This window comes from Achroia grisella, unplaced genomic scaffold (genome assembly GCF_030625045.1).
Source record: "Achroia grisella isolate CSIRO2021 unplaced genomic scaffold, CSIRO_AGI_Agris_v1 utg109, whole genome shotgun sequence".
Classification (NCBI taxonomy): Eukaryota; Metazoa; Arthropoda; class Insecta; order Lepidoptera; family Pyralidae; genus Achroia; species Achroia grisella.
This window is the reverse complement of record NW_026712573.1, coordinates 1,569,577-1,691,526: the sequence shown is the minus strand read 5'-3', so window position 1 is coordinate 1,691,526 and position 121,950 is coordinate 1,569,577. Positions and strand designations below refer to the sequence as shown.

Below are 121,950 nucleotides of genomic sequence, written 5' to 3'. Positions count from 1 at the left end.
TGTGTGGGAGTAATATATGTATATTATATCTGACAACGAAATATCTGAACGTAGGCAATGAATAATGCATGATTACAGAACCATCAATTCTAGAGTGATCAATCAATTACCTATCGTGTGCTCAGCTCCTAAATCTGCATGCATTTGCATTCGAATAAACAAATGCGCTGCCAGCTGTAAACTGAGCTGCAATTACAAACAAACATACGTATCTAGTTTATCTAATAAGATAATGTTGAGTAGCAAAAGTAAATATAATAGTATACATACATACAAACTATAATATGCAAATTTACGATATACATGTGTTCGACTTATTATGAGATCGTAAAACCTCGTAGACTATGTATACAAAAATTCTGGTTAAAATAAATTGCTTATTAATCCTGGCTGATTATAAAATAATTAATGTTTAAATTTCGAATATCATCCATCTATTTAAATATGGAATTTTATTCTGTAATTAATAAAAAATATTATTTCTGCCATATCACTTGTCAATTGTTTTCACTTCAAGATTTTGTATTTGTTTTCCGTATATACTTACCAGTCGATGTTTATTGGCGCTTTCATTAGTGTTATTTGATCAATGTGGTGGCTAAAGTTAACCGTTTTGGTAGTTTTTCTATATTTTATATTTTGATGTTCTGTTTTTTAATAGGGTTTATTTTTAACAATTTTATCTCTTGAAGCTGAATTCAAGGAGCACTTTTAGCACACTTTTAGCACACACACACTTTTAGCCTGTATATACAGTCTTCGGTCATGGGGATCATAGTTTGTAATGGAATTACGTCAACCCTAATTCCATTACAAACTATCATCCCCATGAGATGCTCGTACCCCAGGGGTACTCGCAAAGAGTATATATCGTATACCTTGGAAATAATGTAAATTTAATATAATATGCTAATATCTAGTTACTATTAGTGGAGAAGGCTTAATCATCCCATTATCATCAATCAAAAAGTAGACATTAGTTCGAAAAAATACTATTACAAATGAAAGTATCGAAAGTTACTTATAAACTTATTTCTTAGTCAAAGGATAATTTGTAATCAAAAGTACATTTACACAGATGGTGTATTCTTAAAATGTAGCTTTTGGCCTGAAGGAGTTGTAGTCCGGCGTTATATTAAATGAAACGAAGATTTCAGAATATTTACGTACAACTCTCGTAACACCCACTTACATAATTTTATTTCATTATATTACTAATTACTCGCCCTGGCTTCGTCCAGGTGTATATGTATTATACATATAAACCTTCCTCTTGAATCACTCTATTTATTACAATAAACCGCAAAATCCGTTGCGTAGCTTTAAAGATTTAAGCATACATAGAGACGGAAAGACAGCGACAGCGACTTTGTTTTATACTTTTTTTTTATTTATACTCATTTTATATATATTTATTGCACCAATTATAGAACAAAAATAAAAACAATTAAAATAGAAAATTTACATTGATACAAAAGGCGGTCTTATCGCTAAGCAATCATTAATAATCATTACTATGTAATGAAGATACATAGTGATATTATAAAACTGTGTCTGTCCGTCTGATTGTTAGCTTTTCACGACTATAGGTCTAGACGGATCTTTACGAAATTTTACAAAGATATATTACATACTAAGGACGGACTTAGAGTAGTATTAAAAGGGCGAATTAATTCCTGGGTAATAAGTAGCACTTTAGTTAAATACAATTTTTGTTATATAACATAATACATACAGAGATTTTTTTAAAGTTATATTTAAACCAAAAACAAAGTTATAACAATAATATATTAAACGTAAACAACTACATTTGTTTACAAAAACTGTGTTGCAGTTATTTGCGCCCATATCCAGAGCATTGTATACAATTTAAATAAAAACAAATGGAAATAAATGAATATTACTCCTTAAGAACATTTAGAGAAAGACAAAGTATACAAAATAAAACAAATGATATTTATAATTTATGAGCATTAGAACAAGTGTGTGTGTGAGTGAGTGAGTGTGTGTGTGTGTGTGTGTGTGTGTGTCTGGGTGTGTGTATATAAGCGCGTTTATTGCACCTATGTATGCGTTTTATGTATTCCTTTATTTATTTATTTTTTGATATATACTATAAATACAGGAATTAAACTATTAGATTTTCGGTTTCATCATAAGAGAGGTTCAATAACCAGTTAATTATTTTAATTTTACATTAGCGATGATTAAGGGAGTATATTTGTAAAATCTACCTACTCATAAATATAACTGTTTGATTTGATGGAACCAGTGAACATAGACAGTAAGGCGATGTGCAAATTCACTAGGCAATCAAGTCGTGATCGTCTTTAGAAGAAAGATAAGCTACGGCCGTCTTTGTATTAGAATTTGCTATCTCTTTAAATAGATATACAGACAGATTGATGGACAGACATTCACATTTATAATATTACTGTATATATATATATATATTTATACAAACATAAAAAATATCATAATATGTAAAGCTTAAAACATAACAATAAACAAGTTTAAATTGCATTACAAAAGAGGCTTTTTATACCATTCTTCCATTTGGAATGAAAAATAAATTTAATACTGGACACTGCAAAACGCTCTACTTTGTGTGTGTTAATAAATTGTGAAGCAGTGGACACATGTCAGCGCTTGATTAATTTTGTACAAAGTGATAGTGTCGTAAAACCGTTTTTTACGGTTTTATTTTTCTGCACAACGTTACACATTCATTGGAAGTGCGGTAGATATTTATTGAGGGTCTCATTACTTCATAACTGTAATCCAAAATGGTAGAACTATTCTATTCATTATATGCAATGTCGTGGTAAACGCAACAGTTGACTTTACGGTATCCTACCCCTTACTACCATATCTATATCAGTTTGTTTTCTTTATAGTGTTTCCATGAACGATGGGTTCGAAATATCAACATCATTATTATTACCTAGTATAAAATAAAGTCGCTTTTGCTGTCTGTCCCTATTTATGCTTAAATCTTTAAAACTATGCAACGGATTTTGGTGTGGTTTATTTTAATAGGTAGAGTGATTCTAAAGGAATGTTTTTACATATAATACATGTACACCCGTGCACAGCCGGGATGGGTAGCTAGTTAAAAAATAAAATAAATAAGAAATCTAAGTTTTTGTTAAAGTTGAAGTAACCGTAGTGATTTACGATACGATTATTTCTGACATGTTAGTTGCATTCGGGAAACTTAACAACTGTATATTACCAGCCTAAATCATTCATGAAAAACCGATTTTATAAGCAAGTATAATGTATTATATATAATATATACAAATGAATAGTTATGCTGGCTTGCTACGGCATGATGTTTACTTGTTTTTCCATGAGAACTCACTACTGTAATCCGAAAGGTCAGACCGGCACCAACTCATAGTTAATGGTTTCAATACATGCACAATATGGTATTATAATAGAAATTTGTTTCAAAATTAATGTATACCAAAATTAAGTTAATTAAATCCACCTTTGTATTAATTAACTAATATAAATACTTTTTTTATTGTGATAATAATGTTTAATAGTATGATAATACAAAGTTCTTTTCTTCTACCTGTTTCACCATTTACTTCTAAACTATCTATAAGTTTTGAGGATAATGTAGAGATTTATTTTAAGATTTAAATATATTTAATTGGACGATCCCAGTTACATAAATTATACAGGCGTGCGAAACAATGACGGGTCAAACTGTTTACTATATATTAATCTTATTTGTACTCGGTCGCTAATAGCTATTATTCCATAAATAGATGTACATTTTTTAAAGTAATATAGTGATTTGTAGTCGTCTATTTCTGAATATATGTGAGATGATTTCTTTTTAGTGTCTGAACCTTTTCATAATAATATAAAATAAAATAATGCTAGCCAAAAGTTCGCTACGTTGTGTCAAAGATATAAAATATGTTAGTATAAAAAAAAGTTAAAATCTTGTACATAAAATTATATTTTTTGTATAAAAATCTTCATATACATATATGTAGAAATATATTTGATATTATTTATATTGTAGGTACTGGCTGTTAATTATAATTTAGTCTGCATTAGAGAGTTTTCGTTACGTTACGTAATTTTCTTTACCTCTAAACATTCTATGATTTCAGTATATTATATGTAATATATGCATCGTATTTAATTGAACATATATCACATGCACCTGACGTGATCTGTATTACAGATTATACCTATTCCAGACATCAGTTTCTCACAACAATTATGCGTAATGGTATGTTTTGCATTGTTATCCAAAAATACTACATGTATTTGTTATAGTTTTTGTCCACTTCACTTCGTAATACGATGTACATATGTTCTCCTCAAATTTTAAGACCCGTCTAGCTGTTTAGTCGTTAAATTAAATAGTATCAGTCAGACAAACTCTTATATTTATGGAAAATATATATGGTCTGTCTATTTTACCTTTTCTAGTTTATGATGGATAATATTAATTTAAAATATTAATGATATTCAAATATTAATAAATTTGAATATATGAACATAAGGATAATGGGATAAGCTTTATACATCTAAAAAATCTACAAAAATTCAATTATTAAAAAAAAAAAGCTAATTTAGGTATGTGTGTCAAGAAAAAACCGCCACTGAGTTGCACTATACGCGTAACTAGCGTTCGACCCAATTTCAATAGTGACTCGATCGGAATTTTCTCTGAAGGGACTAATTACGGTCATTATTTCCAATACTTTAGCCAAGGTAATGTAATTTGTATCGACTTATTCCAAATGTTACCAACATGTGGTTGACTCACAATTCTATTTTTTAACCTAACATCGATAAACGTATGTAGGCGGGTATTCCAAGTCGTATATTTCTAAATGTATGTAGTTCTCCCATTTAAATTTTCATAACGCATTTATAGCAACAAACTTAATGAATTAAACCATACCTACACATATTTTGTAAGGTTATTTGCTATGAAGGTACATACTTATGTAACTGTATGTATTGGGCAAAATTCTCCAAATCTATAAAATTACATGCAATTTTATGTAATCATTATATTATATTTTCATATATCCTGAAAGTCTATTAATTTATAAATAAATAGATTATTATAAATATGTATGAAATATACAATTTGTTATAACAAACCGTATATAAAATAATAAAATACTACAGTTTGTATAAAATTAACAATAAGAAATGAGAATCATTAAATTATTAAATAAGTAAAAGCAAAATTTAATAATAATAAGCAAAGATTTGATTAATTTCTTTTTATTACTGAAGTATAATCGAATAGAAAACTTTTCTCATGGAATCTTCTGATGAAATTATTACGTTTCCGCTTTAAAGTTGTGTAATCGAGTTTCCTACACATATGATTACGTTGAGAGATTTCAAGAAAGTTTCATGATATTGTGCGATTAGACGCGAATGAAATTCGGTACTTTAAATTCTATTATCTACATATTTATTACTGGTTGACCTAATAAAAGCTTGTTAAAGTAAGTTCAAGGTTTGAAATATATTATTTATTTAAGTGATGGCAGCAAGGTAACGGTGCCAGTATTTTTGGAACCATTTATATATCATACGACCCAATTTTTTACTTAGATGTACATATATTGACATAGATTAGTATTTGAGAGAATCGTAGTCTTGGAGTTTTATACAAGTATTGGACACACACTGCAGTATAGTCATTCATAGTTATGACAATGTATAATTTATCTCGATAGGCAACTAGACGACAATTTTAAGTGGAGATATAGAAAAACTTTGTGATAAACTGTGAGATTTACTGTATAAACTTTATAATTTGCTAATTTTTTATTGCATTAAATCCATACATTTTAATTACACAGTATTAAAGTGTTTGGTATGTTGCATGCGTTATAATACTTTATTAACTAAAAGCAAACCACATACCTGAAAACAGGAGTTTTGCAGGACATAGAATGTAAACAATATATAAATTGGGAAAAATATAGCTTTTTGAAGCCAGAAAGGTTTGGACCATTAAGTACCTACGACAGTAGGGTAGGATTTCCAATTTACTTAATATTAAAAATATGTTCTGCCTGGATAATATTCATTCGAGGCCCTTGTAAATTAATATCTTAATGAAATAAAAACTTTTCTACAAGTCTGTTTTCTACAAGTACAGTTTATTTAATATAATATAATTGTAGTTCTACTAATTTAAATGTGAAATAATGGAAATATCACAAAGCTACGACTATATAAGCGTACGGCCGATAGTCTATTAGGTATTTTTTATTTTCATTTTTATTCATAACAGCATATTACTTATAGATTTTATTGACATTTTGTATACATGTGAAATTTGAATTAATTTTCTATTTATCTTAAGCGATTTCATAGAAATACAACCAGAAACACTTGAAGATACTTTGATGAGAATTCTTTTAGTTCTATCGATATGTAGTGCATAGGTACTAAATAGGTAGAAATAGCCACGGAAATTTGCAGAAGTAGACTTGATATAAAGCTGTATGCGGGGGTCTATATGTGTCTCAAAACAGCTTATTTGTTAGCTGTGTTCTGTGTAGGGAGATTTATTGCAGTGCAATTACGAATTTGTCATGGAAGTATAACATTTTAGTCTTCCTGAATGGCAACGAATAAACAGTTTTACGGGCGTTACGTGATGTACATGTGGTGCCACTTATCACTAGGAGGACTATCAGCTTGTTTGCCATTCAAATTAAATAAACGAAACAAAATGTTTCTATATGAAACTTTTCAAACGTTAAATATGATGTTATAAAAACTTGAATCCTAAGTAAGTTATATTTTAGATTAAACAAATTTCTTTGTTATGACAATAAACAACTAGTAAAATACGTCATCGCTAACAATTTGAGACTATTGACACAATTCTTACCACATTGTCTACGTATCTGACATGTTCAGCTGTAATTGACTAAAGTAATCATCAATACAAAGCGTCATACTGCCAGCCCTACTTTCAACTGAACCGCCCGCCCTCAACCAATCCACAGTCAGTTGAAGTGAGCTCGTTCATAACTCCGGTCGCGTTCAGGTCTCTGTCGCGGACTTGGAATTTAAATACCCGACCATTCACTCCGAAATTTTATATTTCTTATAAATTTTTAAATATTAAGCTGTATGTGGATAGTACTTATGTGTCGCGCGAGGATGGTAACAGTGTCTCGGGCATTCTGCTAAAGTGCTAAAGTTTTCTGAAGTGTACGCGTGTGGAGTTTTTTGTGTGGCCGTCCTGATTTTTATTTTTCGTAAAGGTAAGTTTTATTATAATCTTAATTAGCTACGACTGTATTTGGTTTTAATTATTGTATATAAACATCAAATATGTATACGTAAAAATAATTATTCTTTGGCCGTACGTATATACATTAGTTCGTAGTAACACGTGTTATTGTGTACATAATTGCGTAGTAATTTCGTACTATTTGCCAAAAAAGAGAAACATAATGTCTTTTAATAATTTATTAGCCATAATTACATTATTTTGAAGTAGAAGTAGCTACTGTACCACAGTCCATAAACAGCTAGATGACGATTTCAATAATGTAATTGTTATAATATACCTATGTTTATATTTGTATTTTTTATATTTTGCTATAATTTTGGATGTTTCAAATTTAAACCGACATGTGTAGTATGTACTAATTCTATTCTTATAGAATTATATTTATTTATTCAATTAATTAAATTTATTTATTTAATTGGTTGCGATTTACGCTATTGGTATTGTACTTATTATACCCAAATTTATATAACTTATATTTTATCATTTTCTACTATTAAAGTTATTAATGAAATAATTAAAGAATTTGTTCATTTTGTTGTGATTATTTTTATAAAGCTACTCTAGCAACTTTTTAAAAAACCTTTTTGCAGGAGGTTGTGATATATAGTGCCCTAAACTTATTAACTTATGACCCTAAACCTGTATGCCATTCTCATTACATAAAAAAAACTAGAACGATAACACCTGAATACTGATTACATCTTCCAATATGTGATTATGAAATAGAGTCCACTGGATGTCGCAAGAGGCGAATGGGGGAACAAATCATTGAATATATTGTTGCAAGAGAAAGTAAATTGTAAATAAATAAGATTTTTATTAACTGAATAATTTTATAAAAAAAATAATAATATCATGTAATATATTTTTTTAACAAAGAAGTTTTATGTCATTGTGTTGTCTTCCAATATCAACTTCAATCGTAGTAGTAACGACATTAATAATTTTATGTTTTTAAATATTAATTTTGTATAATGAATCGTTCGTTGTACAAAAAAACTTATATCAGGTTGTTGTGAAAATACATTACAATTAAGAATATTATCAATGTTGAAGTCTTAAAACAAAATATGTGCATAAACATAAATATGGAAATGGGAGCAAGACCAACAAAGGCTAAATGTACGCATGAGCGCTGTCCAAAAACATATTCAGGGTGTGCAGACTTTAGTCTTTCATGTAGAATAGTGGATTAGACACACGCCACAAAAAAAACAATGTTGTTATTTTATTCCGTATTTGGAATCTCCTTTGAAGATTAAATTATATGAATGGAACATATATTTTATTCCTTATATCTAACTAGTGCTTCTTGAAATAGTATCAATTCCCTCGTGAATTGATAAAAAGGAGATTGAAAGATTTTTTTTGTCTTGATTCTGGACACCGTCGGTCGGACCGGACCGTTGATTCTAGACGTTGCCAATGTCATTCAAATCAGTACAGCTATTTCAGCGTGCTTAACTAATATTTAAACAATAAAAATATAATTAGCATGATACTTAAGCTGATTATTGTTTGTGTGGTTATATCAGTCAAAGTAAACTGCTTGATGGCTGAAATAGATAGTATTTCAGCCATCAAGCAGTTTACTTTGTAAGCTATGTTTTGGTAGTGGGGTGTGATTAGGCAGTGAAATTACAAAATAAGAGGCATACCATCTTAATACTCTAAAATGACAGTGCATGAGTATGGTATCCCGGATGTCACATTATAACGACTTCCGTAGTCCTGATTATGTATATAGGCGATGGTTACCGCTTACCATATATACTTACGCTTACTAATATTACAAATGCGAAAGTTTCTGAATATGGATGGATGGATGTTTGTTACTGGAATTTGATGAAACTTTGCAGTAATATAGCTTATAATCAGAATAACATATAGGCTATAATTTAAAAAGATGTTAAGTAAATTGAGCGACATATATGATAAATGTTAAGTAATTGTGATAAAAATAAAGTTGCGCGGGGCAGCTAGTAGGTATCCCATATAAAAAACAATATTAAATTAAGTCACATCAAAAGAGTTAACATTATTCTTAGCTTGACTTTTAAACTAGTCACTACAAAAGTATTTTTGAGTCGCATAGAGTGACAAGCACTGCCAAAATAGCATTAGTAATTGCAAAACAGAACCAAGTTTAAAAATACTAATTAATGATTCGCAGATAAAGCCATGTGTAAAGATATCAAATCTATTTTGCTTAACTAATACAGAACATATAAAGGCTTCTGTTACCGGTTACTTTCATGTATGGAAATTATTAATTACGGTTCTCATACACTTTAAAGTTGAGGAATAGTCAAGACTTTATAGTAGAGGAAAGTGACCAAATATGGAATAGTATCCTAATATGCAATACGTCCATTTCTCTAAACTGCGAATTCACACATTTAAATAGACAGTGATTTTCTATATCTTTCTACTCACATTTACGCATATAAATTATAGCATGTCAATCGAGGAAGCCTTTTCGTCGTTGTGGCAGTGTTTTGTTTTATCGCCACCACATAAGTTTCTAATATATATAAAAAATAAATATTTCACGTACAGAAAGTCCACACAGTATGGTTTTTATAGCTTTTATGTACTGTTTAGATGTTCTTTTGTATGTTTTAGCGGTATTATATTGTATTACTTACATAACTATATAAAAATGTATATGTCAGTTGGAAATCATAGGAAGATCCAAATATGGACAGATTACAGTATCCAATTATGGATTATTCCATAAATGGTTCTCTGAAGTATCACCTGACTTGACAATTTTGTTAATTATATATTTTTCATTGTTTATAAAATAAAGAAAATTTATTGGCAAATAAACAAAAATAAAAAAATAGAATGAGAAGAAATTAAAAGAGAATATTAAGCCTACGTCAGATTTAGATGAAGAGGAGGTAATAATATATATATACAGCTCCATTCCAGATTCTGCAGATTCGGAGTATATTTTTTGTAATATACTGTTTTTGAATGATACTCAAGGGAAACATGGATTAAGTGCCTCATATCCCACATATGGGTACATAATAATTGCGTTAGCCCTGAGATTTATACCTGGATTGGCGATTTTTGTACATAATTTGTGTTGCTTTCTTTATTATACCAAACTTTTTTAAGAGTCTCTTTAAAGTTAAGGTTAATTTTTGATATTGTTTATGGTATTCTATATATTTGGATACCTATTCCATATATAGGTACCTTTATTACTATTTAGTTTTCTAGATTTTTTTTACCTCAAAGTAATGTAATCTAATATTTTCACAAATTAAGTACAAATATATGACTGTTAATAATTACCACAAAAAGTTTTTTTTTATAAGATTTGTGGAAATTATGTCTAAAATCAAAATGGTATTCCATATTTGGTCACTTTCCTCTACTTTTGTGGAACTTAGAACGTTCAAAATGTCACATTAGTCACCAAGATAGGTTTTCATCAAATTTCATTTGAAAACGGTGGATTAAAGGCCGGGGGTGTAGTATCGTGAGAAGTGTACACGAGAGGGAACTCCTCGGAAACCGCACTGTCCGAGTCCACTTAGGTTGTAGCATGTAGGGATGTATTTCCAATTTCATAAAAACTTACTGAATCCCGAACAAACTGATAAAGTTATATTTATAATGTATAAATGTATTATGTATGGAATATTCTCCGTGACTTAATTTATACCCTTATGTTGTTTACGTCATATTAGTCACTTCGCTCTAACAAATGAGACATAAGCACGCTTGTGGTGACAGTCCGGACAGAAAGTGAATATAGGTATGTGTGAAAAGATTTATGAGTACAGGGAAGGCAAATATATACTAGGTTATTGTGTTCTCCATGCCTACGCTGAAAAAGCTCGATTAAGAAAAACATACGTTATACATTTTACACAGTGAGTAGAAATATTTTTAAAACTAAGAAAAAATTAGTATAGAATAATCGTATATGAATAAAATATCAAAAATGTAACAGGTAGAGAGATTATTTACTGTGTTTTGGATGTGTAAGGTGACTCTGCATGTATGAAATAAGAAAAAAACAGATGCTTAGATGGAGGACAATAGTAAAAGTGTCAATATTACTTCTCTCTGATAAGTTTGACTGATTTATTTTGTTTTTCAAATAGCTATATTTATATGTGTATAGCTATACTGAATTATATTAATTTTAAAGAATAACGCGCAAGTTTCTTCCTATTTCTTCTAATGACCCATTAGAAGAAGGAACGAGAAACTTGCGTGTTGAAACATTGAAGAATTATTTATATTATGTTTAGTTCGTGGTAAATATTTTATGCAAAAAGGAAAAGATAACTAGAAAAACATTCAACATACAACATGAAGAAATAAAAATAGTATTAGAAAAAAGTACAAAAAGTACACGACAACTACGTAAAAATGTGAGCAAATCCAGATACATTTGTTTCTTATACTTAATTTATTAAATATAAAGTACAATTTGTATAATAGTGTATAATGTTAAGTACGTATATTTTTAATATTTTGATGACGTATCAAATTTAGTAAGCTAAGCATTTGGTTACTACTAATCTATAGTTAACACTGTGCCTTAAAGCTAAGTTAATTATTCGGCAATTAGCATTCTACAGCATCAATCAATTTTAATTAAAATTCAAACCATGCAACGTTGAAGCGTTGTATCTTGTACCTTAATCATTTCTCTTTTGAGGCTTGTAAATAATTTGAATGTATTTCTTAATATTACGGCGAGTATTTAGAGGAACTAATAATAGATAGTTAAATTTACTTGTAAGTATCAAAATCAACGGAATCACGCTCAAGTAAGTTAAAAGTCCTGTATGAAAGATTTTCAGATTTTTAAGCCTTAAAAAGTTATAATTTATTATCCATGTAAAACTTTCAGTTCGTAAATGACTTCAAAGGCCTTCTTGTACTTAATGGATTTGAAACGTATAAGTATCAGAATGACAGAATTACAACAGATTTCGATTCGAGCAGATGTCCATTTGCTTTTTAACCCTGTTTAGAAAGGTATAAATTATTTGGTGTTAATAATTGAAATCATCAAAGTACAAAATTTCGAGATGGCTTCAACATCCAAAATTACTCTCAGTTCGGTTGGGATGCTCACGTTTTACTTAATAGAGGCTCTGCAACTACAAAACCAGTCAAGAGACCAGAGGGTGGTCCTCACTGGCTTTGTAGTAGCAGTTGTCTTAAGAGAATAATTTACCTACAAATACTGTTTGTTACTCAAAATACAACGTTACTGTATATTTGCATTGAGTTTATATTTTAAATTACATGTGAATATTCAGGAAAGGGAATGTTAGATTTTAGCTTTAATGATGCTTCCATCTACGCGTTCACAGTTTGAGTAGCTTTAAGTGTAAATATTAGGATTGCGGTATGCAGACTGAAATAAACATTTACTTTACCACAACTTTACTGAAGGATCTTTAGAAATAAATTGACATGTTTGTTCCATTCTATAGGCACTTCGTCTTTAATGTTAATGAAACAGCGCTTTTCTGCTTTAAATAGGTAATTAATCAACGATTTTGTGAGTGTCTATTACATATATCTATCTTGAAAGAGTAAACATACAAGGTGTATATCATATTGATAATTTAGAAGGCAACAAATAATGAGTCATATCATATTACCTTTCATTGTTTGCATTTTGAATTGAGTCTAAATAGTCTTATGGTATTCCGAAGTACATACACATAATTTTCTTGTTTCTAGTAGTACTCTCATAAGAGTAGTAGCCAAAGAGTACCAGTTGCACATCAAGTATTCCATTGAGTAATACAGTCTAGAATCGATCCTAGACTGTATTACTCAATGGAAGAACTTCGGAGTCAATGGAATACTTGATGTTTTGCTTTGTGGTTTTGTACTTAGGGCATCGCAAGTCTCACCTGTCTTCCTCTTAGACTACTTTTTCAAACTATTTGATATATTTTACTGAACATATCTTAACGTTTGACACCATAAATTTTCTAATTCCGGTGTGAATCATGAATGCCACGAATGGCGCAGTGTAAGCCAGGGATCAGAAAAATTGTAAGTTTCGCTACATGATACAGCTGTTGTATACAAACATACAAATATCAGCGTCGGTCAAATAAGGTCGAGGGTCATCTTTGAAACTTATCAACGTATGTCAACAGTAGTATAGACACGACAGCTGTATAAAGCGATCCATCGCTGTCTATTGTTGTCTATAGATAATAGTCGCTTTTATAATTTTCCATAGAATGGTATCGGACAATTTTATCGTCACGATACGATAGAGAAGCAAAATACACGCAGTTGTATAAAGAATTTATGTAGATGATTGAAAAAGATTTTATGTAGATGTTTATAAATTATCATACGATATAAGTATAAATACGCCTGAAAGTGGTAATGCTATTATAGGTTTTTCTGTTATATCGTACTTGTCAAAACAGGTACAAAATAACATTAGCGTGTATCGTTCACGCAGCTCTAGTGAACGTAATTTCAACAATTAACTAGTCGTGATAACTAAAAAATGGCATATGTTAATTTTCTAAAGAAAAACCATTTTAAAAAAAAAATTTAAAGTGGTTGATACGATGTATGCTCTAAATTTTGCTAAAATCTCTTTTGTATTATTAGTATTTTGAAATAGGGTCACGAGTTTATTGAATACAGCAACGTCATGCATATAGTATAATGTCGCTCCATGCAGACTTTATGGTGAAATTTATATAAATATTCCTACAATAAATTTGTCTTTGATTTTACAAAACAGCTACCATTAGTAAGATGACGACGCTGTTTCTAAACGCGCAAATTATACGGAATGCCGACGACATATTGACTGAAGTAGCCATTAATTCAGCTATAGACGGGGTGTCTAATCTTTAATGGAATGGTTAATGATATCTCTCGCATAATATTGTAGCAAAATACTAAAATGTAATAATAATAATTAAGGTATAGTATACCATAGAATGATTATATGATATATAGATTAAATAATAAATGCGCCAATTTTAACCCTTTTCGTAGACCCATGTCATATAGATAAAAAAGATGGAAGGCGAATTTATTTATATTCCATCCATAGGGAACATTCAAGCATTGAAACGGTGCGATATTGGGATTACGTGTAAATTTGCTTATGCTGTGATTATCTTAGTTCAATTAGAGTAGGCTTACTACGCCTAATCATCTTAGGATCATAAAGGATTCATATAGCACGTTTTAACATAATACAATCGACGTAGTTATAGATAATGAATTTGAAATTATTGACCTAATATTTATGTATATACCTAGTACATATTCCTAATAACTTCAATTGCTTACTGATACAGTTTTCAACTTTGAATTGATTCTTTTGTGTTTATATAATGTTAAGTTTGCCTTATATTATTATATAGGCAGCACGCACTTATTGGAAAATTCTCAGAAGCTCTAATATCAGGGTAATATTTTTCTATTTCTTCCGAAAAACCAAATTTGTTATATATACAAAACCAAAAAGCGAATAATCTGTACTCCTTGATAAAAACCAAAATAAGTTTCAAATTTGCAATTAAGTACATAGATTGACTCTTAGACCTAAACATAACTAGACAAAAAATAGATACACTAAGAACTTCCTGCCTCTTGATGTTAGTTGTTGCGGGTGAATAATAAGATGTTGCTGGTCGAGACGATGTATATTACTGATGATGATAAACTGACAATGTGTACATAAAAATAATGATCTTATATACTAAATAAAAGTAGGAAAATGTAAGGTGGGGTGATACAGTTTAGATACAGCAGTGCCTAGTAGACAATATTGAATTTGTCTTACTAGACATTATTAAATGCAATTATTATTTTGATGTATCTAGGTGACTGTGTCCCATATTAGTTAATAAATGTTTCGAATGGCACGTTTTAGGATATTGTAATGGATGTAGTTAGAAATTAATTAGGGAGGAAAAAATGTTCGCCTTAAGCCTCCGAAGGGCTCTCTGGAGTTATTACTAGAAATATAAAATAAGTACCACACTTAAGTTGGGGTATAAACCACAGTTTATTCCCCAACTTAAGTATCCATTACGCTATAACTTCGTAGGTGGTACGTGGGTACGGGCATGGATTTATACGACTGTTTATACCCGATGTGAGAACGGACATTTAATAAATCTAAACGACTCAGTCCAACCGCACATTTGTTATTCTTGTTGAGAGCAAAGATTTTTATTTCTATCTCCGACGCACAGAAAGAGCTGGGTATCTATTTATGATTGCTTAACAACTGTGAAGTGTTTAAATAAATTATGAGTTGAATTTTTAAATTCTATAACAAAAATAAAACATTTAGAATATATTAAACATTTTATCCATTGCCTCTCGACTGATGGTTCGCAATTTTTTCCCTTCCAGTTATAACTAATAAATCAAGAAGTTTTTGAGGTACAAATGGAAACCATTACTTTTATTTATCATTATTGATAATATTGTTGTTATTTATTACATTGTTTAATAAGAAATTTCAGTCCAAATAACTGAGCAATGCCGATCATGGAGAAATGGAAAAATGGAGACTAGCCTTATTAGGCAACCCCGCATTTTTCTGCTATTTCTGCGACGAAAAACTAATAACCATGGTATATGAATACCTCGCCGTACTCACTTTCCGGAACACTGTCGTACATGACAAAAATTGAAGAAATAAATTCATAACCAAATAATTTAAATAGTGCTGATAATTCGACATATGTAAATTCAATAGTTTAGAGTGTGACATTGATAAATGAGTTAGTCAGGACTAATATCTTATATTTTCAGTACTTCAAACTATGTAACGAAAACGATACGTGATTGAAAGTCTCAACATATTGGAATCATACAGCTCGAATCACAACGCTCGGAAATAGCAGATAAATAAATATGTTCTAACGATAATACATAAAATTTACTGTTTGTACAAAATCATACGGACAAAGCTGCTGAATATATGTGCATCATACATCAAAGAGCTACAACATTACTGCAAATTATACTATAGCAATAAATATATTTACTCGTATCTACCAATGTTTTCCCGATCAAGAATGCTCGTAAAATGGTCACCACAAAATACACTTTGGTTTGTTTAATCTATCAATCAAGATCATTTGTTTCACGGATGTAGAGTGTTTTATATCTTTTATATTTTATTGACGTTTATTACGTTATTTATTTATGTAATTGCAAGTTAATGGCACAAGAGAAAGTTTGTGGTTTAATCAATCAGTATGTTTACAACATAAAACATCCTTATTACATGTAGATTCAATAAGATCTGAGTAATCAAAGATTGTGGGTATAACAGCGGAATATACTTCCGTATAATATTATCCATACAATAGTATTATAACTGCCAAAAGTATGTCTAATTGTTTTCCTGTTTTTTATTTTTCCTTAACAAAACGGATATTAATGAAATATCACTTGAAGATAGGGATTATTATGACGGACTTCAGTAAGCGATGGGGCGACTATAATATAAATGTATTTGTCTATCTATTTATTACTTGAATGAGAAATGTATATTCCATCAGATATTTTTTATCTCAATAAAAAGGAAATGCCAAGCGAATTTGTGTGTAACAGTTAGTCTTAATCATTATCATTACATAGTATAAAACAAAATCGCTGTCGCTGTCTGTCTGTCCCTATGTATGATTAAAATTTTAAAACTACGGAAAGGATTTAGAAGTGGTTATTTTTAGTAGATAGAGTGATTCAAGAATTCAGGAAGTTTTATATATAAGACAAGTACATCCGTACAAAGCCGGGGCGAGTAGTTAACAATATTATAAACACGCAAGTTTGTAAGTATGGATGTTTGTTACTCTTTCACGCAAAAGGTACTGAACGGATTTTGATAAACTTTACAGTAATATAGCTTATGCATCAGGATAATACATGGGCTGTATTTTTATTAATATATAATTAATTGAAATACAACGCGGGTGAAACCGCGCGCACAGCTAGTATAAAATATAATTATAATCAGGTATGAATAACATTTTCGGAGCAAGTATAAAAATTTAATCATACGCATACACCCCGGATATTTGGTTTTTGTGCGTACACCAAGGTAATTTCCGTTGGTACGTGACGAATGTTGTACAAATTAAAGCAGTCGGCTGACTAGCAATGTATCCACAAAATTTCTCAATTGCGACGCGGAATTTTCTTTCATTCATTCTTTAATTCACTCACTTATTCACTCACTCGTTTCTTTTTGCTATTCTGTGAAAACAATATTAACTGTAGACACAATGGTATTTCATTGTGCCTACTTATTATTTATATTGTTTTTGCCAATTTTTTAAATAATAAACTGAAGTAAACTTTGTATAAAGCCATCTGCGTGAATACCTCTATCTTATGTATTTCAACTACTATTTAGGTTGTTTTGTAAGTATGTATATGAAATAAGACAGTCCTTTGAAAGAGCAAATCAATATACCATGATGTCTGCGGTCTGATGTTAGTATATAGGCGAATCTTACCACTTACCATCAAATAGGCCCTGTTGTTTGCCTTCCCAGTTACATAAATAAATGTTTCCATTTAATAATAATAATGATTTTATTTGAAACGTAGTGTATAAATTTGTAATAGATATTTAAGATTTAATATCGAAACAGATAATAGTGTTATCTTAATCAAAACAATTGGAGTAATTTGCATGAAATTGCTCATCGATTTATTTACTCAAATCTACCCTTTCATCATTGAGATTCGAGCTCGAGCTCTCCGGCAATTCTGACTAGATAAATCAAGAATATTGAACATCGTTACGATTTATTAAATAAACAGTTTCAGGAAATTATTTCTTACTAGCTGTTAACCGACTTCGTCTACTTTTTAGAATTCAATGATGGCTTATGTATGTCCTCGTAGGATAAGTCAATCAATCTTCTAGTGTTTTTATTAAAATTAATTCAGCCGTTTAATTCTGAAGAGGTAACAAGCAAACATACCTTCTCATAAATAGATGATTATTATATTTTATTACATAAATTTATAATAATATATAGTCACATGTCGACAAATAGAAATATTTCATATACATATTTCAGTAAAATAATATAAATTTAATGATTATGCCAATAAATTCTTACAACATTATATGGTTCTGACTAAATACTTCCTCCTTTCCACAAATAGATATCTAAATGTTTCAATTCATTTTGCAGTAAGGGGCACAGTTCCTAATACCAACAGCTATATGGCCGAAAAGCAATTTGTTAAGCGGCCAATTAAGGGAAAAACGTGAATTACCGACACGCATGCCCTAGTGGCCTTGCTCGGTATGACATTGGTAAGCTAACCCTAAAATCGGCAGTCTCTTAGTATAATAATATTTGAGATTAGATTCTGGATCACATTGAAACATTTGTATAAAATTCATATCAGTAGAATACCGTTTTAATCCTTTAGAATGGCAATGCATGAGTTTTAGCACGGCTGTCTTGATAACGTGATCTCCGTAGTGCTGTTCATGTATTGAGTGTTTTATTCAGGCAGCCACATTCTATGTTTTACTGCAACTTTTCTTAAGGCTTAAGTTTAACTGACTAATTCCAATAAAAAGGTTATATACCTGTCAGAAGGTTTATACAAAAAAGGGACATGAGAACTTTCTTTTCTTTTTTGTTATTTTGCTATGAAACATTTAGGGGACAAACTATCATGAAAGCTTTTCCTAATACTCACTTCTTTTCATCCTCTAAGAATACTGGACTTAATTCCGACGACAATAAACAACTATTTACCTGTTATTTGCTCCACGTCCATATAATATGTCTTTAGTCCCGTGGGAGATGGCCCTATCAACACTTAAAGCTTTTTCAAGAATTTTCTTGTAAGATTCCAACTCGACCTTAATACTGGGACCTATGAGGATTGTATTGTTACTTTCGAATGTCCAAAGATTCGAAATAAACAAATGGTTTTAGTGAGATTCGTGTAGGAATATATGTTTTTATCCAATAGCAATGCGTGGTATAGTTTATTATTATTAGAAAAGTAAGTCAGAAATTACAGACATATAAAGGTATCGTTACTACAAGGAAATCACAAAGTAATCTGTCTCAACAATTTTGGTATCGTACAGTTTTTCTATTTACTGTAACCCTTCAAGGGTTAGCATTAGCGAGAAACCTATGTCATAAAATCGATAAATAAAGTTTATTGTTCTTAACCTATCTTAGTGAAATACATTGTTAAAATAATTGTTTTTTCTTGCATGCGATCAAGTTAAGACATTTTTAATTTAAGTTGGGACAAACTACTAAACCACAACACTTCCCTGTAGACATTACTAAGTAATAAATTAAGTACCAACATTATGTTCTGACACTTATAAACAAACTTTACATTAATTATACATATCTCTGGAGATAGTAGGCTATATAGCTTATGAGAGAAGTTCTAAACTGATTCACCTGTGTTGGCTGTTCAGACTTCAGACAGGATTATTAAAATTCAATGAACTGGGTATGTAACACGTATGGTGATCATGGACCTTCATTACATGCCCGTAAAGTTGAAAATCGGTAGTATATATTTCACTGCTTACCTACTTTGATATATTATTCATAAGTGCACTTTGTGATGTAAAGTTACTCTTATAACACTTTTGTATACGCAGAATCTCGTTTGTATTAAAAAGAATTCGACAGTTTGCTATCGCACTTATTGTTTTACTAAAGATGGATATATGTAATTATTGGTATACTATCTGTGCCCGCGGTTCTACCCGGGTGATATTTATGACTTGTATGTTATCCTGATGTATAAGTTATATTGCTGTAAAGTTTCATCAAAATCCGTTGAATAGTTTTTCATGAAACAAAAATCCATACTCACTAACTTTTGCGTTTACAATATTATTAAGATTAAGATTTTTTAAATTTAAATAGGTAATTGTAATATCATTGAAATGTTACAGAGTAACCTGTGAGGTAAAGCTTACTTTTTGTGTTAATAAAATTAAAAATACCCGAGCAGCATTAGCCATATGAAATTCATATCAAAGTCACGTACTCCTGTGTCCGTTCTTAGGTTATTAAGTTGGAGTACCTGCGAGTTAAAATATAATTAGTTACTTAATTGGATCATGTATAATGTAAGATGACCAATGTTTTCACATTAAATATAAGTAGGTACATTAACCTAATTTATGTATACATCAATAAATACGTGTAAATATAACCTTTATAATTTGTGTCGATGACATTTTGATAATGTGTTTTCTTTTCAATCTCTTTAACAAATTAAGACTAAAAATATACACAATACGAAATCTGTATATAGTTTTGTTACCTATATTCTATTGATTGATTAATGACTATAGTGGGAGAGGGATAAGGAATTAGTTAGTAATGGAGTCTAGTAGTCCCGCTGGGGAAGGGAGGCAAGAAATGTTGGTAAAGGGGTCTAGGAGCTCCAATGCTAGTAATGTACCATGCCAATCGACATCCACGCTGTTTTACCTGGAAAGTATTGTCATCCTGTAGAATTCGACACGACTTATAAACTATCATATTCTACTGGAGCCAGCTAATGCCATTAGCGCAGGCAGATGCACCATTTCATTCGACTATGAAATAGCAGCCCCCATGCCATAACCACAAAGAAGTCACTTCAATTTCATATTATATTTTGATATGACAAATAATTTAAATATTCATAATTTTTTTCATCCATTTATTCATAATACTTCATATACCATTTATATGTTTCCAATATGCTGTTATGTTGCAATAACTTGGTTTCATGTGTCATTCTGTCCAGCGTACACCTAAAGTACCGTCCGTTGTTTCACATAAGTTCAAAAGACCGGAATAGTTCCCAAAGGTATCATTCAGATCATTCAAACTTATTACTGTTTTCCGCGCATTTATCGTTCTATATCTCTTGATAGTTTCTTTTTAGTTTTTGATATATAGTTTTATGTGCATAAAGCTGTAGGTGACAGCACTTTGGAAACTTTTTATACTACTGATATTATTCGAAAACATTCTTGACTAAAGGTATCTTATAATATTTATAGTATTTGTCGATCTGAAACAAAATAGCCTTTTCTTTTCTGTATCTTAATATTATAGACTTTGATTAAAGCTTTTAAAGTTACTAATCAAACGAAATTAAAATACCAATCAGATTTTCCAGAAACTTTTTGGTACGCATAATCATATTGTGGAATCGCCGTATAACTATGGTATTTCAGTACAGTTACGATGTAGAAACACTTAATAAAAGTGCTTATCTTTTCTTAAAAGGCCGGCAACTCATTTGTAATTCTCATGGTGTTGCGGTTGCTCATAGATGGCGGTGATCTTTTGCTATGAGGTATACCACAAGATCCCTCGATGCTGTAAATAAATAATAAAAATACGAACGATATACGATACGATACGATATATAAAAGTTTGCACATAGTCAATAAGTATTGATGCAAAAAGTAGAAACTATACAAACTGTGGTAGATTCAGATTGTATTTGTTATGATAGATAATAATGAATCCATTCTTTTATTGAGGGGTTTGGACTATTAAAAGCTACCTGTAGCAATGTAACTTATGGTAATCTATTGCTCAGGGTGAGCACAATAGATTACCATAGGATTTATTTAAGAATTAAAGGATATTCTTAGGAGTGATGGTATTTATTACCCTAAGGTAAAATTAGTAACTCTTTCCTAAGAAAGAGTTACTAATTTCCAAAGATCATCATCATCTGCTTCTTACTTATAATACTATTGCAAATAAATAGTAAAGATCGGCGTAGTAAGTTTTTCTCTTCCATTCATCCTTGTTCGCAGTCGTTTCGTTATTTACTGCCTTTCTTACAATATCATCTTTCACACAGTTCATCCATTTCTTTTTTGATCTTCCTTGGCCCTTATAAACATTTATATAGCCTTTGGAAAGTATCACACTTTCCAAAGGCGATATCTCGTTTGTACATGGAATTTAACCACATAGGAAATGTAGCGTCGCTTTCTCTTCATCATGGTAAAATCTACGAAATTAAATTAACCCATACCAAAATACACATATATATACATATAAATGAGATTTTCTTAATATAAGACTGTGTAAATAATTTAGAATTTACTGAAGCGGATGGAAAATTGTGTATGTTTGATATACACCTTGAAGAACTTTATATAGGATCACGTGGGTAGTACAATAATGTAAACGCTATATATATCGAATTGTATTATCGACAATATAATAATAGTTTTGACCTTACAAATATGGCTTTTGACATTTTATAACCGTAATGTGATAATTGGACCTTTTTTAGGGGTTTTTTTAGTATGAAAAAGTCACGCGTATGGTTGAATAGGTAATGGAGATTTATAATGATTATGTCGAATAAAAGATTTGTGAGATAGACACCTTTTTATAAGAATAGGGGTTGGTAACGACAATGAGTCTAGATTTAATGCGAGTCAATATTGATATTGGCTTTGTTTAAAAGTTAGTGCAAGAGTTTGAGCGTTGTTTCTGAACTGTAAATATTTATTAGATATAAGCTTTATTAAGAAATCTTATATGAGGTTCATGTATTACATTTTAATTCTGCGTGCTGTGTTGACTCTATAACTTTGTGTTAATGCATACATCTACACAATATCCCTTGATTAAATAATATCAGATATATCGTAATATATTCTAAAGATGGGATGGGATAAGGAAGAAGCAGATGATGATGTTATCGTAATATATTCTGACAAACTGATGTATAGGAATATCATACTGATACCTTGGATTTTACCTAAACTGTCGTGTTCAGATGACATTTATTGTTAAAATCTTCGAAAGGACTTTACCAAGTGACTAAAGGGCATAAAAAGTTTTCTTCTGGGTTAACATAAATGTCTGTAGTTTTGCGAGTGTCAGTGTAGCTTATAGTATTCGATAACTGTATAATGTTAGGTGAATCGGATGTTAGGTGCATTCGACGTTGTGTAGTAGAATATGTGTGTAGTAGAATATGATATTCTATAATTTAAAAAATTAAGAACTTACGATTTTAAAGTATATAGAGAATTCGCAATGCACTTAATCATTTGTCATATCGACAGGTTTGAGTGGGTCAGCCTATAGCTGAACGTGAATCCATAGCTTGTAAGCTATAAAAAAACGTGTCACGCTGTCTGGAGGTCAGCTATAAAAGCATTTCATTGACATTCGCGGGGCAAAAGCAGTAAATTATTCTAAAAGCATTATGTTTAAACTTGGGTATATTTTATAAAGGGTCTTCCTACCGAAAGAACAAAGAATGTAAGTACTTGTGTTGGTACATATTTAGATTCGCCTTCACCGACTTTTACCTTTCCACATATTATTGTAACCATTTACATTTGAATAACTCTTACTTCGTGTGTTATTCCTTTGTTATTTTATGTTGGTTACACATATATAAAGAATCAAAAAGTAGAATTGTCACGGTTCCGTTTATGTGCAACAGACATATAAGCAAAGGCTGTTTATTTTTACTTACTATTTATCTCCAATTTAAATAAAATTATTATTAATTTATTAAATAAAAAAAAGGCAAGTATACTGCTTTGTAAAACGTGTATCAGCTAAGAGTGTAATAAAACAGTAACATTAAGTCATGAAATCCTAGTTCTCATAAGCTATCCACGAGCGTCACATGATAGCGCTATGTCAGGTGCTGTTCTTGTGTATAGAATATGATTTATCGTCAGGTGGGCCATCAATTTATTTACCATTCCAGTTCGATAAAAATAATTAAAATCAGGCATTTTATTTATTCTATATAATATTGTCGGTAGATCTTCTATAATGGCTACAGGACATCTGATCCGATAAATATTTTTTTCAAGTATACATAAATATAATCTTTATTCAAATAAACTTAATGTAAGAACTTTTGAATAGTCATATTTTTTTTATCTTACAACTCATTTGGATCGCGGACTTTTTACAAGAAGAATGAGCAAGAATGTTGCGTGTTGATCCTATACATAAAATAATTGTAGTTTTAAGTACATGCAATAAATACAGATCTACCATAAAATATTTATATATTTAATTTAAATTATTATAAGCTGAAATACTTAACTATCTTAGTATGTGTTATGCATAAACATGTAGAAAAAAAGCGTAAAGATTACAAAAAAAATGAAATAAGTAATTTAAATAACTGACCATACAAGAATTTACTTCACCTTACTGATCGTGTTTCTTGAAACTAACAATACAAGATAAAGGTATAAAAATGAATTTCATATTTACTAGAACATAACGCCCTATCTATTAGTATTCAAGACACTATCATCGCGGATGTTTACTGTAAATCAAGATCAGCCGTCTTGCAGACTATCTCCTACACACAAACCTGAAAATCAGCCTGAATAAGACAAAGATATCAGCGAATATTTCCGTTGCGCTGTTGGCAGTCTAAACAAAGCCCTGAGGACATTGTTATAGCACGTAGGATGCTGTAATCTTATCAGATCAAGTATATGATAAAGGGTATATAGGTTAGCCATTACTACATATCGATGTAGAATTTATAGAAAGTCGTCTGCTGTTTCAGCTATTTAAGCCGCTTGTTTTGAAGAGTGGAATATAGCACAGATGTCATATAATTGACGGCCACAGCAGTCTAACGGTATAACACGCCGCTTTCGGGAGTTTCAGTGTTCGATTCCTCTCACGGCGCAATTATTTGCATTCATGAGTATGATTGTTTGTATCGGTCTGGGTATTTTCTACGTATATTATGTATGTATCTACAAAGAAAATCTAAATATTTCGTTTATCTAGTACCAATAACACAAGCTCTGCTTACCGTGGGACTAGATGGCGCTGTGTTAATTGTCAAGGGTTACTAATTTATTTATTTATTATATAATGGCTCAATGTCCGTGGTATTTACGAGCATAAGCGATGGTAGCAACTTACCATCGAGTGGTCCGTCAGATTACTTTCCCTTACAGTTACATAAAATGTCTATAACAAATGACAAACGTAATTTAGCTATTATAGTAAACCTGGTATACGATACTTATTTCGATCAAACAGATTATTCTGTATAAACAATTCTGATACTTTGACAATTGACAAACGCAAGACCCTCATCCAAATCTGACATTTTCTAATTCGAAACCTCAAATTGTTTTTTTGTACTAGAAAATGCGTAGTATATTAAATACTTACACATAATTTATACTAGCTCTGACCAGCGATTTCGTCGGCACACGCTTTCGTTCCTTATTTAATAGACAGTCAGATTATTTTTTAAGATAAAATATAACCGATATTCGTCCTCAGGACACAATTTATAATGCTACATTTATTAAGATCCTTTTAGCCTTTTAATCGTGAAAAGGCAAGAAACTAATATTTTCACGTTTACATTAGTACATTACAATAGTAAGTAATAAATTTTGTTGACATTTCATACACATTCCCATTGCAACAGGCATTTCTTACATTGTTTATAATTGACATACAAGTTGTACATTTTAGTAGTACTATACAGGTCAAAACTTTGTTATATAGGTCGTGTGTTGATTGCTATTGATCGAGTCACTTGTTTATATGTCTAAATACAAGTATTGGACTAGTGATGGCTCAGGGACGGGTCGAGTGAAATCGATAGAAATTCGTTCGTAACCCGCGTATATATTATTTGGAATGTGTAGGTGGTAATGACATTTTCTAGCTGTTATTTTTTATTAAAGCAGTTAAATATGATTTTAATGTTACAATTTATTTAATTAAAATTATACCGTTTTGGATTTATAATCGAATTTTATTAAAAATGCACTCACTGGCTCGCTGCACTACGTTGAATTCTAAAGGCAAACTAAGGTAGGTAGAGAGGAGGTTTCTTTATACTAGAAATTATAGAATATATGTAATGATATGTGGGCAGTACATAATTCATCAGACTGAGTCGTTTGTGGCGCTGTCATAATTTCACTTAATTTTAAATACTCAGGAGGATGATTTGCAAGGCGTAGTCCGTTTTGAAGACTTTAGTACCATAGCACTAAATTACCTTACCACCTTCATTAATTTCCTTCAGAAAACTCGTCTTCTGGCATTCTGGACAATAAAATATTCTTGTGAAGTTTAAACCACTTGTTGGTACGAATATGTTTGTATTTCCAGTAGTGCAAATTTAATTATAGCTTCCACCACATTTTCTATAATCACGTAATAACTTTAAATTAGTAGATAAATTAAAAAATAACGCGTAATTTTTCTGTATTGTGTATATTCATTGTACAGTTTCTGGTAAATGTTTACAGATAGCATATTGCACTCCTGTCGGAGAATATAATTTCAGAGGTCTGGTTACTGTAAATCGCAGCTTAACTGTGACGTTGACTTGTTTACTGAGGTAATACTGAATATAATTATGTACGGAATGAGGAATTATTATTAATTTCGTTCATTGAGATACTATTATCTAACTTCATCCATAGTTATTGTATAATGATTTGCTAGATCAAGGTTCTTCTTAAAATGAATGAATTGAAATAATCTTAATATATTATATTACAAACAAAGTTTGTAAGTATGGATGTTTGTTACTTTTTCACGTAAAAACTACTGAACGGATTTTGATGGAACTTTACAGTAATGTAGCTTATGCATCAGAATAACATATATGCTATATGTTTTATTAAAATGTATATATTGACATTTAACGCGGGTGAAACCGCGGGCACGGTTAGTATAATATAAAATAAAGTATAATCTCTTTCATCGTATGGTAGGAACATCTAGGTCGAATTTTGAAGCCGGACTGACTGCCAGTAATTCCCGTTACCTGGCTGCAACTAAGTTTTGCAGCCCTCAGCTAATTTAGTTTCAGTTCAGGGATGTAACAGATTGTTCAATTACCAAAAAAGATAGAAAGTATGTAATTAAATATCAGAAAGCTTCGTATAAATACGTACTACATTACTATTAAATAAATAACCTTAGGTATATGATACAGTGTCTTATAGTACTAGTTCCGTGCTCATTTACATAGTGTGTATTTGATGGAGATATTCAGTGAATTACACATATACAGCAGCAAATATAGTTTATTCTCGTTACGATCACAGTTGCATGTTACATATCAACTATTACTTAGCAATATGATTACCTATTTTAAATGTGCTAGATTAGACTTTTCCTTCTAAAATCAATGTGCCTTAGTATTATGGGTTAATACCCATATATTTTTTAAGACATGAAGTTGTAAGTATTAAATTGTACCAAGAATTACAAGTATAATATACTTATATGACATAATAATATACTTAATTCAAAATAATTAATGCTGTCTACTTATGCACTTCAAAGTCGTCAGCCTTCTACCCATCTGACCTAATTCCGTCCCGAAGCACCTTGCTTTGCAAGCTGTTCTGGTGAAGTGATAGTGTTCTGAAATTATATCGCCTTAGCCCTTATGAGTACTATGAATATGATAAAGTACCAAGTTCCATTAGGCCAGTACTTTTATTTACAACTAGCTAATCCTCACAACTTTATCTGCATCACACTTACTTGAAATTGAGGTACTTTTTATAGTCTACCTCTGATATGTTTTCAATTCTAAGTAATAATGTTTTAATAAGTTAAAATGAAGATAAAATAATATATTTACATGAAAACAATAAATTAAATTATTTACTAAACTGGTTATAAAATATGTCTTATATAATTTTAAATTTGGAATACAGTTAATTATTTTTTCCGCTTGCCGGTGTTAAACTGCCAGTGGTAAAAATTACCTAATTGAATAATTTTAATAGATTGTTTTTAAAATCACCTTAAAAGTAAGAGATATATGTATATTAATGGCATATAGGTATCCCTATTGTGTCCATCAGTTACGAACCAATTTTGAAGATTCATTCTTTCAATAGCTTTTTGAGGTAGAATTTATTTGTTCTGTTACTGATCAGAATAGAAATAAACCTCCCATGTAATGTAATATATCTTATGTACATATAATCACAGAAGTATCATTATAATCATCTCACGTAGATTTATATTGAAATAAAGGATATTAATATATTAAACTTGAAAAGCAATTTTGCGCTTATTTTATATTTTAATTATACATTAACGAATATACTTTTAACTTCTACTTTACATTAGTAAAGTACAGTTCAGTAGTAAAGTAGAGTAAAGTAAAGTATAATCTGTACCAACCTAAGTAGACCTTTGACACCATTTACTATGTGGATGATATTGCAACAGCGTTTTTTTATTAATAAGATGATGTGTTCCTGATCTTCCTTAAACTGTTTCAATAAAGTTAAACGGTTATTTTTCTATATTTACATATAATCATTGAAACAAAGTGCCGTTAAGTTTTGATTTCATTATTGTAGCTCGCCCTTCTTGGTTTATTAGAGTCTTGTGTACAAAGGACTCGGATTGCGTCTCTGATGGTCGCAGTAATTGGACACTCATCTGATGTTTATTACGGGAAAATCTGCAGGGGAAATATTACGTGACTACGCAAGTTTATTTGTTGAACGATCTGCTAATAAAGTGTAATAATTGTGATGGATAATGCGGCTGTTTTAGCAGGTCTATTATCTGCACATGATTGCTTTTATTTTTTTTGCTCTGTAATAATAACTAGAGGGTAAACCCGGCTTCTCCCTGATACTGTGTTAGTTTTGTATATAGTTTATATATACTCATGTATACAGTGGTTGCATAACTGCTTTTGATTTACTTAATAACAAAATTAGCTATCACTCACTTTATATTATTAATATAGAGTCCGACGTATATACCTACACTACAATATAGTAACACACATACAATATACAGACAGTATGCATGTATACTGTCACTACACTGTGTATGTATTTTTAAGTATTTAAGAATATCTTATATATAAAATTCTCGTGTCACAATGTTAGTTACTATACTCCTCCCAAACGGCTTGATCGATTTTTATGAAATTTTATATGCATATTCAGTAGATATTATCTATTTTTCATATCTTATCATATTATATATATCTATTTATCATACCCCTAAGTGATAAGGGTTGTCCACATCTAAATTTATTTTTTTATTTTTTGGGCAATATTTTTTATTATGTGTTATTAAAAAATACATACAATTCTAAATTTTCATTGTTCTATCACCAATCCATAGGGTATGGTGAACAAAAAAATTGGTGAAAAAAAAATAGTTTTTTTATAGCGTTATTAATTTATACGGCAAAACAACGTTTGCCGCGACAGCTAGTATATACATATAGTAGTAATATGAAATGAGTTTATTATTTTTGTACTTTATCTGTTGTATTGTAGATACTGATATGCAGGATAAAGCAAGTTTATCTATAAATAAACTGTAAGGGAAAGTAATTAGTCCGATTATCTTCAGTAAATTATTAATACATTTGTATTAATAAATCTAAGCGTAGAATCTGTTTAGGTATTTGCTCAGTATATTATGTGATACAATTAGTAGAAGAGCTGTGTTAATAAAAAATATATTCTGTGATATATTCATTCTCAGGCAAATGCTTTATTCGAAATTTACTTGTAATACTTGAATTGTGGACCATTAATGACTTTTAAGCTGTTTAAGTTGTTACATACCATTACGTACCCGATAAATTATCTTCATGAAAACATTTCCTAATTCAATAAAACATAATGTAGTAGGCACTTTTAATCTGATGACGTAGGTATTGTACAATATCGTAACCCCTCTAAAAGGGATCACTGGGATAATTGGAATGAGTCGGAACAAATATATTAGGAAAAGGTTTTTAAACCTTTCCTATATGTACATTTGATGCGAATATTTTTATATTAAACGTAAAGTATTTAGCCTGTTTTCAATTAAAACATCAGTAGAACATGTGTTGTATGCACACGATAGGTTCGTATTTATTCTTTTTTTTTACCTATTTTTATATTGAACATATTAATCAACAGATCATGATGAATGGTAAAAAATCGTGATAGAATTTAGTGGAGGCCGCGTACGAATCGATTGAGTGTAGGGCGCCCTCCTGCTAATGGACCGACGACATCAAGAAGTTAGCTGGGAGTTCATAGATTCTTAAGTCCAATATTGGATAGTTACAGACTGAAATCATGATGATGATACTGAAATGTAAAAAAATTATTAAATGGCTTCATCATCAGATCAAATATCTAATATTTCTTTAAATTCCGTATTTTATATTGAATATAAACATACTTTATATTTAACTATAGTTATTTTATAACATACAGTAAGTAATTAGAAAAATAATGTTGATAGGTAACAACCATATTTACATAATGTTATTTTTACTATTGAAATTTTCTTGTTTAATGATATGCCTTTAACAGATTTTAAATAAATTTATGGTTCCTTTAATAGGAATCATAATTTTCTTTCAATCATTCGGTATAAGGATATTTTTATCCTCATGGGTCAAAATCACTACGCACCTGCTGTACGATTTTTTTTAATCTACCAAACTACATAGAAAGTTTTTCATTAAGTTTATATATTTTTCTCGTTATTTTGTTCTCCAAAACATCCCAATACGTGAAAATATACTACTGAAATCCATTCCTCAGTTTAGACAGCAGCATCTGCGGTTTTCTATTCCGGTGCGTCAGCGGAAAATTGCTTTCGTCCAACACTCGCTCAGTTATCGGATACCAAACAGCTCTGGTCTAATTACATGCGGTCTAGTGACTTCTGTTGGTTACCTTTACAGTAAATTATTTACCACTTGTAGAATTCAATTTGTAGCGCATTGTTTTATATGTATTTCTATTATATATCTTTTATTATTTTCCAATGTTATAAACTGCAAGCTTTTTAACTTTATTGAAACTAATTCCCTCTTCGATCACTATTTTTGCCCATATTATTACATTTTAAATATTAGTTTTTATTTATTTATTTGGAATGTCTTTAAACAAATGAGTACAATATATATAACATATAATTAATGAGATTAAGATTAATAGGAAAAATAAAAAAATGTAATTAATTAATCGTGGAATGATGTCAGAGTTTTCATTATTATAATTGAACTAAAAGTTAGTTACACACAATGATTCTTATTGCTTATACAAGGGCTAAAGCCACTATGTAAGTAAAGGACAAAATATCAGATAAGTGTTTAATTTATTTGATATTTTTACAATATTTGCATTTAATTAACAGGGCAATTTCACTGAGTAGATACAGTGAGGCGGACCCTTTCTAATTGTTTCTGGGAAACAAGCTAAGGTCATCTAAATTGGCAGAATTCTATTAAGCGTTGGCTTATTGAAGTGACATGGAACAAGCAACACATTACTAATATTGAAGTCATATATATATTAACCAGTCTTTATTAATTTTGTCTTAAGTATTTCTGAAATGAAACTAAATTCACACTAATATTATAAATAGGAAAGCCTCATAACGTTGTTCCGTGTGTTATTTACGAATAAAAGTCTGAACGGATCATGATGTTAAGATACATTATCTTTTATCTCAATACGCAGATAAGGTAACAGTTAGTAATACATATTGTAAATTCAGTACGTCAGTTAATAAATTAAGTTAAACATTTTACAATTATATGGATGCAGTAAAGATAGAAAATATACGACCGATATTGAAAGAACAGCCTTTGTTTCCTTCGCTTTCATCACTTTTGTAGCGCACTTACAGTTTCATTGTTACATTGCCTTTTTATTTATTATCCGTTTTTGATTACTCACTTATTTTTTTGTAGCTGATGTGCATAAAGTAACATTATATTAGCGATGCCGACATGTGGTTCAGCGATTTAGCACACCGCCGTACATCCGATGATCTCGGGTTCGATTGCTATGAGTATGATTGTTCTTATTGATCTCGGTGTTTTCTACGTATATTAAGTGACTTTTATAAAAAAAATCTGTCAGTTGTGTAACAAATATTGATATTGCTAATATTGCTTAACTTGAAACTTGGTAGCTCAGTATGAATTGTGGAAGGCCATTATAATTAATATTTTTATTAGGAATTAAGTATTTTGAAGACTCTATAGTTAAACAAATATAACAAGTCTAAGATGAGCTTTTCAAACCATTTTAAGAAGAAATACAGTCTCATAATGACTGTATTTTATTTTTGTGTTTAAAAGTAATGTTGTTTTGATAAATATTAACGGGATATTTACCATATTATTCACAGATAGTGTATAGTCAATACCATAATCCGTTTCGCAAATAGTTAAAAAAGTATGGTGTGAAATTGTACATTTATGTTTGCTATTTTTGTATTGTTTAATGATGTCTTGTTTATACTAAAATAATTTTAATATCATATTGATCCAATCAATCATCTGCGAATATAATTTACTGGGATGATATTAGCCTATTATCTTATTCACCCTTAATACTGCAGGTTACTAAATTTCATAAAGTAGAAATAATATAAAGTGAAATAAACAAAAAATGATTATTTTCTAATAGTAATTCCATTATAACTACTGGAACATTCGGATGTTTACGATTAATTAAGATTACTTTAAGACGTCAAACAAATTTACTTCTACATTTATAATATGATTAAGGAAAGGATGTTCATTTAGCAGTCGGAAGGATATTTCAATTAGTGACACACGTTGATCATTCCACATGCCAAATGTTCGAACAGATTAATGTACGAGTGGAGTAGGAGGGACTTTAATTTGCCTGCGCTCAGAAATTTGTGGTTTTGCCAGTATCAGCATGTGTTCCTGATAGTTAGGTTCATTAATTGTTTGATAAAATGTTTGTCGATGTTTGATTTCAAGTTGGGCATGTAAAGAATAATCAAACTAATTAAAAGTCATATTAACTACAGTTATAATTAAGTTAAAACTTAAAAACGTCTGAAACATACAGAAGGCTTGTAAGTAAGAGAACATTTCATTAAGCTTGAAGTTCATTGATGAAGGAATTATTCAAATTTTATTGTATGTAAAATAAAAACTTTTTTTTATTTCTGTTAGTACAAGAATGCTGCTAAATTTTTGCACATTGTTTATGCAATGTACATTATTTAAAAGTTTGTTTTGTTAAAAATTTGTTGGTACATGCTTTTCTAATAGCTTCTTTCATTAATTGTATTCGTTTGTGTATGTAGTAAATCATAGACTATTAAAGTACCACTTTTTCTTTACAGGTACTATACACTACTACGCACATAAAGTCACAACCCAGTAATGTGAGTAAAAGTTTGTAATCTGTTTTCCGCATTTGGTCTCATATTTAAGATACTAGAAACGAACTAAACAACTTACTAAAGTAGCCTATGTCCTCCAAAGACTTCTACCCAGGCTCCTTGGAGTGACTTCAGTTTTCGAGAATTTATGTATATTAGGACTTTGCTACTATATACTGTAACATTATTTGAGCGGTCTTTTATTCGCCTTCTCCTGACAAAAAGGACTGTTTGCATATATGTGATACAAACCTATTTGCTGTATGCAACATCTTATGCATCTTTTGTGTATAGCACAACGCCAAGCTGTGGGTCATATTCGTGTAATTTTTTATTTACATTAGTCATTAAAATTCTGTCTTTTGTGCTCTACCCAAAGAATATCTGGCAGAAATCGCTTAAGTGAGAAGACCGCCTTTTATACCTATATACCATGTATATTCTGTTTTATTTTGTATTTTTTTTAAGATGCAATAAAGAGTTATAAATAAATAAATAAAATAACAAAGGTTATTAAACTCAATAAATAACCATATTCTTAAGCAGAACGTACGGAAGTTACCGGTCACAAATATCTAAATATATCTACGATATTGACGTTTTTTGACAATGACGTCATAATAATTAATGTGGAGACGTTTAAAAACGTCACAGAAAGCTGATAGTAAAGTAAAATGGACGGCAATTTAGCGTAACTACGAAATATGAGGCGGTAATAGCCTGTTATGAATGGTCGATATTTGAGATCACTATCTCACTGTTACTTGTTTGTGTTTGTGCAGTTTGCAGGCATACGGTTATGATTGAGCGGAAAGTTTAAACGATCATTTGCTCTGTACTTCACAAACAGTGGAACTGATGAATCATCGATATTTAGCAATCTTGCACCGATTGCTGTATCTATGTTTAGCAACGTTTGATTTTGATGTTGTGTTTTCAGAAATATTATTAGCTGCAATTTGTACCTCGAAATGTTTCATTCCGATTGCCCGTACCACTGTTAGGTACAAGTCTTCCTCATAAGAGTAGGATTTAAATTAATATCACCATAGTGGACAGACAGATTGACATATGGTTTTCAAGTTTTCCTTCTCTTCTTCTCTATGAGAGTTTAACTTACCGCCTTGCTTCTGTTTTCAATGGAATATTCTTTGCGTATATTTTTAACACAATCACGATACAACAATATATCAATTATTTTGGAAAATGTCATGAAATATAATATAAATTTCAAGAACATTCTATCAAAAATATTGTCGACCTGAAACGAGTCAAGACATATAATAAATAGAGCGATAAACAGAGAGACATAAAAATAAAGAATGTTAAAATAACTGCCGATATTTTTTTTGTTTTTATTTACATATATATATATATATTTACGACTTCTATCAAGTGAACTACAAAGGTTAACATTTTAATTTTTCTCTTCTAATCTCGTTTGGAATATGAATAAAATTTCATTCCGTAAACGAAATCTTATTAGACGTCACCGCAGGGGAAATAACGTCGATAGTTTCATAAGTATATTTAAAAAAGTCTCCGCTGTCTTTTAAGCGGATTATGAGACTTTATGAAGTCTTAAAACTTACTTTGTGGCTTATAGAGACTATATAGAAAACACATGGCACATGGCATAAGCAGCACTTTAGTCATATCAATGTCGTGAGGTTTAAATGAGTAAAATTCAAAGTACTGAACTCTATTAAACTTTTGTAGGTTATTGTAGGCTTTAAATTATATAATCATTAACCTTATTAATATTGACGATCATGATATTCCAGTAATTTATCATACAGCCTTTGTTCCGATTGCTGCAGATTTGATTCCGCATGATACAAATATTTATTATTATTTAACTATGTTTTTTTACAGAAGATACCATTTTCGTCATCGAATTTTACTATTAATTCAAGAATTTCTTCCGGAATGTTTATATCCATTTATTTAGTTAATATTAGTGCCCGCGGTTTCACCTGTACGAAAGTTATAGCTTATATGATATTTTGATATATAAGCTATATTACTGTAAAATTTATCAAAATACGTTCATTAGTTATTGCGTAAAAGAGTAGCAAACATCCATCCATACTACTAAACTTTAACCGTGACATATATTTTTCGTTCATACCAAGCCGAAGTGGGTCGTTAGTTTATAATGTAACATAAAGAGGTATTCTACAATTTTCAGTACATTTGCATGAACTGGCAACCCTACCGCGATAGACATTGTCCGGCTACGCCATGCCATTCATTACGTATGACATCGCGGTCCCTTGAGGGCTTTATTCACCCCCGTAACACCGACAAACGCCCTGTTTTGTTTCAATGGGGACACACAGAAGCAGACAACATGCTCATTCTATATTTTATAACTGGAAATACGATCATAAAGCTAACGAGCTTCACTTTGTATAGAGTCGTGCGTTTACTTATGCCTCTTCTATTTTTTTTCCTAAGTAGCTTGCTTTGTAAATTGTGTTTCCATTGGAGAGATATGATTGCAGATTTCTTTGAGATATGGTAGTAAAAATACAGGTTACCGAGATTTAGAGGCTTCTGGAATGGCAATGCATGACGGGTACAGCGTGCATCACAGGTTGACGTTATGTCCATATTACTATTCATGTCCATATATGATAATTGTCATAACAGGTGGGTTATCAGCTGGTATGCTATTCTATTTATTCAGTTTCAAACTCATTTCATGCAGGTATGTGCCTGTTTGCATGAAACTTGATTCCTCCTTTAGACAGCTCCCGATCTACCTGAACCTGAATAGGTTATGACAATTATCATAATAAGTGGGTCATCAGCTGGTATGCCATTCTATTTACATAACATCTCCTTAGAGTCTTCCTCAAAAAATTGAAAAGGTTCTCGATAGGTCATTAATAATAATTTAAATATATTTTTTATGTATTTGTTGTTTCTCTCTTTTCTGTAATCTAGTATCAGTGTTCTAGGGGCTTAACGCACTCTTTATTTACCATCCATTTTTCGTTAGTTCGAGTCCTCTCACGGTATAAATATTTTTATCCATGAGTTGTTAAGAGTTGTTTGTATTGGTCTGAATGTTGTCTAAGTACATACACAGAAAACATATGTTTATATAGTATTTATAAAAAAATATAGGTTTAATTAAGTTAAGTTTCTATTTGTTATATAATAACCATAACATAAGCTCTGCTTAGCTTGGGTTTGGATAGCGCTGTGTGAATTGTCAAATGTTATTATTATTGTTATTAGTAATAGACTCATGTTAACTTCAGTTCTGTTTGTACTAGTTATTAAACGTATCGATCCACTACCAATGCATTTTTTATTTGAAGGTTGCTTTAATTACTACAATAATGTACCTATTTTATCAAAATGTAATGTATTTTAATCGGTTGTCATTTGTTATTGTGTTTATTGTAATGTAGTCTTTGTTTGATTTCGTCACAATGTGTTTTGTGATTGTTGCTACTGATAATGTTTATAGCTGACATTTACTACTTCCGATCTGGTGGTGGATGGTGGATTTCCTTGCTACTGAGATTCTAAAGAGAAATAAGTAAAATAATTAGGCTTGTTACATGTAAATCCGCTCATTGTAGATTATTATTTATGACAAAACGAGGATTAAAAACGTAAATCTTTTTCTCAAAAGGAACAAAGTAAGAATTTTTTGTATTGTTTTTAACGCACGACGCAAATAAAATGATATATGTTTTTGACGGCCTCGTTGGTCTAGGGGTTTAACAAACTGCCTTTCTTCCGATGGTCGCGGGTTCGATTCTTCGTACGACACAAACATTTGTATTCATGAGTATGATTGTTTGTATCGGTCTGGGTGTGTGACATGTATATACATATGTATTTACGAAAAAAAAAAATCTATGTATTAGTATCAGTTGTCTGGTATCCATAATATTGTAAATACAAGCTTTAGCTAGGTTTAGATGGCGATGTGTGATCCTAAGAATATTATTATTATATTTGACGTGTCTGTGCATCTAACTGAATGGCTCTATTATGACACATGTACTTTTTTGTCTGAAGTGATCGAGATAGTTCTTAGCTTCAATTTATTACAATTTTTGGTTAAGAATTTACTTATGTTTTAATTATTATAATTTGAATTTGAACCTCAGCTGTATCAAAATTTCTCTGTATTTTTGTGTACGCACTATCTATGTAGCTAATTCTTTTTTATTGTTCCGGTTAGAGACCGTGTGTCCACTAACTCCGACACGTTTTAAAGCTTCGCGTGATCGCTCCTCATGCATGTTTGATTCTTTGACGTGCCAACTGTGCCTCAGAGTTTTATTATTTTTAGGCTTACAGTACAAAAGTCGCTTCGTATTTAGTGCAATAGGTTGGTCTATCGATTTGTTCGAAAATAGATGCAGGTTCAGCGTTGACCTAATTTAGTACTTATCAGCTGTGATGGATCCGTAGTCTGAGGTTGTGAATTTAAAGGAAAAATGTTGGCAATGCCACGTTATGTCGGACATGTGGAAATATTTCTGGATGAAAGATTTATGAAATAAAATACTTACCATACAGAATTGATAGATACCGATATGAAAAGTTCAGAATGACCTATTCAGGTTCAGATAGATCGTGAGCTGTCTAAAGGACGAATCAAGATTCTCAGGCAAACAGGCATACCTGCATGAAATGAGTTTGAAACTGAATAAAGCAAGAATTGTGCATTCTACCAAGAAGTAGACTCAGGGAGCCGAATATGTGGATACGTTGTAGGTAGAAAGCCGAAGTGTGCACAGATGCATAATATCAGAAATTAATTATTCATTTTAAAATGAAAATACTTACAAATAAATAGATACCAATCCTTAATCTAAAAATAGTAATAAGTCATTTGCAAATATTAAAGACCGTATATTATAGAAATATATACTATTTTATCATTTATTACTCTATTACTTTTAGGGACATTATAAGTAAAACAATTTGCATATAAACATATTCTTAGCCTCAGATGTTTATCCTCTAGCCCTGTATCCAAATATTTACTCACGTCTTAAGTTTGTAACAGTGGAATTAAATAACAATATTGTACGTAATGCACGACTACGAAATCCATTCGAAGTAGACAGGATTCCAAGGCAAACCGCTCATCAGCAAATTATTTGAAATTCAACTACATCCAAAGGTACACTGATACACTTGACAGCTGTCAAGAACATGAAGCATGCGGAAGGCTTTTCATGTCATACACACAATGATTATGACATGTTAATATTATTTCTGTAACTTCATATATGTATTTGTGCAGATATTAACTATATATGCATACTTAATTGGTCTTGCTTTTTTCCTGTATCAGTAATATTGTGGACCGAATTTATTTATATGATGTTATATTTTCTTAATTGCAAGAGTTTACTTTCATAATAATTCTTCATTATACTTTTAGTAAAATAAAATTTTAATATGATATGTACACGTCAATTTTTAAATGTGTGATTAGGTGACTATACATAATTTATATAATTTTTATATACATAATTTTGTTTTGCCCGGATTAAGTGGACAAGATGTTTCATCGATCGTACATATTTATATTCTATTGTTTTATAGTGTAAGGTTAAAAGATATAATAATGTAATATGGAACTAATTTTGTTTACTTTATACATAGCTGCGACTTCTTCTGTGTTAACTTTCATCCCCTATTTCACCCTTTACAGATTTTTTTTGGGATAAGAGAAAGGTTTTGTACGTCCTCATGATACAATTTATCTTCATTTCAAATTTTATTACATGTTTAGTTGTAAAAAGATAAACAGACACGCTACAAATTTTTGATTTTATAATTTCATTACATATACCTAATAATTGTTTACTTTTATCTTAAAGAATACGTGTTCAGTAATAAAATACATAATATTTTCGTTCACCTAATTTCGAACTAATTTAGTACAAATAATGTACGGATTTCGAAAAGTCCTAATTAGTCTGTGTAAAGTAGACTAATTAGTCTGTGGACCTCATTCAATAGAATGAATGTCCTTCCAGTCACGTCCACATACTCAATTAAAGATCTTGCACAAGTAGAAACCATCTAATATAATTATTGTAGACTTTATATATACATATTATAAATAATTACTCTATTATTTTTTATTAGTAGAAAAATTGTTGGTAAAAAAACTAACATCAAATATAAAAAGTGCATTTAATATCAATGCTTACACATATATTTTTTAAATATTATATATTAAGAAAATGTCCAGCGAGTTTCCAGTCTAGAATGTGCAAATAACTAGGTTTTATAAATGTTTCAACAGAAACATGTTTTTTGTAGGAAGATACTAAAATAGTAATCTAAATCGGCTAAATATTGGTGAATTTGCCTTGTCTTTATCCTATTCTTTGGGGTCTGAGCTGTCTTCATCCATTGAATCCCTGTCGTCCATCACATCTTAAGTTACTCTCTTTTATACATATTATCTTTCACATAATCCATCCATCTTTTTTTGGTTGTAATAGCAGAAAATAAATATGCTACATAAAATCGAATGGCAGAATAGATTTTTTAAAAAGTTATTTCAAACTAGGCTTGAGGATTTATCCAAATAAACTCGTATATAAAGTTTAATTCGCTAAAGCAGTTTTTTTTAAGTCACGGGCTTGTATTTTATATACTCTTAAAAATTATAATATACCTTATTATAATTTTTAAGAATTGTAACGTCTGCCTTTTATTGAACAGATACGCACAAATGCCTGAAAGCTGAGGTAAAATATAGTCTCTTATTAATCGTCTCTTAAACTGATCGATCTGCTATCCTATTCAAACGGGGATCGAGATTACGAGGGCATGACCTAAGCTTTGAACTTCTAGCGGTGCCATCAGACTAAACATTTATTAGAAGCAGGAGATTGCCTTCAGCTGTTTCATAAATACTTTGCATTCTCCCTCGCCATCACAAATTGTAAGGTAAGTTACGTCCAAAACAATTGGAATAGTTCGAAAAAAGATATATCGATTGTATAGACATACATATAATCTGCATGTGTAGGATAAAGATGTGAAAAATTGCTCAATGATAAAACAATCTCGTTTCATCTTTCGTTTTTGTAATCTAAAATTCGCGCTGATAACAATATTTGATTGTAGAAAGATTGTGTGCGTAGCTATTTCTATATTGATTGTTGTTTGCCTAATTCTTGCTAAGGTGTTTTTAACTAGAACAACATTTATTTAAAAGCGCAATATGCATTGCTCTTTCTCTTGTAATGAATCTGCGTTCCATATGAGTGGTAAGGTAAGGTAGAAATCGAGTCTCTGTAGTACTTTCTTTGCTTGTCTCTATTTTTAAAAACCATCTAGCTCAAAAGATATCGTTATAAAAGAACCTCCATTTAGCTGTAAAAATAGACTTCATATAGGTATAGTGGAAGTGGAAGAGAACATTTCGATATTCTCTATAGCTTTATTGGGTCATTCATGCGGAATTTTGATAGCCTTCTTTTGTGGGTGACTCACGTCTTGTCACTTGTTCTGAATAAATTTTACCTTCACCTAGATTATTTTTGCACTTTGAATAGTATGTCGATTATAGCTCAGAATATAATACCTGAATGTCGTAGACATAGGTAATCGATTTAGTAAAAAAATAATCTGAAAAGAGGAGAAATAGGCGATGATAGATTGTGAAAAGGAATTAGCGGGTAACAGCTAGTCATACAATATTAACTATAAAAAATTTCACTATAAAATACAAAAATTATTTATGGAGAGTAAACTCTGCATATGGACTGAATTTCAAAAGACGGATTTTATCAGTTTTGTATGTAGCCTTCAGTAATGAATGAGTAGTATTGAGTAGGCTATAGTAGTGCTATATTTTTAACATAATACGTATAATGAAGTAGATTTTAATAAAAATAAAAACCTAGGACAAATCACACTTCCCTATGAAGTTCAAGCTAAACAGAGGTTATGTAATAGGCATTAGACAATTACTATAAATAGATTTTCTTTTTTAAAAGCACAAATATTATAAATAAAAAACAGCCAAACCAATACAAACAATTATACCCATTAATCTAAATGTTTGAACAAGTGACCATCGGAAGTAAAGCTGTGTGCTAAACCGAGATACTCCCCAGGCCGTCAAATTTTGATGATTATAATCAACTAGCTACCCATCCCAAATTCGCACGTGTGTGCATTATACATACAAATCTTACTCTTGAATCACTATATCTATTTAAAAAAACCGCTTCAAAAATCCGTTGCGTAGTTTTAAAGATTTAAGCATACATAAGGACGGATTAGTCTGATAGATCTGTGATTAAGATGGTATTCAAATTTACAAATAGCATAAATAAGTTCACTAAACTTCAGTGTACTGCACGTGCAGTCCAGTATGAGTTGTTTGTCATACCCATTAGTAAAATGAAACCGAAATGAAGTGAAATTTATTAACCGCAAAGTACTGAACGCAACGTTAATACCGCAAAATGTATTTAACAGTTTATGTAGTTGATGGAGTACTTTACAATAACAATGTTGGAAATATTAGTATGTACTTAGATACCTACTAATGATATATAAGTTATTACAATAAATGTTTTAATAATTATATTTCGCAATACAAATGTGCCGACTGAGATATTTTATAAATAAAAAGAATTTAAATTATATTTACTAATGAAAAAAGTAATGGACACATATGTTGATACAGAAATCTCTTTTCTCTCTCGGATATTCGATAGGATACGGATACGAATATCTTTGATAGCTATTTACATATAATAATAACCATACGATATATCACACAGCGCCATCTAGTCTAAAGCTAAGCATAGCTTGTATTATGAGTACTATGCAACTGATATAAATACTTACTTATATATATTTTTTGTAAATTTATGAAATGTATACAAAAAACACTGTGACCAATACAAACAATTATACTCATAAATACAAACGTTTATATTGTACGAGGAATCGAACTCGCGAAGTAAGGAGGTGCGGTAAAACACTAGATAAGCGAAGCCGTCATATAATATATTTAGGAGTAGGTCATATTTTTTGGAGAGATGTGTCCAATCAAGCTATACTTTGCAGACTGTGTTTTGGGTCTTAAAGAGTTAGAAAAGATAACAAATTGTTCCTGAGGTCTACTACAGTTATCATAAGATTATACTACTGCCCGTGATACTATTCACTATTACCACTTCTATAAGACGTGGTCTTTGCTTGTTTCCTATTCCAGTGGTATAACGAAAAGATAGGCCGTGCCTACTATTGGTTTCCTAACAAAGCAGCTTTACCTTTTATTTTTACCAGATTACCGTTGAGGGAGGTATATTTAGCATTCTTATAAATAGGTCAGCGTCAGGTCATTCTGTAAATACGTACAAGTGTATTAATGTGTTTATAAATTGTTAATATTTCCTTACATAATATCTGTGTTAGTGTGTTAATTTCATAATTTGTTTTTTCGTTAAGAATATTTGTTTAAATTCTTTGTACTATTGGTAGGTTAGTATTAGTGGTAGGTTACTGTATTTTAACATGGCACTACTTGTGATATATTTTTTAATTATTTTCGATCCGCTACTAAATCTATATTAAATTAGGATACCGCAGAAAATTAAAATATTAAGTGAACGACACAGCCTAGTAGACTGCAATAAGCTAAAGATAAATTGATTCGCCTTGTTTAAAGTTACAACCGCACAATATAAAAAATCTATTTTTATACATGGAAGTAAGTTCTAGTCAACAAGACATTAAAAAATGTCTTTATTGACTTCTTAAATACGTATACTATCTGACAAGGAAAAATTGCTTAACTAGAAATTATTAAGAAAACCTACGGGACCCAACAAGTGAAATTCCATAGAAGTCTGTAAAAACTATTAACAATACGTAGCCGCGACATCACAAAGAGTAAGCGTTAGTATATACTTTACGGTCGTTTTCAATAGAATATTCAAAAGGAACCTTCAACTACAAATAGCAGGTGGGTAGAGACTTTTAAGTAATTTATATGTCCTACAACACTACATGCGATGGCCTACTGTAATTGAAAATGATCTTTATGACGATATCCACAAGTTGTAATGTTTATTGTCAGTTATCGTTTACATAGGAATTTCAAGCTACATTTGAGGAAAAACTTCAGTTTGCATGTTCGTGCTGCCTTGGTGTAAATTCTTATTCAATTTGTGAATGGTATTTATCTAAAACTCGACGTCCATATCTATATTAAAAAAATAATTTACTAGAAAATACTTTTTAAATGTTCTATTTATAATACAACTTAATTAACTTTCATTGCACCAATTTTAATTATGTTTATTACATCTTATAATACTGTCCTCAATTTAAATATAGTTCGACAAATATTCACAAGATGTTACTCGGCCAATAGCTCGTAAACGAATCCGCCATCTCAGGAGCGTGCCTTCAGATAACTTCTGTCAATTGAGTGACTATTAATAACAAAGTAATCTAATCTATTTTTAAATCAATAATATTTTGTTTTAAAAAGCACTTTTACGTTATGTTTTTGTATATGTGAAATATAACTATACAATAAAAATTAATAATTCAATTTTTAAAATTATTATACATTTATGTACGGATTGGATATAAGTACATTTTAATTTTTTCAAATAGATATATAATATACATAGAAAGGACCCAGACCGATACAAACAATGATACTTATAAATACAAATATTTGAACTGAGGAATCGAAGCTGCGACCATCGCATAACAGCCACCTAAGCCGTCAAAATATATAATTTATAATAGCAATAAAACATTATGTTTTTGTATTTTAATTGTTATTATCCGATTTACAAGAGATATTTTAACATTTTTAAACGTATTAAAATTCACACGTATATTATTTTAACGTATTAAAATCAACTATAGCCAATCATATAACACAATAACGAAAGAATCACAACTGAAAATTAACCGAATCAGACTAAATACGTTTGTTATATTTGGTTATTCAGTTTTTCCATTGTATACGTGCACGTTCAGTGGGGAATTGTTACTGCTGCAAATTCACGTTGGGGAATAACTGAATGGACGATGCTATTTCCGAGAGAAATTTCGAAGTAATATTGAATTAAGTGTTTGTATTTACTTCCGAAATATGTAATTTATGTACTCTGATTTAGAGGCTTGATTATACAACGCAGGTGGTAATATACGTCACTTGAAATAATATTAAATTAAAAGTTTTCACATTTGCATTTCACCTTGCAACTTCGAACCATGCATATTAAGGATTTAACACCGATTCTTTATTGTGTTATTTTTAATTACGTATATTATATTACGAGTATATTTCTGGAAATGTATATTGTATTATAATATATTTTAATTTCATATATTTGATGACAATGAACGGAAAGTTTATGAACATAGTACGAAAATTAAAGTCCATACATATTTATAAAAATAAAAAAAATTGGTAAAAGGTCCAGTAAAAAAGATTTGGTAATATTATAAACTAACATGTAAGAAATATAACAAATATTAAAAAATATTCGTGTTTAAAATGTTTGAAGTCGTTGATACATTAATAATCGAAGTAATTAGTATAATCATATACTGATAAGAACACTTAGTCGTCTTATAACTTCGAAATCAAATACCGAATGGGTTATAAAAAATACTATTCCGATCTGTAATAGTAGGTCATATAGTTATTGTGTAATAATGTTTAACGTATTTATTTACGTCGTAAATTTCAATAAATCAAGCATGACTTAATTTGAGAAGACTTCCAATTTATTTAATAAATGAAAATAAATCCGATTCTGGCATCTTTGCAATAATGATGGGTATAATTTTCCTCATCAACGAAATTCTTTTCGTAAATATCTTCGTAAGACTGCAGGTTTTCGAAGCATGTTTTCGTTAAATATTATCTAATTCTTTTTATAACAATATTTGATATAAAAAATAGAAAATTTCTTTATATTTAAATTAATTCATTTATATTGTTGTAGTAGTTATATACTACTACAACAATATAATATTAGATTTAGTCATATTGAAATTACACGCATTTGAGAGAATTTCATTGATTTGTATAAATAAATTGAAATGTAATAAATAGCTTAATAAAAATAAACTTGTATCAGTAAATTAAGTACACTTTACAGCTATGAATAATTTTGACAAATACTAATGCCTCATCATACTTCGCTTGGGTTAATGTAATTAATAAATAATCTTATAATAATTTCTGTGATAAATACATTGGGCCTGAATAATAAAGTTTAGAATATCAGTGATATTCATATTAAAATCCGTGACGACGTTAAAAGGCGAAAATAAAATTATGGATGAGGTGATCGTGAAAATGGTCATTCAGATCATGTATTAAAAAGTAATGCAACAGGGTACGCGTATATTATTTGCTTAGTATATGTAGTGTTAATATATTGAACAATTAGTATGTAGTTTTGTAAATTTAACTAAACTTAATAATCCTCGATATAAGGTTTAGTAAATTTGTACGAAGTTTTTAGACTAGACTACACATTACACTGTTTTTTTGTTGAAAAACTTGATAGTTACACTTGTAAGATATTACCTAAAGTCTGTAAAATAACGAACTAAAAGTAGTCTTTCCTCTTATTCAATGTAACTGAAGCGAAGAAATTTCAACAAAAGAACGACATTTTCTAAGGCGTTTTTTCATACTCCTTAAACAAAGGTTGTCTGTAAGAGATTTCGCTAGCTTTTGTTTCTTATTTTTTAATACTTATTTCTACCAATATATAGTTTAATACTCTTTGTTTATAACCTAATAATATAAGATGCAATTAAATGAAATATAGTAAGATTTAATATTATTACCCTACTGCATTCTTCGATTACTATTCCTGACAAAGCGTAATACTAGTAAAGAATAATTTTGGTATTACATCATATATTTAAAAGAAACGTGTATATACTAATAATATAAACAGTAAACTATTGAATTTTTACATGTTTATAATGGATAAACTGAAAATATCTCGAATTTTTAATTTTCTTTCTCTGTTTTAATGCATATTATTCCATAACAACTGTTATCTTTACATATTTTAAAATTAAATACTGTTTGTTTCTGTTTTCATCAATCAATAGCGTAATCTCTGAGGAAGGTCTAGATGTATATGTATTCATTAAGGATAAAGAACTTAAAAATATACTAAACGCAGTTTTTAGTCATCAATAGAGTAATTCCTAAGAAAAGTTTGGGTGTATAATTCTTTAAGGTTTGGGTTAAAAAGCACATAATATTTGTTCATACTATATATTACCACAGATAATGATATTACTAATGTATTTCTTCTTCATATTTACTAGACCCTTCTCGATGTTGAAAAGCTTTATTTCGCAGTGAAGGCAATTTTAGTTTTGGGTCAATTGTTGAGTGTAATCGGATAGAAGGGATCAATCATCATTGGTTTTCGTTTAGTCGGTAACTGTTTTTGTTTTAACATCGAGTTTCGTTTCGGTTTATTTACTTTTTGATCTTTTGCGGTAGAGAAACTTTATACAACCTGATTTGTTTTTTATGACCATGATTTTCAATTATGTTTTTCAAGATTTTCAAATCGATAGTTATTTATTTGGTTTCGTATTTGGAAAATATTGAAAACTGCACTGAAGTGCAGATTATACAAAAATATCCTACACATAGACGTATTTATCTAAGCATAAATTGTTTAGTTAATTAGCTTGTTACCTTTCGAATTTAACAGATATTACGCGCGACTTCTTCTACTTATTTTAAACTATTTAATTAAGATACTTTTAGACATGCAGTAGTGAAAAAGTATTAAATAGACATATTTTCCGTTGTACACTATTAGTATGAATTTTCCTTTGTATATTTGTATGGATATCCATTAAATATTACATTATTATTACTTACAGTATGTATCCTTTTTTTCACATCTATATGCTCTCACACTTAATTCACAATCTATTTATCACTTATACTGGAATTTCATGGAATTCCATCTTATGAACATATCACGGTATGATGAATAATGCAACGAGGACACCACTTAACGATACATAGGTACAATTAGCAATTACATATGATAAACTATGTTTATAATTATTGTAAACCAGTTTCATTATTCAGCACAATTAGTGCTAATAGTGTGTAATTTTCCTGAATATTGACATAACGTTTACACGGTACATCATTACGGTAAACAATACTGGTAGCGGTTGCTTTAAAGTGAATAATAATGCGATAATTGAGAAAGCAAGCACAGTGTTATTTCAATAATAGGTTTCTATTGACTGCATTTTGAAATTTCATTACTATTTTTTACATTTGTACGGTCATTTAAAATATTGATATAAATGTAAACAAACTTCAAGTTATATAGATGCATAGCCAATTTATTTTTAATAAATGTGTGCTATTTGTTAGCTTGTATTAACACACAGAAATGTAAAGTTACATTCGTTTAAAATAGCAAGAGGCAAGTTTTTGCTTATTCTTCTTGCAATGAGACCGAATTAGTGTGAGTTCGAGAATTTCCGAATGAGTGATGTGACTGTTTATTTGGATAAATAAATATATTATATTCAACTTTATCAATACATTATTCTACACATTCTAGCGGTAGATGTTAAAAATGTAACTGATCGTTATTTGTATAGTACATATGTGGAAGATATATATATACTTCATTATACGTTGATAAAATTTTACATAAGAAAACTTGTTATTGCGGGACCTCTTTAAGATAACAGAACCGAAAAATATATCTTAAAACTGTCTGTCTGTCCATTTGTTCATGTTAATCTCAACTGATTTGGCTGCGGTATTCACTAATATGTTGTATATGCAATTATTGTGTAATTATTAATGTATTCTATCTGTAAAATGTAGATAACATAATGTATGGGTAACAATTATTTTAAATATTTGTACATGTTTTATTTTAATCGGTTTACAAATAAAAAAATTACGGCTTCTGTAGTTAAGCGATTTAGCACATCGTCCTACTTCCGATGGTCACGGGTTCAATTCCTCGCACACTACTGATGTTTGAATCCATGAGTGATGATTTGTATCGGTCTAGGAGTTTTCTATGTATAATATGTACGTGTATGTGTTTATAAAAACGTGTACCTATGTATATATATCAGTTATATAGTACCTATAAAATAAGCTTTGGTTAGTTTGAGACAAGATGGCGCTTTGGGATAAGAATATAAAAAAGAGCTATTGTATTCCAAATACCACTGGTACGAAGTTGCCAGCTGAGCTAGTAATTAACTATGCCAAAACTCATTATCAGATATTTCATGAAATGGTGGACGTTTTTAAATTATTGTCATTTGTGTGATTTGCTCGTATTGTAACGTAGGTATATGAAATAAAAGAATAAATAATTTCTTTTTATTCAGACCTATGATTTAGATTACAGTAGTCCTTGAAATAAATTACTGTCTAAATTATAGCTATATAATAATAATGGTTTTAAATAATTTGCCTAATGTGACTATTTGTTGACCTTGTAAGGGATACCTACGAATATTGTAAATGTCAAAGATTATAATAATATTAATTTCAATGCCTTTATTGAATTGCGCTGAAAGTACGGATTAACTGATATTTGTTATGTTATGTATTATTTTACGCATATATAATATTTTGTATTAAGACATAAGTTACTTCAAATTGGAATTATAAAAATGTTGTGAAAATTTATTTTTTTAGAAACCTCTCAAATACTGTTATAATTATATCATATAACATACTATATTATATTCAAGCAAATGTATTAAGCTTTTTGCTGTTTAATAGGACATTTAAGTGCCTATTGTAATTTTATTCCCTTAAAGACTTGAATTCTATGAAAAAAAGCGTTTGAAATGAGAGGATCAAAAAATATTACGGAAAAATGAAAGTATTCCAAGCACGCACTCCAGGGAACAGCGGCGTATTCATGTTGAGTTTTTTGTCTAGAAAATTACAGAAAAAGAGGCAACAAGAAATATGTTTCACAATATAATACAATAAGATTTAAAGGTTCAAAAATAATAATTCATTGAAGTAGTTTATCACAGGAGACTTGGAGTGAGATAAATATATTACGAAAATGATATTTTTAAAAACTTTGCATTAAAACGTTCAAAAACTTATGTCTAGTGTTCTTGGAACAACATTCAGTTATTATTCTTAGATTATTGAATTTTTAATACTTTTTTAAATAGTATTCTGTCTGAAATTTTGTCTTTGGTAAGAATCCATTAAAACTTTGATGATATGATAGTTGCTCTCTGAAAAATGCTCGAAAGAAACTAAGAAATACACCGTAGCCTGAATAAGTTTAATAAATATTCGATGTAATTTTAGCGGCTTATTTTATTAATTATTTGTTCTAATTAATATATTTAGGTAAAACCCATTGGAATTGGAGCTATATATGTGGTCTGGCTTTTATCTGCAATATTATTATCTAATCTACAATGAAATAGCTATAGAAAATTCCTATAGGAAGTGAAGATAATTGAGTTCGACATAAGGTGAAGTTGTGAGGAAACTGCCGGCAAAATTGATTTTAGAAACTAAATTTGCGTAGGTATATTGCTGGCAAAGCCTTATTTTTTAAGACAATATTTAAGAAATTAAGATATTTAATAACTTTATCTAGATTTGTTTTAAACTGCTTGAATACACATTTCAGGCATCATGTAGGTTGTTTTTAAGCTAGTTGTCGGTTGAAGGTTGTGCTATTTAAATTAGAGGGGATCAAAGTACGTGTCTTAGGACATGGTGCTGTTCATATATACAGGTGATGGTTACCAGTTTACCACATACCATCAGATGGATCATTAGCTAGTTTGCTATTTAAGTTACATATAGGATTCAATTAGTATCTCAAATATTTATTATTTAATAAATTGATATCAGACGGTACATAAAGTAGTCAACTTTATTGTATCAAGTTTGGTCCACAAAGTTATATAAAATAAAAATACAGGTGTCTTTATAAAACCCCTCCTGAATAAGAAATATTATCATAATGTTGCTCTCTATCTAAATCTGCTTATTTCGAGAAAGTTTTACGTTTTCCGTGAATAAAATATGCAACGATTTGTCTTTTATTTCGCCTTAAAATATCTGGGTTCCAAGCATAAACAATAACAGACTACTTTAATGGTTCAAAATAGATAGGAACAGACAGGAATAGAATTTTAAATAATCTTTATATAAAGATGGTTAACTGTGGGCTTATTTTTAGAACACAGTATGTGTTTCCACATTTACGATTTCTTTTTTGCCGCTATATGTATGCTGCCGGGTATTACAATAGTATTTTAAATATACATTGTGCAATAGAATTAATAAGTGACACAAACCAAAGCAGATCAATCTTTACGAGTGATCGGGCACTCCATTCCTGAGTGTGACGGATGAGCTTCATTTTAAAGAAAACCAAAACAAACATGTCTAGTGTGAACCCACAGATTGATATTATAATAATCAATTCGGAAATAAGTGTATTTCTACGACAAATAATGAACCCAAAAATATCCTGTCCTTTTTAATCTTCAGAAAAATCTGATTAAATTTTAAGGGTTGTCAAATCTTTGATTTTATATGTTATGATTATACTATGTTAACGTGATAAATTGACTATTAGGGATAAAAAAAGTTATTTTTCCTACATCATGATCATAAGTATTATAAATATGTCTTTGATATAATGATTCGTAGTATCACAGATAAAATAATATTTATATACCCTCAATGCCTCAAAAAAAATGCGAACTAACTTCTCTAATAGTAGATCTAGGTTGCTATTTTAGGCCTACCGTTTTGCAGCTTACTCCTTTTAAACTGATTTACGGATTTTAATGCCCTTTTCACTATTATTTAGAGAATTTTATTCAAAATGTCTTAATGTATAATACATATAGTAATATGATCAGTAAGTTATGTACATACACTGTACACCAAATCCCAGGACTAGTTCCTACTTTGAAATAAACATTAAAAAAGAAATATACTATATAAAAATGTACTTATAAAAAGTATTTCAATTTATCGGCATAGCGTAAGTTATTGTTATTAAGTTATACTGCTTATTCTATTATTAATGTATCTAAATGAAGTTTTATTCTTTACAGAAAAGCTCTTACAGAAATAAGTTTAATTCATCTACATCAAAAAGCATCTTCTTTCCTAATTTTCCTCACTGATGACAACCCTATTTTTTGTTATTACATTCATTTTGCGAATTTCAATTCTTCCCAAGGAAATGTTATTCGGTTTTTCAATGGAAATCTAACGAAGTGTTTGGATGAAAAATCCATTGTTAATCTAATTATGTTTCAACCTTTTTATAAAACTAATAAACCGATTATTTTTATTATTAATTATTTTATTTATTAATTATTAAGATTAACTTTTATTATTAATTTGACTTCTTATGCCTCTAGTAAAATTGTTTATCATCTACGATTTTCACACTTGAATTACATGTGTATTTATCCCCGTAATGAGCGTTAGCGTTTAATTTATTTTATCTATAATTTAATTATGGGTTTGCTAATTGAAAACAATAATATGAATTTCCTCGACCACATTTAAAACTTAAATAAGTATTGTAGTCTAGTTGTATTGTTAAAACTTATATTGCTACTCTATATTATATTCAGAATCACATTACTAGCTATACCAGCATTTAAAACACCTATGTTCGTTTTGTGATGCAATCTATCTTCATATTCAATTTCTAAAATTACTCCAAAAGATTCATGCAGCTGTTTAGAATGTTAAGAAACAGTTACATATGCAGATAGACTTTTAAATTTATAATATTAGTATGTAAGTTTGGATATATTTATCGAGAAGTAAAGAAATTAATATGGTCAATGGTATAAGTCTTAAATACTATACAACAAAGCAACTATCAAAATCGGCAATGAACTATTGAATGAAGATAATGTGTAATACAAAATAAATCAGTAAATTTAAGAATCTTTGTAGTCTGAAATGAATGTATATCACAGAAATCTTTTTACCACAATAATAGCGTTACCAAATGAATTGGCTTAATTAAATAATCACTAGTTGGGTTTCTAAATGCCTACATTAAGCACATTAACACAATAATCATTTGTAAAAATACGTATTGTTTCATAACGATGTTCTTTGATTTGCTGCAAACTAAATACCTAATACCTTAATAATTATAATAATGATAGCTGAATTTATTTATTTATATTCTTTCTTGCACCAAATACAAAATAATAAAAATAGTTAATATACATTAACTGATACAAAATGCAGTCTTATCTCTATGAAATTTCTTCCATAATACCTTTGGATGGATAGAGAAAGTAAAGATAAGAAAATGAAATATAAAAATTAAGGAAATTTATAATATTCATGAAGTTTTTTTATAATTTATGTTAATGGAGGAGCTCCTGTTGTATATTTTTAAATATAATTATGGTAGCATTGGAGTTAACTGTTCTCCAGATAGTTGGTAGATAAAATACAGAACACATTTATTAATATTATTAATATAAAAGAGAGATTAATATCTCTTAGTGTTTTGACGACTAATTCACTTTTTTTATTCATCAAACTGAAGTAATGATTAAATTACTATTAAGATGGAAAGCTATGTGTATTACAACTAACTAGTTATACAGAACAAACGTTATATAACTCTCACTGTTTTAGTTACAAAATCACAAATACATTTCTCACGTTTGATTATTTTTTCTCTAAATACTCGTATTTAAGCATCGCTTGTGATACAATCATTATTGCATATTATTTATACGCTTAATAAATTTATATTGCGAAATTATATATTAAGTATATTAAATGTTCATACTATTAATTTACCAAAGTGAAAAATAAGTTAAGCATGATTTTCAAACTAGTTTCTATAATATAAAATCTATATGCTTATAAGTTATAGTTAGCGTGGGATTAAGATTTGATAATGTTGAGATATTATTCTGCTTAAATTTCTAGAAAGGATATTAAACCTGAAACTACATGAATATTCACGTAAGTAACTTTTCTTCTTGACAGTTCTAAATTAATTGGCTACATATTTCGTTGCCTCTTCTATATTAATAGATAGAATTAAACTGGTATAGAGACGTCATATGAAGTCGGTGAATGCTAGTCTGTAGTCCACCTTAATATCACTTTGGTATTTCGTCATGAAATCCCAAATTGCTAAAAGTTTAATAGAAAGTCAGTTCTAATATAGATGCTGTGAGATAAGTTTTCCGGTAAGTATTGCAAATGGAACAACTTGTCGGTTAGTGGTACTGCAGACATATTCAATTTTTAATGGTTATACATTTTTATTAGGTTATTAGACCCTTGTATAAATTATACATGATCCAGAGATAATCATAGATAATTTTATTACATAAATTTATTGAAATGTATTAAATTGTAGTTTACGTAAGATACTTACGTAAGTCTCATTACATCCTAATCTCATAATCAAACAATGCATCATAACGTAAATATTTCTTTACCAAAACATATAAAGTTATAACTAAATTTCATCTCAGCTGAATTCCAGAAAATCCTCTAAAAAGAGACTACAAAATTTTACGTACCGATAAACTGAAAGAAATAAGAACAGTTTAGAAAATAAAAGCTTTGGGAAGGTAGGTAAGCGAATTTCGAATGGAAGATTTAAACAGAAAATCTAATCATGTACTTTCAACATGAATAGGCACAGCTCCGGGACCTGAGTTTCCTAACTTCCATTTCAACTGAGAAGTTATTCAATTTCCCGAGTTACGGTTTACATGTGACGTTATATTACTCTGTTACTTAACATAAACTTTTAATTTTTATTGAAATATTCAATTGTTTTTGATTTTATTATTATTTTAATTTTACGTTTATGTCTGCATTTATGTAATTTATTATTTATAATTATCGAAATTTGTTCTGAGGACAGTAAACAGAACTACTATACCAATTTGAGAAATCCTTCAATTTATTGCAGATTAACATAAAATATACATTATGTTAATATATGAACTCATGGAAAGCTCACCATGTCGTTTCCTTGATGCTTTCTTCAACAAAAGCGGGGTGAGTTCTTTAACATATAAAATGTTAACAACTTCTTATATTCAAATGCTATCTTGTAAGGTTTTATCAACCGTAACAAATTCAGTACCATCTTTGTAAGTATTTGGAAGTAGTGAATAAAATGGTCGTATTTATTGACCATATTGGGGTTGTCTTGATTAGTTATTCATAAGTAATGTTTTCACTGATAGAATATGAGTTGTTTATAATATTTAAATAATTATTATTTGCTTGGACAGTGAATATTTGAATTTATATTCATAGTACACATTGCTGATTTTGGTCATCGACCTGAGCTCTAACGTGACATGTCCTTGAGTTGGTTATCGCGTGTAGACGAACTATTAGGATTACAGTGCTGTTTGTGCTGTAAATTTGTTATTAATTCATATAACCGTTATATAATAAATTTGTTACGTAATATTCTGAGGAAAATAAAGTTGACTACTACCCTTATTTTGTATTCATTACCTCTCCTACATTTAAAATAAAGTCGATCATCGAAGTGGCGTTACAAATTGAATTTAAATAGTTCTCGCATAAGATTTGTGGACGAGTTCTATACACATTTCTTCTAACTCAAAAATTATTTCGTAACTAGTATGCATCACATTATAATTTTGTATATGTACAAGTATATTTTGTTTCATTGCTTTTCAAATTTTGTGTCTTGTTTTAATCGTTTGTCAGGTAAGGTACATTGAACACTTTGAATTGATGAACATATAAGCTTGGTTACGTTGGGACTAAAATTACTTTCAAAATGTATAATAAATACGGCAGTATATATCTTAAACTCATTTTTTAGTAAACGTTATTTAAGAAGTTGAATAAACATTTTGTGAGCTAAATCTTTGTTCTAAGAATAATTAACTAACTACTTAATGTAATTAACAGACACGGAACTCCAGAATAAGCTCGACATATTTTTTCCCAGTTTTTCCTTGAAAATGAAACGCAACTGTTACTATTTTTTTGGGCAATTTTAAGAAAAAAGTATTTACAATTCCTTCTTATTTTTAGGTATTTAATAAAAAGATTTGCGTAACAATTTTACATGTCGTTGTTAGGTATATATCCATTAAAATTATAGCCAATGTATCTAGTGTAATATAAAAAATATATCTTTGGCTGAAATGTTTTTCCTCTTTAAATAGTGAATAAATAAGATCTAAGTGCACGTTCTAAGGCGAAACCAAAAAAGTATAGTAGTAGAAGTACCTATAGTATATCCTACTTTAATGCCTAATTCATTTCTTAACCTTATTGTTTTTGCTTTTTGAAATTAGGAGGTTTACAGTTTACATTGTATACAAACTATTAGTTACCTAGTGTATACAGTACAAGATATTTAATGATATTTATAAATAAAATAATACTTCCGAATTTACTAAATATGAATTAATAATAATATAATGCGCGCGCATGTATTGATATATTAGTGATGAAAATGTAATGATAGAAAATTAGAAACAATGTCTATAACATATTCCTAATGCAGCTATAAATACTTGAATTAGTAATATGTATGTTATAGAATTATACCACTCCTGCTGAACTCTAGTAATCGGTCGTTTTGTATGCTACGTGAATAATCTGCTTACTGTAAGTAAGTATAAAATAAGTCTTCATGATATTATAAATAATATTTCGGAGTAGAAATTTATAATAAGATTATTGTAGACTTTGATTTACCAAAGGTTGTTTTGTGAAAACTTTGAAAATACATGTTACACACCACAAAGAAAAGGAATGAATAGTCATACTCCTTACTTTTGTAACTTCAATTGCTTTTTATCTCATTTACCTAAAATATAATATTTCTAGTGTTACTTCTTGATGTGATGAAGTGTAAAGCATTTATATTTTTTTTTTATAAACTACTAAAATTGAATTTAAGTAAACACTATGAAATGTGGGTAAGCCATTTAACCACGCTATCAATAGTTGTCAATTCCCCCTCTACTATAACAGTCGTGAAGTGATATTTATTATGTTACATTGGAATTGAACGTAACAGTATTTTACATCATAATAATAATAAAAACCTAGGACAATTCACACAGCGCCATCTAGTTCCAAACTAAGCAGAGCTTGTCTCATGGGTACTAGACAACTCTTATAAATACTTAAATATATATTATATTATATATTATAATTATGAATACAAATATTTGTACTGTGCGAAGAATCTAACCTGCGACCATTGGAAGTAATGCTGAGTGCTAAATCGCTAGACCACAAAAGCAGTGAATTTATACAGAATGATATCTTATATGAACGATATGACTTATCCATTATATGAAAAAATGGCGGCGTTGGCAGGTAAATACGTTATTATATATTTATAGTATGAATAAACAAATAAACTGTTGCAAAAGTACACTAATGACTTTGTAAAAGTACCAGCGAAGCTCTAATTGCAAATTAAATATTTAATTTAACTTGACTTATAAGAACTTCCTTTGTCTGGAGAGGTTTTATGAATAAACGAGATGCGGGATTAACTTGCAGTATACTCGAGGTGGGAAATCTATGGAACATAAAGTTACAGCTGCTTTACGCTGTAAATAGAATTTGATTTGATTTTAATATTAATTACTAGCAATCGTTTAGCTTCTAGCTTGCTAGCTTCACATCAATGAAATTAATTTATAGAACACAATTTTAAACTTTACGCACGAATGTTTAAGTTCTGATATTTAGACGCTGTTACGCATGTCCTGGTCATGATAATTATATTATTAAAATTAATTATATTGTATGATTTTAGAGAATTTACTAATGGTAGGTAGTCTTTTAACAAAGTAGTCTGCGTAGACACATGTCTCATGTATTTCAACTAAGCAGCTTGCTGTATAAGTCCTGAATTTGGATATGTCCCTGAAATGGAATGCCTGAGGGCGTCGCGTGATGGCATGATTTTGTGGATCATCATGAACAGCAGTTCCTGTTTAAATGACGGTTGTTAGAAAAAAAATAGTGCAGTTATATAATAACTGAAGGAGGGAGCGAAGAGCGTTGTCGGTCCGATGTAATGTGCAATAAATTGCTTCCGTGTCGAATTGTCCGCTTCAGGGGCACTGGATATCGCTGCATTGCTGCGGACCCAGGGCTTCTGGACGTGGACAAAGACATAAATATAAATATATGAATCAAATGTATAAAATTGTAATTTACTAATATAGTTTATAAGTTGTTTACTAACATAATATGGATGGATAAATATCCGAAATAAATGAAATCATATATTATATAATAAAATAAATTGCCACCGTGTTTCTGTTATATTATTTTGGTAGTTTGGGTTTGGGCCTAACCTCAAGGATCTGGTAATCGTTGAGGTTATTATACTGAAATATTTAGTATACTGCGACTAGAATTTATTTCACATGTTGTGATTAAATTCATTTGTCTTTGATTCTAATTTCGATTAGAATTTTAGAGAACAATATACCGGAATCCATTTAGATGAGTCTACTAGGGTATTGCTATATAAATTAATTTTATAAGCCCTTTTGATAACTGGGTATGAAATATTTAGAGCAATTACTCAGTCTGGATCCTTTCAGTGATCCAAGCTATGAACTAAACGTTTTATCTTAATTACAAAACGGTCGACGGGTAAATTTTGAACTTCTTAAAGGTATTGAGATGAAAAATTGTAATGTGCTGTTAATTCAAGAAGCAGGGCCAGGTTTTGTAAAATGAATATATTTAATTTCACATTTTACAAAATTATAATTGATTGTTACAAGGACAAAATAATACAGAAACTTTTGAGTGATTTATATAGTTCATACAATTTCGTAAACAATAATCTAATTTTGAGATTTTGTTTCAGTTAAACATGCCAATAATGTGGGCATTTATTATAACTCAATAACAAATTTAAAAACATTTTTACCGTATACCTATTACTTGTCTAGAATACAGGCCGTATTCTAGACCAGTAATAAGTATACGGATGCAGTCAGCATAGCGATCGTTTGATAAGCCATCTAGTGAAAGTAGTTGATCAAATTGCTGTGTTCCATTCAGTTACCGAAAACTGCTTTTATTTACGTGTAGAAAATCTTCCAAAGACTATCAGTCATCAATTAAGGGCATTTACGGTGTGTGGTATTTTTACCTACTAAAAAACTACGGTGTACTACACACGATCACGAGATCGCGTTAGCAGGTTCAGTTCTAGCAACCTAGTCACAAATTCAAAAGAGGTAAATACTTTATTTACTACTAAATTATTCGTGTCAAATGTCTCCACGTTCCATAACTTATTGTTCTCTGCAATTATAGGCTTACGTATCATTAGCGCGTAGCTTACAAATTATAATGCAATTATCCGGTTTCCTTTAGTCAAGATTACTTGAAAGTTTCAATAATATATTACGTCAATGGAGAGTCTTGATTAATTGATTGTTTGAAGACTGTTAATTAATCACTCGAAACTCAATAGTCTAGGCTTTTGAGTTAGTTTTATCGTGGTAACTTTAGTAATCAAAGTTTAGTCATTAAGTGTTTATATTTATAAGTTGATAATATGGTAATAAGTTGGCTCAAGCCAAGACAATAGACTGAACCTTCAAAAATTTAATGTTGCTAATGTTCTTGTTATGAAGGATTCTTGATTAACGAGCATTAAATGTGAGCTAACATGGTTATTAACACAAGGATAAAACAGAAAGCTAGATTAGGAAAACATCAAAATTTGATTATTTAAAATATGTGAGTATTCACTTAAAAGTACAAAAAGGTTTAAATTCACTAAAAAGTTCCAATAATTTAATGAAACCATTTATACCCTTTTTAAAAATAGAATATTTATCTCAACCGATTACAAAAAAAATAGCGGTCTAAATAGAGATGTTGTGATAATATACACAAAATACAGTGAAATTTAAAAGTAAAATTTAGAAAAGCGAAGAGATATCATGTGTATATATGTATTTAAATTTCTAAATAATTACTAAACATCAGTTTAAAATAAAGTTTGTTGACTTCTGATCTGAGACAACTTGACGGCCTTCTAAGTTTATTCAGAGCTTATTGCCTGTAAGATTATGTCAACACATCAATTGTGTTGGAGATAGGGTCGGAGTTGGCGTTTCCCCGGATGAAAGCAGATTTCAAAACTTCAAAACGGAACAGTTTATGTACAAATATAACTTATATTGGCCTTATTTTGTTTATAAACTGTTTCAAAAAAAATATAGAACATTTCTAATGAATGATAGAACTACAACGTGCTGTTTAAATAGCAATAGAAAGGCTATAAAAGGAAAAGAGAAGAAGAATGACTGTGACAAACATATTTTTCATTTTCAATTAAATATTAAGTCCACCTTTTGGTCGATTTTAAGTGTATTATGTATAACTTTCATAACTTCGAGAAAACTACTTTACATAATTAGCATATATATTGCTATGTGCACATGAAAACGTCAAAAATCTAATGACTAGTTTCTTTTTTTAAAAAATAGACTTTATTATCTGTCTCTTTGCCATGCCCACAATTTAGTAAATAGTATTTGAATCCAATGTGGCAGATGGCAAGTTACTGCCAATAATCCGATTTATTGCTAGTATTTCCATGACTGGAAAGTTAGTTAGATATATATAATATATTCAGCTTTATGTGCCAACTACCTTTAACTTACGCCAATTAAAAAAAGTCCAAATAATTTACTTAAAATACAACAATAAATTGAGTTTGGACGTTCATATAATTTAATTAAAAAAAAAATTTTGTCTGCCCTCGCTGTGATTCAGTAAACACAACGAGGTGTGAACATATATGCGCCAAACTTAATATGCGATATATGCAACTGTCTCTATGCATTATAAGATAAATCTACTAAGTTTGTAACGTGGGCGTTATTTCATCCGAACCCAGTAGTAAGTTAGGAAACATTATATTTGGTAAACTTAGATATGTATGTATGTATGTACTCTTTCTTACATTCTGAAATTGAAGCAATTAGCGAAATTTTGAATAAAAAATTTTGAACCTGTCCTCACGTAGTAGTTTAAAGGTTGTTTAGACTGTGAATAAACAATTTTTATAACACAATACCTACTGAAGTGCATTAACTAAAGAATTATAATTTCTGAAAAAAATCGACTGTAATAACTTTAACATTAATGTTGATTTTTTAATAATTTGTAATGTTAATGTTAAAACTTAAACGATTAAGCTTGGTGTCCTATAAATGGATCCTTAGTACTATAAGTGATAATGAAAAATTGTAATACCTACACTAGATATTAATGTAGCTGTAAACCCACATACATATTATTGCGACTGTTATCTATGATGGAGTAATCAGAGACGTTATTCTCAGTCTCATCACATGTTATGCTCTGCTCAAACGGCAAAATTGTTTGAACCTAATATAGTAGAGGACGAAATTACCGTCGTCTCTCGGTTGAATTTGGTTTGTTATTATTTCAGCTAAATTCGAACTTATGGCCTTTGAGTTAGAGTAGTATACAACTAGGCCACGATGCTGACACCATTGCAAACAATACACTAAAGTACATACACCACAAATATCAAATAAAGTTATTAAGTTTCTATCGCATTATAATATATATTATGTTTGTTACAATATATTGAATTATAAAGTCGTATCTGCGACCTTCTCCGTTTTTGAGATACAATATAGTCTATTTCCGTCAATATATCTTTACGTACAATTTAATAGATTTTTGTTGATTGTTGATAACACAAAGACACATTTTCTTGTTATATTATATACTAACTACTCGCTCCGGCTTCGGCCGGGCGTACATACATGTATTATATATATAAACCTTCCTCTAGAATCACTTTATCTATTAAAAATAACTTTTCAAAATCCGTTGCGTAGTTTTAAAGATTTAATCATACATAGGGACAGACAGCGACAGCGACTATGTTTTATACTATATAATGATGATGATGATGAAGTATGCATATATTACAACAAAGTGATAACCATATGTTGTATTGTTTCAGAAGCGATATGGCATGAGAGGTCGGGTGGGCGCGACATGCGGCGCGGGCCGCTCGCGCAAACGGCCGCCGTCGCTTTCGCCCTTTCGCTGCTGCTGCGCATTGTTAACGCTGGTGTGTATCCTATATTTTAAAATCTTACATTCTTACGAGTCGTAATCGTTAGGTAGAATTTGGTGTTCAGATGTCCTATGCGTCTTTCCGCGGATTTGTAACGCCCTCTGCAGTCGCCCTTATTTTTATTGCTTTTTTTAATGAATAAATATGGGTTGGTGTTGATAAGATCATTAGAACATCACATTGTCGTATAATGATAACCTTCATTGTAACTCTGGAGGAGTATCACTATACGATGATGTGATGCCCGTAGTGTTGCTCTTGTACACATATAAGAGACGGATACTACTTACCTTATTAATAAATTATCACTTTTCATCAAGTCAACTATTGTATTATTTGATACTCCAATCACATACATTTTAATTAAGTGCCAGAACATCTCAACGAAGAAACTCTAGTCGATGGTAATTTTCATATATATTTATAATAAATAAAAGCTCCTGAAAAGACAATATAACAATAACACTGCTTTATTATTTTCTTTAAAAAAAGGAAACTAAATGTTTAATGAATTTTTGATTAAAATAATATCAATGTCATTTAGATTGACAATAGAATAGAATGGAAAATCATTTATTCAAATAAACTTAATTTAAGCACTTTTGAAAAGTCATAATTTTTTTTATCTACCGCTTTTTTTATCAATGTATTTTATTCTCTTGATATATAAGTACTTGTTTTATTTTCATTTAATTCAAGATAAACATTCGAGTTTGATTAGATTGCATGTACTTATTTTCTATTTGATATAACCATAATAGAAAAGTTTGCTTCGAACATTACAGTCGTCTTGAAACCGTTGCATTTTATATTCAAGTCCTTTTTCATGATTTCAACAGACCATTTACATGTACCGACTTGTTCTCGTTAAGAATTCCATTCGCTTAAAGTGCAATATCATGCATTGTTAGCTTTATGCTCCAGGCGTATTTAAATACGCCTCAACTTGCCCCATGTCTCTCAAACACAATTTCAAAATGAAATTAAAACTTCGAATGCAATTGAAGAAAAATAGAACATTCAATTTACTTTTTAAAATTGCACCGAGTGCAGTTACAGTTTCTTTGTTTTATTTTAATTTACTAGTGAGTTAGAAAAGTCAATGAGTCTTTTATGGGAATGAGTATAAAAATATACAATAAGTTACCAAAAAATATATTAGAATTATCTTTTAATAAATTCAAAACATCTATTAAATCATATTTATTAAGCAAAGCCACTAAACTGACTAAGCGATTACTTGAATGACGAGCGTGCATGACAATAGTTGTTCATGTATGGAATTTTCATTTAATGTTGGACATAGACATATATAGTAAACATTGTAAATAAACTGCCTTCTCAATTGAGACTGTATACTGAACTGGACGGCAGAGGAAAAATTACAATACAAAAAATTTCACGGTCATAAGCGGTTAAAGTGTCCTACATAAGTGATTTTTGAATTTAAATTTGAAGTTCTGAATCTATCTATGTAAATATAAATAAAATAAGAACAGCTAGAACATTATATTGTATAGAGTATTTAACTAGTAAGTTATTTGTAGTAATGGTAATTAATTCAGTTCCATATGATCCCGACCCTTCTGTCTTAAACATAAGCAAGCAATATTTGTGTAGGCACAGTCTAAGTATAGGTTCTTCTATGTTTGGACAGTGCATATGTAGGTAATTTCTCAAATGTAATGCGTGACTTCAGGCTACATTTTAAACTATATGTATCTATCAGCTTTACCGCCTAAACTTTTTAATTTTAATTAACTTTTTTTCTTTCAACTTCAAAAAACAACAAAATGTGATTTACTTTTCATATTTTCACCTTAATTTTGTTATTTATTCTTATAGTACTTGTTTACTTAAAAAATACAGTTTGTTATTATTTTACAACAAAATATGAATTCCTAAATCATAATATTACTAAAAAAATAATTTTTAATTAATTCCTATAAGTGATAGTTATAAAAATCCACCATTAGCTATTTTAATCACATTAATTATGCCTCTTTCTTATCATTTAACAATGTCTGAAATTATGATGACGATGAAAATCATTACTATTTTTTTGTAATACTGTAAACATAATTAGCCATAGGTCTTATAATTAAAGATAATAAAATGGGAACATTCGCTTTGTATAAAATAATTACTTATATTATATGGATATCAACACAATCTATCGTAGCTGGCAGGCATTAATTGCAATATTAAACTTATCAGACATTTTATTGAAATGAAACATAGTAGGAAAATTCACCGGCCATATTAAATTGCTTTACAATATAACAATGTGCTGGGAATTCGAGGAAATGTTATTAAAATTTCACCTTCAACGGAATATGTATAAGTTAATGTAATTGTTAGTTGTATTTTTTATTTGGTTTTATAGTGCATAGTTTTTATTAACTGTAGATATCATCAAAAATGTTCAGATATAAAGTAACAATTTTGAAATGTAATAATATAAATTATTTTTAACTTTTATCAGGAATCGCTAAATAATTATTTAATAATGTTTTATATGTGGCCTTTATAATCAGTAATAATAATTTTAATAATTTATAAATATACAAATAATTTAGATTATATTACTCATATATTTGTTACTTGAAAATTTTATATTTTTTATTAGCTTGTTTGTTATTTATTTCTCAATATACTATTTGTTTTTAAAGAAAACTATATCTATATAGGAAATAAGTTACGGTAAGTGATTCTGATATAAAAATGCCAATATTAAATTTTTTAGAGTAATTATTCAATCTCGCACTGCTTTTTTATCATTCTTTAATTATTATATTAAGTGTATTTTTTAAGCAAAAAAGTGTTTAATGTAATTATGTAACGAATTTCTTTAAAATAACAAGCAAATTTGTCGACTCATTTGGACTCGGTGGAAATTGTTTGCCTATAAACTAGAACAGACCACCCACATCATAAAACACATTGCCAATGAGATGTTCATTTAGGAAATATGTACAGTGCAGTGATACCTACGCAACGACTTTGTATAAAGTTTTTTGAAGATAAATATTTTTATACTTTTTATACGCCTTTGTAAAATATTATGCGTTAACAACCTCGCTTTGCACGTATCCATTTGTTTCAAACATTTATATTTTTTATAAATACCATTTTATATGTGGAAGGCTGCTTCTGGCGTTTGATTGAAAAAGGACCTTCAGAAAAAACGTAGAATAAATTTTTGGATAGCTTACAATTTTTATGGGCGGCCCACTTACTTAAGAAAATACGGCAGTGTTGCCACAATGTTGATGTTGTGTTCCAAAATAATCGCTGAAAGATATTTAAATTCCATTAATTATTTCTTATAATATTAGTTTTACATTGTAAATTCTGCATTGTTCAATTACTAATTTGACATTTGTTACCAGGATCAATGGGCCCTGGTGTGCCTGAGAACATAACAGTGACGTTCCTCAATCCCACCACTGTGAAGGTGTCCTGGTCCACCACGGCGGAGCTTGTAGAAAAGTATGATGTCACATATAAACCTTCAGACGCGAGGTGAGGATACGCTAACGATTATCCTTTCTTCTATGCTTTCTCTGTGCTTTTCTGTATCTTCAAATCTTTTGCTTTCTATATTTGTTGCCTAATCTGTACTACTTATGAGCTATTTGTACTACTTAGATTTTGCTGTATAAAAATTAACTAGTAGTTTTTTTAAGGGGTTTAGATTATTTATCGGTGCTAAAATACCTAGTGTCTAGCGTAGTTGTGCTCGCCTTTTTTTAGAGTTCACTGTCTAGATCCGTTCAGACAAGAATTGAAGGATATTGATAGGAGCTATGGATATTATCTCCTCAGGATATTGTATACTTTCCAAAGGGGATATTTCGTTTATTCATGAGTGGACTACAATCATATAGTATGTATAGTAGTGTTTCCTCTTCCATTTAATTGGCGAATTATACTACCCGTTTACAATCTTAATACGTGGATATTATCTGAAATATTTAGTTTATTTGTAACAGTGTGTTGACTAATTAATATGCACTCATTATATGTCACTCTACTCGTATATGAATTGAAATATACATTATCACGGGATTAATTACGACAATGCAAAATTAAATTGATTGATTAACTAACATTGAGTTAATTTCAACAACAATAGTTATAATGATGTCGTATATGAAGAATGCCAAACCGTCTAGCCGCCGTGGCAGTTGTTAACACGCAATATGTTCAAATGATAGTCATCACATTATCTACTCATTAATATTATTATTTTAAAAACTCTTTCCCATCTTCGTACATATGCATATAGTATTAAAGAAGATGATGTCATCTTATTATTAAATTAAATTTGTCAATTTAAAAATTATTGGCTATAAAAGTTACAGGTAAATTGAACCATTAGTGTCTAAAATTTCTAAATTCGTGTGACATATACACATGTGCGTATTTATTGGTGATAACTAGTGACATATTTATGATTGTCGTAATAAAATGATCAAAGCATACAGCGTTAACTCAGTTTACGTCGTCATTTAACTTCGCGACTCTTGAGCACGGAACTTAATATTAAATTTTGTAGGAAATTAACGCTCACCAACTTCGGAATAGAAACTTGATATTCGAAGTCATTATTTTCCGTTAATGAATAGTCCGGAGTAATTAATAGCTAAACGTACAATTAGAAATACGAGTATGTTTATAATGCAATTTCAATGCGGCAAAAATGTTTTTAATTCAAACCGAAACAATAAATTTACCCTTCTCCTTTGCATTCGAGCTATTTTCTTGACTTGAAAGACAGTGACAAAACGCTTTATATTAACTATAAATGAACTATGAGGATGTAGTAGTAGTTTAGTTTCTATGGGCAAGTGGATAAATGTACTTCAATATTAACAGCAGGTACATTTCAGAGTGAAGTAACTATTTTAGTAACTATGAATTAATACTCTGGTACAATACTGCTTTGATACTCGGTTACAATACCGATGTATTTAACGAATTGTTTGGAGTGGCTGTTTCACCACAATTGTATTTGAAATACGAGCTTTGTTTCCTCAACTATAGTTTGGACCAATGGATTTGCTTTGGTTTTGAAGTATTTAGCTTTCACAAATATGCAAACTAGTCGGAATAGGTACCAATGTTACATCATAATTGTTTGGTGTTACCTTGACTATGCAGTATTACTCATTTTGATATATTTGACAGTATTAATACTGGAAACTCTTTCAAAGATATTCGAAGTTATCGATCGTGGATAGAAGTATGACCAAATTAGAATTTTTTGGATTAATTCGTTCGAAGCTCTAATTATAATATTATTTCTGTAATGTGTATTTTTTTTCTAATAACTACATTTCGCACATCGAGATCTAGTCCTAAGCTAAGCAGAGTTAGTATTATAGGTACTATAAATGGATAAAAATACTTAAAAAGCAATAAAAACAATCATATTCATGATTATAAATGTTTGTACTACTGTGCGAGTGATCGATTCCGCGACCATCGGAAGTAAGGCGGTGTGTTAAACCGCTAGGCTACCGAGGTCATCTAAGTCTGAATATTGGTCGACTGTGAGACTGAATGTGACTGAATGATAATGGCTAGAAATGGACGACTATAAACTAAACCGTAGAGAAAAAAATAAATTTCAATTGAAAAAAAAAATATTCTAAATTAAAAAATACACCTTAAATGATTTTATATGATAATTATATTTAGTTACTTAGCTGTTAATATAAATGGCATACACTGAGAATGTTGTTCTAGCGATAAGATCGATTGATTTTAGCACAAGGGTAGCAAAATTGATTCACGTTCCGTTTATTATCATACAAACGAGCACAATAGAAGCAACCATGTCATAGATAGTATCTATCTATTTGTAGTACTAAATCATAATAGTGCAGTATAGTTATTCTATAGTTAGTCTAGTATTGAATGTAATTTCAAATAGATACTATTTCAATAGAATCAAATAGTGGAACAGTAGTACTCGCTGTGATACCCGTTTCTATACAAATTCTCGTAGTTTTGGAATCAATATATATATAATATCATATTATTGACTGAGTTCAGTTAACTGTCAACTTTAACTTATTATTAAATCTCCTATCTAATCATCCTACAAATAGCATTCAAAAATATGCGTATTGGTAACTTTTTTGTTTATCTTTTTCATACATGTAGTATGTATGTCACCCGAAACGTATATATTCTGTTATATTTGTAGTAGTGGGAAAGTAAACAAAAATAAAAATGTTTGCTTCCCATCAGCTGCTCTCATTGGTTATAACATACTTTTTGATCGCGGTTACTAGACTTTGGCAACTACTTGACCAAATGATTAATATCAAGCAATTTATAAAACATAACAAAAAATAATTTTAAAGAGGGCATTAGATCCGTCCTCCGTCAAGTCAGATGAAAATAAAAGTGTTGCGTTCACCGCTTCTAAAGTCGATAATGTGTTTGACTACCCTAATTGAGATAGCAGTGGTGATGATATTATTATGATATATTATGTTTCTTCAAAAAAACTTGACAAACATGCTATAATTCAACATTAATAGAGAGGCTAGTGAGGCCTAAAAAAACATCAGAAAATAATTAGTATTAGTATTAGAGTATTTTTTTAAGCAGCACACTAGAATTTAAATATTTATTTGAAGAAAAACAGAAATATAAGTTGTGGACTTGTTCACATTATAGTTACAACTCTTTGTAGAGGAAATAACCTAGTTTTTCTGGTGTTTGCAATTTAATGAGCAGCGTAGTAATATAATTTAACAAGTGCACTTATAACTTTTTATTACAGTGACTTACTACATTATTTTTTACTTATATAGACTTAATCAGTCGTTTCTTTAGCGTGTTGGTGGTGTTTAAGTCATATCTGCTTGCTCCAAATAAAGAATAAAGCCTTATATTTAAAGTATAAATAATAAACAAAACAAAAAACTGTAATAATACCAGATGTCTTTTATTAAAGTTATATAGGTTTTAAAAAGTTAATACTTCTTATTTTTTATCGATTTATTACACAAGGTATAAAATTTATTGACTTCCTAAAACAAGGTCTAAATTATTGTAATAAAAATTTGTAGATTTAAGAGTTATGTATGCTTTATAGTACTTCGTAAATATAATTTAATTTTTCCTACCAATTCATTTTGAAAGGTCACGGAAAGGTTTTGCAAAATTAAAACCGTTGTCAGCACTCGCTACATCGTCATGTTCAATACGAAATGGCTTATTGGGTGTCAGTATTAGATTATTTTGTGATAAATTGTAAAATACATTGTAATGTACTATATATTGTACTATATATACTGACTTTGTTGTCCATTCGATTTGATTATGATCTCATTTGCTGGTCACTCATTACTTACTGGTATACTCACTTATTAGTTGAAAACAGTTTTGATACATATCTTAAAATCGGATACAAATTGTTAATAAAATATTTTATTGTTCTTTGAATGTTTGTTTAGTAAACAGCCTAACAGTTTTTATAATAGAAACAAATTTAAAATGTCACAATAGGCAACCTAAACGAGAGTCGGTGACTCCGTCTAATATAAATTCAGTGTTGAACCAACTGTTGAATATTCAACAAAACCGTCGATAGTGGAAAACTTGGAAGTCCTACTATATCTGTGGTGGTTGGTATGTTAATAAATGCAAATTGCCCTAATTTGAATTGCCTGTTGACATAGTTTTTATTGGAGTACAACCTGTATTTGAGACCAAGAAAATTCCATTGTGTTGAAATTTTACGAACAGTTATAAAAAGTTGTTATTTTACTTTGCTCTACAAAAATTTATAACCTGTTAGTTAATCGCCCTGACTTCGCATGGGTGTACATGTATTAACATATAAACCTTCCTCTTGCATCACCCTCTTCATCATCTTGAAAGCTGCATTAAAATCCGTTGCGTAGTTTAAAAGATCTATGCGAACCGACAGTCGTATCGACTTTATTGTACTATGTAATGATAATGAAATGTAATCTAATATACAAGTATTAGATCACTAGCAATAGCCCTCAGTAGTAGAAGCGAAATTTATAGAAAGGTATCTTAGATTGTTAGTCGAATTGTATGTTGTATGTACTAAATTCCATTAAAATCTGTTCAATTATTTAAGCATGATTGGACAACGATCATTCAAGCATCTAAATATCCAAACATCTTTACAGCGTTACAATAATTTGATTAGTTCAGTTAAATGGTAAAGCAGTTACTTTACCAAGAATTTGAGGGCATCTCTTCAGATGCCCTCAAATTCTTGGTTGAGTGAATATATGTAGAATTAAGAACTTTCTTCAATATACTCCAATGTTAAGTAAAACGGTGTTTTGATTATATTATTATATGTGCAGATAATTTTCTGCACGAAATCATTCTAATTTGTAGGGCATTTGGTATGGCTACTTTCTATAAAAAGATATTAATACAGGACTGTGATTACGCAAATAAACACAAATAGCTACTTTCTATAAAAAATATGTTAATAAAAGACAATGTATGATCACGTAAATTAACACAAAATGTATTATCAACTTTTAATTTAATTTAAATTACAACATTTTAATCAAATTAATATTTTATATGCCTAATTCTAAGTTTCGAAATAACAGAATACGAATAAAATACTTAAAATACAACATGACGGTAACACCATCTCAATTTCACATTTTTTTTATCTATATTGTTTTGCTATACTTTACTTAATAGCCGAATAAGTAATAGGTATCCATTTCAGGAGCTTGAATGTATATGCGTGCGTATAAGATCTGATCTGTTATAATAATTGTACGAAGTCTGTTTTTAAGTTTCACAATAAATCCATTACCTACTTGCATTTCGTAAATAACCCGCCTTTGTAGCAGTTTACATCAAAACGAATCACTAACAAAACAACTTTTATTGAGTGAAAGGCGTAGAATAGAAAAAGAAACGAGTAAGGCTTAAAGTACAAATTGCGAACGGAACGGGCGGGACGGCCGTCGGAAGTAGAATTTCCGACAAATTTGCTTAGAAAATATGCTGGTTTTTTGATTTGACAGTTATAGTTTTTTTTTGTTTAGAGAACAAATAGGTATATTTCAATTGTATTTCTAACAACACAATATGATATATTTTATGGTTTTAAAATTTCTGTTTAAGTAATCAACAATAATTATTTAGAGTTCATATAAAATAATGTAAAAAATAAACATAATAGGTTATATAGGATACATTGTTATTAAATTAAAATTATATTACCAATATGTATCACAATAGCGTTTATTGTATAATAATATTAATTGACTACTTTATTTGCATAAAAACCAATAGAAGTAACTTCAAAATTAATGTAAGGACAAACGTAGAAAAATCATATTAATTAAAGTAGATTAATTATAATACAAAAGTCTGCATGCATATTTATACCTATATAAAAGTTGACAAGGCATCTGTCAAAATAATTAAAACAAAATACAATACAGCGTAAAAAAAAGTACTTTTGTTTTTCTCCTAAAAAATTGCTTGACTTTAGTTTCATTACGCATTTGTTATACTATTAGATTAGCGTTTCGATTTTCTTCTCTCTTCCTTCTAACTTCCGCTTGTTAATAGATTACAACGAAATTGACTGATTGCTCGTTAGTTACAGAGTGGTGCTGGAGGTGGCGGGAAATTCAGATGCTGTCATACTGAGTGGACTGGAGGCAGATACACAGTACCAAGTGACTGTAGCCGCACTGTGGGGCGGCCATAAGTATAGGAGCAGGCCTATTGTCTTCCGCACCCTGGGTAAGTAAAAAAACATTGCTTTATTATAAATTGGCTGTGCCCGCGACGCATGAAAGAAACTACTAATGAGGAATTTCCATTTCATCCCCTATTTTGTTTTAACCCCTTAAGGATGAAATTTATACAAATTTTGAATGTCATATTTATTTATAATACATTTAGTCAACAGCCTAAAAATAGGTTTCAAGCTTCTAGCTTTAAAAATTACGATACTTCCATACAACCTTGCATCTCCCCTTACAACCCTTTTTTCGCCATAAAAAGTAGCTTATATCCTTTCTCAGGATCTAGACTATCTGTATACTAATCGGCTTAGTAGTTTTGGCGTGAAAGCGAGACAGACAGACAGACAGAGTTACTTTCACATTTATAATATTAGTAAGGATTATTAACCGTTAGGTATTTAAAATGTTACGTTTGGTACATATTATAGATATAAGTGCCACATTATGAATATATAATAATGACGTGGTCAGTTAGCTCGTGACCACGTAACCATTTGTGCAACCTAAACGTCGAGAGAGGTAAATACCGTTATTTGACTATATTAATAATATATTAGCCGTAACTTGTGTCCACGTATGCTTTTTATGACATAAAAGATAGACTATGTCAGGCCCCATATCTACAATCTGTCCTCACTCCTTTCATTAAGGTCTGTTCTGAAAAAGTAATACACAGGCAAACTGACGTAATGGACACACTTATTAATATTAAAAATGCTTACTTAACTTTGTGTATTTGTCTAGACCTTCTGACGAATTGGAATGAAATTTGGTATACATACTGTATACCAAATTTCAAAGAAAACTTATCCCTAATTAAATTATCCCTAAGTACAAATTCATTATCTATACAATTAACATATATAATACTTTTAATCCGAGTTAAAGAGTTTGCATAGCTCTATGGTTTTTAGTTACTTATTACGGGCTATCAGGCACATTGAATAACAGGCCTCAAAATATTGTAGAATTACAAAAATGTTCTTCGAAATATATTTGACGGTACGACACGTACACATATTACAAGTTACGTGTACTATACCTATAAACATTGGCACGTGGGAGCAATATATTGGCAAAGTTTTATCGTGATGGATCAACGTGATGGTAACGCATAAAAAATGAACAAACAAATACATATTGATTTTTATTAGACATCATAAATTGTCCATTAAGGTTGTCTTAGACCTAGTGTATTTGAAAGTGTTAAAAATCATCATTCTTTACTTTATATAATTTTAATGGTAAACCAGCCAAACAAATTTAAAATTTTATCTATTTAGTCATTTAGTCGTCAGGAGGTACTTTATAACGAAATAGATGGACATGCACATTTTGAAGAATATAGATAGAAATCTAATCCAGCATTTTATAATTAATGTCTGTTTATTCTAGGTTATATGTAGAAAAGTAATTTACTAATCATATTACAATTTTGAAGATTTATATTATCTCTCATATCACAATTTATCAACATAATTTTGATACATTTTAAACTTTATTCTTTTCTAATATATTAATAACATTGAAGTAGCCGAAAATTGTCAGAGTAAGTTGTATAAGCGGACTGTAAGTAATGTTTATTTCTGGAGTACTGATGATAACTTAGGAAGATATTATTACATTTTATTTTGCGTTCAGAAAATTATATATCATATACAATAAGTACTTTTATAAAGATTTTCTCTGTAATATTAAGAATTGTATGACACCGAAACAATGTTCTTATTAATTTTACCTGACATAATGATAACAATATATGTCTATTATGCTCTTACTAAAAAAGTACAACATTTTTGTTCGTACATTTTACACTACAACACATCATCCTAATTTAAGTAGAGCTTATGTTATGGGTACTAGACAACACATTTCATAATTAGACTTATGCTTGTGAAATCATAAATGGAAACTTAACAATTTATTTATAGTATAATAATTGAGGTAAATATCTAGTGGAAAAATTCTTCGTAGGATCGTTAACTTTAAAATGCATTCAATAGGCGTATAATGCTTTATTATTTAAAACGTTCAAGGAAACTACAGCAATGTAAATATATAATTATATTTATTTATAGATACAATTACTATAAACAACTTATTTATATATACACCGTTTTCAAAAAACCTGAAAAAACTTCCAATGTAAAATATTTATATACATAAAAAATGGCTGAAGTAATCTAACCTTTTAATTTCAAATATAATACCTAGAAAATTTTATAAGGGTAGTTTTATTTCAATAAATGAAATTATAAGTAACAAGCCATGAAAGTACACATGATATGACCTCTGTGATATTCTATAACAGAGTTTACAGCACTATATAAATACCTGTTGCGTGTTAAACTTGCGTGTTTTACGTTGTCCCTGTCACGCCGCGTACTGAATAAAACAAAGGAAAAGCTGGTCTAAAAGTGGGACACTTAGGTATTTGTAATACGGGACGTAGACACCGCATATCCGGAACTTGCAGTATCTACGTGACAACTTACGCTTAACGCTTGTATGTCATTTTAGTTCATGGTTCTTAATAATACGGATTCTTAACAATTGACGACGTAGGTTGTCTACTTATTTCGTATTTCGCCTTATATACTCTTCTCTTAGATCTTAAATGGTAGTTGGTGGGTTTATTCCCAAGGCAAATCTTGCTGGATAAAATGTTCTATTAATGTGTAATATGAACACAAATCAGGAACAATCGGTGTATATTGAAAACAATCTTTTAATGTTGAATAACTTATTCTTCTAGAAAGGTTAGGGGTCGGCTTTTATTAATATGAAATTTCCTTATAACTATAATCCTGAATAGCGTGGAAGTAATGCCAACTGTCGACTTTATAGTGAACATAAACTTCAACGGAACATTGCACTGCCAGGAAACGAGCCTACAGCCGTTAATAAATAACTAGTGTTAATTAGTTTTGAGACTGACTGACTTACCGAGAAATATATTATACAAACATACATTTTAATATTGATCGAATATGTTAAATACCAGCTGATTCTCGAGTTGTCGTCTGCAATAATCTTTTATCCTCTACTTCTCACAGTATACTAGCTGAATTTAATAAAAAATAATGGTATTTTTTTATCAAATTCATATTTAACAACCTCTGTAAAAATGACATCGTGTTTCCTCAAGTGAAACAATAACAAACAGTTAGACAAACTGACTTCGCGATTCGAAACGAACAAACTAGATGGTAAATATTTTATTTAATTGTACAACTATCAATACAGGAATAGGGCCAATGCAATAATGTCACTAATATAATATTAAATCACATGTTCAGTAAGATACCACATAACATACAATGCTGTGCTTGTGAATACACACAGACATTTTACACACAACTTGATTGGGAGTGGGTAATGCGAGCATCAGAGGTGTTTTGTTTAAGAAGTTACTTCTGCCTCGATGTATCGTTATCTACTGGAGGCTACGTTGCCGTCCCAGATAATTATCTGGCACCTTAAAACTCATTATACCAAGCACCAGAATTGTTTATTTTATAAAACAGGAGACAATTCCCTGCATACCCGTAGTTTATTGAATCCTATCTTGCGCAACACGAACAGGGAGGGTATATATACTGACATATCCATTTATCTAATATATAGGTACCTAATAATATTATTTTGTTTTTTTTTACATTATTCTTTATTTTATTTACTGTAGATACATAGTTGATATTCATTATTTTTTAGGAAATTGCATAATTTTAATTAGCTCTAATATTAATAATTTAAAGTAAGGATTACAAAAAACAATACGGTTCTATCTTAATTTAAATAGAAATGTTTAATAGAGTATTCCGAATGAAATTCCTTCATAATAATGATCAGGGCGAGTGGTTTTAAAATAACAAAGGCGAGTTTTCCTTTGTATTGTACATTCACTTTAAAGTACATTTATGTCAAAGATTCATTCTGAAAGGATAGCTTAAGCCCGCGACTAACGATAATAATAATATTAATAATAATAATTTATTTATTTGTATTAAATATATATAGAGATAAATAGATAGTATAAAATATATATCTTCCTAGTTAAATAATCAGCATTTTTAGGAGCGATAATTTCGATGCGTTGGATTTCTAAAGATGGACTAAAACAAAAAATTGGTTGGTATAAGTATATAACAAAAATAAATTAAACGTATTGTATAGTGGGTATAATAGGTACAAAATATACATATTTGAGCATTTTTTACATAATTATATGAAAATATATTTTACCACATACAAATAGATATAGTCAAGAATAAGAATTATCTAAGGATCGAACACGTAATCATAGCTGGTCAAATGAATAGTGTCAGTTATTTGTACCACTGCACCATCACAATCTTTATCAAAATACTGATATATGAATTACACGTGAGAAAGATTTCTCGCTGGTATTTCTATATATTCTTCTTGTTCGATACGTTCTTGACTGCTCTAGTCATGGTCGTTATTTAGTGGGGTTTGAAGCTGATGTCATTCGTCGTACGACAGCTCGACATTTTTCTGCTGCTGCCATTCTGGTACACTCGTGAAGTGAACGTAGTTTCTATATATATTACAATACAAACGATATCTTGACTACAATATTCTAGAACTCCCGAATTGAGCTATATATTACGTCTGCACTGGCAATCGATTTCACTTGTGGAATGAAACGTGACCACTTCTAATCTAATTAGGTACGTGTGTTTAATCTTAACATGCCAATTCTCTCAGTGCATCGACTGATTACATCAATTTCGTCAAAAGGAACACGAGTTCATTTTGGCGTGAAAGTTGGCAGAACTCCAATACTGTTTGATCTTCCGGGTGTGTTGCACATCAGAAGCATACAGCGGCGTTATTCTGAGCTTAGGAAGTGCTTTGCCCTTATTTTTTTATTTACAATTTTAGGTACGTACTAGTCTAAGAACCAACTTGCTGATTTATTAATTTAGTGATCGATTGATTAATATCTTGTTTTTATTAGGAATATTATATTCGCGGACTGTATTAGAATTAGACTTTTAAATATTGTTTATATTGCATTTACAAAAATAAGACATTATATCATTATATAGATTCTTCTAATAATTATTCTTTTTCAAGTCACTAAATAGAATATTTATTTATTTAAACTTTCATGCACATAATTTTAAAGTACATATGGTGGAATTATCTCTATACGGCATTATCTGCCAGTCAACCATTGGTGGTGCAGAAAATAATGTATCTTTAAGGCAAAATCTTGAAGAAGTTGGCAGAGAGAACTATTGAGTTCTATTAACTCTTGCTTTCATCTCTTCTAGTCTCATGGAATCTTTAGTAATATACTAATATACTAGAGATTCACTAATAATTTTTTTTGTATACTGTGGAAATAATTACAAGAATTCTTAATTATATACCTACTTTTATATTGTAATTTATACATTGAAGTTCCATACTAACGGTATGTTAAAGCATTATATTTAATATTCCTATATTAAATTCTGTTTGCTAACTTATAATTTTACTTAATTTTATACATAGTATGTTTTTTGTTTCTATTCATCAATCTCAACTTGTATATAATAATAATAATAATAATAATAATAATCCCAGGACAGTTCACACAGCGCCATCTAGATACAATGAAATCCCCAAATACATAGATATTTTTTTTTTTCGTAACATATTCATCAATCAATCATACTCATGAATACAAATGTATATTTGCATTTATATGCAGTTTCCGTTTATATGTATCTAGGCATTGTCATTGTTTTAAAATAGCTCTTAGAAATATTTGAATTAAAGAGACTGTAATAGACGAATCAGTAAGATTGATAAATAAGTTTAAATAAATAATTAATTGTAATGGCTTTACCGAAATAAGATCATTTTTATGTAAATGCTGGCTAGCTATACGAGATTTTATGAATATATAATATAATATATTTATAAAAAGTATGAATATATTCCGTCCATCCGTCCTGGAAAAATATTTTGAGACTGAATTTAAACAGAGCCTTTCAGCCTTACAGTTATAAAAAAATAACAAACAGGCAGATGGACAGACCAACTGTAGCAGTTATAATATTCGTATACTTTATATCTTAAGTATAAGTGAGTTATTGTAAAACTGTATTTTTTTTAATATAGAAAGAAAACCTATTTAAATTTACTGATTTTCGCGCTTGGTTACAGCCTGATGAGATTTGAATCTATTTGTTTCAACAAATTAGTTCTGTCATTTATGATTATAATAAATTCTTGACTTACATTAATATGTAAATTATGACAAAAATTTACATATTAATATAAATATAAGTCATGATAGAACAACGAAATATTTGCAGAATTAATTAAAAGCATCCAATAAGCAAAATCCCAAACTAATTTTCGTTTTATATCCGACAAACTTGAATATTCTCTCAAACCTGATTCAACTGCACATCTCGAGAGCTTTGACCGACTTCTAAATTTGGACTTGGCATTTAGTCTTTATAGGTCTTTGTTTGAGTATACTTGTTGTTTAGTCTGCATTTGCATTGTATAACGAAACAGCTGTTTATTAGAGAATTACTTAATTGTTACTCATTCATTCATTACTTAGTTTTGGCAGTATGTAAATCAATGATGTAATAATAATATCTACAATAAATAATGAGCAAATAAGTTTAATCATATTCACAAAAATAAAACGGTTTAGCACACCACCATACTTACGATGGTAGTGGGTTCGATTCCTCGCACAGCACAAACATTTGTATTCATGAGTATGATTGTTTGTAGCGGTCTTGGTATTTTTTATGTATGTATTTACGAAAAAAAAACTATGTATTTGTTGCAGTTGTCTAGTAGCCATAACACAAGCTTAGCTTGGGTCTAGATAGCACTGTGTGAATTGTCATGAGATTATTATTATTATTATGAAACTGTACATTTTTCATACAAGACAGTGCAACTGTTTTGACTATTAACTGATGGGGTAGTTAGAGTCAATGGTCAACATCATGGTGAACGCAACACTCAACACATGCTCACGTTTCGACGGTAATATTATGTTTGAAACTAACACGATAGCGTACGAGTCTACATACATATCTGATATTTTTTTACTTTATTATCTGTGATTCTTTCACTCACTGAAGTCATAATAACAAATTGATACATAAAGTATATTTTAATGTTTTTTTTTCTTATCCAGATTTGATCTCACAAGCTTCTGACTGTGAATCCGATTAGTAAACCCCTAGGCCACGACGCTTTCAACTATATATACTATACTACATACGTACATATTAAGTGAATTAAAAATAAGTAAATAAAATAGAAGTTCAAAGGATAACTAAAATAAATAGATAAGAATGCAGTTATTTTAAATTATTTAATACATAAATACAAATGTAGAAGGTGAAATTGTAGCCGTAAATGTAATAAAACTTTATGCAACCAATTTCAGAGTTTTCTCTACGAAAGATAAAAAAAAACACCTAAATCCGTAGGAGTACCTGATCTCGGTTTACGTAAATAATAAAATACCTACGTGCCAAACACAAAACCTAACTATTAAATTTATCGTGTAAAGTGTACCTCCTCTCTTATTAAAAACAGAGGTTTTATTACTCCATCCAATGTTTTTTTCTGCAAGAATATTAAATAAATATATTTCATTCATAATTTCCTTTTTATTTTCTTTTTAAAAAATATAATTATTAAAAAAAAAAATATTATGTTGCAAATGATGTTTATTAATTAAATTTATTTATTTATTTAACCATAAATTTTAATAGGCATATATTTAATAAAATACCAGATCTGTGAAGAAATATTGAAATGCCGATTCGGATTTAAAATTCTTAGTGTTCTTGTGCGAAAAACTTCCAATTTATTTTGTTATTCATATAAATAAACACTAATATAGCTTTTTACCTTGATATTATATAGAGTATAAATACAATAGGTATATTATCAATCATCAATCGTATCACTATGAACACTGAACGAAAGTACAAAAGTTAGCGTGAAATTCAAATTGCTGAAATATGTGAAATCATTAACTTTGCGTGTTCAACTACTATTCGCTGTCAGCAATATAGATATAGATAATACTATTTACTATTTAGTTGCCTGTTAGTAATAATTACCTATAAACTAAGACAAATTTAAATTTCTTACATAAGTCTATTAAGAGTTCGCAAGACGATGGAAAATCTTCAAACCCAACATTGTAGTAGATACAAGAAGTATGAAAGTGGATATTACTTTGAAGAACAAATTGAGATAAACGATTGACGGAGATAAACCAATATCGTTATATATTTACAGCAAATACTGCTTATAAATCAGCTCTAAAACAGAGCAATTAATTCATCTTTGTTTTAGAAACGTAAGTTCATCTTGTATGCAATAATATTAATGATTTCAGAGTTGCTTTCTACGGTTTAGCTTTTATAAGACATATTTAATAGATATTACATGCTCTTAAAATAAAAAGTTTAAAATTGACTTATCTATCTTTACTAATATTATGAAGCTAAAGAATTTGTTTTGTATGTATGGTTAATCTTAGGAACTACTGGTTCTTATTAATTATTCTAAGGTTCTAAATAATTAATTATAATTTGAATAGCCCATTGATTAAGCAAGACTATAGATTAAAAATATAAAAACGGTGAAATATTGATTGGTTTAGAGAGGTTTCTCTCTTTCGACAGACAATTTTTTAATGATAAATTAATTATCTTGTATCTATCTAGCTCAGAATTAGATAAATACATTACTTATTTGCACATTCAGCACATATTACATATCAATTAATACAGTAAGATAAATATGAAATAAAAAACAAACCTGTAACAAAATTAAAAAAAAAACAGTATATGCCAGTATTATCTGATAAAACACAATAAGTAGGTATACGTTACTATGTAGTTTTGTGTAGTAATGCAAAAAGGCTAAAAATATTTCAGTGAGATTTTTACGCAAAGAATAAACTTATTTTCACCTATAGCCTGTTCTAATATTAGTCTTATAAAAGTCCGTATTGTTTGGTGTTGCCTATTAAATTTATTAACACGCTTATAATAGGTACAACTTTTCCTCTTTTAGCAAACTTTGTTCTTAACTGAATGATGGTAGGTTTGATTTCTATGATAATAAAAAAAATGATTTTACATACTCACGTATATATTAATCGTTATCAAGATGGCTGCTCATATCAATGAATAAATTAATTTATTTTTATTACGTAAGCTTTATTGACGACTAACTGTACCCGCAACTTCGTATGCGTATAATAATGACCTTGACCAAATAATGAATATATTAAATATATAATCTATAATCTAACCTAATAAAAATCAAATAAAAAAGTTTCATCGGTCTTCAAAGATGACGGATAAAAAATACAGGATTAATTACAGACAGACAGAGTTAGTTTGTATATACATATAATATTAGTAAGGATTATAGTGTTAGGCATATTATTCTGTCAATGTACTGATGTACGTTATTATCTGTATGTGTTTATCTGCCTGTCACTGTCACACACAGGTTCTTACTATACCAAGAAGCAAAGGTACGAAGGACTTGACATGGCAAGTAAATTACTAGGTACGGGGGCATAACATCACATTCCATATCTAGTAATTTAAATGTCATACAAAGTTCTTAGAAATAGCAACGCACGAAGGATAGCTACCATGGGTACCCATTATATTCTATATGACGTAGTTCATATCATATCTATATATTATGACGTTATATTTCTTATCCTATAATTTCACTAATTGTACCCCAGAACCGAAACAGTTTACAAAGTAAGCTATTTGGCGGCTTCTACAATCTCTCATGAATATAAATATTTTTAATGTTTGCAAGTCCAAGTACGAGCATCAGAAGGTAAGGCAGTAAACTGCTTGTAGGAAAATTAAAAAAAATATATGATAATTGTTTAATTCTTGAATGTTGTCAACAGAGCCTCCGCGGACGTCGCCGCAGCAGGACGGGGGACTAGTGGGAGCTACGCCCCGATCATCAGTTGCACCACCTGATCCTTCACCTACCTTTCCTACGGTAATAATTATAGACATTCATGATTATAATTCCAGAACAGGTATTCAGAGGTATTATTTACTGTCGAAGTGGTTTGTGAACGCAATATTTGAGATGCTCACATTTCGCGTTTGTTTTGGTTTACTTGAATCTGGAGTGGCAGAGAGCACTGTCGCCTCTCCGATTAGTTTAATTTGTTGTTTGGCTATGTTTTTATTAGTGGAAAATCAAAGGAAAGTTTTTTTGGTGAAGGTGTCAGATTTGAGCTCTTGACAATTTGGTTGTAAGTCAGGGTAACGACCCACTACGATATAAGGTCTACAATATTTTTAATAATACTAACGGACCCGAAAGACTTTGCTCGGAAAAGCAGAACCACCTTCTAAGTCCAATTGTTTTCAAATCATCCAAGAAATTGAAATATATTTATTTCATACTGTGTAATAATGTGACTTGTTGTTTGTTTGCCTATTGTTTCGATATTCGTTACACCGTTAATCGCAAGAAAATAATTACATCAAATTCTCGTATATAGTTATAAAATTAGATACATAATATTAAAAATTCTGAATTTTTTTCACATTTATATAATATTAGTAGGACAAACCCAGTGTATTAACCCATAGCTAGCCGTCGTAAGCCGACGTAATTAAATCACGCTCACGTGATTGAACAAATTGAACACTTAATCCGCTTTGTGAAATTCAAAAGCAATTTATTGATGTAACACTAAATATGCAACATATTGTGAAAAGTATCGTGGTTTCAGATTTGAAGTTATAGTCAATTGAAACACAATATTTTATTGACAAGCATGTCTTATTGCTTACATAGGAATATATTAGGAATAATGATCTAAAAATAGTATATACTTTTTTTTTAATTCAGGGGCGTTTTGTACAAATTAATAATACATTACTACATCACCTCACCTCACCAGTGAGCAAATTGCCGTGTATATTGCTGTATTATCTTTGTGAAGGATTGTCTAAAACACATTGTATGACACCGACATCCTATATATTTATTTTCGATCAGACGTTAATCTACGTCGTAGACTATCGTTCCTGACATTACAAGTAAATGACATTCATCTTCTATTGTACCACATAAATCACAATTTTGTGAATTGCTTTTTTAAAATAATCTAGTACTTAGTATAATAGTAACAAAGTTGTAAATATATTTTGAAATGATTTGCAAAATTTTCTATCTTAATTTGTCTAACATTATTTATTATAATTTATCATCTAAGATGTTGCAGCAACTGGTGGGTGTAAGTCTGGTTTAATACATTGTCCAGGCAGATCTTTTTTACCTATTTCTAGGTGTTTATCCCATTTCTCTTCTATGTTTGATTTATCTATTTTAAGCTGCGCATATAAATCTTTACTTCTCTTATAACTAAGATGTTTTGTCTCTTTGAAGTAAAATCATATCCGTCAGCCAGGAGTGTTCCTTTAGCCGCTCTTAAGTCCTTATGTGGATTTGGAGTGCCCTCTGCACTCACTGCACTTTCGTCAAAAGATGTAAAATTTCGAGTTTTGTGGTTGGGTTTTACTAAATTAAAACGAAACTATACAGTTATATACAGTTGTAACTGTAGCCTCGTTTAATTGTGTGAAATCTCTGGTTATCAATGCCATACAGATATTATAGTCTATGTTGCGTCATACTTTTTACATATTTTGAATTGCTCATTATCGTTGCCTTTACAATTTTGTAGTTCCAATAACTTATTTAGCTTTTTAAGAATAAAATTTAAATCTTATTAAAAAAGAGCATAATAAAAGAAATGTTTATCGATTTGAAATTGTATATAAAATAGTATAAAATATGTTCAGTTATATATTATACTAGCTGAGCTATGTAACTTCAGATGTTTCCCCGTTGTTGTAATATTTTTTATCGCATCTCGGCTCCTTTTGATATTTTAGCGAAATGCTAAAAACATCTTTGATAAATGAGCTAGTCAACACTAAAAGAATTTTCAATATGAATAGTACTGGATGTTAAGAATATTCAGACTCACAAAATTTATGTCCATATAATATTAGTAGTGTTTTATATTTTTATGCATTTATTATTATCACACAGATAGTAAACAATGTTACAACCAGCTGAGGCATCGCAATCCATATTCATTTGCAAAGCATATGAATTCTAGATTCAGATCCTAAATACTAGTTAACTTTTTACTGATAATAAGAAAATAACAAAACAAAGGAATATTATTCAGCTGCGGTTTTTTTGCTAAGCTGCGGCTTTCTCCGGTTGGTCAACTGAAATAGTCGAGCAAAAAATTCTATTACACCACAGTCAAGAGATTATGTTCATCTCATTTTAACGTTTATACTAAAGATATATTACATACAAAAGTACATTTACCGAAGCAGTCTTTGTACAAAGTCATGTGCGTGAGTACCTGTCTGCTAAGTAGCGTGCTTTATAAAATGTAATTACATTTGAAAGTTGAGATTTACCAGTGAAGTTACTGAGTATAGAGGAATGATATTTTAGTATTCCGAAATCGCGTCCCTTATTTAAAAATGATGATATCCTACACGGTTAGGCGATGGGTCCCAGGGTTACTTACATTTATCATCAGGTGGATCGCCAGCTTCTGAACAATTCAAATTGATAAAATATATAACAAAAACCAATGAACGAATGAATGACGATGTAAGTGTTTATATTTATCGTGAAACTAACATTGCTAGTAATCCGAGAACAAAATAATACCCAGGGAAATATAAAAAAATCCCAGTGTTAATATTTATTTTCAGTGTTATATGAGATTACAGTCAGGAGCATATTTTCATAGCGATAGAAATATGAACTTATTTTCATGAATGATATTAACTGTTTACTTTAATGTTCTTTAGATACGAGGAGTGGAGATAGGGATCGTTGTATTGGTGCTGATAGTGTGGATAGGAGCTATAGCACTCTTCTTTAATCGATGGGGGAAAATCCGGATGCTTCTGCCGTATCAACCGGATTACAAGCAAGAACAGTTGAAGGTACGTTTTACTAAACTAGATTGAAAGTAAATATAAAATGACTACTAATAATTTAGCTAATAATATTACACAAGTACATATGATATCCCAAATTTGAGAATAAATTTAAAAATAGAAAAAATAATATAATTAATGCACTCAATACTCATAATATGTAATGTAAATAGAGTTTATGAAAAATAAAATTGAAATCTTTAAGCTGATAAGTATATTTATATATGCAAGGTGAAAACATAAGGTGTAATTACTTCAACTGCAATCAGGTTGTTATTTAGTATGTTACATGCAAAGCGTGCCTGATATAATCATTTTACCGTGAAAATACTATAATACATAGGTATAATTAAATGAAGTATCGTTATTCATTACTCAAATTAAATCGCTTTAGTGTAACAAAATGTAATAAGATTAAAGATTTGTATATATATAGATAAATTATACATATGTTCCAATATAATAAGTTGTCTGCGTGGATATCTTATTCTCTCGTATTTCAGCCATGAAACAGTTATTTTTATAGGATGTTTCTATGGAAAGCTATGATGCAAGACTATAAAATTACAGGATAGGATATATAACGTTGAAATCCTCTGGAATAGCAACATATGAGTGGTATTATGCAATGCACTATATAAGCGATGGTTACCACTTACTATCAAGCGGACCGTTAGTTTGATTTCCATAACAATTACATAAGAAGTATATATCGGACATGTTCCGTGTATTTATCTAAATAATATAACGCTATTAGATATTGTCTAAATTAAATCACTTATTTACAAATCTGTTTCCTTAGAAAACATAATTTTGACAGGTGGAACAGTGTACTTCACATTTACCAACATCGCTATAGGATAACAATAATTATGGTGTGTTATTATTTATTATACAGAATTACTGCTATATCCCACAACCCCAAACAATAATATTGACCTGTAATCATACCCTGTATTAAATAGAATGACTTTAAATACTTATAGCTAGGAAATTATACTCCTTTGTTTACATAATACTCTCGTAGACTTACTTCTCGTACTTTAGCTGTAATTAGTATTTTTTACTTTGTATCTGTTTCTTGTAGGTCATTTATGTATGCTGTAGGTATTAATTAGACATTGAGTTTTCCGATACGTATAACGTTCTTCATTATCATTAGTTAATATTTTTTTTTATGCTATAATATCCAATTGATACCAGGTGTACTGAGTTGCATACATTAGAAAATATGTTTTTTACATTGTTTTGTACTTTAACAGGTACCAGGAAGCAGTGCGTTGGCTGCCGCTGCTGCAGGAGGAACTTGTGCCCATTCAGCACCTTCTGCGTGTTCGGTAATTATTTTAGTTGCATTTTTTGTTTCACAATTATTGCAGTATTTTCTGTTTTGTTGAATTATCTTTCCACTTCGGTTTTCCTTAAGAAACTGAACGTTTTCAGTCATCATGAAATTTCACTCAATACAAGTTAATTCTCAAACACTCGCTAAGTTTCACGTGAATTGAAATCTTGGCAGTGTTTAATGAGATTTTCTTTAAGTTGATTTTGTCTTTGTTCTTTAAAGAGATAACTTAATTAAATACAAACTGGTATTATAATTAATATTGTTTCTAATTTCGATATCTTTGAGGTTTTAAAATTATGAATACTGTATAAACATTTCTTTTATGTATTCTTTCTCTACAGATTATATAAAAAATATTTTTATCGGAATTTTTGTTGCTTATTTTGTTTATTGTTTACAGTATCTCTTACATGTCCATAACCCATCACCGACCTACAAATCTAAAGTAGGTATCTTAGTACACTTCAGACTTGGAACATTCGTCCTTAAAATATATCATGATGACCTCACCCGCTACAAGGAAGGCTTTTCAAACAAATCTTATCTGATACATCAAGGTTGGCAAGATATTATATATAGACTCTTTGAGTTTGCATTGAAACAATAGCGTGAGCTGTGCTGAACCGCAATGCAGCATTGCTTTACCTTGAAGGCCATAGAAATCCTGCAAGTTTTACTTAGAATTTTACATGGAACTATGCTTTTTTAATTACTGATTCGAAAACTACATTGCATGACTTCAGATTGCGGTATCGATATAAGTGCACTAATGACTGCTAATGTTTTCAAGTTAATAAATCGTTCTACATATATGTGACAAACTGAATGTACGAATAAGTGTACATATAAATATATTATAGTATATATATATATGTGTGTATACGTCTACTATAAGTATTATTTTAAATATAACCAACATTAATTTAATCACATAATATTTAGAAAAACGAAAGCCGTAGTAAAGAAAGTGACCTTTTATGAACGCTTGTTTAAACGGACATTCAACATGACATTTTGTCGTTCTATAGTTAGCAGTTAAATACTAACGACTAGTAATTTCGCATATGACTTTTACGAGTGCTAAGTAAAACGGAATAGGACCCCACAATCACACAGTTGTAGACGTAAAGACATCTATTCCGACATTTTACGAATGCGATAAAACGAATTGTAAAACGTGTTTTATTCCACTTTATATTGCACCACAAAGTCGCTTGTCTGAAATAAAAGAAAACATCAACTGAGTGGACGTTTGGTGTTTCCGAAATAAAGCGCTTTATTACGATTTGTTGATTTCGTGATGGGAATCGAAGTAGTTAGATACATTTACATTGACTTGTCTTTATGGGTACGTTAATAATTTACATAAATTGGTAGTTTAACTACGACTGATTTATATGGATACTTAACTCTAATTGTTACCTTATCGTAATTTTATGCTATTTGGTAGTTTATGTTCACTAATAATATCGGAAATTTGTATGTAAACCGTGATTGAAGTATCAAATAAAATCACATTTTATTACAATTACTTTTATGCGTCTATTATATTATTTACAACTAATACAACTTAAATACAACAATCTTCATAAAACTTATCAAGAATATGTAGGAGGCTAATTAAACAACACTATTATCATAGTGAGAAACAATTGCAGAATTTTTTTGTTGGACAGAATCAATAATATTGTCAAAGAAGTCTTCTCTTTACTATACAGAAATGTTACAGCAGTTTTTGATTAACCTTTCTAGATTCGAAACTGTACAATTATAAAATTTTCTCGTTAATAAACATTACATAAATATTTTTATTGTTATTATTATCTATGACCTGTTTAGTTCATCTTTACAATTTCACTTAGACCCTGTAAATATAAACAACTTAATGATTAATTGACAAGCGACGATGTACACGGCCAGTCCGAAGTTGCCGTGTCTAAGTCCACGGTAACTATAATGAGACTATCAATTAGAAGTTACCAAAACTTAGCCACTTGTTAAGAGTCCACGGATTCCCACGACATGGGTAATCATTTATTCAATATGACATCAAAAGTTGTAATACATTTTTGATCGTACTAAATTACTATGTCGAATATATACACAATAATAAAACATATTTTTAACTATCTGTACGTACAACCTGTACACATAGTACAGCCTGTAATTTATTAAGAATCAAAACGCTCAGTGAAAGGGATTACAATAAAGTAAATTTATTTATGCAGACCTATCTATATTAATATTAATGTCTATCTTGGGCCAAAGGTAAAGCAGAAAATAAATATACAATAATATTCTACAAATTATTTTTAGGGTTTGATCGTTACCGATTTTATTGTTTTCAAGCATTAGTAAGGATTTATTTCATTTGCCTGCTTCTATAGATGTATTGTGCTGTTCTAGCTGGGAAATTATGACAGACTGAGATTAAAAACCTTTACGATACCTTAATACTTAAGTCGTATCTGTCAGATATGAGTGTGGAGTGCTATCTGCATTGAAATGTCGGAAAACTTTGAGACCATTAGAATAATAGAATAGAATAGTTTGAAGAACATTAGTAGGATTATTATTAAAGTGTTAAATAGCTAGTTAAAGCTATTAGCTTAGTTAAAGCAGTTAGCTGTCCATACATAAAATCTATCTTGCAAGGTCTATTGTATGAAGTCTTTATACTATTCTCGCCTGAGTCTTTGATTGTATTCCATAACCTCTTTCCGATGCAATCTCTTTGTTGCTTGTGACCTTTCTTTCATTTTATTTAATAGAGGACGAAGAGGGACACTTATCTCTCGTACATCAATCTAACAATGTTCCCTACAGAGTTTGATTTGATTTAGAAACGTATTTTTTACTTGCTTCATTGTTCTATAGTTGTTTAATATTTATATTGGAAGCTTCCTCAATGTTTATACAAGTAAAGTATACCTACATTATTTAAGATTATATTTCAATCTTGATGTAGATGTAGTCATAAAATTATTTTAACAAAAAAAGAGTCAAATAATGTTAATAATAATTTTTTAAAAAGTTGTTTGAAAAGTGTTCATCAATTGCATAAAAATTCATATTACATTGACGTAAAAGTCTTTATTTAAAAAATAAATCAATCAGAATTCGTTCAGAGTTATTACAGACACCGCATGTCTATTTACACAAAATCCGGTTCAATTGTAATCCTCTTTTTCGATTCGACTGAAAAACGTGTTTTCAACTGAATTCACCGTTACGCTGTAACGTAGGCTTTGTACAGTTATGTCCATATGCCTATGTAGTTAACGTCCGCTTTACGTTAACTACATAGTTTTCTATATTTCAGTATTATAATGGAATCAAAACATTTTATATACAGTATAATGCAATGGTATCCCTGATATACGCTGGCGTGGCACCAAAGGAGGAGCATGAAGGTAGATAAATTAGTTCAACGGGGCGAGTTCTTCAGAAATCAATGGTAATGGGGCGGTTGTATGGAGTTACATTGATAGCAATTGGTCCACTAATCCCCGTTTGTAACAATTTTCTTCTTCCATGAAAACAGTACCCTGCGTAAAGACTTTATTAGACCATTCTTTTCTGTATTGACTTACATATATCATAATATTACATAAAATTTTATATACACAATTCATTGTTAATTTTTAGCGACAAAAGTAACAGAGATTTGCTTTGTCTTCCCGCCCTTCCTTAATATTATAGTAGGCTTTCGCATGAAATAAACTTACCACAATTTAGAATATATATCCTTTTTCGTTTACAATTATTTAGCAGTGCCTTTTCTGTCGTAAAATATATTACAAATTTAAATATATTTATTAACATAAACTTTTTACTTTGTATTAATCATTTATTTAAACTTATTTGTGTAAGCTTTTCGCACCTCATTGACATATGATATGATAAAATTATATAACTTATTACATTATATATTTGTGCAGTTCAGGAAATAGGGGTATTCAAGAATAGCTGTTTTAAAGGAAATTTATATAACACAGACTCTATTTTACCGGTAATATCCAATTTCTGAGCAAACTAGTTTCCCCTAAGCAATACCGGTTGGTCCTTATAATGTCAGGATATACCTTTAACCCAGAACAATCTGTGTGGCCTAAATATATTAACTAGTTTATGAATTTATTAAGAATTATTGTTCAAATAAATTGTATTGAACATTTTTAAAGGTTTTATGTACATTACTTATTTGAGTTTGTCTTAAAATTGTTATATAATGGACCGAATATATAAATAATAGGTGCATGAAATAAATAAGTAAAGAAAGTGAAATTCGTTTAGTTTTAATTTTATTGATTAATTTTGTCAAACAAGTCTCAGTCGTTAAATAATAGAACTAAATTAAAATCCCATACCTCTCTGACCATTAAAGCCAGGCACTCTCTCTACTCTGTAAGTATTATTTATTGAGTAAAAGCCGCTATTCAATAAATGTTTCTTTATTGATAGGTAGAAATCACGTCTTACTAATTTCCAAAGATTCTAGTAGGTGATAAAGACAATCAAGTAATTATTAGTCAAACACGTGATTTAGACATTCGTTCCTTCAGTGGAAGATTTAATTAACAGTTACAGCATCTAAAATGCTAGTTAATTGAGTTGTCTGTCAGTAAGATTGATAGCTATGTAATAATGAGTAAATGAGTTTTCTCAAGTATCTGCTCACTATAGATTGAAGTGATTCATTAACAAATATTCGAAAGGAAGAAATACGGTACTTACATTGGAAACAAAGGTTTAACATTATGGGTCTTGATGGGCATACAGTTTAATACTATATTATCTATCTACACTAGCAGATATCTGTAAAACATAATTGTGATAAAATTATATAATCAACACTCGTGTAAACTAGAGATCTCAAAAAGACAGAAAAAAATCTCTTAAAAATCAACAAAAATAACGCGTAACAAATACAAATACTATTGCAGTCGAATTAAGGGTTACTTTTATTATAATTAGTATGTAATAATTGAGATAAATAGGATTAATATAAAGTTAATTAAATTGAAAGTCTCTTTAAGCCTTTAGAATAACCAAGGATTTCAAAATATATTTTGTGTAACAAATACTTTGTTCAATAAAAATTTTATCCGCAGCGATCACCGTCGCCTGAATACTTGCGAAAAGGGTATTTTTCAGTAATGGGTGCAATTGATTCTATCGCTAGTCATATATTTTATCTGATCGAGCTCCTCTCAGTTCCCTGGAAACTCTTGTGAATTACTATTGGCACATTCATAACGATAGGGTTAAGAAAATTTAATACTCGTATGTAGTAGAACTATTACTCGGATGTTGTCGCACAATACAAAAATATTGGGTCATAACATCTAGTAAATACATAGCAATATCTCGCACTTCAAACCGGAATACAGCATGCAATCAAGTCGCTTCGGGACACAAATAGATGAGACAAGGGTGTCCATGCGAAAGGCTTTTAGAAGTCCTTCTCCTGCTAATAATTTAAGAAGCTCGACATTTTCGTAGTCGATGTAGCTAGCTACTATGTCGATCGTAGATAGTAATCCCGTGAGAGAACAACCATGGTATATGCTCTGCTTAGTTCTCAAAGGATAAGTATCTCTGAATTACAGGAATATGCTCTCTTGATGCCTCTTTGAACCACTGTTTCTGCTTTTAACAAAAGCGGATTAGTAAATACACATTAATATTTAATGTAGTAAGTTGTTTGGACATTTCTAATCTACATACATGTTCCCATTGACACCGGTACTAAATTGAAATGCAGACTGCTTATTATTTTATTACTCTATGACAAAACATTTGATATTACTTTTTTTTAGTCGGGTAACTATGGAGAAGGAAAATGCAGAGCTGTGATTTTTATATGTACTGCAAATAAAGTTCATCTGCTTCCTCTTAATTTTTATACTACTAATTATAATGTAACCACTGAGATACCGGTAGCAATTTGATCAACTGCTAGTAATTGGCTACGTGACGCTACCTTAAATTTAATATGGCGCTTACTCAAAGGCACTTTAGTCGTGAATATAAAAAATATTTATCCTTAAATACTCTCTGCATGTACTGTCAGGTTTCTTTTTAAAACAGTCCTATAGCAACATCCACTTTAGATACAGCATTGTCATATTCCGTATTCAGTGCTTAACCCAGGTGCAGTGATTCAGAGCATATTGAAAATACCAACTCTTCAACCAAATATGCATAATTTAATTTAACTTTTATGTCCCGAACGACACGTGCATCTCGCATTGCAATATGTAAATTATGCGATAAAATTTGTCCTATAATGTAGAAAGTAATTATGAAAGGTACATGTTCCATAACAGAATGTATCCCATATTCTGTTACGAAGTCATTTCCTGCTGAAAATTATAGACGATGTTACGTAATTATGGTCGTGTTGGAATAACTTATTGAATATGTATTCAATAGTGGAAACATCAACCTAATGAATCCAGTAAATAAATAACGTTATAGAAACTGTATCGCAAATATAGGAATGGTATTGTACACATAAATATGAAAGAGTAGGTACAATTTTGTTTGCAGTAAATTATTTGAGCTTAGTTCCTTGTGTTTGTTTTTATATTTTTAATAAAACATTTATATCTTAAGGTATTTCATTACCGAAAATTTTTAAATATTGTAATTTGCATTTTTAATAATACAAATAAGCATGCACACTTTTTAAAGTGATCAATGGTAAACAAATATATTTAATAAATATAATGTAGCTATAATTGAAACTCCTCAATTATTTAATTCTTAATATTTATAATACTGTATTGCAATTGTGTATTATATACATATATTTAGGTTGATAGTTTATCGCTATCTAGTAGGTAATATCTATTTTACATTCCGTATCACAATGCGTAGTAAAGTTTGGTGTTCTTTTCCGAAGGGCAATCTCGTTTGCTCGTAACCCTTTTCCGGTCTATCTTCATGACTATTTAAACGTAAAGATACCAAATGTGAAGGCCGAACATAAACTTGGCCATGAATATATTGGATTGGATATATAGAAAATACATTTAGTTTACAGTTTTAACACAGATTGACAGATGTTCAGTGTGAGAGAGGACAATAAAATCTTTATTGTATATATGAAAGATTGTTATGTCTTTAGCTCAATATTCTTATCAGGTGAGTGTTTTTTTCTTAAGCTGATTTATATTTGACATAGCGTATAAAGTCAATTTTAATGTTTAGAATTCTAGTTTTAAAATGTTATTATTACAAGGTATTAAAGTCTTTATTGTATTCACGTTTTATAGTAGTTACAATTTTATGAAAACAAAAGGTTAAAATCGCGGTATACGTAGGCACTTTTTGGGTATTTTAATTTTACGTTTTTCATTGTATTTTATCTAATACTGAAGCTAATCTGCATCATAAAAAGAACAAATAAAAAACATTTTGCTTAATTTACATTTAGTCAAACAAAACGCCGGACTGTATTTGATTGAGACGGATAACAAAGGCTTTTAAGGTTGAAGGAAAAATCTCAGATTTACGACCACTCATAAATGGCACACTTAATTTATGTTTAAATTAAAAATGACAATCGTACTGGCAACCCAATGAATTACTGTAAAAACATTTTTACCGACATCAAGGAAAACAAGATCTCCAATTATACTGTATATTCCGTATTGTATTTTTAAGTAACATTAAACTATCACAAAGTAATTTAATTTGATATTTTTTTCATTAAGCTACTAGCAACACTTATAAATTCGACATGTTTAACGTAACTGTTTGTTTTATACATAATGTTTATGATATAAAAAAGTTTAACATCATATTCAATTGCTATATTAAAACTAGATCACATTTTATGTTATTTAATTTTAGTGACAGTTACAATTTGCGTGTAAATCCAAAAAATGTACACTTGGCTGAATAGGCTAATTAAATATTACAAAAGCGTAATATGCGGCTTCAAATAACATTACCTATATTATTAAAGTATAGAAATATTCTCTGTGTGCCTACATTGTTTCCACTCACCCGCTTTGCTTTCATCTTATATGTTAAAGCCACTGGGAATGACGCGATATATTTTCCATTCACACACGAAAGAAGCCATTCTCTATGGTTTCACGTATTTAATCTGTAGAGTTTACAGATAAATTACGGTTATTATATATACTTTAGTCATTTGTTGGTAAGTTAAATTATATTTAAATACATTATTTACTCATTACAACGTTATACATTTTTCTTAGAATTTATATTGTTATTTGTATTAGATTTAAACTTGTTATAATGTGCCTGACAGTTTATGGAAAAGTAAACCATTTGACCATCCTATACGAAGTGCCTATTTGTTTTAGTTCTTCTTAGTAATTCTAACTTTGCATAACTCAAGAACAGACAAGGACATAAACTTCAGTTATATTATCTATATTCTATTAGTATAACCAGAGATAAGATAATATATCCGAGTATATCATATCCGAGATAATATAACTGAAGTCTACAATTATTCTATTTATTATTAATTTATGTGTAACAATTATTCCTAGTGCTATAAATTGTTACATATAATTACGATATTATTTTTTGTAGTGTTAGTACACTACAAAAACTAATTTCGTAAATAAACACAAGCACAAAAGGTGATTCTAAATCTAGACTGAATACTTTTAGAGAACCGTGGGAACGAGAGCATGAAATATAAATAAAGAAGAAGTTTGCAATAATATAATTTATCTAAGTAATACTTTCAATTGCAACATTCCAATAACGCCACGAAAATTGTACTTCCACCCGGAAAGCAGTGTGATGATAAATTTATTTATGACCTTGGACTGAGTATTTCAATTCCGTAACAGATGTTATATTTTAAAACTTTCGGTGTAAATTTCAGACTGATTGTATATCCAATTACACCAGAAGGAATACTTTCAGTTGTTAAAATTTATATTTAATTTAAATATTGACCACGCCTATGGAAAATTAAGTAGACTAAACAAATTAATCAGGTAGATGACGGCAGCTATATTTCATCTAAATGCGGGCAAGACTTCAAACAACAACTACAGTACGGAATACACTATAATCTGGGATATCAACGATCTTTTGTTCAAAACCTTTATCGACGTCTATGCAATGTACGAAGTTGTTAATGCGGGTAAGGCATAATAGAACAATGGTGTAGTAGGTACATCATATTATGTGGAAGTAGACGATAAGTGAACAGATGAGTGGAATGTAAATTGTAATAAATAATTTTATTCTTACTTGTCTTATGGGACTAAACAAGTTTTTTCATGAATAATTTAATAAATAATCCTGTACAAATCACGCGATGTCATTTAGTTCCAAACAAAGCAATGCTTTTACTACTGTATAATACTGGACTAATATTAAATATATATTTATTTAAATACACGCAGACTAATATAGTTAGACATACGGAAAAATACGAAACATTTTTATTATTTTAATGTTGTAAGCGAGAATTATTCTCGTAAATAAAATAATGCGCATATTATTCCTTTATTAGTTTATTTCCTCTTCGATCAGAAGTACTAAGTCGATGTTAATTTGTTTCAACATCGAAGTAATACTTTTTATGTTAAGCAATTAGTTAAGCTATAAACTTGTTTTATTCGCCGAACGTAACTCACGTTAGAGGTGATCGACTACAAGAAATTACAGTCGTATTTTAAGTGGTCTTTCTTTGGATGTAGGTTATATTTTACTTATTTCTCATCTGTGAGGTTTTTTTTTATGTTTAATGGTTTTAGTGATACAATAAGCTCAAAAATATATTTTTTACTAATACAGATAAGATAATATTGCATACTAATACGAAATTTGCATTATACTCACTGCTTGAAGAATAAAAAAAATGCTTTAAACCTAAATATAGTTGGCCCAAATATTTCTATTGAAAAATTAAATCAGTATGTCATTTGTTTGGTATACTGAGACCTTAACTAGTTCGTCGAAGGATTTTTAAGGACTGTATGACTATATAAACACACACTGTGTATTTATAATTTTTTTTTGAGTTTACTCTTCAGATTAGTATCAACAATCGTATAGTATAATTTGGCTGTCTACGGTACTGTTCAGGTACTACATACAAGTATATAACAGTCAGTTATCACATTCCTTATTTGAATTGTAAGCTTGTAATAAATAATGAAAAATGTATTCAACTTTATATATGTACTTAAAAAAGAGTCGAAAAAATATATGAATTATTTAAGAGATAAAAAATTAACACTCTTTTTAGACTCAAGTCCACTTTTTAGTGTATATAATCGCCAGGTCCCCCAGTTGATGTTCATCAGCCGTAAAGAGCAATTAACCTAAAAATAGGGAGTACCTACATAACATTACTAAAACATGACATGAATGCCCCAGGAGATTTTGTGGCTAAATATATTATTATCAGTAAGTTAATTCATTGTTGACAATTGTATGAAATAAATTATTGAATCTGTGGCGCTAAAATGTTTGTAGGCTTATTCTTTTATGGAATTTAAATTTAAAATGACTATGCAAGATGGTCCAAATTAAGAAAAGTGATAACTTTCGCGTGTAAACTTTTAATTTCCTTTCAATCTGATATATGCAATATATAAAATTGATATTATTAATGTTATTTATTTGAAAGGCAAATGTAAATTATTAATTGATATTTACAATCAGATGAATTAAGATTTTAACAGAAACATTAATTAACTTAATAGGACAGGTGTATATGAATTATGAATGAAACAATATAAATGTTTTCATAAACCCGTATTCTGACATGATTGCCAATTAACAGAAGCATTCGGTTCAAAGCTTTAGGGGTTTTGTTTACACCACAATAAATGATATCCATACAGTTACAGCAGTCAAAAGGTTGTTTTGCGGTACTATATGAGTCAGTACGATGCAAAACAATATAGTTCAATAAGTAACTATATTTCAAAGTTTGGCTCACCTATTTGTGTATATGTTAGCTTTGGTACATATATTTTAAGAGCTTATCATACTGTGAAATATTAAGTATTATAGATATATGCTACATGCAAAAAAAAGTATATTATGACTAGTATTATGTATATATGTACATATAACTGACGCTCCCTGGCTTCAAACGGATATAAAAAAAACAGGAACTATAAAATGGCCTGGTTTGTACCGCCGTTAATATTGCGTAAATTAACATGAAAATGTTATTGTGATAAAACTGCATTGGTTAAGTATACAGTATAGCGGATTTTCTTTGTAAATGTACTACAAAGAAAGATAAAAAGAAAATATTTACAGGTATTACTGCAGTTATACATAACTATATAGTACATTGCTCAGTCAATAATTTTCGCAACGTACGCGAAAAAAGTAATTTTTTGGTATTTTTTTAATCCGTTGTTACATTATCGAATTTTTCATAAGGATCTCTAATGTTTCTGAAAATATTTTTATTTATCGTCTATGTTCAGCATGGGATAATAGTCATTACAATTAGATTCTTTTACCACTGTTAAATAATTTTTCAAATCGCTGCCGTAGTTTCGGAAGCATATTCAATGCAAACAAACAATCAAATATTTCCTCTTTATAATATTAGTATAGAATAAAATATACTAACTGAGCCTGTGACTTCCCTGTATGCCCCTTATATATACAATAGTTCAGAACTTTCTTGTTTGTAAATTGTTTGGAATAAATTATACACAATTATTTAAGTGTAGTTTACCTCGACGTCAGTACAGCAGCTAGTGTGAAAAACCGCAATTGCACTGACCTAATTATATATTTTATGCACAGACACCGATTAGTTAAAATTTCATTATGTATGTATAAAGATATAGTACTTTAACACTTGAAAGATAAGCAAAATTTTAGAATATCTTCTATAGCTTAGAAATAATCTAAAGAATTTATTTTGTTTTTCCTAGTAACTTAGATGTTATGATGTTATAAATATGATAATGTAATAAACTCTTTGCACAAAAACATGTATTCATGAATGGTTATGTTACGGTATTTTTTTTAAAAAATAAATTAAAATTTAAACTGTGTTTACTTATAATAAAAGCCTAATAATGTAAACTATAACATCTCGCTAAACTAATACAGTGTTCAGACCACGTATGACTATTCATGGTCATACATAACACTCTGAAATTCGACTGATTTCAATTGCATTCTTAGAGCTATTGATCTATATACATATATTCCTACATAAGAACGTAGAAAAAAGTTGACATATATGTATATACATATATAAAAGACAGTCGATCTAAGTACATTATCCGTTTGTCGAAGTCGGTTGAAAATATGAACCACCTAAAATATTAATGGGCTTTACCATCAGTTCAGTCTATGGCAATGTCTCCACCATAAATAAAAGCATTTACGATTTAAACCTTTCTATTTTGGTGGCAGCCATAATCGTAAACATAGGTTTAACCGCTCAAATAAACAAAGAGGTTCGTTGCGTTTTGAATATTCCTTTTCAACAGTTTGGATTTAATCCAATGATTTCGGAAAACAACAAAATGGATATAAAATTTGATGGACAGCTGTTAAATTTTATATCTATTGTTCAACAGTGTGTTTGAAGTTTAAATATTTTATAGCAGCTATATTACTTGCGATAAAAGAAAATACTATAGGTAATAATAATAAGTTTATTTTATACCAGGTGCGACTTAACAGTTATCTTAATACTTGTATTATTAACGCGTAAGTTTTTAAGTATGGATGTTTGTTACTCTTTAGCGCAAAATTACTAAATGGATTTTGACGAAACCTTACAGTAATATACCTTATACATCAGAATAACACATAAGCTATATTTTTTATTGAAATTTGACGCTAGTGAAATCGCTGACACAGCTGGTTTTAGCTAGTAGTAAGGAAAATGTACATCTTTAATGAGCATTTGTAAAGATATTTGCTTGTTTGTTATAAAAAATGGATTGTGCATTAAAAGGTTTCTTAGTTTAATTTTAAATTAATTAAAATTTAGTACCTATTAATACTTACTACCTAGTAGTTAGAATTTATTGTTCTGTTTATATTATGGTTACTTCTGAATTGATTTTGATGATTAATTTTTAATACTGTAAAAACATTATATTTTGATAAAATACCTCAAATGAATATCTCTATTAAATAAAAAATATCATATATACCTATGGTAAATATTCACACAGGATTCCATGTTTCTTTTGAAGCCATAAAACCATGGAATATATTGAAATACGAATAAAATGATTAGAAGCTAAAAGGATAAAGGTAGAAACTCGCATTTTCTTGTAATTTAGTATTTCAAATTACGTTTATATAAAGCAATCCTCTTGAATGTATGCTTCTCGGAAAAAGACAATTAACTTTGAAATAAGGAGGATAATCTTGTTATAGACATTGTAATAACTTAAACTACTTGAAGTAAGGGTATACAACTAATCTTTTTTATAGAAATACTAGCTTGTGCTTTCGAATTCGTTCGTGTAATTATTATTCGTGGCAAAAGAAACCTGTTCAATCCCAAATTCTACATATATGCTCAAATTTAGGATGATTCAGTTAAAGCTTGAATGCGTAACGAACTAAGTCACCATGTAGGTCGGAAAGGATTGTTAGTAAAGGGACTATATGACTCCATTTCCTACAATGTACCATGTCAGAATATCTGGAAATCATCCGTTAATTACTAGTGAAATCATTAAGAAAGAATAACTGACCTGACTTCATCTGTATTTGCCCATTGTCTACTACTGCCCCGCACAATGGATGGGTGCATGATTTTATGATAATAATCATCTTTATTTGTCTCAAATAATAAATTATTACAATCGCTGCTTATAATAAAACTGAAGCAATAATTGACACAAAACTGTCTACTTATAACTCAGAGGGGACAATGAGTCCACCCCCTTTACTATTCTGTTATAGCCTTTATTAGTGAATTACCCCCTTACTAATATTATAAATGCGAAAGTAACTGTCTGTCTGTCTATTTGCAATGGAATGTAAGGTTCATTAAAAACTTATTTTTTCTAGATTCAAAATGTTTTATTCCAATACTTTTAAATTAAACTAAATAGTTATACTGGTATAAAGTCGCTGGCTCAGCTAGTTTTTATAAAGTATAATAATATTATAGTTTTATTTTGTTATGTATGTTGTTATTGCATTGCATACTTTGTAGACTAAATATAATATCTTTTATATTATATTTTACTTTGCAAAACATGCAATCTCATAAGGTAAACGTTCAAGATTTTCTAAGAAAGAAAATGTAAACTTTGTTATATGAGAGACTGGAATTTTAAATAAAGAATGTTGTATCTTATATTAATCACAAGCTTGGAGTCACAAAATTTAATATAATGACTACTAATAAATGTTGAATATTTTTGTGAATTTTATAGAATTTATTCAAGTTGTACCTTATTTTATTTATATTATGTATTATTTAGTTAGATAAGAAAATATTTTATGAAGAATATAAGAAATCTTTATTGAAATAAACATGTTTATTTTAACATAAAGACGTAAAGCGGTGTGCTATATCGCTAGACCATCGAAGACTTCAAATGTCTTTATTTAGTAAGATGCTGATTTTGAAATGAATTCCATAGGTGAAGTTTTAAAAAAAGCCAGATGATAAATTACACTTCTTAATTTTATACTTATTGTCACGGAAAATTACATTTGAACCCAAAAGTTCTCTAATATTTCTATTTTGTGTTTTATTGGATACTCTTTGTTGATGAACTAAGTAGGTACTCACTACCATGTCTAGGAATCCTACACGAGATGAGACCTCTATCGGCTGTATATAAAATTTATAAAAAAAAAAATTCTTAGTACGTTGAATGCTATAAAAAAGCTTTGATATTAGCTGACAATATTAACAGAAGTTACTAAAAAAAATAGAGAGTTCTCCAGTAATCGCTTCTACGCGAAGCTGAGCTGAATAACTAGTAATATGATATATTTCGAATTCCAAATTAGATTTTATATAAAACATTTTCAACCTACTTCTTTTTATATAGCCGTGAAAATGTAGGTGAATATAAAAGGCTTTAACAGTGCGCTTCTTAGAATAAAAATGGTTTTGCTAAGCTTATTTATTACATTCGTGTCACACATCTACTTGTTTTACACATACAAATAATATATCTATATACGTTTTATTTAATACTTTCGACCCAGCACGACTTCATTTATAATAATTTTACTGTTATACTTAAGTTCATCACTATGTATGAGCTCTCTCTCTCAAGTATGAGCATTAACTAAATATCTTGATTTTTATTTGTTTTGTAGCTGCCCATCAATTTGAACAATCGTTAGTCTCTGTTTGTAAATTTATTTATTTACACGTAATATGAAAGAATACCATTCATGTAATGAATATATTACTGGCAGCCGGTTCTGATTTTGCCCGGATTAAATTATTAGGATTAATTATAAAGGATAGTATTTTTTAATATCTTTTACAAATTTTGAATATTTTTCACATAAGGTACATAGACCTTATATGGAAGATATTGAAAATTCGTTGCGTGATTTATTCATAAACGGAGATATGCGGACATGCGGACAACTATTTTATTTGAAACATTATTTATATGTCATTTTGAATCCAAGTAGACTTTGGAAAAAGTTATCTCAATGGGTTTCTTAGTTTATTGTTTCAGTTCTAGGGTGCTATTAGGCAGTGAAATTTCAGGATACATGACATAATCCTCTGAAATTCAAAGCAAGCAACGTTAAAGGAGTATCACGAATGTCACATGATGACGTGATGTCCGATGTGCTGTTTATGTGGTATATATGTGACGGTTGCCGCTTACTGGGTGGGCCGTCAGCTTGTTTACTTTTTTTTTACATAAAAAACTATTCATAAGGATTATTTACCTGTGACCCTACATATATAAACAACGTAACTACAATAAATATATCCACACTGGGGAGTAAGAGTATTGTTAGAAATGTGGACTGATGACCCCATTACTAGAAATGTACCATGTCAGGTAGACTATACGTGGTTCTCTCTGGAAACCAACATGATAAATTCCTGATGAATTTATCATGATTGGTTAAATGACCTGACCTTATATTCATCTTAACATCGATCCACTGGTGCCTCGCACGTGTAAACCGTTAGCGAAGGCGGGTGCATCATTATATTATCATCCATTAAAATATATATCCACACTCTTAGTCAAGGATTATACGGCCAAATTTTCACATTTCATGTCATATAGGCTTATACGGTTATCGCACGATGACACGACCTTTGCAATGGGCATCGGCCTTTCAACAAACATGTCATCTACTCATTGGAATTCGGGACTAGGGTCCCTTTTATTTGTGACAAATATAATAGCTACCTACGAATCAATATCGTGAAATATATTTTCTATTTATATTGTCAAGTGACTGTTGCTATCTAAATATATATAACTCAAAGGTGACTGACATAGTGATTTATCAACGCACAGCCCAAACCACTGGACGGATCGGGCTGAAATTTGGCATGCAGGTAGATGTTATGACGTAGGCATCCGCTAAGAAAGGTTTTTGATTAATTGTACCCCTAAACAAATAAAATAGGGGATGAAAGTTTGTATGACACTTTGTCAATTTTAAACCGATCAGGCTGAGACTTTGCTTGCATAAAGCTACTATGACGTAGCCATCCCCTAAGAAAGGGTTTTGATTAATTCCACCTTTAAAGGGATAAACTAACGCGAGCGAAGCCGTGAGCAAAATCTAGTATAGGCATAAAATTCATAAATTTCTACGCTGCAATATTAATCACTTGACTGCTCGTTCCTGATTCGCACGAGTACATATACATGTATTATACAAACAAATCTTGGTCTTGAATCACTCTATACATTGCAAAAATCTTACTAAAATCCGTTTAAATAAATTCTAAGTGTACAGACAGCGGGAACTACTTTGTTTTATACTTACACTGTAATTTATTTTAATTCTTATTTAATAATTATTGGGATGGAAAATGTTACGGTCACGGTTACGAGATCACGGGTAAAGTCGCGATCAGATTTTAGTGACTACACGTTTGTTTCTATAATAATTTGGCACCTTTTGGATTTGAACTTTATTTTTATTATACAATGGTAGAAAATAAAACAAATGGGTATAAATACAATAAATACAATAACAACAAGACGGGCTTATTAAAAAAAGAAAATGCTTCAATATATATACTATATATAGATATATATATATATACTATATACAGAAAATATGTATAGAACATATATAGAATTAACACAATAAAATACAAATAGATCAATACAATAGAAGGAAAACTCTAAGTGAAACCCAATATCAAGCCGCTCGTCGAGTACAGTACCTATTATTAGGCTAAATCCTGCTCTTATAAGAAGAGTACTTGTTTAACAGTGGTTAGTAGATAGCTGTGATAGTGATGATCCATCCATTTTGTTTAGTTGTTTCAACGAATACGTATCATAATCGGGCTTGATCGTCTCTAGCTTAGACGAGATTACGCTGTAGCTGCATTGATCATACCTATTAATCTCTATTGATATACATACGCCTTCACAACTATTATTCGATATGGGATTGTTAGAGCCGTTAGATATCGACGCTCTGGTGGACGCATTACTGAATATAATTGAATTCAATATAGCTGGGAATGAACTTACCAGCGTCTCTCGGAATAGTTTATTTTGCTGTTGGTATTTTCATCACAGAAGTATCAGTAAAAATAAAACGAGTAAACAAACACAAAAGTTTTTTTTACTATCGGCCAGATTCGAACTTATGTTGGGGCGTAACCACAACGCCACAATTTTCTCCAGATTTATAAGGATTCTTTAATTGACTTTCTAGGTCTAGTATTATATATTTACCGAGGGAATTAATATTTCAGAGCACAATTATAAAACCACCGTCCGCCTCGGATTCTGCATCGTTGACGGTGAGACGTTACAAGAACTTAGACGACATAGTAATTATTAAATCAATTGTATTTAAATTAGTATTGTATACACAAAATACAAATAAAGCAATTATAAAACTGAAGTGCTTTGTATGTGAAATATTGTATCGATGTGCAAAATATATTCAATACATTGCAAAATTATGAACACTTATCTGTGCGGTTACTAGATGAAGCGTTTATTTATTTGTATAATTTTTGTTTCACAGTTATGGTTCAAACAGTAGTACATGCAATAGATATTGTAAATGTATACCGAAGACATCATAATGCAAAATCACGTAACTAAATGTCATAATAAAAATCAACATTTGTGTAAAGAAATATCAACAACGCTTTGTTTCACAGATGCAATAAGCTTTAATGTTACAACAGGCAGTAGTGCAACGCGTATTAAATATATACTCTAGCTTTGCTCTTTGCTTAAATAGTGTGGTGCGCAGGACGTCTGCTGTCTCCTGGATCGCTGCTTCCAATACCCAAGAAGGAGTGCCAGAGACTGTGGCTGTCAGTTCGCATTGCTCCACGCAGCTCAAGACGAGCAAAACCATGGCAGCTAGCGGAGTCCCGCCCGCGGTAGGCCGCGGGCATGCCCACACTGTCAATGCCGATGTGCCGGCTGCGACCACCAAGTAAGCCGTGGCACGCTTACTAGTGTGTCAAGTCGAGTCATGTAATTCGCTAATACGCACGCTGATCACGTTATTGAGCACCTGTTACAAGAGTTGTCACGCGATTATTTTCGCCAGTCGTATTTGTGATGAAGTCCTTTTGCCACATCTTGACAGTTTGAGTTGACATTTCACAGCTTTATTTGGATTTACTGCGATAGAAATACACAAAATCTGAAGCCAATGTAAGACTTTATTTTAAAAAAAGTAAGTTAAAATTATAATTAACAATGGAAATGAAGTATTAATTGATGAATATTGACTAATGTTAATTACTTTATATTTATTATAAACACGAATAACCAAATGTCTGCTGAATTGGCATTATAATAATTTATATATGATAGTTGAATTTGAAGAATGATTCGAATTTAAATTTCGAAATAAGAAATCAATAAAGTGGTAAAGTAATTGTTTGTAATTTCAAAGTAACAGCTTTTCTCCTAAATGCATATGAAAGTTTAATGGTACTTACGTTCTATTCGATTATATTCTAATCTTAATCTTTGAAGCAACTGGACCGATTTTGACGGAATTTATACTTGCAGATAGCGAGTAGTGAACTAAGTTAGACTACTTTTTTCTAAGAAAATTTATTTATTTTAATAATAAAATAAAGTTGATTTCTAAGCGAACGAAGTCGCGGGTAACAGCTTGAATTAAATAAATATCGCGTAGGTGGTGGAAAATATATGTAATAACTACGAAAAACATATCAACGTAGCTGACATTTTATTAAATAACGTGTGATATTTAAATTCCAAACTGAAATAATACCAATTTTAAATTTTAAAATAGGAACATTATTAAAAAACACGTAGGAAGTGGAGAAATATAACATCTACGAAAATGGAAAAACAGGTAATGCAAGAGTAATTCACGACTGTAAATCTCACAAAATCACGTTCTATTTTCTGCTACTCACGTTATGACAAATCCACAAATCACGTTTTGCACTGCCGATTTTTGTTCAAATATTTAAGCTACAGAATTTGTACCGCTCGTGTAAAAATATTATTATTGTATTACTTTTAAAAACAGGAATATTTCCTGATATAACAGTATTTTTTTTATTGAGGGTCAGGTGTCAAGATCTGTAGAACTGCGACCTACATAGATCTATTGATACGCCTTTTTTCAATGTTCGCTACATACGCCCATTAGGGACAGGCAAATTGAAGGATATTATGAGGAGCTTTGCTGACTAACTGGAAAAGTTAGGGGCAAAAACAACCCAACAGATTTCTGAACCCCTCTGCGCTGTGCCTCGCTGCCTAAAACTAGGACATCTCAAAATAATTATCTAACAGGAAGCACTGAATCACTGGCAGAGTATGTCAGGATTAGTACATTCAAAAGCCCTAATTACGGGCTACTCGAATCAAGTTTACATAAGAGTATCTGCGTATTATATTATTTAACGATACTGTGATTGAGATCATAAACTTGTATAAAATACTTAATTAGGTTAAGTATATTTCTAATAAACTAGAATAATTTGATATATATTTTGAATAATGAGTTTACTGGTTTTTAAAAAAAAAGTAATTCAATTGAGTTTCTTGCCAGTTCTTCTCAATTGGATCTATATACCGAACTGGACGGTAGGGAAAAAAATCTAATGTAAAAACTTGACGTTGACAAGCGGCTAAAATGTTCTGCATGAATAAATGATTTTTTAATTTTGAATGATCGTTCATTATTATACAAAAAATAACAGGTAGTGATACCTGTTATTTTTTAAATAGGTTGGTATCTAACTGTTGACTCTAATTCATACTAATTAGTTCCATAATTGGATACGGTATAACACGGTAACAAATATAGCATAAGAAAGGTGTAGCCAACTCTTAAAATGACGACCAAGTCTTGGACCAAGGACTTGGTATACAAATAATCTCTTCTTGCATTTGTCCATTGGTGAACGAACTTCTTTCCTTAGTGTGATCATGATCTTATAATCATGACAACGTATGGAACCTTCTAAGGAAAGACGCTTAGATGCTTTCACTAGTCATCTAAGAGGTGATAATAAATTGTTCTCTTACTTTCTTAATTGGTATAGATATACCATATATTATAAAGGCTCTTATATTATGAAGGAATGAATATATTATTATAGGTGTAGGACTATTACGCAATACTTTTCAGTATTAATAAATATTATAAATGAAAAAACGGATTCTTAGCGAATTTAGCTCAAAGTGAGATTCAATCAAATTAACTAATGTAAGTCATCTATTTACTAAAAAAAAGAACAGATGATCTACAGCTAAAATATGAGATAAAAAGCAAAATAAAAGTATTTATTTAAATGTACAAAATAATCAAAATCCGACAGTTGAGAATATAAAAGTAGGTTAAAACAAAATCTATGTTAATAATTGAGTTATAACTTTTCCTCTTGATCTTGTACCACCGATAAAAGTTATAAAGTATGCAAAATCATTATACCTATGTACGTAAATAATTCTTGCCCATTTCCTCAATATAATTTACTTTATATATTTTTTATTTTACATACTGTATATTACGAAACACCTGTTAATAATTGTATATATAGGTATATATTTTATTACAAAATTGTAACACCCCTATTCTTCTTACTTTGATACACGTGCCAAATGAGACACGTTTTTGCTGGGAACGCTTATAGTTTATTCATATACAAAAATAAGAATTAATTATATTATATATATACTTTTTTAAATGTATGTCAGTTTTATATATGTACAAGTACATGTATTGTGTTATTAAAGAAATTGTGTATTGATAATAATAATAAAACATCAGGACAATTCACCCAGTATCATCTAAACCCAAGTTAAGCTAGCTAAAACTTGTGTTATGGGTACTAGATAGATGATACAAATACACAGATTTTTTTTTAATAACTACTTACATTTATACCTATACAGAAACACCCAGACGGATACTAACAAACATGAATACATAATATGTTTGTGTCGTGCGAGGAATCGAACCCGCGACCATCGGAAGTAAGGCGGTGAGCTAAACCGCTAGACCGCCGGGGCTATTAAATATGATTGTTAAATGTGGTGTAAGAAATCATATGTGTAATTATTTAGTAGTTGATCTTTTTTGTGGGAACTAACTGCTAAGGATAACTTGACCGACTACATATTCGCACTATATATTATAATAATAATGATTTATATATGCCACAAACTACAATTTCATTAATAACACTTTAATGTAGTTAGTACAGTATAATTAATTGTTGCTACAGAAATATGGAAATTGTAGGGTGTTGTTGTAACCCACTATTATTTGTGGTTCGTTCTACTTCTACTGCTCTTCGGTCCCTTCTCATAAGATTTTTGTTGACTGCTAAGATTATGATAGCCTCGCGGCCTGGTATAGTGTTTATTTAGAATTACGGACTGGAAAAGTAATAGGTCCTAAAACTGAGTTACCAGTTATTACAAAGCTGTTTTTGAAAACAACGTACGTCCATATAATGTGTTATTATAAATACATGATCTCTAAATGTCAATGAATTCATGTGACTGAGTAAATAAACCGTATAAAACAATATGTTAATGATTTAATTCATTATTAATGAGCTGTACATTATACAAGGGGTCGTTGGCACATTTGTTATATGCATACAGAGGAATTCCGATTCTATTATAATGCATTACAGTATATTATCACGAAACTAACAGTAGAACCCTTTTCAGTAAGTCCGCAGTATTTAATTTGATAAAAGCTTTGGAAGATATAACGATGGATTACTGGAGGTGACTTTCGCAGGTTTCTTTTCAATAGCCTTCGGTGCTATAGAAAAAATATCTATTCAATATATATGTATGTACTCGTATGTACTAGTTCATAATTAATATATATAGGTATATCATCACCTTCCATTTACTTATAACTATTTATATCTGTTATTATTCTTGGATTATTATTCCGATAGGCGTGTGACGTAGGTAACGATGTCTTCTTAAGTACTTTGAAGATTTATTTATTAAATAAAATACAATATACTTACAGCTAACTTACATCACGTTAATAACTTAAAAAAAGTTTTAAGTTTCTTGTTAATGATAAAGATTAGGTACTATTTAAAATCAATTGAAAGTAATAAAACTAAAATAAAGTTATTTAGAAATAACTAAATATATAAAAATATAAATGTGAGGTCATCGGACGTATATAAATTTCTGGAGATATAGTTATATGCGTAGATCTTTATGGTGATAAAGTGTACTATATTATAAGCATCCATCTAATTTAGTTCCATATATTGAAAGTGTTCTTTTTTAATATTATTTTACGTATCAACCGGGATTATTTAATATTAATATTATTATGTACGCGAAAGTTTATGAGTTTGTTACTCTTTCACACAAAAACTACTAAATGGATTTCGATGAAACTTTTCGCTAATGTAGCTTATGCATCCGAGTAATACATAGGCTAAATTTTTTATTGAAATTTAACACGGGTCAAACTGTGGGCACAGCTAGTAAAATATACAGGTAACTTAATATTCGATTGTTTACTGTTGTTAAAAACAGAATGGAATTTTGTTATTAAAGCGAAACCATGCATTCTGATTGATTGCAATTGGTTTAGGTGATATATATTTATTCTGTCAAGCTTTCTTCAAATTATGCCTTTAATTATAGTGGCAAATAACTTGGCATACCAACTAATGTTAGGTAATAGCCCCTACACTACCTTTCAGGAACACTAAGGTGTCTCGGTACCCTGTAATTTCTCTGCTATATCGAACAAAGTAAGCTACTACTTTAAGGTAATTAACTGAAATAGGTAGTAATGGTATAGAGACGAAGGTCACGTAGACGATTTTCTACAAACTTTGCCTCGGTTTCTAGCTAAATTGTACGGATTGCAAATGTAAACGTAAAATAGTGGGGTTTATATAAACACAAAACGGATTTAATTTATTTAAAAAAAAGAATTGTTCCAAAAGTAGCTTTTAATTCTATAGTACTAGTCTCGGTATGATAAATATGTTATCTACATACTTATTTCGTACCTGCAACTATTAGGATTCAAATACGTTAAATGTTCTCTTTCAATATATTTGAAACTTAGATACTGTTTTAGTAGTTTTATTTAAATTTACGTCGAAGTATTGATAGATAGATATTGAATAAAAGGTGAGAGCTAACCATAAAGAAAAATTTCCATTTTTATTTATAATACATATGTAATATTACTTCTTTAGAGATAAATTTAAAGACATGCCTAAGTAAAATGTGATTGATGATAGATAACATAATATAAGTATAAATGTGTGCAATATGAATAAATATTTCTGTTAGGCTTTAATCTAATTAAAAAATATATACATATAGATCATAATCCTACACTAAAACAAAGAAAACTTTTCCTAAATATATGCAGTCAGTTCGAAAGGGTGCAGTCAGGTTATTAATATCCTCCACTCTAACTAACTAAGTAGTATATACAATGTAAAAAGTGTATAGCAAGTACTTAATATACAGTATTCATACGTCACGTGTCGCATTCAGTTGTCCCCGGTGAATACTCGACCTAAAATTAGGTGCTTCCACTGAATATTTGCGTGTCGGTGTTGTCACTGTAATGAACATGCAATACTTGTGATATTCACTATTCGTGAAACACACACGCCACAATCGTATTTACCATTTATACTACACTTAAGGTTCCTTTTTCAATAGCAAATAACTTTTACAAGTTATTCAGATATAAGATGTCATATTAGGACACGCGATTCGCAAGTTAAGTATGGTAAACGTTTCTACGGAATATATTTAAAAGACGCACTGTAATTTACGTTAGATTATTGTGCGATGTGTTTAACTTACAGAAATTGAGTACTAACATATCTGTCTTATTCATCATTAATTATTTATTGTGTAAAAGAGAAAGTAAATGATTTTTAGAACATTATTTAGTAGAATTACGTTATTGTAACGTGTGTAAAAATTTGCTTATATGTAAACAGAATTCATACTTTGTAAACGTGAATTATTAACAAAATATATTACATACGAAGTTTATTTTTAAATATACCTAGTAATCACAAAGTAGAAACCATCGTGGTATTTATTAAAAAGATGAAAGAAAAGAAAAAAAAACATTGCTCGCTAGTGGGATTATATTTTGTTATTATGTTGATAATGATAATTTCTTGGTAGATATAAATATTTTTAAATAAATGCCATTTTATGGGAGACTACTCATTCTTTATCAATTGAAGTATTCAAGCGATCGAAGTAACGGGATTGTATATATGTATAATATGAATTTATAACTTAGTCTTATCACCACAGTCCCACATAACTATACATCCAGATGAACTTCTGTCTTACTCGTAATTCAAACCCATTGTGTAAAATCAAACTATAACTAGGAATCATTTGAAACAAAGTTCGAAACCTGATATCTTATAAGTTCTCATTGTAATACAGCATTGTCGTCGGGTTTAGGTACGCTAAACTATATTTTTAGTTAAAGGATATTATTGGACATATAAATCGATTTAAAATATACATGTAAAATTTAATAGGTAATACTTTATTCCATAGCATATGACTCATCATTGTTTGAATATCTGTTACCAACAATTATTCTTAAACGCTAATAATCCTTCGTACTTAGTACTTTACTTTCATTGTTCTGATTTTAGCACAGCTGCTTAACATTACGTACATTTGATGCAACTTGTTCTTACACAAAAAAAACTAATTACTACTAAATTTATATTACTACTACTGCGATCGTAAGTAATTACAGATATTAATAAAAAAAACTTATGTAATAAAAATAATTTTAATAATATTACACATGTGCATATCAATCTGATTTTAAAAAAGATGCTCTATAATTTCCCAATTTAATAAGAGTTGAAGCATCTACATGTACTTTTATTGCATATAGTCTAAACTTTAATAGAGATGTTGTAATCACTTAGATATGAAGTACATACGAGTATGCTTGTGGGGACTGGTCTGTTTGGGTTACGAACACTGATTAGACTATTTGCTTTTGCAATAGCATATGATGGTGGTCCCTATATTTTCCCAAGTTTGATTTTAAAAATTAATCTGTATTATTGTAAACATGTATAATATTAATTTGCAAAGAATACGAGTTGAGTTTCTTGTTAGTTCTTCTCATCTCGAAATCATTCCGAACTGACGGTAGATTTGACATATCATAAGAGTCTCTAATAGTGTACCCACATGAATAAAGATACTTTGAATTTGAATTTGAATCAGAATTTCGTTATTAATGTATGGTTGAAGGTATCGTTGGAAGAGATTGTAATTTTATGTCTGTACATAATAGTAAATACTCCATTAAAAATACTGTAATAATATATTCCTACTAGGTTTGTAACAACGTAGTGGCCTTTTGCTTTGGTTTTTACCTGTAAGTTTGCATTAATGTGGTCTCGTTTTAGATTCTCGGTGGAGTCATTTGGGAAGCGAACACGTATAATTTCGGTTTCTCTAAGTTCCGCAGGGTCAGTTCGTAAAGCTTTAATTTCAGTAATTCTATGTACATTAATAATATAAAATTGAATTTTAATAACACGAATCGTGAGAATCTAAATATTATATGGATGTTTTATTTGTTTATACTATTTCTATTTGATAGAACATTTCTGTTGTATTGTATTGTACGCTTGGTATATTTAATAAGTTATAATACATTTATATATCTTTTTCTAAATGATTTTCTGTACTTTAATAATTACCTAAGTCTGTGTATCAATATTGTATAATAAAAGTAACCAAAGTGTTTTCATGCAATATTATATATCTATAATATTTTAATTGCACATATAAAATAAAATATACAATAATTTAATTTTAGTTACACAATTATAAAAAATACTATTGAATATTACATTATCTTATCTACCGACTTCCCATTGATTAATTAATATTAATCTTTATCTTTAAGTATACAGACAATTGAGGCATAAAACGTCTATTTTGTGCGTAATGTTCCACGTAAAATCAAAGCCACATGGCTGGGAAAAACAGTAAAATTTTCACATAATATATAGGCTAAAGAAAATAGGAAGAAATTCTTATATATTCTATAATAATAAAAGCGGGATTATTTTTAAAGATAATAATATATTGAAAGTTGAATTTTGAAGTTACATGAAAAGTTGTTGAAAATGATTAATTATCAGTTATTTTAATTTTTCTATACATGTTATGGAAAAATGGTAAATTATTTAGACATATATAGTATGATTAAGATACTATACTAATTTTTATTGTACCTATTTACATACACATATACTAAATGATGTAAAATTACTATAGGTTATTATTATACCCACACACATAAGATTAATAATACTTCACAATTGGTTAATGTTTCCTAATTAGATACAAAGTAGTTACGATATAGTAGACATTTCACTACTCAATCGATTCAATTATAAATATATAATTATAGTTGAGTAAGAAATAAAGTTAATCATAGCTAGAGTTCTGACTGCCGTCCATATGAATGGGGGATGAGTTTATCTAACAAATACCTCGTCTTTGTTTAGGAAACTTTATGTTTATTATTCCTATCTTAGTAATATTTTAAGTATACATATACACTCATTATAAGTAGAAATTTTAATAGCGATTTTGTTCAGAATTAAATCTAAACTTTCAAATTTGAAAGAGTAATAACATACACGTTACCGATAAGTTTTAAATTATAATTGTTGTTGTTTTTGTAATTTGTTGGGTGAAAATGCACAAGCTACATTTTTGTCGAACACTGAATCAAAATTTTATCGCTCTAATTTGTTTTCTTTTAATTTCAGCAGATCTTACCAAATGGTGCATCAACACATTATCGCTCTAATTTAATATATGTATTTCTATTTCAGCACATGCGTTGGTCCCATACGCACACGCAAAGTTTGGAGTGTGAGGAACATTTGTTGGCGCGGTGCAACCGGCCACGTGTGAACTCGGCCATCTTTGTCTCCGCTGAGCCCACAGGATTCGCCGGATTCGACGCCAGTGAATTTCTGAGGCGACACGGCTCTCAGTCAAAGTTGTGTCGAAAGGCCAGGTAAGTTTATAGTTGTATAAGACGTAAAAGTATTCATTAAATTCGATTTGCCCGTAACCTTTTTAGTATAGGAGATATACTGAATAGCTTTAATAGCTATATTAAATAAGTATGATTAAAACAACTATGATTTATAAAATCTGCTGAACTGATTTTGCTAATTGCCATTGCCACTCCATAATCGTATCACATACGTGATACGATTATGGAGCATTTCTGTATTATTTTTTATGCAATAATCATCTCTTCAAATTTTTTTTCTGTGTCATTAAAAATATGTAAAATTGAAGTCTTATACTAAACGTTTTCAATAGGTCTGCTGACAACATACCACTTACAACAATGAGCGATTCATCTGAACGCCTCTGTAAAGCCAAACCACCAAGAGAGGAGACCATAAACGAAGAAGCTAGCAAATCAGATGACAGTGGTAGTGTAGAAACTGTTAAGCACTTTGGACTACCAATCCTTTCAGTATCTGGCCCTTCACCTCCCGACGAGGACTATGATCAGATAGATGAGTATCTGTAGCATTTCCATACTAGTTTCCAGCTGAAATATGTGCTGGAAAAGATGAGGCCACCTTGGCCCAGTCCCGCACCAAGTCCGTAAATTGATAGCAATATCAACCTTCTTATTGCACTGGACGATGCAAATTTTGATAATAAATCATTGATTTGTGATATTGTGTAGCACCTTGGTCTAATGCGATTGAGTGAACTTAGTACGGAACTTTACGGAGTTGCCACAACGAATTCTCGAGACTTGCATTAAATTCTAATCTCTAGCTACTTAAATGTGTGTCTTGATGAGGGACCATAGCTTTTATAGATGGTATGGTGTGTTTATTTTAATTAATCCTTGACGTTGATATTTTTGTAACTTTACTCTCCTGCGTCTCTATTGAGTGTTAAATATAAATGTCGGCGATTAGATATAAAATCACTTTACTTGTAATTAAGGAATGCACAATAAATTTATTGTAAATTTATATTTGACTTAACAGTGCCACTCTAAATTTTATCTAGTATGGAAATAAATAATATGCGTAATATTCTTATAAGCAATCTTGTATAAGACACTTAATCTATTTCATAAATATCTATCTATGTACAAATGATAGTAATAATTTGCTGTGTCGTAGATATATTATTTGTTACAGGAATTATATTCACTTTGATGAATGTGTTTATTATAGATACTCCTCAAATGTACTTATTTTCTTTTATACAGTAAAATGTATGAGTATATTCATAGTATTAATTATTATAATATGCCTGTGTTTTATGTTCTGTACATTTAATTTCTTTGACGTCACTTATTAAAGTATTATTGTTTATTCTCGTCATAAAATATGTAAGTAATTTAAGTTAGATAATAACTATTAAGTATAATGTAATATTTAACTGCTCATCAATTTGTAAATCAGTCATGCAAAAAATATTTTAGATATTACTCTAGAAGGCATCTAGTAGGTACGAGTATATATAAAAATCTACGATGAAATTTAATTTATTGAAGCAAGATATATTAATAGTATGTATAGATCTTATGACAAGATTTGAAGGTTGAATTTTGGTCCAATGATATGTATTAACTGCACATGGTGTTTTAGACTGTAAGTGATAAAAAATATAATGAAACATCAAAGTATGACCCAGTGTAGAGAAAGATTAGATCTGTGAATTTTTGTAGTATAATTGTTCTAAATTATGTAAATTATATTAATCGTGCGATGTAAATAGTTTTTGATCCGCCCATTATATTCTTTCTTAGACAAAACACATTCCCTGTTAGATATTTTTATTTTCAAAAATAGATATTTTATGTGTCTAAAATTTGTCAATTAAAAATAATTATACATTATAATATAGATAATGTTTATCATGTAGATAAAGCTATTGAAATCAAGATAAATAATGGCACTAAACTGTCCTTTGATATAATTAGATTAAAATCTTATTGCTGTTCATTTTCTTATCTAGACTGTACTGGTGCTTAGGGACCAGAGGTTTAGGATGACATGTAGGCCTTAATTCCATTAAGCGAATATTTCCAGTGGTATAATACCTATTTCAAATTTAAGACTATATTATTCCCTCCACTATTTATATATATTATATTATCCTTCATTGATAAATAGATAGTCATTTGTCGCATGTACTAGTTTAATAATCTTGAAACCTTCCTCACTTCAAAGTATTACGCATTAAATATCATACATTCGTAATATGAATTTTAAATCTATTGGAGCACCAAAACTATCATACGGGTGAAGTGACTATATCAGAGGCAGCATTTATATATCAGTAGAAAGTATAAAGAAATTAACTTCAAGAATTCTTTCAAAGATTGGCTTTGAATTAATTATGAATAAAATTTTACAAAAGTTAAGAAGTAACCTATTTCAGAATGTGAGAAGGAGAAAAGAGGTACGTTGTGCTCTATTGAATTTTTATGCGATATTGTCGACATTTAAATTCGGTTTACAAATATTATCAAACTTAACAAAGAAGGTAAAGGAAGCTTATAGTGTTAACTTAAATGTAACTCTTTCTGAAATTGTAGTGGGTCTTGTTTCATTCGTAGTCCTTTTGATAATATTGAGAATTTTAATTATTAGAAATATACATTTATCATCAATATTTTACGTATTTAAAAATTACTATCAGGTTATCAGCCTTTAACATCGAATTTAAACCTTAATATGTACATATCCATATCACGGATCATACTCAATTATGTATCTATATGATTAATATTATTGTTCTTTGAACAAAAATAAAGCTGACAAAATTATAAGACAAGCTCTCTCAACTTGGTACAGAAAACGAATAATAAAATCGTTACCAATATTTTTATTGAATACCTGCGTTTCAACACTATCTTCATAATATTATGTACAGAATAGTTTATATTTACTTTTTTATTTACAAATCAATGTTGTAATGTAGAAAATATAAAAAAAATGTAGAAAATTAAACCCGTGTGTTATCAACGTTAAAATTGTCTTGTGCCAATATTTATGGTTGCATCTTGATTAGATAATTTCAAATAACTGTTATTGTATAAATTGGATTTCTATTTAGAAATCTCTTTAATTTATAGTAACATTTTAAAGTATAGTTTCATTAATCATATGGTTTAATTGTAATGAGAGTATAGAATAATTTATAGCAATTTCCAGTATGTAACACTGACACGAGTTAAATTTATTTATTGTATTAAAAATTAGAGTAGCTTTTACATGATACTAGTGGATATTCTTGTAGAATATTACTAACTGATGGTGTACATATCTATGATGGTCACGATAACATTAAAAATGCTCATAATTTTAATGTAAATTATTAAAAAATGGTCTACTATGTATATTGTACAATTATTTACATCCTTACGTCTATTTACTATCACGATGAATAATAAAACATTAAAACCTTTGAATGGTTTTAATTAATTTTCCTAGCCCAACAATTACATATAGAATTAGATTATTTTAGTAGTGGTCGCAAAATATTTGCTCAAGTTAGCTTATTATTTGATAGTGATTTATTGATGATTAGGTTGATAGCTAATTAATCCTATTAAAGACCCCGCTGATTTTAAAATCTGCAGCTATTCGATTCTAAGCAGTCATACATATGTATTCTAATATAACAAAGAAACTGCTATCTCAAATTTATTAAGTATTATATACCCTAGAAAATTTTCTCTTACTCAATCTTCCTTATTCAAAATAAATAGTATTGCGGACTGCTTATCGAGCTTAAAATTATCATATCTTTTAAATTCAACCAAATTACACGCATCGAGCTAAACCATGAAATTACAAAAGAATGGCGTATTTCAAAAGGTAGATGTCATTAAAATACCAATAACAAATATTTCATCAATTTTATGCTTTTTTAAATCTAAAATACACAAAATTATTCATAATTTGGATTACAAATTTTTAATTCATATCTGTGAAATCGAATACAACGTGAGCATATCAATTTTTTTTCCTATACAGCGTTAAAAAAACATTATCATGTTATTTTTTCATAACCCACTCCCATGGCCTCTTTAATCAAACATCACATTATTTTCGTTGTAGGAAGTTGTACCACAAAAATATAAATATTCGACGTTCAATAGAGTTCCGACATTTCCGTGGTGTCCATTAACGAAGGATGTGTTATTAGTTACAACACGGTATGGGAATATCGAAAGGTCAGCCGCTACTGCACGTTTGTTTTAGTGATGTCTGATTGTAGGTTTAATTAAACAAATGTTTACAGACGATACAATAATTATGTTATATCACTTATATAGTATAGGTATAAAACATAAGTTAAAACTATGTAAACATACGTTTAAGTCATAATATATGAATTCACATAATGACTTTGGTATACTTGTACATATTTTTGAGAATTTACTAAATGATAGTTCAGTCCATAATGTGTAATTTGTTATTCTGGATGATTTCTTTTGTAGTTAGGAGAAATATAGGTCATATACTCTATTAGGTATGGCGTATATTACCTAATTTACTGTATGTACTCAAAGTACAGGTACAGTAAATACAAAAACATATTTACCCCATACATTGTATACAGCGCGGTCTACGTAGAAACGTACGCCGTACATATACATGCGTGTTTTTAATATCGGAAGTAGTGCGACTAGAAGCTTAGATTAGGTAATTCTCAAAAACAAATTAGAAATATTAAATACATTTCGAAAGAACGACAATATTATAACCAAATAATATGTATCTCCTTCCTTACATCGTATGTCATATATTTATTAAAATAAACATTATATTCTATCACGGTAAGTTAAAAACATGCCAAACACCTTTATGTTCCCTTACATTATATATTTCAACTGGTACTTTTATACTGTTATATAATTGTAATAATTAAATATATAAAAAAAAATTAAAAGTCAAGATGTTTCAGAAAAGTTAAGAAGCGTTACGAGTACGAATAATGACCGAGCGATTGGTAAGTTGTCCAGTACTATTCGGCGTATGTTTTATTACTTCTTTAATAGTTTATAGCTATTGATTATTTCCAGTTGTTATCGAAGGCTGTATTATGAACGCGGGTCGATGTTTCGTTACGTTTTTCGTGTTTTTAGAAGGCGTAGTGCGTACTAACGAAGTCGTATGAATATTTTATTACTCGTGAACTGGGAACCATTTCATGTTGAAGACGATGATTTCGTTAAGCAAACATATAGTTATAGTTAAATAATAATAATAAATTTGTCATTGTTATGTTAACTGAATGTAGATACGCAACGATGGGGAGGGAAAATTTATGACCTAATATATTATTGAAGAATTATCTATAGTTATCAATCAAAAATTGAAAGAGCAAAAGCTTTCCCATGCACCAGTATTCATTACACATTTAGCTATTTGTATTAATTTAGAGATAATTTAAATAGATGAACTTATCCCTAGAAGAGATCTCTTCCATTCAACCACAAAATAGCAGAATGTGTGGGTAAAAATTCGTGCAAAAAAATACAAATCAAAAACTGAATAATCGTACCAATATCAAATTGTCCAATCTAAAATGGGCAATAAAAGTGTTAAAAGTAATATACATACATCCTAAAATATATAAACGTAATTAGCTATATATGTATGTTTACATTTTTAATATATATTATATAGTATATTAAAAATGTAAACATACATTTTTAAAATACTTTTCCAGCCTGAAAGAAGAAAAGGTTTTGAATTGGCCTGTATTTTTGTATTTGTATTACCAGATGTTTTCGACAATAACTAAACGAATTTTGATGTTTTTTAATCAGTTGCATTTACACGTGAGTTGATCACGAATTAACTTTACCACGAATATCGAAATGTCATCTTAAATTGTACTTAAGTACAATAGAATACTACATCAACGAATTTCTTTCGCAGATAATTTACTATTCTAGATGAACGAGTCTACTGCACGTTTTCTCAACACATAGGTAAGATGTGTCTAGCCAGATAGAAATTTCAAGCATGAATAAAATTCTGTGCTTCATTTTCTGAATTTTCTATTAATCTACTACTACTAATACTACATGTAAATGTGAAATCATATTTGATTTTTAATTACGTTTTTACACCTAAATTAGAAAACCAATTTAAATAAAGGAAAAGCAGTATCTAATGCAATATTATAAGTTGAAAACACTAAGTTTAAATTGAATTAGATTGAATGAAAATAGGAGATGAAGTTTGTATACGGAGCACATCAAGTTACATGTTACTCAAGTTAACTTTTGTAAACTTGAGTACTACATGTATTTCTATGAGAACGAAGTTGCGGGTTATAGTTAGTATCTTATACATGTACAACTTTCGGCGGTCCTAATAATTTAACGAGGCGGCAACTGAAAGAGGTGATTTTATTAGTTTCGTCACGCAGCTATTTCCCACGGCTATGGGTACGCTATTTTAACAAATTGCACTGCATTGCGGTGAATAGATGGTGATTCTTTATAAATGTATTGCTAGACCAGTAATGAACATAGCAGTTACAAAATTATCTATAAAAATATACACTTAGATTTTTTATGTAATCATAATAGTAAACAAGTTGACGAGCCAACTGAGGGTAGTTGTTAGAGGATAGACTGTTTTTTGTTAATAGATGAATCAACGATGGATGAGAAGAGTGTAATATAAAGCTACAAATAGTTAAACAACTTTATTAAACCTTTTGACAATTGAACAAGATTGGCACACAATAAATAGAATGCTTCCAAAAATAAATATATGAAGTGAATAGCAAAAAAGTACCAACCTGCTGAAATTACTGTTGGTTGGTGTTGCCAACAGTAGTATCTATGTATATACCGAAGAAAACTACTGATATTATGTTATCATTAATAGTAATATTTTTCACATACATATACCTATATGGACTTATTTTTATATATTACGCCAAAGCAGGTCACATCATGTCAAATTTAAAATTTTACTGGACTACAAGTAACGCACGTGATATTACCCATGCGTTGCTATTACAACCGAAATAACGTAAATTGCTTGGTTGCTAATATAGGTAAAATTGCGAGACAAATGCAGATGATCATCTTTACAAACTCTGCCTCGGTCTATTGAATTAAAAAATGAGATATTAAACAATGAAATTCCTATCAGCAGCTTGTTAGGAATCAGCTTATCTATATTACTTGCCTATAAATCCATAAAGAGTCGTAAGAAAATGGATAGTTGCGGATTTCGTTTGTTCATTTATCCGCTTACTTCTTTGAGAACAGTCGCCAATTCATTTTAAATGAAATATTTTAGCAGAATAATTTTACCATACGGAGGAGAAACTTTAGTCGTGAATATTAATAAAATATTTTTATTTTCTTTCACAATCCCAGTGAATATATTAAATATAATATTAATTACATAATTCTAAATGTAATAATATTTACGGCTAAAAAAGGCTAATTACAACACTATTAAATATCCCTGGTGACCTTTGTGACAATTACTTAAAGATATATAACGTCACGCAATATTTTAGGCTGTATGGTAGCCCTAAGGCATTTATCACACTGAGCGGTGTGTCACCGCTACACAACGCGTTCTATGATGAGTGCGGTTGAAAAGTTTATTATGAGAAATAGATAACGGAGTATGTCTTATTATTTCTAGTGTGTATTTAATTAATCAAATTAAATCAATATATCTTTATTCCTGTATATCTATTACAGACTCTTATGATATGTCAAAAACTACCGTCTATTTCCGAACTGAACTGTTCTCCGTAGCATTCGAGCTAAGAAGAACTGACAATAAACTCAGCTCTTATTGTTTTCAAATATACTTGCATAAATACAAGTACAATTGACAATAATGTTTATTATCTTCATTTTTAAATTAGCCTAATCAGTGGCCATAATCAGACAGTTCAGTTCAGTTATAGTACAGTAACAGTTTCTAACACAAACAGAAAATATTCGTTTGATTTTAATATTTACTTAATTTTTCAGAATAAAAAAGAAAGAATAACCATGAGAATAGTAACTGAATATTCATCGTTCTATGCTAGAATATTTGCAGGAAACAAAGATATTCGCTATAGATATCATTTCAGATTACATCATTCATTATATTTTATTTTGTATTATATTGTTTTTTTTTTTTAATTTGATGGCAAGGAATTAGGCCGGTTTCCTGCCAGCACCATCCACGTAGAAACAACGGACCTCCCTGAATCATTACATTGAATTTATAAACA

At 29.7% G+C, this 121,950-nt stretch overlaps 1 protein-coding gene across 3 annotated transcripts; it reads left to right on the top strand.

Annotated features, from left to right (window-relative positions):
* Positions 1–7,039: 7,039 nt before the first annotated feature.
* LOC131846005 (fibronectin type III domain-containing protein 5) lies at positions 7,040–114,270 on the top strand. 3 transcript variants are annotated; one of them, XM_059195222.1, is made up of 9 exons: positions 7,040–7,280; positions 61,656–61,766; positions 65,165–65,297; positions 71,419–71,558; positions 81,522–81,619; positions 84,484–84,621; positions 85,878–85,952; positions 113,511–113,698; positions 114,013–114,270. In XM_059195222.1, the coding sequence occupies exons 2-9, from the start codon at positions 61,691–61,693 to the stop codon at positions 114,227–114,229; spliced, it is 1,065 nt and encodes a 354-aa protein (XP_059051205.1). In that variant the 5' UTR covers positions 7,040–7,280; positions 61,656–61,690; the 3' UTR covers positions 114,230–114,270. The 3 variants fall into 3 exon arrangements, with proteins under 3 accessions (XP_059051205.1, XP_059051189.1, XP_059051197.1); XM_059195206.1 differs by having other exon boundaries at positions 71,413–71,558; XM_059195214.1 differs by lacking the exon at positions 7,040–7,280 and adding an exon at positions 33,510–33,549 and having other exon boundaries at positions 71,413–71,558.
* The last annotated feature ends 7,680 nt before the right edge of the window (positions 114,271–121,950 follow it).

Bases quoted from the DNA above. Each gene is read 5' to 3' on its own strand.
- LOC131846005 (XM_059195206.1), top strand. From the start codon at position 61,691: ATGCGGCGCGGGCCGCTCGCGCAAACGGCCGCCGTCGCTTTCGCCCTT. The intron at 71,559-81,521 runs GTAAGTAAAAAA...TGTTGTCAACAG, and splicing joins TATTGTCTTCCGCACCCTGG to AGCCTCCGCGGACGTCGCCG. The intron at 81,620-84,483 runs GTAATAATTATA...AATGTTCTTTAG, and splicing joins CTTCACCTACCTTTCCTACG to ATACGAGGAGTGGAGATAGG.